The sequence below is a fragment of the Rhipicephalus microplus genome, chromosome 4, assembly GCF_043290135.1.
Source record: "Rhipicephalus microplus isolate Deutch F79 chromosome 4, USDA_Rmic, whole genome shotgun sequence".
Lineage (NCBI taxonomy): Eukaryota > Metazoa > Arthropoda > Arachnida > Ixodida > Ixodidae > Rhipicephalus > Rhipicephalus microplus.
Window position 1 is genome coordinate 12,738,113 of NC_134703.1, and position 144,179 is coordinate 12,882,291.

Here is a 144,179-nt window from a genome sequence, read left to right on the forward strand (position 1 = left end):
GCTAGAGTGTGCAGGTCATCCAAGTACCCGCAAAACGTCAGCCAGCAAATACGAGATCTGCGAGCAGAAGACAACGATTTTTTTTCTACAAACGTTGACTGTCGGCGCGATCGCCAGTGATGACTGGAGCGCAATTGTGTACATCGAGGGCTATCCCATCACCTGCAAGCTAAATGCCGGTGCAAACTGGTGTGTAATTTCAAGAAGCGATGTTTCGAAATTGCCATATAAAGCTCAGCAAGCTTGCAACGTTAAGCTCACATCATTTTTTGGGCACACAACAGCCACGCATGCGCAAGTTCAGTTGATGCTTTCAGCAAATGACAGAACCAAAGAACAAACACTTTTCATTGTCAATTAAGACATCCCTGCCACTCTGAGTGGTGCAGCAGCTGAAAGTCCTGGCTTCATCTACCGTATGCGAGACCTACAGCATGAACTGTACCCGCCAGTACAATCTTTCGCAGACGTCTTTGAAGGACTCGGGCAGCTAAAAGACTTCGAGTATGACATGAAGCTCAAGCCAGACGCAGTGGGAGTCGTCGTTTTGGCGAGAAAAGTTCCCGTAGCTCTTCGGGACAAAGTAAAGGCTGAGCTGCAGTGCATGGAAGCCCAGGGCGTCATCGCAAAGGTAACCGAGCCAACCGAGTGGTCTCGCCATATGGTAACAGTTGTAAAGAAGGACAAAGTCAGAATTTGCCTGGATTCTACAGCGTTTAACAAAGTGCTGCTGCGGGAGCATTATTCAATGCCAACCTTAGAAGACGCAGCCTCGTAACTATCCGGTGCCAAATACTTCTCAACGCTTGATGCGGCGTCAGGGTTCTGGCAATTAAGCTAACCGAATCAAGCTCAAAATTCTGTACGATGAGCACGCCGTATGGGCGTTATTGGTTTCTTCGAATGCCCTTCGTCATCGCGTCTGCCCCAGAAATATTTCAAGCAGCTATGCATCACATGCTGGAAGGCTTGCCGTGCGTAGCCGTGATAATGGATGACATATTGCTCTGGGGCCGCACAAAATAGGAGCACGACAACAACCTGTCACTTTTGTTGTTGCGCTTTCGTGAAAACAATCTCAAACTTAACATAAAGAAATGCACTTTTTGCAGCCTGAAGTCCGCTACCTCGGGCACATTCTAAGCACTGAAGGCCTCCGCCTGGACCCAGGTCGAGTGAAAGACATACTGAAAATGGAAAAGCCAAGGAATTGTAGGGAACTCCAAGTCTTTTTACCCATGATGAATTATGTACAGCGCTTTATTCCTAACATGTCTGACGTGACAGCCCCGCTAAGAACATTGCTGCACAAAGACATTGCATGGGTTTGGACTGACTCTCAGCAGCGATGTTATGAAATGTTGCGTGAAAGCTTAGCAAATGCACCAGTTCTTGCTTTCTTCAACGCAAATAAGCCAGTAACCCTCTCGGTTGACGCCAGACAAAAGGGAGTTGGCGCTGTGCTTATTCGAGACGGCCGTCCTGTCGCATTCTTGTCACGTTCACTAACAGAGGCGCAGCAACGCTACGCTCAAATTGAAAAGGAAACATTGCAATTGTACATGGTTGCGTCAAGTTTCACGATTACATCTTCGGCCAAGAAACTGTGATCGTTGAGACCAATCACTGTCCCTTGGTGCCGATATTCAGCAAACTGCTTCATCAATGTCCGCTTCGCTTACAGCACCCGCAGGGCGTGGGTTCGAATCCCGGCTGCGGCGGCTGCATTTCCGATGGAGGCGGAAATGTTGTAGGCCCGTGTGCTCAGATTTGGGTGCACGTTAAAGAACCCCAGGTGGTCTAAATTTCCGGAGCCCTCCACTACGGCGTCTCTCATAATCATATAGTGGTTTTGGGACGTTAAACCCCACATATCAAACAATCAATCAATCAGCTTCGCTTACAGCGCATGCGTTTGACTTTGCAATGATATCCTATTACATTGATCTACAAGCCAGGGAAAGAGCTCTTCCTAGCTGACGCCTTATCTAGGTTTCCCAGTGAACAGCTCGTGCAAGAAGAAACGGAGCAATTTCAAGTGAATGTGCTTGAGTACATTTCAGCTTCGCAGCAGCGCCTGAGGGATCTTCGTGCTACAACGAGTGAAGATCCAGCCCTGGTCAAACTTCGAGGTTACGCCGAAACAAGCTGGCCCGAAAAGAGTGAGGTGCCCGAAAGTGTTCGTCAGTACTGGTCATACAAGGAGGAGCTACACACACAGGATGGTCTTGTTTTTCGCAGCAACAAGGTAATTATACCAACCTCACAGAAACAAGAAATTATGTTGCTGCTTTACGCTGCGCACCCGATAGTTGAAAAGATGAAGGCGCGGGCAAGAGACATATGGTACTGGCCAAATATGTCGCGTGAAATAGAGCAATTTTGCAAATACTGCAGGGTCTGTCACAAGTATCAACCGCGGAATGCCAAAACGCCTCTTCACAGCCACGACATCCCAAAATCGCTATGGAATTTATTGGTATGGACCTGTTTTTCCATGAAGGCCGTGAATTTGCCATAATAGTGGACTTCTATTCTTTCTTTTTCGAAAACCATGAACTCCGGCAGAGCACTGCTAGTGCTCTGACAGTATGGTGCACAGAATTGTTCGCCACACATGGCTTACCCTCGCAGCTCTGCAGTGATAATGGCCCGCAATTCAACAGCCACCTTTTCAAAGAGTTCTTGCGACAACTAGGCGTTACCCATATTAAGACAAGCCCTTATCACCCTCGCGCCAATCGTATGACGGAAAGAGCCGTACAGAAAGCTAAAAAGCTCCTAAAGAAATGTGCGCGCAACCAGGTTGATTTTTATATGGTGTTGCTAGAATGGCGCAAAACCCCCAGAGATGATGTGCTAAAGTCCCCTGTGCAGACACTCATGGGACGGCAAACAAGGACCCTCCTGCCTGTGTCTAACAGCCACCTGGAACCAGAAGCAGTACCTAGCACAGCTGTTCACAACAGGCTCCGAGAGATCCGTCAACTCCAGAAGGTTTATTACAACCGCGGAACGATGGATCTGCCGGCCCCATCTCTAGGCCAGCCAGTGTCCTCATACGACACCCTCCAGTGAACATGGTCACCAGCGGTTTTTCTGAGGTCAGCCAGCACGCCCCGGTCAGCGATCCTTAAAACAGAAGAGGGTCGAGAATTCAGGCGCACAAAAGAGCACCTGCGGGACAGGACAACCCACAGCGACGAAGGCCCAGAGAAGACAACTCCCCTCGAGAGCTTCGCCGAAGCAAAAGAGCTCGCCGCCAGCCCTGTCGATACCCACAGCCTGAAAGGGTTAATTAATTTGCGCTACAATAAAAGGAAGATGTAACCCGGCTGGACGTGCAGCCATCAGATAACACCCGTAGTCACGCGACATGTTACGTCACGCATCTCTTTATATAGCACTAACCCAACTGCAATAAAGTTGTTGTTCACCCGACTGACGGCGTCGCTACACTGACCGTTTGGCGAAAACTTTTTTACGGAAATTTTGAATAATGCACGCGAAATACAGTTCGCAAAAATTTTATCAATATGTCAACCACACATTGTTTTCATTCAATGGATTCTCTCTTGCGCCGTCGTTTCTCCCAAGGCAGAGAACAAAAGGGGGGGGGGGGGGGTGGGGGAGACCTGCGCTTTTTTTTGAAAGCTACAACAGCTCTTCCGATTGCTTGAGGACCTAACGCGCCGTTATTTGCTTTATTTGGCCACACGCCTTAAATTCTGTCTCGGTTATTGGTCGTCGTCTACCCTTACGGTGAAATAAGTTCGGGAATCCTTCTGGCATCGGGATATGGGGGCAAGTGAAGCTTACCTTAGCCATGCTACTTTCATTTATGTATTTATTCATTTATTTATTTTACACGGTGGTAACCTACCGAGACGACGCCACCCATGACGAATGGCAAATGTTCGCGTCGGTGTATAAGACACGTGATGACAGCGGCGATGTGAGTTTCTTTTAGAGAACTCAAGTTACAGATAGTTCGCGTGGCCAAGCTCTGCATTACTGGGAATAGGTCGGATCTGACAGTGGTAAAAATATGTGCACGCATGCTGTCGTCATTCGGCTCGAGGCACTGCAATAATTAATTGTTAAGCGCCACAGATGCAATTCGAGGGCTCTGCGCGCGGGGGGTAGGGCATTTTTCGGTGAAAGGAGTGCCGTAGATATCTCCAGTCACGATAAGCGCAGTGGTACTGCTCGACGTCGCTTTGAGGGCCTATAAGAAGCGGGGAAGAAGGGTTGTTGTTGCGCTCATTGTTCAGTTTTTCCCAGCCGCCAGTGCGGCGGAACTCTGCATGCCGCAAGTGCCGTAACGCCACGTTGGATCGAAATTGGCCGTCTTCTGTTATTTGAGAAACGTTGCGCTATCTCATCCAGCACCATGTCGAAAAACATAGCCAAGCCATTTCACGAAGTGTTGGCAGTTCAACTTCCGCCCTCCGTCAGTCGTCCGAACAGCCTTCCTGGAGACACCTTAATCATGACTACCACCTTGCTTCTTACCTGAATTACGAAATGAACAAGTACAATAATATGGGCAGGCAAGTAAGATGTAATTACGGTAATAATAAAAATAACATAATAAAATATATGGTTTAACGCCACAAAACCCCCATATGCTTATGCAGGAGGCCGTAGTGAAGGCATCTGAAAAGTTTGATCAATTGGTTTCTTTTTATCGCGCACCTAAATCCAAGTACACGGGCTTAGCTGTGCGCAGCTATCTAAATGTGTTTGTGGTGGCCGGAGTTTGATCCCGCTACCTTAGAGTCAGATGTCAAAAGAAAGCAAGAAAAGACTTCTTAAATAAGCGCCGACACAAAGTTTAGAAGGTGAGATAAGAAGTGAGATAGATTTGTGTGCAGGTATGCGCAGCATCTACGTAATATCAAGGAAAATATAAACGAGAGCACGTATATCTTGCACCCAGGAGCCTTTGGCGGTATACTCTCGCTCCTAGAAACGCCATAATTTGTTTCGAACTGCCAAGGCGTGCTTCGCAAGCATGGCAAGCAGTGGTTCTGTGAATGTAAAATGCAAAAAAAGCACCTGTTCATGCTGCGCCTACTCACAAGAAGTCATCTGGGCACCACTGCGCTGGCATCGGATGTGACAGCAACCAGCGCAAGAGGCAGAGATTGCCGAGCACTGGCTGTGAAGTCCATGGCGCATCGTAGGAATCGTGCCGCTACATGCGATGTCACCTTTCACCGATTTCCTTCTGCAACAAAAAGCACCGAACTTTGGCACTCATCATGCATGTGCTGTGGGAGTGCCCGGCCCACACACACACTAACGCCATGATAAGCTGCGTGAGGCAGCTCCACCCTCGATGAAGGTGACCCCGCACGCCCGTGAGGTGGTGTCCAAACAAGCTGGGTGGCTATGCCAGGCCTCTTAAACTTGCTGGCTTTTTATCAATACAGTTCATTCCTTCCTCGTCGTCATTGGATAAATGCCGTGAACAGAAAAGATCTAGCAAATATGCACAAGCAACGCCTAAAAAAACCATGCCTGAAACGTGAGCCGCGAACGCGCTGCCATAACCTCTGATTTTACCCTCCTCTTTTGGTACGAAGGTGATCATCTCCGACGGCCGCCCCCTGCGAATACAGCAATGCTCTCACAGTTGCCTCCGAGCAGCAGTGATGTCGCGTGACAGAACTGTGCGGTCACGTCACGTGACTGAGTGGTACGAAGGCGAGCGTTCTCACGCGGCGGCTGATCGCAAAACAACGCAGAAGGCATGGCCTCCGAAATGGCGCGCTGGCAGGAGGCTCCCAATTGAAAAGAGAGCGACGTTTCAGGCATAGTTTTTTTATGCCCCACTCCCATTTCCCCGGCGTAGGGTAGCAAACCGGGCATGTGCCTGGTTAACCTCCCTGCCTTCTCTCTTGTTGTTCACCCCCCCCCCCCTCTCATCCAGCTATGTATGCGCTATGCCTTTGGGCATATGCGCGTGCGCATGCTTCAAAGCAACGGTGTAAGAATATACAGGTGCTGACACTCTCCCCGCAACGCCATAAGAAGTGCAATCCCAGTGCGTCCAGATAATGTTCAGCCTATTATCAGTTCATCTGGCACTTTCAGCGGTGCCTTCCTAGATTGCGCTAAAACACTAAAAACAGCTCGGTCAGCCATCTCGGCGGCACGCTCGGCAGAAACGCGCTGGATACCGATCTTGTTGTTGGCATGTGTAACCACGCAGTTTCGAAGTGCACGTGTGCATGCCAAAAAAATGGCAGCATATCCACGGAGTGAATGATGGATAGTGGGGCGAAGCATCCGTCCGTCCATTCGTTCTTGCTTCCGATCAACCATACGTGCGTCTGCTTGTCCACCCGTGCGTCCATCTACCCGTCCATGTGTGAGTCTGTTCGTGCGTACGCACGTTCATCTGTGCGTCCGTCCCTGCTTTCGTCTATGCATCCGCTCCTGCGTCCGTCCATGCGTCCATCTGTCCGTGCAGCCATTCATGCGTCCGTGCATGCATCTGTCTGTGTGTCCGTTCGTCTACCTATTCAACACACCAAGTACCACCATCTCGCATCTTTTCATCGTATATTCATATAGAAGCACCGCCATCCAGCGGACATTCCAAGGTCTGAACGATATGAGGCACACGCACACTTTCTTACTGCTTGCGCTTCGTGTCTATACTTTCCACCGTTAACCACCTCGAGTTCATGGTATATACTAGTTCGCTGTATTCAGGGCACTGTGGCCCAACGCTCGCTAAACCTTTCTAAAACCTGGGAGGTTACGCCCAGCGAGTATAACGTAGCAACTTTTTCTTGTCTTCTGTGCGTTATTGAACAATAAAAGCTCGCAACGTGCGCGTTAACTAAAAGCCGAATTCTTCTCTCATTCCCGCTTAGCAGCCATTGGCATGTACAATGAGCACTACCTTTTATTGTTCAACAACACGCAGAAGAAGTATCTCACCGGCACCACCTGGGAGGTCAAAATGTCATACTTGTAACACACTACTACAACGACTACGAGGGACAAACTGGTGCCGCTATAAATAGCTTCGCCCCTAAAAACGTTTGCTCGCGCGCATGCAAAAATGCGTGGGCACGTGCGCATGCAAAAATGCTAAACATGTGCTGCTATGTAAAATGCGTTTTGTTTTGGGTGACTCCCATTATTATGACTCGGTACATTCACCAGCGTAGCTCTTGGTGCTTAGTCGAAGATTCTGCTTTCGGCTACCGAGCTCATGGAATCGCAAGATCATGGGCTGCAGCGGAAAGGCAACAGCGGCCACTTTTAGCCGCGGAAATAGCACTGATAACGACAAGGAATACCAGTTTATTTTGCCTCATCTGCCCAAATAATGACTTGCAATGAACACCCTGTTTTAACGCGGTGATGTGCGTGCTAGGGCATGCAAGGTCGAAGGCTTCAGGGACGCATTCACGCCAACGAGCCTCCTGCCGGATGTGGTTAGCCTCAAGGCATACCAGGTGTGTTCTGTGGAATTTGGTGACGTGGCGCCCACCAAGCGCCTGCTCGCTTTGAAGGAGCTCCAGCTGAAGGGGCGGCGTTACGTTGTCATCGACCCACAGGACCAGAAAGTTCAGCCTAGACTTCAGTGGATGTTGATTGATTGATTGATTTGTGGGGTTTAACGTCCCAAAACCACCATATGATTATGAGAGACGCCGTAGTGGAGGGCTCCGGAAAATTTGACCACCTGGGGTTCTTTAACGTGCACTCAAATCTGAGCACACGGGCCTACAACATTTCCGCCTCCATCGGAAATGCAGCCGCCGCAGCCGGGAATCGAACCCACGACCTGCGGGTAAATTTCAGTGGATGTTGCATGAGGTTAGTGATAAAGAGGTGCGAACGGCGTTTTCGGCTTTCGCAAATGTGGTGGAAGTTAGCCGTGATTGGTGGCGCGTCTCGGGTATGGCCGGCAAGTGCTCCACAACAAGGAATGTGCTTCTGAAGCTGAAGAGCGGAGTCAAGGTGGAAGACCTACCAAATCATATCCGCGTAGACGCTGGGCCCGGTTAGCGGCCGGTTAGCTCGATTATCACCCGGTTAGCGGCTCAGCCAGAGCAGGTAACGAGAAAAGTGGTTCCAGTTGAGGCAGCTGCCGCGGCAGAGGTCAGGGAGACTCATCGGGCAGCGAGGAAGGCATGTGTGCCACCAGTGCCACACTAATGCGTATGCAGGAGGAAAGAGGTAATATGCATATATGCGTCGAATAGTGTAGAAGAGCGTGTTAACTTTTTTTTTCGAATCAGTTTCAGTGGACTAATTGTCATAAGCGGGTAGTTTTGCTGGGGGACTTCAATTGTGTTTTGAATGCTCGCGATAGTCAACAGTACTGGCAATCGTGAGAAAAGTAGTGATGTGTTAAGTAAACCAATTAGCGACCATGACAAGGACGGTGTGTACGGCTGCGTCAAAGTAAACCGGGAAGTCATGTACACGCTATTTCAAGGCACTATAGCCATGCGTGGTTAGACCGTTTGTATATTTATCGCTAGACATTATGCCAATCGGTCACGACTTCTCGGTAGCACCAGTGTCTTTTTCGGATCGTTTCTTGGTTGTGTGCCGCATAGGTATGAAGCAACAACGAAATGCCTTTAAATCAAAGCTATGAAAATTGAACGTGTCATTGCTAAGCGATGAGCGATTTGTAGTGCACAAAGCCATTAATCAAATGCTTAACGAAGAAACAGACACTGTAGCAGAGACATGGGACTGTTAAAACAGAAATTAAAAATGAACGCGCTGGACAGACAGAGCTCACTAAAATTTGAAGCACAATTAAAAGAAAAAGTCTGAATAAAACACTGCTGCAGCTGATAGCCCTCGAAAGCTAAGAGCCTGGGACCTGCAAAGACGAGGAGCGCAGTATATGAGGAAATGTTGGACAATATGACAAGCAGCGTAAGAAAGGTGTCGGGATTTACGCTCGTCCCAAAGAACTAGTAGCGGAGGAGACGCCTACAAAGAGAGCGCTTGGTGTGACAAAAGTGCAGGGGTAACGTAATCACATCAATATGGTTTATTGCAATGGCACACTCGTAAGTGACAATGAAACCACAGAGCGCGCATTTCTTGCTCTTTATCAGACGTTCTTTTCAGCACGACGGTCTCGGCTGAGTGACGGCACGAGGCAGCTGTTAGAATGGGATATAATTAGAGGCGAAGTTGAGCGCGCCAATAATCATTTGAACCTTGTAAAATCACCGGGACCCGATTGGCTAACCACTGCCTGGTATCAAATGTTTAAAACCGAATTGACCCCTTTGTTGACAGACCTGTTAAATGAAATAATTTACAGCGCAACGGGTTAGATACCGACAAAGTAGGGACAGCACAACGGGAATCTAACCCGTTGCGCTGTAAAATATTCCACGATGAACATCCACCAACTCGCGATTCTGTTCAATGAGATGTACGAACGGAAGCCTATGCCACCTTTTTTTAGCAAGGCGCATACAATATTGATCCCTAAAACTGACGAAGCTGAAAAGCTCGAACTAGTGACATCATACAGGCCTATAACACTAACCAACGTTGACTACAAGATTTTCATGAAAGTTCTAGCAGTGAGATTCCAAGTGTCATCAAAGAAATTGTTGTGTACCACAAAACCTGTGGGTTAAAAGGCCGAACTGTTTGCTCCAAAATTCACAAAATACGATGCATGCTTCTGTGTTGCAATGAAGCGTCACTTGGTCTCGCTGTGCTCCAGCTCGACCTGGAAAAAACATTTGATTGTGTTATGCACGTTATCTTCTTTGTCATTTTAGACCATAATAATGTTGGTTCCATCATCAGACAGGGAGTGACCTTGGCGTACCTGCACTGCACAAGTTGTTTAATCGTCAACAAGTCTATAAGGGGCCTAATTTCACGTAATGCATTCTGTGTGGCAAGGCTGTCCCCTCAGCCCCCTTTTTTTGTACTGACATTGAATTGATGTGTTTGGTAATCACTGAAAATGATAAAATACGTGGTTTCAGCTTGGCGGTACTGCAAGTCAAGCCGCTCGCATATGCAGATGATATTGCTGTGTGTTGCACGAACAAAGAAAGTGTATATATAGCGAATATTTTTTTTAATGTCACTGGGAGCCGGGTAAACTGTGGCAAATCCCTTGGGTTGTGGCAAGGTGGCCTAAAACACAGTGTAGAGATGAAGGAGAGTATGTGCCGCAGTGGGTCACAATGACCATCGGAGGCTGGGTCGTACCTTTCTGGGTGTTTTCTTCAGCCATGTCTGGGATGGCAGGTAGTTTCCTGTTGCGGAGTTCCAGGTTGAGTTACCCAGCACCTCCACCACTCTGGAACGGCGTTTCTTGGCGCAAGTAGTACTTGCACAGCAGGTCTGTTGATGCGGAAAGCGGGCGGCAGCAACCGACGCAGGAAACACAACGCTCGGGGGAACAGCTCGCGCTCGGCTCCTCTTGCTAAAGGCGTGACCCACTGCGGCACATACTCTTCTTCCTCTCTACAACAGGAAAAATTTGCAAATTTGCGCTGAACGAAAGTGCCGACAAGGTAGCTTGGTGCTCCCCTAAAATGCTACAGAAACAACGACGAGTATTGGTTGAGTCAAGCCAAAGAAACAAAAAAATCAGAAAGGTGGAAAAACACCAAGTTGTCTGTTTTTGGTAGGGCTACAGTATGCAGCATGTTCTTCATAACTAATCTGCGGTACTTGATGCAGGTGCTACACTGTTTTAGGATCAACGGGCAAAGGCTGCACAGAGTGTTCACGTTATTCATATGGAGCTCGGATGGGGAAAGATCCAGCTGGACCAATTTCTTCAGGCGCGTGAAGTACGGGGGCTAGTTGAAGGTTTAGCGCACAATTTTTTAAGACAGATGGTAAATAGATTCCTCTTCTTCCGAAACATCAGTGATGCCTTTCTGCATACGGTAAGCCAACTCCGGTTAGGAAACACCTTACCAGATCTCGTTGTCACTACAGATAAGGGCATGCCGGGGACATTGCGAGACTATCTCAAGGAAGGGGTAGATAGTGTACGTTTCCTGCTTGTTCGTTTTTCTATTGATTACTTATCAATTGTGAGAAAAAAAGAATCGTATAAAGATGTATGTGACGTGGTTTTTCCAATACCGTTGTACAGGGTCACATACAGTGGAATACCAGGACAAAACGTACTGAAGCGAGTGAAAAACATGCAAGTACCTACAGGGATGAAAACATTTTTCTTTAAGCTACACACAAGAACGCTATCAGTAAAAACATTCGCAGAAGAACGGGATTGTTACACACCATGGGTATAAAACTGCCTGGTATGCAAGAAGCCTGAAATAAATCATGGTTTTTCTACAGTTGGCAAGAGGTTTACTTTTGGGACGTCTTACAAAGAACATTAAAAATAGGAGTTCCCACTGGATCCGCACGGGATCACGTATCTGGTGGTAAAGAATGACGATGGAATCCCACTTAATCTCGTGAAGTTGTTTGGCCTCCACAGCATATGGCGTGCACGAATGGCGAGATAAAACTACGACCTGGATGCCAAGACAGCAAGGATATATTTAAGGCAAAGCCTGTCTGCTTTCATTGAAGATTGCGGAAATACATGAGTGCGTACCACAATGGCTGACGACGTTAGAACCTCTGGCAGCCTTGAACGAATTTTAGGTACACAACGCTAGTCTAAGAGGGAATGATAGCATTTTTATGTGTGAAATCAAAATATGTATCTGCATGTTTTTGCGTATATTGTCTGAGACCGGCATCAAATAAAAGGACTTGATGCTCAGTCGTGTGGTCAAGGTGCCCGCCTGCGTAACGTTAGGCACTAGGTTCGAATGATAGTGTCATGATGAAATCGTTTTATTCTTATTTTCCCGATGCGGCGTCTAAAATTGTGCAGGAGCATTCGGGCCGAGGAAACGTTGGTGATTAGTGCTGCAGTCAACGAGCCAGCCTGCGGAACGTAAGATTCTTGATTCGAGTGCAAGTGCTGCTATGTAAGATACGTTTTTTTTCGGCGAGTCCCATTATTATGGCTCAGGTAAATTCGCCCAGTGGAGCGCTTGGCGCTTAGCCGAGGGGTCAAAATACCCCCCTGCGAAGCGTAAGGAACTATGTTCGAATGCTAGTGTCATGATGAAATTGTTTTATTCTTATTTTCCCGATGCGGCACTCAAAAATTGTGCAGGAGCATTCGGGCCGAGGAAACGTTAGTGCTTAGTACGGCAGTCAACGAGCCAGCCTGTGGAACGTAAGATTCTTGATTCGGGTGCCAATGCTGCTATGTAAGATACGGTTTTTTTTTTCGGTGAGTCCCATTATTATGGCTCAGGTACATTCGCCCATAGGAGCGCTTGGTGCTTAGTCGAGTGGTCAAGATGCCCGCCTGCCAAGCGTAAAGAACTAGGTTCGAATGCTAGTGGCATGATCAAAGTGTTTTATTCTTATTTTGCCTGTGTGGCACTTAGAAATGGTTCAGGATCATTCGGGCCGATTCGGCCGGAGGTGCTGCCGGACCAATTTTTTCAAGCGCATGAAGGACGGGGGTCTAGGATTAGGGCGCCTTTTTGTTTTTCTGAGGCGTCAGTGATCCTCTTCTGCGTACAGTATGCCTACTCAGGTTAGGCAACGTCTTACCAAATCTCGTTGTCACAACAGATAAAGACATGCCGGAGACAGTGCGAGGCATTCTCGAGGATGTGGTAGATAAAGTACGTTTCCTGCTTGTTTGTTTTTCTATTGATTACTTATCAAGTGCGAGAAAAAAGAATCGTATGAAGATACCGTTTCCAATACCGTTGTACAGGGTCACATACAGTGGAAGACCGAGACAAAACGTACTGAAGCGAGTGAAAAACATGCAGGTACCTACAGGGATCAAACCATTTTTCTTCAGGCACCACACAATAACGCTATCAGTAAAGACATTCACAGAGGAATGGGGTTGTTGCACACCATGGGGATCACACTGTCTGGTATGCAAGAGGCCTGAAACAATAGATCATGGTTTTTCTACACTGTTGGCAAGGGTTATACTTTTGGGACGTCTTACAAAGAACAGTAAGGAAGTTCTTTCTGGATCTACACGGGATCAGGTATCTGGTGGTAAAAAATGACGATGGAATGCAATTTATTTTGTGATGTCGGCTGTCCTCCACTGTGTATGGCGTGCACGAATGCCTGGACACCACTACGACCTGGATGCTGAGCCAGCAAGTATATATTTCAGGCAAAGCATGCCTGCTTTAATTGAGATGGCGAAAATGTAGAAGGCGTTCCAGAATGGCTGTCGAGGTTAGAACGTACTTCTCGCAACCTTGAAGGAATTTTAAGTAGACAACACAAATCTAAGTGGGACTGGTGGCATTTTTTGTGTTTGTAATCGAAAAATGTATTTGTATACTTCGTAACGTGTTTTTTACACTGTCTGAGACCGGCAATCAATATAAAAAAAGCTGGTGCTTAGCTCAATGGCTTGGACGCTCGTATTCGAATCGTGAGAGCCTGGTTTTGAATCTCAGTGTTGCAATGGCAATCTTTCTTTTTCTTCGTTTAGCCTTACACTAGTTGATGAAAGTACGGCCTGGCAGCAGGATAAGGATTGTCTTGCCCACCCAAGAGGGACAGGCCTGAGCTTGAAGGCCATGTGGGTTTGGATGCAGCGTCCACCGATGAGAGTGAAGAGCTGCAAGAACACCCAGGTTTTACGATTAATCATATGATCTGATCATTTGCGTTGTTTGTTTGAAAAATAAAAGGTGGTTGCTGCAATTTGCTCATATAAAACTTACATCATGTGTCAAGTTGTCTTTCTTAATTAGTGCACGGCGGTGTTAAACTGGTGTGCACTGGTGTGTAATTTCACGGCGTCAGGTAACCTCCTTATGACGGCTAACTTTTGTAAATAATAGCACTGTGAAGGCGTGTAAATAATTTAGTATCACGCGAATAATTACACCACAAAAAATTTGGGGAGAAGGGGGATCAAACATTCTATTCCTATCTACCCCGGCCCCCTATAGTCACACCTCAACGTTTTAAGGGCGAAGCTCCTTAAAGCAGCACCTGATCGTCCCTCATCGTAGTACGTAACATGTCTTACGCTTTGACCTGCAAGGTGGTGCCGAAGGAGATTTCTTCTGTGCGTTGTTAAACAATAAAAAAGTCGCAGCGTGCGCGTTAACTAAAAGTTGACTCTCCTGGCTCTCATTTCCCATTAGCAGCCATTAGCATGTACATTCAGCACTATCTGACAAGAAAGGGTTGCTACGTTATACTCGCTGGGCGTAACCTCCTTGGTTTTAGAAAAATTTAGCGAGCGTCGGGCAGCGGTGCCATGAATACAGTGAACTAGTATATACCATGAACTCGATGTGGTTAAAGGTGGGAAGTAGACACGAAGCGCAAGCCGTAAGAAAGTGTGCGTGTGCCACCTCTCGTTTAGTCCTTGGAATGCCCGATGGATGGCAGTGCTTGTATATGAGGAATATATGATGAGAAGACGCGAGAAGTGGTACTTGGAGTGCTGACTAGATGGACGACTGGACACACAGACAGGTGTGTCGACGGACGTACGGATGGCTGCACGGACGGATGGACGCATGAATGAACGCAGGGGCGGATGCATGGACGAACGCAGGAACGAAAGCATGGATGGACGTGTGGACGCACGAACAGACGCACGCACGAACGGGCAGATTGACGCATGGACGGTCACACAGACAGACGCATGGACGGACGGAAGCAAGAAGGAATGGACAGAACGATGCTTCGCCCCACTCTCCATCATTCACCCCGTGTATATGCTGCCATTTTTTTTTTTCGACTGCTTTTGGGCATATATTGCGGTGGCGCCAAACAAAACAAGAACCTTTAGCTCGGAAAGAACGCGTAGCATGCCCACCGCTGCCAGGTGTGACGTCATAAAATAGTTGAGTCTGATCAGGCATGATAAGGGCCTAAAATTTTTCGACTGTTTTCGGCATCTATTCCAGTGAAGCCAGTGCACCACGAGAGCATCGAGCTCGCAAATAACTCGTAGCATGCGCATCGCTGCAAGGTGTGACGTCAGACAAAAGTTGAGCCTTATCGGGCTGATAAGAGCCTCAACTTTTTCGACTGTTTTTGGCTATTTGTGCTGTGAAGCCAACGTACCAGGGGAACTTTTAACTCGGATGTAGTGCATAGATGGTGCATGGCTGCCATGTGTGACGTCAGACGAAAATTGAGCCTTATCGAGGGAGATAAGGGGCTACCCTTTTTAGACTGTTTTGGGGCATGCGTACGGTGAAGCGAACGTGCCAAAGAAACTTTTTACTCGAAAAGAGCGCATAGTTGGCGTGTCATTGCAAGGAGTGACGTCAGACAAATTTTGAGCCTTATCGGGAGTGATAAGAGCTTAAACTTTTTCAACTGTTTTTGTCTATTCGTGCTGTGACACCAACGTACTAGGGGAACTTCCAACTCAGAAAGAGCGCATAGATGGTTCATCGCTACAAGGTGTGACGTCAGACCAAAATCGAGCCTTAGCGGGAGTGATAAGGGGCTAAAGGTTTTCAACTGTGTTTGGTCATTTGTGCGGTAAAGAAAACGTACCAGGGGAATGTTTAACTTGGAGAATGCGCATAGATGGCGCACCAATGCAAGGCGTGAAGCCAAACAAAAGTTGAGCCTTATCGGGGGTCATAAGGGGCTAAACATTTTTGACTGCTTTTGCCCCTTCGTGCAGTGAAGCCAACGTATCAGGGAACTTTTAATTAGGAAAGAGCGCATAGATGGCGCATCGATTCAAAATGTGACGCAAGACAAAAGTTTAGCCTTATCAGGGGTGATAAGGGGCTAAGCTTTTTTTACTGTTTTTGGCCATTCGTGCGGTGAGGCCTACGTGCGAGGGAACTGTTGACTCGGAAAGAGCGCCTAGATGGCGCATCATTGCAAGGTGTGACGTCAGACAAAAGTTGAGCCTTATCGGGGTAATACAGAAATAAACTTTTCCTATTGTTTTTCAGCCAATGAACTTTCTGAGAATTTTCGGCAGACTCTGAATACTACGACACACGCTGGCCGAGACCTGCACGCCTGGACTAACAACCGGTCAGCGTGTGTCATCTGCTGTACTCAAGTGTGCTCTCTCTTTGCATAGGACCGTGACGCAACGCCGAATCGATACGTCACGGACGCATTGTGTGACGTTGGTGCGTGCGTTTAAGGCGAAATAAAAAAAAGATTCCACTGTTTCTCCGGGGCAAGGCAAGGGAACAGCGGTAAATGTTTCAGACTACGCCTTGTTGACATCGATACTTGACAGTAGTGCACAACTATTAGTGGAATTTTATGCAAATATTTATACTTTCATTAGAGGATGAGTGAATCGCCAAAGTGCACATATGTACAATCAAACTAAGTGTTATTTCTTATTTATTTCATTTACGGGAAAGAACAATTACAGGCAATTGAGGGGGTAAGGTAGAAATTAACGATGGTGCTCATACCTAGCAGCATCGAAGCCTAGACTGGCTGAGAGGCAGACAAAGAGAAGCGAAGACCATAACACAGACCAGGTACGTCATTACATATCTTTTATCACGTCTCCCTGATGTTTTCTGTCCTTCTTCATTGTTTGAAAAGTCGCTGTCACGTCAACGCCATGTGCTCTTCTTCACCATCCGATTCATGCCAGATCCTGCCCAACAATATCGCACCGTAAAATCGCGTGCGATGACGGATTCGGAGTCGCAACTTAGAGATAGACAGACACATAACTTCATTGCGTCCCGAGAAACGCTACTTTTTTAAAGCAACGTTGCGCGCCGCTCCCACGTAGGAACGGGGAGGCCTAGCCTCACCGCCGCGCATTGTGGGCTCTCTGGACAGCCCGTAGTTGTGGAAGTAACTCTTAACTTCGTAAGGCAGAGTCCCAATTCTCTTCTGTGAGCGGACTTGGGCCCCGTAACGAAAAGCACCGCCATAGTATATGTTCGAAGTTACTAACCTTACCATAATCAGGACAGGTCGAGTCGAAAACCCCTGAGGAGGCCATGCTGAAGAAAGATATACTTGGATAGGAGCTGATCTGGAGCATTCTAAACGCGATGGCCTGAGATCTATACAACTTGCTGTGCGGAGGAGCAAAGGACCACCTACTCATATGGTAGGGTTTAGTTACTTCACTGAGTGTAAGTAAACCGTCCCGAAACATCCAACTGCCAACCTGCGGCCCTTCGTCCTCCCCAGCGTGGAGGGTTAGTGCGCGCACCCGGGAGTGAGCAGTGTCGTTCAGATTCACTAGAGAGTCCAGTAGGGGTTCGAGATGTGCATAGAGAAACATACATAAAGAGCGGACACTCCCGCCCGGCGGCCGAGCTACTGCGCTGCTTTAAGCGCCATGAGTGGCTGGTCAGGCCCGATTATGTCTTCAGAAAAAATAAAATACCAAACATTTTTCTTTCTGATGCTGAGACTTGAACCCTTACCCTAACGTTCCGAAAGCGAGTGTGTTACCACTAGAACACACACTTTTTTTAATTACACAAGGCTACACATTGCCATCGCTAAAGATCACTCGATGAATACGCATATTATTACCGAGACAATGCGCATGCACCTCAGGCATTATGCTAGGACCCCTTCTCACCACCTGGCGAGCCTAGCTGCTGAAAGGCCCCGCACGACATACGGCACTATTGTCTCCAAGCATCGTTCATCGTTTGCTGAGACATACGCACCTGCATCAAAGCCACTGATTCCTCCTTGGAGCTTGAGCCGGCCGCGAGTTCACTTAATGATTCCAGGAATCAGGAGAAAATCGGACTTACCGACACATGCCCTGAAACAACTGAGTCTATTCCTACTGGAAGAAAACTACAGTAACCACGTGCACATTTACACGGATGGCTCTACTACGCCGTCTAGTTCAGGTGGAGCAGTGGTTATACCATCACAAGGGGTAACTCGGTGTTTTTAAGACTTCACATGTGACGACATCAACTACGGCAGAACTCGAGGCTCTGCGCAAAGCTCTGGAGCTCATCAATTCAGAAGAAGGACCAGGTAAATGGGCTGTGTTTTCTGACTCAAAACCAGCGTTACAGTGCCTGATATCAGTTCTCCGACGCGGATGCCACGACCAGTTGACCTACCAAACCGTGAAACTTCACCACCTGTTAATACAAAAAGGCCATGACATCGTCTTTCAGTGGTTACCTGGGCATAGTGGTATAGGCGGCAATGATTCTGCAGATCATGCTGCTCGCACGTCACATAAAGAAGCGAACAGCGTTCCGATACCGCTTTCAAGAGCGGATGCGGCGAGGAAGATTCGTCAACTGGCCCGCAGTCTCACACTGACTGAGTGGAACACACCAAGCATACGACGTACACGACTGCACGAGCTCGACCCTTCACTACAACTCCGGCCTCCACCCGGCCTACATCGACGTGAAGCTTCGCTTCTCTATCGCCTTTGCTGGGAGTTGCTTTCACGAAAGCTTATACCACGTTAATCGGAATTACTGACAGTGCAGCGTGCGATGTTTGCGGCACCGACGAAAATATCGAACACCTGCTGTGTCATTGTCCTCGATTTGCCTCAGATAGACAAGTACTTTCCAACGCAATGCGGCGACTGGATGATCGGCCTCTTTCTGTGCAGGTGCTATTACAGCAACGTACACATGCCTCGACAGCCCACAAGGCAGTGAAAGCCCTGCTGTGTTTCCTGAGAAAGACAGGCTTGTGTGAACGCCTCTGACATGCGGTAGAGTTCTACACGCTGCAGTCAAATTACTGTCAGTCTCTCCCCCACCCCCTTTTTCCCTCTCTTCCCTCTTTCTCATCTTTCTTGTCCCCTTCCTTAATCCCCAAGTGTAGGGTAGCCAACCAGATGTCTTTCTGGTTAACCTCCCTGCCTTCTCCCTTTTTGTTGCTTCCTCCCCCAAGGCTACACACACATGCTTCTACAAAGAGAATACATGTACAGTATACATCTAAACCACACGAATGTGCACTATTTGTGCAATAAAAGTGCTGAAAGGTCTCTTGATTCTGATTTTTCTGGTTTTCGTGGTAAAGCATTAAACGTTTTCAGCGGGACACGATGTAGAGCGGATATAGAAAATTGCAAAGATCAGTAAGATTTCTTTACCAAAATTTGATGCCAAACTTGGGTTTTCATTGTCCTCCTGTGACAGCTATTACCTTTCTTGATAAAGCAGTAGAAGCTAGCGTGGGTACGCCATCTAGCAGCTGGTCAGACCCTTTCTGCTCGGTCGCAAAAAAGCTCGAGTGGCCACTCTCGATATAGTATATTTCTCTATTGGCCCGGTGTGTGACCGATGGCGGCATGCGAACCACGCTTGTATGACGACACTTCAAGGATTCGCGCGCTTTCAAGGCGCGGCGCCGTTTAGAAACCACCGCGGTGGTAAAGCTTGACAAAGAAGCTGTTCAATTGGCTATCTTGTGTGAGGTGGCTACCGACGTGTTCTAACAATCGTGGGTCTTTATCTTGTATGCGGTGGCTACCGACGCTGTTCTAACCACCATGAGCGTCCGCTTTAAAGCGAACATTCATGGTTGTTAGAACACGTCGATAGCCGCAGTAATTTCCAGTTGGCGCAGTTTTCCCACCACTGTCACAGGCTCGTGAAAGAGCTGCTTCGCATCTAAAAATTCACACCATTTTCCCATAGGGAACCCTGATGGGATGCGAAGCAGCAGCGTTGCGCATGAATGGCGTCACGGGTTGAACGGCACTAACGAAGGTGCTGCGGTTAGCATTGGACGATTGGCGAGCGACGGCAGCGGCAGGTGTTGCGAGAGCACGGACGAGACAGCAGCTGCGGGCGCTGCGGCAGGTGAGGAAGAGAGTGACGTCAGCGCGCACTGCGAGGAGAGCGTGACGTACTGGTACCGCCCCAACACCTGCACCGAGGGGAACGCGTTGCGGCACGCTCGTACGGATGCACGCACGTACGGCGTTACACACGTAGGTCAAAGAGCTGCTACGCATCTAAAACGTGCACGGCCCGTCCGAACCATCGCAGTTGCGCACAAAGCGAGTATCCCGCCCAAGCGCTGTTACTACGGAGCTGGAGATAAGGCAATTCGTCCCTCGCTGACGTTGACTGCCTCTTCTTGGGGAGGAACAACAAAGTTCGTTTCTGGGCTTGTTCATACCAGAACAAGGAGCGCAGTAAAGACAAGAAACACACTCTGTTCTTGTTCCTTCTTGTGTCGTGATTTTTTTTTTCTGAATTGTAGGAACCATGCATGTCCAAGGCACGTGCAGCGCATTGGCGGTGCGAGTGCCCCACTTGCGCGCTGCCGAAAACAACGGTGCCTTGGATGCCAAAAAGGACGGGCGCCGCCGGTGGCGCTAAAAGATTGCCGCTGCATGGTCAATGCATTACGTACCTTGTTGTGACTAGAAGCCTCAATCATCCTTCTCTTAATAGTGACATTTAGCTGACCGTATTTTGCCTCCCGCTCCACTCAGCCAGTCGGTGGTTGCGCCACTGCGCGTGCACATACGGTCAGGCGCTGAGCATGTGAGCGGACCGTCATCGAGAGCGAAAGATCACGTGACGTGAGGAGAAACGACCAAAATGGCAGCCTCTTGTGCCACGAGTCCGCGCTTGTCGAAAACGCAGTGGTTGTTCAGCAAACACGCAAGGACAGATGGCACTTCAAGGCATACGATAATCTGTGCCTCCTCCGAGAAGTCGTCGCAGTGAATCGCTTCGAGAAACCGTTCTTGTGGGGTGAAGTTCCACGAAACGATCTAGAGCTGACATTTGAGACCATAAAGGAGCTTCTCGATATGCTTCTTTGGTGCTTCCGTGGAACGGACTTCGCGAATCATCGATAGTAAGCGATTTTATGTAACACTATAAGAATTTAGTATTTAAAGGGCCACTCACCAGGCCCCATACCATATTTTAGTTAGCCCTTGGAAGTCGTTGGGTGTCCGATAAGGAACATTTAGCCACAAATTTTTTTGAATCAGTTGATTACAAGCTGAAAACACTGTTTTTTGTTGTTGTTGTTGTTTTTCTGAGGCCTAACGTATCAAGTTTCGGGAAATTTCGTTGAACATGCGTCACCAAAATAGGGCACATACTTGAATATAAGAACAGCGAAATGAAGGCTGACGACGATAACACACGCAGCGCTGTGTTCGTCGGTGTTTGTTCGTTGCACTGTTCTTAGCTTCAATTGGATCCTACCGACTTGCTCAAGTTTCAACGCTTCATAACGACGCACACAATTTGAAATCTGTGACGTCACGCACAGCGATTTCAGCGCCAAATATAAAATTGAAATTTTTAACCTTGACTGTCTACTCTATGAGTAAACATATATGATCGTTAATTAGCAAAAGATCGACCCTGCTGCGGCGGCTGTATTTTCGGTGGAGGTGAAAATGCAGTAGGCTTGGGGCTCAGATTTGGTGCATGTTAAAAAACCCCAGGTGGTCGAAACTTTTGGAGCCCTCCACTACGACGTCTCTCAAAATCATATAGTGGATTTGGGACGATAAACCCTACATATCAATCAATCAAATAAACGACACTAGAGTTCTCAGTGGCTAATTTATTGATATAAGCCAATTTAATGTTTCACTTTTGTGTCCCTTTAAAACTGCGATATCCGGAATTTCTTCAATGGTAGAAAGTCTTTAAAATGAAGAAGCTTCACAGGCATTTGAAGATATTCTGGATGGAATAAGCAATAAAAAAGGCACTGTCAGAAAATGCATAACGTCTCTAATATTGAAAGAAAAAAGAGCAATAACGCTGTGGTGCTTACGATACCGGCGCAGCTATCGATTGCGTCGCTCGTTTGTGTAGTTGGGAAAGAAAGCGCAAACGTAACAAACAGTGGCTCGATCGATGTGTCGTCTCCGCAGGAAGGAATCGAACACGCGTCCTGGAGCTTACAAGCGTGACATTTTTACCGCTATCCTACCACAGTGGGTCATAATCGATTTCTACCAAAACTAAATTCAAAGAAAAAAAAAAGCCCTCAGCACATGTACGAAGACCGCGGCCACAAGCCATGTCAACTTATGTAAACCTGACGATTGTAAGGGTGCAAACACCACCTGTAAAGTAGTTTGCACCTCGTGGCGCACGTGTTTCGTGCATAGGCCGCGTTCAGGGGTCACAACTATCAAGCGGTAGGTGGCGTTATGCTCGCGAGGGTGCATTATTACCATCATCATCATGGTTAGAACGATAGCGCCGGCGGTGACGCCTGGCGCAAAGCCTGAGTGGGGCAGTTGGCGCGACCGGGTGGCTCTTGCGGCGGTCCACGGTGACGGCACCGCGGTTCGTCTGCCGTGGGCTCTCGTGGTGAATCAAGCGTTGGCGACGCCGCCTTGTGTTTTGATGTAGTCGGGGGTCTGCCCATAAGACCGGAGCCAGCCAAAGTCCCGGTGGGATGTCGAGGAGAGAGCCGGTGCGGTTAACAGGAGCGTTTATTTGCATTATATACAGGTTCAAGGTAGCGTGATACTACAATGTTTTTGGTAGCATGCCTCAAGCGTCTCTGCGCTCGTGTTTTTAAAGTCCGTGTCTTCCCAGGATCCCTTGCAGGGAAAACAATGAAACCCAGGATGGTACAATCGAATTGTCCTCTTCACCTCCGCCCTCGAAAGGCGAGGGTGAAGGGTGAAACGCCACCTCCTTTCCAACACAGGGAAAGAGGGGAGAGGCACGCCCAGTTCGTATCATGGTGATGGAGAAAACACTGCACAAACATTGCACCAGGCGCACGACTCAGCACGGCGCGAAGATGTTGGGTTCTATGTAGAAATCAAATCCGTAATCCGTTGCAGTGAGGAGTCAACGGCGCCAGGCAAGCAGCGGTTTGTAGAAACGGCATCATGGCGGCAGCAAAGAGAACTTGAGAACGCACTCGAACATGACCACAGTCGCTTGGCCCATCTGCGGCACTCCGACGAGCAAAGACGTACACAGATTACCACCCTTTTTAAGCTGCTGTGATTGTAAACAGCCCTTCATAGGCTGGCAGTCGGGCGGGTAAGTTCAAAGAACTCTACGAGGGGAGACGTCCGCCCCGCAAAATTCCAAGTACGCTTAGCGTGTCGTCGTCGCTTTTGGTTCACCTCTGGGAGCGCTGTCCAGCAACCGTCTCACGTCTAAGCGGCGCCATGCCAGGGAGGCCGATCACAACAGCCTGTCCACCGTCACGGGAGGTCTCGAAGGGGATGCAGCACCAAAGCACTCCACAGAGACCATAGGCTTCCTCCTTTGAATTCGTTGACGTAGGCAGAATCCCATTTTCATATATGGAAAAAGGCTTGCAAGCGCTGGAAATGAACCAAGAAAAACCCGGAGAACAACAAACGGAGAGCAGTCCACTGACCTCGAAAAATGCAGGTTACATTCTCAGATAAAAATTCCCTCAAATTCCCTCATCGTACACTTTCTCGAGAAAATCATGAATCAGCTCATAAAACCATGAAACAGAGACCTACTAAGTGCTAAGAAAATCAACCGCTTATCACTTGGTATTATTTCTCAGAGAAAGTCATAGCTTTCAAAGCACGCAGGTACTACGGACGACACGAAAACGAAATGGAGGGATTCATGAAACGAGTAATAGATGGAAGATATATGAAAGAAGGACACAGGGTGCAAGGGGAGTAAAACTGACTTGGCATTACACTGGAAAGCCACGGCTGAGCACATCAGCGTTGCCATTGTCACGCCATGCCCCGCCGCAGTGGTCTAGTGGCTAAGGTACTCGGCTGCTGACCCGCAGGTCGCGGGTTCGAATCCCGGCTGCGGCGGCTGCATTTCCGATGGAGGCGGAAATTTCGTAGGCCCGTGTGCTCAGATTTGGGTGCACGTTAAAGAACCCCAGGTGGTCGAAATTTCCGGAGCCCTCCACTACGGCGTCTCTCATCATCATATGGTGATTTTGGGACGTTAAACCCCACATATCAATCAATCATTGTCACGCCCTTTCTTGTACCTTACATCAAAGGCGTGTTCCTGCAGCGCAGGGCTCCAGTGAGCAACCTGCCATTCTTCGCAGACATGTTACGCAGCCAGGTCAACGGGCAATGGTCTGTTTCTATGAGGAACCGCGACCCTGCCAAATAGCGCTGCAGTTTTCGCAGGGCCCATACTAAACAGGCGCATTCCTTCTCCGATGTGATGTACGCCCGCTCACGTTCCGTTAGCTTTCGGCTCACGAATAATAGCGGATGCTCTTCATCATTATCGCTTTTCTGACTGAGCACTGTCCCCATCCCCCGGTCACTTGCGTCACACTGCAGAATGAACGGGCACTCGTAGACTGGAGCTCCTAAGAGCAGTTTGTCGATGAGCGCTTGTTTGAGCGTGATGAACGACTTTTCTTTTTCCTCATTCCACGTTACCCTCACCGGCTCACTCTTTCGCAGACTGTCGGTGAAAGGGCTAGCAATCTCGGAAAAGTTGCGGATGTAGTGCTGGTAATAGCCGGTTAACCTTAAAAACGAAGGAACATCAGTTTTAGTTAGGGGCCTGGGATAATCTGAAATCGCAGCTACTTTTATCTCAGGGGGGACGCCTGGATCCGCGGCCAACAATGTCCCAAGTAACTGACTTCAGCCTTACCTAGCTGGCATTTTTCGCCTTTCAGAGATAAGCCGGCCACTCGCAATCGTCCGAGAACGTCCCTGAAGTGACTCAGGTGTTCCTCCCAGCTGTGAGAAAATACAGCTATGCCGTCTAAATAGGGAATAGCGTAAGCTTGCGTGCTTTCCAAGACGCGGTCCATAAGTCGGAAGAAACACAACGGTGCGTTTCTCAAGCTGAATGTATAAGGACAAGATGTCGAAACGTACACCCATGGGTGAGGTAAACGCGGCATATCGACTAGCTCGCTCGGTCAACGGCACCTGCCAGTAGCCTCTAGTCAAGTCTAGTTTAGAAACATATTCAGCACTGCTAATTGTTTCCACTCGTTCCTCCGCTTTAGGAATTGGATCATTTTGATCGCGCGTAATGCCGTTTAGATGGTGATAGTTAATGGGTTTCTCCCGTGAGCTCCTACCAATGTGAGCGCTGACGCTTACTCACTTTCTGACGGAACTATCAATCCCAGCTCTAACATACGCTGCAGCTCGCTTTCTAAAATTTATCTTTGTCTAGGGGAAATTCGGTATGGTCTACATTGGATTGGCTAATTCGAAGCCAGTTCAATATCATGCTCTATCAAGCTAGTCCTTCCCGGCCGGTCGGCGAAACATTCCTCAAATTCTCATAGAAGCTCTTTGAGCTGACTCTGCTGATCTGCGTTAAGACCAGAGTCCTACGTTATCTTTTCCAAAGCCTTTTCAAGAGGAACTGCAGATGGGGGAATCGGATAGCCAAACTCAGTTTCCCCGTCCTCGGGAACGTTTAGAACGAGCTGAACTATAGCTTCGCGCCTTCTATAAGGCTTCATAAGTTCGTATGAGATATTCTCAACTTCCTGCGTCTGCCGGGTAGCCTAACCACATAGTTTGTGTCTGACAGCTGTGTTGCAACTTCAGCTGGTCCTTCCCACAGAACGTCTAGTTTGTTTTTTCGTGACGCTGTTAATAGAAGTACTTTGTCGCCGTCACGAAAGACCCGTTTTCTCGCGTTTCTGTCGTAGTACAACTTTGCTTAGCTCTGCGCGGCTTTAATGTTTGTCTATACCAGTTCTTGACAGGATTGTAGACGCTGCAGTAGTTCCAGTACGTACTGGACCACTGTTGGGTTCTCTTCACGCCCTTCCCATGCTTCAAGCACCACCTGAAGGGGTGAGCGAAGCGACCTCCCGTAGACAAGTTCCGCAGGGCTGAACGCTGCGGTTTTATGAGATACTGACCTCAAGGCAAACATAGTGACTGGCAAACAGGCCTCTCAATCCTTTTTTTTGTTCGTAGCACAATGCTCGCAACACTCTTTTTAGACGGCATGACATTTCTCAGCACTATTGCTCTGCGGATGCTTCACGGAACTGTGTATGATTTTAATGCACATCTTTCTAGGAAAGTGGTCGTAAGAGCACTTGTAAGAACACTTCCCTGGTCACTTTGCAACTCGGCTGGGAAGCCTATAAGAGAAAGCACTGAAAGCAAGGCCTCGACTACTTCGACCGAATTTACCTCTCAGTGGTATGGCTTCCGGAAACTTTGTTGTAGGACAGAGCATAGTTAATATATATTTGTAGCCTGAACTAGTTGTGGGAAGAGGTCCTACTACATCAACCACCAAGCGCCTGAATGGCTTAGTTTTTCTCGAGTTTTTCACTTAAGCTTGGGAGCGAGGAGTCACCCTCCCATTTCGCAACTATCTGTTCTCTATGCACTTTTAAGAGATCTAAGGAACCTTCCGAGTGCGGCAATACCAAGGCACTTTCTTGTTGCTCTGCAATCATCGTTTCCCGAGACTCTAAGGCCTCGTCACCCTCGCACAGGCCGCGGCCTTCAACTTGCGCATCATTTGAGCTTTCTTCTCCCTCAATCTCGTTGCGCTTTATCTCAGCTGCGATTTCCCGAGCTTTCGAACGCATCACAGCCAGTACTGTCTGGTCACTAAAACAGAGGCCCTTTTTTCTTGAAAGCATATCATACCGATTCGAAAAAAGGTACGGGATAATGCTCCGGTAGGTTCTGTGACACGGCAGCCTCTGTCACGAGCAGTCCGAACCTCGATGCGTGCTATCGGCAGGCATACACTGTTTTCCTCGACTACTTGCCGGACCCACGCACACTTGCCAGTGAAATTTTCAGGTCTCACATAGGAGGGATGTACAATGTCCATAGTTGCGGCAGAGTCACGCTGTACCTGACATGGCTTTCCGTTTACTGTTAGCTCGTAAAGGTAGGACTTTAATAGCTCTAAGCTCTAATAATAGCTCTTTAATAGCTCTAATCGCTGCTGTCGGAAAACGAAAGAACAGCTTCGGGCTTTCGGCAGCCTGTTTAGACATGACCAAGCTCATTGCACCTGTAACAAACAATTGATTTTTTGCTTCAAACGCCTTCTCTTTTTTTTCCTCGTTTTTTTAAGCCACTTGTGGCAGTTTGTCTCGGCAGCTGCACCTTTCTGCGGTTCTCCCTCCACGGTTTCGGTACCCCTACTTTGAAAAGGTTGCTTCCTGTCGTCTCTGCGAAATTGACAAAGGCTTACTGCGCACTCTTTCGGACTCACGACGTGCCGTGAACTCATCTGCCAACTCGGCAGCCCATTCCATGTCTCCATCGCCTACTCTGTCCTGTACCCACAGGTGCGTTTCAGGGCTTAGTGAACTGTAAAACTGTTCCAGGCATATAACCTCAACTACCCTGTCGTGGTTTCCGAAAGCGCTCTCCCCCTTCAGCCACTGAACTAAGCCAGCATTGAGTTTGTAGCTGAATTCCTGAAACGACTCATTCCATCTCTTGGCTGCTTTCCGAAAACGGCGGCGGAAGGCGTCAGCGGAAAGACAGTATTTCTCAAACAAGGCTGTTTTTACTTTATCGTAGTCACCGGCCTCCTCATTTTTTAGCCTCGCAATTATTGCGGCCGCTTCACAAGTGAGAACACTTAGAAGCCTCTGCGGCCAACTGTCACGTAGAAATTCATGGCTTTCACATAGCCTTTCAAAATTAACAAGAAACAGGCCCATGCCGTCATTGGCCTTATAAGGTTCCATGACATATTTCATTTTTTCGGCTGCAGATCTCCCGTTATTCGAGTTATTGGTTGCTTGTGACTCTTGCGAAGCCAAACGCGTCGATCCGTTTTTTTTTTTCTGTCCTTCTCTGCCTCTTTTTGCCTTTTTTCCACAACTTCCCAACACTCCTCAATCTCATCATCCTCCGCACCACACTGCTGAAAAATGTTGTAGGCCCGTGTGCTCAGATTTGGGTGCACGTTAAAGAACCCCAGGTGGTCAAAATTTCCGGAGCCCTCCACTACGGCGTCTCTCATAATCATATGGTGGTTTTGGGACGTTAAACCCCACATATCAATCAATCAACCACACTGCTGAATTGCCCTGATCAGCTGCGGCTTTCTCTCTCCTCTCTCCACCTCTATTCCCAGCTGTTCACACAGTAGCAAGAGGTCTGGCTTCTTTAGCTTCTTTATCAATTCCATGGTCTCCACAAGTTAGGACTTTCTTTCTTGTCGTATTGTTAGGTTGTGAATCAGCGAAGCCTACACATACGTTAAAGTTACTGCTGGTTTAGAATATGAAAGCTAAACATTTAGTGAATAGCTGTGACGTACGATAGTCGTACAACGAAGCCTATATGCACAGAAGATTACACACTGTTTTAGAAAACTTCAAAAGCTAAAACCTGGCAAAACTCAAAAGAAGTCAAGCACTCACCATATCGTTGAGGCCCGAGTCAAGCATGGGACATCCCATCGCTGCCAACCAGTTGATCTAGTCGGGGGTCTGCCCATAAGATTGGAGCCAGCCAAAGTCCCGGTGAGATGTCGAGGAGAAAGCCGGTGCGGTTAACAGGAGCATTTATTAACATTATATACAGGTTCAAGATAGCGTAATACTACAATGTTTTTGGTAGCATGCCTCGAGCGTCTCTGCGCTCGTGTTTTTAAAGTCCGTGTCTTCCTAGGATCCCTTGCAGGGAAAACAATAAAACCCAGGATGGTACAATCAAATTGTCCTCTTCACCTCTGCCCTCGAAAGGCGAGGGTGAAACGCCACCTCCTTTCCAACCCAGGGAAAGAGAGGAGAGGCACGCCCAGTCCGTACCATGGTGAGGGAGAAAACACTGCACAAACATTGCACCAGGCGCACGACTCAGCACGGCGCGAAGATGTTGGGTTCTATGTAGAAATCAAATCCGTAATCCGTTGCACTGAGGAGTCAACGGCGCCAGGCAAGCAGCGGTTTGTAGAAACGGCGGCATGGCGGCAGCAAAGAGAACTTGAGAACGCACTCGAACATGGGACCTCATTCGCTTGGCACATCTGCGGCACTCCGACGAGCAAAGACGTACACAGATAACCACACTTTTTAAGCCGCTGTGATTGTAAACAGCCCTTCATAGGCTGGCAGTCGGGCGGGTAAGTTCAAAGAATTCTACGGGGGGAGACGTCGGCCCCGCAAAATTCTAAGTACGCTTAGCGTGTCGTCGTCGCTTTTGGTTCACCTCTGGGAGCGCTGTCCAGCAACCGTCTCACGTCTAAGCGGCGCCATGCCAGGGAGGCCGATCACAACAGTTTGTTGTGTTGTTGAGTGTTGTGCAATATCATGGGAGGCTGTTTTAGCGTGTTGATAACAATCGATGTATATTAATTGGGTTGCCAAATGTAGTTCTCAAAGTAGTTAAATGTGTGTTGTTTGGTTCTTTTCAACCAGGTCTTCTGCATCCATTCACTCTAAGAGCATGGCGCTGTCCACTTCTAGACCCCACAGGATATAATGCAGGAAATCTCCAGTAGTCTTCAAAAATACATGCAGCGCTTTCAGACAAGGACGTAAGACAGATGACACCACAATGTGCTAGATTGTTGTCTCTCTTGCGTCCTAAAACTGTGTGCTAGTGGTGAATATGTTTTAGAATTCAGCCTGCACAGCCAAAGATGGCAATCCCAAAACTCAACTGTAGTATACATGCTTGGCATGTAGAGTGAAGTGACGTCGTGAAGTACACAAAAGCTTAGTGTTTCCGTTGCAAGTGCGTAAATGATTGCGGTCCTTCTTCATGGCGAAATAGAGAATGAACATTTTCTCCAAACAAGTAAACAAACGCAGTGCATAGGGCTAAAAGCAACATTTTAATATGATCCACCTGAAATATCGATAATAAGAAACAAATGCAATATGCAAGATAAAATCGTGTGCGTTAAAACTTTACAAAACACGTAACATGCAGCCATTATGTTCGATACATCGTGATGATGATGATGAGACTCGGTCGCAGTGAGGCGGCCTGGTAATCACGCTGGAGAGTTTGAGCCTTCAAAACTGCCCCCGTCGATGTCTGGAAAAAGAAAAAAAATGTAGAAACTGAATAAATGTATTTCGAGTGAACAAAGACAACGTTGGTGTTCTTATCTACTCATCTTCAGTGTTACTTATCGGCCTTACTAGGATTCACATTTATACTAACGTCTACTCGCATGTATTACAAAGCAGTGTCCTTTGTACACAATTTTGATATTTATTGAGAGGCGCTCATTCAACCACCCTGCCAACTTTTTCAGGGATATACTTGATGAACATACCTTACGTATTATTCGAGAAAAGTGACCTTACTGGTTTGCAAGAGGTCATAATTCGTATTCGAAAGCGCTATATCAAAATGCACTGAGCATTGACACCATATTCGAAAAAGCTAATTCCAGGCTAACGCACTTATGAGTCGACTTCAGACTCCTATCGAGCTGTGGGTCTGAGCGAGTCAGGATGAGCATTGTTTTTTTTTTTTTGTGAGTTCGAGTCAGTCCGGTGCAGGAAAATGTTGGTGAGTGTGAGTCGGAGTGAGCCCTAAGCGCAAGATATATTTCCCAAGTAAGTTCCACAAGTTTTGCCCACCTATGATTACTAGTGTGCCCATCCGGAAAGTTTCCGTAGTGTTCCAACAGAAAGAGGGGTAAAAGTTGATGCGTCAATCTGGCTCCACGTCGAAACGAATCGTAGAGCACATGCACTGACGACTCGGTACAATACTGCTCCCATAGCCGCTGTCCCATGCAGCAACATTGTGCGTTCGACACCCATCAGGCTGCAACAGTCAGAAAAGCAACATTTCTGACTGTCAACCGTGGCGGACCTCACGCCCCACTACGCGCATGCCGTGTTCAGAAACCGTCGTCGTACCCCTTGTTCGCCCAAGCTTCCACAAGCAGCAATCTTGAGAAATATCGTCTGATCTGTGGAATGGTGCTCACGCACAAGTGTTTTCCGAAAGAAGTCGGCCAAAGTTAGCGGCAGAGAGTCAATATGGTGCAAAGAAAAATCTATCGTTTTTTCAAATCTGACTGTTCGCGCTCTCCCGCATTCAAATGTATTGCGGTGCTGCGAGGCCGAAAGAATTCTCGTTGTACTAAACCTCATGCTTGCAGTCAGCTATTATTTCAGGCAGAACCGCAGCTGGGCCTGGAATCAGACACGCCTAAGTTGTTGATGTTCTCTAGCACATTTTGATGGCGTGCCACATAGTCTATCAACCCAAGAAGTTCATTTCTATGACTGCTGTGACCCCAACTTGTCTAAATCATCGGATTCGGACGACTACCTCTTACAGAAATATTCCATGGTGGATGCCGATAGATGCAAACACCCACCGGCGCATCTAACTGTTTACGTTTAATGAATTTGCTTTCATTCTGTTATACAAAGACATTTAGACTCGGGCACTCTCTGCAGTGCAGTGCAGTGAACTAAGTGCACTACGCGGTGGAAAACACTGTTTTCTACCACAGTACACTTAGATTATGTATCACCAACTGGCCCAATCGTCCACTTTTATTAGTGCAGTGAAGCAAACCTATTGCACATTTTTCAAAAAATACTTTTCATGTATCTTACGAGCGAAGTGCCTTCAAATACTTTATTGAATTGTTTCAAGACACCTAAAAAATCAAGGAAGCAATTTAAAAAACCACACAAAAAAGAAACAGTATGTTAGTTTCGTTTCTGGGCAAGGAGTTGTATGGTACTAAAGCGTATGATTATACATCGTTCTTATTGCGTGCCCATCTGTCTCAAGATGTGCACTTGCTGCCGTGTGAAAGCTTTTGTGTATGTCGGAAAACATAGTGGTCATATTTACAGTAAGAGAAGGAGACCTTTGGTGGTGGTGCTGTGTTACGATTACCCCCACCACGCATTTTGGTCAATGCCCTGTCTTTCTTCCATGAGCAATACACATTTCAATGTTCCAAGCCTAATATTTGCGATTGTTTTCACTGTTTTTATGACCGCTCCTGGACCCAGAGCTTGTGCAACAATGTACTTTGGTTCAGAACAGAGGTTAAAGAATTGGGAGACTCTTGATAGCGATATTCTGTTCCTAGAGAGTACGTTAAAGTGCACGAAATTTTTTCGAACTTGCAATGCACCACTAGGAGACCTTAAGCGTGCATTAACGTGTGTGCCTTCTGTGGTAAATGATTGGCTTAAACTATGTAGTCATTATGATAATCCCGTGTTCTGGTGCCCAAGGACAATGTACACATGTACCACGCCTTGTTACAGCAATATTTCATGTTGTATTGTGAACCATGTATACAGGGACACAAGTGTTTGCAAAGCATGAATGTTGCTTTCAATGCATTTACAAGCAGAAGTAGTTCTCATTGTATTCACAAGCACAGCCATGGCTGTGTGGTAGGACACCCACTTTCCACACAAAGAACCCTGATTCAATCCCCACTTAGACCCAGATTTGCTTTATTATTTATTTTATTTGCATATTTCTAGATTTTTCGATCCCGAAATGATTTTTCGCTCACAACACACGCCGCTGACACTGACGCTGAAATTTCGGTGAAACGAGCTCTTTAATTCTATCGCGTTAACATATTTCTTCAGAAACTGCAGTTTACTTCTGAGGCATTTCGGCCAACTCTCTGTAACAGTATGTTAATGAAGGGAGTACAAGGGCCCCTTTGGAAAACTGCTGTCTAATAGAGCGTCATCACATGACTTCTCATGCCACATTTACCAGCGTACAACCAGCTCTCATCAGCATTCTACGAATTTCGTGCCTCTGATCAGTCATTACTAAATTGATGCACAAACGACACCGCTTTCGAATGGTGTCAATGGACATGAGTACAAACGTGAATCCAGGTGAGGCTAACAGTATCGCTGAAGGTGAGTGGGTAGGACCATAGGTCGGCAAAGAAAAAAAAAGTGAACTCACTTAGACTCACGAGATATGTCTCTCGCTTTGGACTCACTCAGACTCACCGAAATTTTCCTAAGCCAGATTAACTCGAACTCAAACTCACAAAAAAAAAAAAAACTATGGACCATCTCCTCGAAGGGAAGTGAAACAGTAGCGGTGCACACGGCATCGACCCGGTTGAAACGGGTGTTAACCTGGGAGCTGGAAGAACGGTTTGAAGCGAAACTGAAACTCGGTGTAGCGTTTACTCGAGTAAACGTTTCTTTTGCAATCTTCGGCTGGCGGCACTGGTGGCGTTTTCTGTGCACTTGTGCTGTGCCGTACGTTTGTCTTGGCACCACGCATGCGGTGCCGCATGTTCGGCTGGGCCGGTAATGACACAAGTCCACGCGGCGGCGGCACCGCGGAGGTCGACAGTAGAGCGTGGTGCAATCATATCAGCCTGCCCGCGCTGGTAGGCGATGCGGTGACGTTCCATCATTGCAGGCGTAATTCACAGCTAGCGCTGCCACAGAACACGGCTGGACGGCATGGGAAACGTGCGTCAGCTTAGATCGTCCGACCGTACGCGCTTAAGGCTACTTTTGCTGCCAGGATTCCACTGGACGCCGAAGGCCATGCGGAAATTACCGTAACCCTCGTCGAGTTGGTACAGAATCGATGCAGCACAACCGCCTGGAGAACAGATGTGCACCCGCTGGACACGTAACGTATCGCAAGTGTCTCTCACTGTTTGATTTCCTTTTGTTTTCTCTCTTACTAGCAGTACAAACAGGACCCTGGAAATTGTCATCTGCTAAATGACGTTTCTTGCACACAGCGCTGCTGTAGCGGGTTCGAGCTTTGTGGTTCACACGTTCAGTTGCCCCGTAGCGAAGTGTGAAAATCGGGCGGTGTTTGACGTAACTTTCTTTCCACAGTCCCGGTACCAGTGCACCTAAGCCAAGAATGCCATTTGAAACGCAAAGACACGGGAGGCGGGACGCATTACAGACGCTTGCGCTCGGCTTCTTCACCTCACGTCTCATCGGTGTTACCCACGCGCCGCCTGTATTTTCGTACGCGATCGGTGTTCTTGACTCCCGCTTCGTCGGGGTCGCTGGTATTTCACTGCCGACGCTTGCGTTCCGCTTCCCTGGCTCGCTACTAGTCGGTGTTGACGTCGCAATTTGCGAAAGCGATCAGCTTCGCTAACCCTCACAACGCCGGCGACAGCTGCGAAAAGTGCACGCACCCTAGCGGGAAGCATGTCGCGACGGCGTCCCATCCGTCGGCACAATCGCGCGGCAAGCAGCGGCAAGCTGTTCATTGTCGGCACCGCGAGATTTTCAGTTTCTCGAGATCCCACGTACAGTGGGAATCGATGATTTGAGAAGCACGAATGAGAAATGGTGATATGCCGCTTTAAGATAAGCACAATGTTACGAGGTGGAGGTAAATGATGCCGTACATGACTTCCGTGTCATGATTATCTTGTTTCGATGTGTGGTTTACCTTCGCGATCTATTCACATCACGTGATGCCAAGTTTCGTATATGTGGAGCTATTGAAACGGCCGCGAACACACTATGAGCGTGGAATGTTCTTATGTTCTTACATGACACGCATGTCACGATTATCATGTTTGCACCAGTCATATATTTCGTCATCCATTAACATCACGTAACACCAAATTTGGTATATGTGGAGCAAGCTAAACGGCCGCGAGTGCATCATAAAGGGCCCATTAAGAGCAAACCTCATAAGCGCGAAAATGCACGCGACAGCGACGAGCGATGCTATGAGCGACGAAACAGGGCGTTCGCGCGACGTGTCGCGTGCTCATTTTCGCGCGATCGCTCGGTTCTCCAGATTTGGAAACCGTCGCTCATCGCCCGGAAGGCTGGCCTCAAGGAGCCAATAGCGAAAAACCGGAAAAGACAAAGACTACATAGGTGCACGTGACCCTGCCCGAGGCACGTATGCGCAACAAGAAATAACGCAATGTTTACGCATGTGCATATAAAAAAAGTGCTGCAAGGCAATATTAAACACTTTCCGTTCCATTACACAACAATATATCTTATTTTAAATTGCATACCGCTCGCTACGCGGTTTTCATGGTGCGAGTAGACGGCCTCGTGCCAGCAACAGTGGAATTCGCTCGCCGAAGCCGTCGCGTGAATGAGGTTTGCCTGCGCTAGCGACTGATCGCGCGAAGACGATCTACGTCGCGTCGCTCGTCGCTGTCACGTGCATTTTCGCGCTTATGAGGTTTGGCCCTCAAACTCCAATGTAGCGTCGACGCGCGCGCACGCTGGGCACAACGACGCTACGTTGCCAGAACGCGAGCACTCTATAGTCTGACGCCAGGCGCGACCAGACCACAACCGGCGCGAAATGCGACATGCCGCATTTCGCGCCGATGCGTTACCCAGAAAACACTGCGTCCCCGTCTTCTCGTGAGGGAGGGACGCCGGGTGCGCTCAAATGCGCATGCGCCAAAGCAACGCAGCGAGCACCTGCGTGTATATGGCAGGACCGGCGCCTGGCGTGGCAACGCCGGCGTGACGTGACGATGTGAACGCCGGCGAGCACGCGCACCGCGTCACGTCGATATACATTGGCGCCTTGGGTGTGCCTTCTAGTCACGTTCTCACGTGACACGTATCTCATGATTATCATGTTTGCACATGTCACACACCTTCGTCCTTCATTGGCGTCACGTAATACTATATTTGGCATATGTGAAGCTAGCGAAACGGCCACGAGCGCATCATGAGCGTAGCATGTAGTCATGTTGTTACATGACACGCATCTCATGTTTATCATGTTCGCACCAGTATCATACCTTCGTCATTGATTCACATGCCGTAATAACCAATTTGGTATATGTGACGCTGGCGAAACAGGCGTGAGCGCATCATGAGCATGGCATGTAGTCATGTTCTTACACAACACGCATGTCATGATTTTCATGTTAGCGTCGGTCGCTTGTGTTCGGCATGCAGTCATGTCATACCATATCAGTTTTGCAACATGCCATGTGAACGAAACCTCCGCAAGAGCTGCAGGGCCATAAAATGTAAATAATGACATTCATGACACACGTCATGATTTTCATGTTATAACTAATCAAATATCTTCTTCATACCGTCATGTCATGACATACCACGTTTGCAATCGATAACATTATCTAAACGGCCAGGAGAGCTAAAAGTCGTAGGCGGCTAGATAGATAGATACGCTCAAAGTCGCTGAAGTTCGCTAAGAGATGCTTCGCATTTAAACAACATCTTCGAATTCCAGTCACAAAGCCAAGCGTTGAAATTACATTAAACGAATCCAACCGTAGCCGGGCCAGCAACGCACGCCAGGCCGGGCGTGCAAAGTCACGAACAGGCAACTTATGCATATGCGATCGGGAGCAGCGACAGACGAGCGTGACATTACGCGTATCGCGCACGTCAACGGGCGCCAATATGCATATATTATACGGGCCAGCTACACTTGCATAAATGTGCGCCATCCCCCCCCCCCCCCCCACACGCGTCAGCGCTCTTCAAACTCAGCAAGCAAGCGACGCACTGTACACGCAACAAACGAAATAGCAAGCAGCGTATAGGTCGCCACGGACCTGTCGGGAAGAGAAAAGTCACCTCAAACGAACGATAGCGCGTCCATAACGCTGCACGGAACTGTAGAGAGACAGAAAGACGCTTGTAACTTGTGCAAACAGAAAAGTAACGCAAACATTCGCGTTTTCCCGTTCAGGGATGCTGGACGCGCGGCTAATGACACTGGCGAATGCTGCAGCACCGCTAGCGTTAATAGACGTTGCCAAGCCGGGCGCCGCACATTGCCGGCTTCCGAAAACAGCAACGACAGCGGCAGAGGCCGAGCGGCAACAAGTGCGTCAGTGCGAGAGCGCCCGCTTGTGGCTCCACTAATCCCATAACTCTTCTCGAAGCGACCCTCTCCCTCGGAGAACCCTCGGAGAACCCTCGTACGAACCCTTTGCGTCCCGCGCATTTTAACCCACAGCAAGCACGGCAGGCAACACGAGCTTAGCGCGCGATCTCTTCGAAGCTCGTGTGGAGGCTTAGCGCTGTCGTTTTTTGCGCCATGCACCGCTAGGAGAACAGATGCGCCCGTGTTAAAAGCAACCAGCGGGCTTCGCCCTCCCCTTAAAGTTAACCAAGCAATAAAGAAATAGGAAAAAAAAACTGTCGAACGTAGCGAAGTTGGCGAGGTCACTAAGGACTGTCTGGTCTCTCCATAACTTCGAGCGCATACGTCGTGCCGCTCAGAGCAGCCTGTGTGGTGAGGCCAGACCACTGGTCATTCCCAGCTTCGAGCCTGCAGCCCAAGTTCAGCGCCCTTCTTTCCCCACCATCCAGATTTGGAGACTACCTTTACGTCAACGCATAGCCGGGAAGGGGGGCAGATTAAACAACCCCAACTCCCGATATTTCCGATATTTTAGTTTCGCTTCAGACCGTTCTTCCAGCAACTGCGTCGGCGCCTGTTTCAACCAGGTCAACGCCGTTAGCACCGCTGCTGCTTGCCATCCCATCAGGCTTCTCTTCGGGGAGATGGCCCAGTTTTTTCATAATTCGCATTTATTTTTATTTGCGCAAGCACGTAAAGAACCAACAAAACCGACTGCAACCCCCAACCCTTCACGCCCCCCCCCCCCCCCAAGAAAATAAATAAAACTAGTGGCTCAGCTCAGCTATGCCAGATATACGTAGCGTGACCTACGGACGAACTGCGGACGGACGAACCACGCTTGAACGGAGCAAGCGTGGTTCTCTATTTCGTTCGACGCCTGTGCAAACTACTCCGCTGCAGTGGTCTCGTGGCAAGGTTCCCGGCTACTGGCCCGCAGATCAAGGGATCGAATCCCGGCTGCGGCGGCTGCATTTTCGATGTAGGCAAAAATGCAGCAGGCCCGTGTGCTAAGATTTGGGGGCACTTTAAAGAACCCCAGGTGGTCGAAATTTCCAGAGCCCTCCACAAAGACGTCTCTCAAATAAAATAGTGGCTTTGGGACGTTAAATCCCACATATCAATCAATCAATCAACCAATCAATCAATCAAGCCAGTGCAAACGCGCGCTTCTGAACGGGAGCCGCTCAGGCAGTGGTCGTGATGCGGCGCTATATGAGGGGTCGCGCTGGTCACATCACACGTGCTTACGAGCGCTTTCCCCGGGAGATGCGACAGACTTGTTTGCAACTCCAATATCATACGTCTGTAGAATTTGTTTCTTCGGGCTGCTTCCAGAGTCTACTCAAATAGGTCGCGAAGGCTCGGGCGAAAAGCGATTCAGAAGCTATTGACGGCGACATCTGCATCGGGAGATGCGATTGAAGCATGACTATGTTTGGAGGGACCAAACACGATTATTGAAAAAAAATACAAGGTTAATTAAAAGTCCAAGCAATCAAAAGGATTTACAAAATAAGATTTCTTTTCCCCAACAATATTAAGTAGGTGTAGTGAACAAAGAATATATGACGGCTTTTATTATTACGAAAAATCTTTTTTCAAGCGCCCTCTGCCCACGCTATTATTACTCAGTGCAGCACTTGCACTACATGGGTACACATGGCAAGGCCCGCTCGTAAAATTTGTCTGCGAAGACACACCACCTCACGTGTCTTAGTGTTCTGCGCTTGCTCGCGTTCTCTGTTGTGCGCGAAATTGTTAGGTGCGTTTTATCTTTGATGAACGTCTTCAGTGCAGTGTCCAACGGGCAGCGGAACGGTGCGTGTTACATTTAACGCCGAGAATTTCGCCGGTGGCTGCGAAAACGATGTGCTGTGCAAGGATGCAGTAGCAACAAAGGTATGCCTGGTGACCCATGTCTTCTAGATAGGAAGCAAGGACAATGGCTCGGAATGCACTGCTAGCTAGGATAGGAAACAAGGACAATGGCTCGGAACGCACTGCTACCTGGACTTTGATTCTTGAGTATTCCTACATCCCGGTTTCCTTTTGAGCATGCTGTGCCTCCTATTCGCGTTATTGCCGAGCAGATTGCCAAGTTACCTATCACGGTACAATTCGCATGTCTTCATTCGCATATAGGTAGCGGTAATTTACTGGAACATAATGAAGAAAAAAAAACATATCACAGGGAGAGCGCGCAGATTTTTTTGTTCCTATTACCATTTTGTGCAGTGTAATAAACTTTAACTATTGTGATCACTGAATAAAACTAAAATGTCATCAATTTGGCGTGACTATAGACGTCATTTCTTCCTGTTAAAGCAGAAGATCACAAGCATTGTGCATGGCAAAGAAACCTGCGTATGTGTGAAGCAAATAAGCCACGCGCATACGCTGCTACGCTGTTGCTTGCCTTAATTCATCGGCGAAAGATGTCACGAACGGCGAATAAAAGTTCGAAGAATAGGTTTCCTTGCAAACGGAGGGGAAGTGAAGTGAACGGTAGTACATTTAAACATCCCTATTTAGCCATGAATCCGTATTAGATTAGCCGGCCTTTACTTAAAGCGCACTCGTGGATGACTCGCCGGTGATTGCTTTAGTGCGAGCCCTTAACGATCAGGGGCCCATGAAAAGTAATTTAAGATCAAATTTCGCACTAGTGCACACAAAATGACGTCACCTTTTTTTACCAGCTATTGCGTCACATCCGCTATTTTTTTTTTTTTTGTTGTTCTACCGGAAGGGTTCCCTCCTCACAGAGATGGCGCTAAGCCCCTTGAGCTGATCAGCCGCCATTTTCTGAACGTATCGGTTTCTATGGAGCCTTCGCTACTTGTCTATATATACCTTGCTCCTTCTTTGTGGCTCGAAGCAATTCCGTTGCTGCATCACAGCGCTCTCAAAATCGGCGCATGCAGTTGCGTTACAGTAACACTTCCCTATTGGTTGCCCGCATAGCACCACCAACGACGACACGCTATCTACACAAGCCCTTACATGGTTCACACGAGCCCCGAAATTCACCGCACTGCAAGTATTTGTAGCGCTCACGTCGGAATTCTTCCACCGTGGTGGCGTTGCAGTCGAAGGTGCAGACGAGAGAAGGCTGTTTCAGCGGCGAATGAAAGCATGGTTAGTGCGGACGGCCGGTCAGGAAGTGAGAGAAAGCACCAAAGGGTGAGGAAGTGTGAGGCGTGGAACAAAAAAAAAAAAAAAAGCTTGCACCGCAGGAAGATAACGCAACCTCGGGAACGTCAGGCGCAGCCGCGGCCCTTCAAGCTAAGAGAAAACAAGGGTCTTGGCCGCCGCTGTACTCCCCATAAACGACCTGCGCGCCCAAACTTTTCTTAGCGAGCTGCGCTGCCATCGCACGCCACGCATTAACCAAGCAGTACGAAAGTGCTGCAACAAGGGGGTCAATGGAGCCGCGCTGCAACTGAAACACGGCGCAAGCTGCTGGCGCCAAGTAATCTTCCCTCTCCATCGTACAGATGCTGCTGTGCGCGTCACCGAAGTGAACACAACATGAATGAAAAAGAACGGGCAGCGAGACGGCATTTCCCGCTTTTGTTCGCACTGTCAAAACTGCTTCTGTTACTTCCAGCTTTGAAGCAGCCCACAGGTAGTTTGGGTCAAATTTATTCCTTGCTTGTGATTTTCGCAGTCTAAACGACCGACGTTAATTGACGAGTGGAGGATTAGTTTACGACAGTCTTGCCCGAGAGCTCGCCCTTGTTCTCGCATTATTAACTATGCTGCGCATGTAAACAGCATGGGCGCAACTGAAGCACAGCATGCAAAGCCACCTTTCCTCAGAGGTCTTGCCGCGCCTAACTGCGTGAGTTCCGTCGTACTCCATCGTTCAGGATACTAGGTTTACAAGCTTATAAAATGACACGAAGTGCTTGCGGCGGCGCAGCACATCACCGAAGTAGCGGTCAAGTTTAGAGTGATCCCGTTTTTCTAATGACTCTGCGCGCTCTTATTTTACCTTTCCCCACATTCAAGACGCGGCGTTTCAAAAAACGCGGGGACGACATTCAAGTGCCTCGTTTCGCGAGAAAAATCGGGCGGAGGTGCACGAACCTTTGAGCTTGGACAGCTTGGACGTCCTCGGGGACTTCGCTTCCTGGCCGCCGCTGCTCTTGCCCGGCTTCTTGCGCGGCTGCTGGCTCTTGTCCTTCACCTTAGTGCTCAGCAGCGGGTGCGTCTCTGAAACCAGCATAGCAAAGTCACACATGCCCTGCAAGATCCTTGGAAGAACGACGGCACCTCTCGAGGAGGTACTCTGACGAGTCCAGACATCTGCACTGCTTACGACGCCTCCTAGCACACCCGAAGCCGACGCTGCCCGAAGGCTTAGCATTCACGGAAGATATTCCGTTTGCAGCGACCCTAAAACCGTCAAGATTTCTCCCGCTTTTTTTTTTTTCGCGAGCGTGCGAAGCGAAAAAGCGCCAACGCTTGTTTGTTTTTTTATCTTAAGTGCTTTGCATCATGGTGTGATAGGCAAACATTCCAGACGCTGGCTTGCATTGTGACTTTTGTACGCTGGTCATGTCAGTATAGTTGTCACTGTAACGTGTAAACAGCAATGAAGTCGACAATTAAAAAAGTTACCTATGCCTGTGCGTTTGAAAATTCCCCCCCCCCCCCCCTCACTTTCTTTTTCCCCCGTCAACCATTTCATTCAAAGAAAGAAATCTCGGCCATTAGCTGCCGAAGCCGACCGAAGCCGACATGAATTCACGAATCCACGCCGCCGGCTTTTTAAACTAGCCACACATCATTTTTCGTTTTTTGACAGTTTTAGCATGTAAAATTATTCAATCTCCTAATGAATACTAGCATTTATTCAGTAACCGGAGTTGTGGCGAATTTCACACAAATCGAGGGCGCGCCTCTCCTGGTTCCACGCGTTGCTGCACTGCGAACACGTACGGGACCGCGCAATATTTCGCAACTACCGCATCCGATACATTGGCGCGTTTGTTCCAGTACACAGTGTTAAGTAACCTTATAGTGGCATCGGCGCCTAAAAAAAACTTTATCCTATTTGTCACCGACATCCTTAGAAATTTCCTTCCCGACTTCGACTGCAACGGCAAGTGTAAGGAGAAGACATTTACTCTACTACACACGAGAGTTCATCAAACTCTTTCATACTGGCAAATCGAATAACTGAAAACGAGGCTAAAGCGATTCTCTTGTATTCAGCCGGAGCGCTGCTCGCGCCGCAGACATCCATTGTGGTAGGGTGCCTGAATGGTTTCCCTCGCCCGCCGTACGGAGCGGCGGGCGAGGGAAACCATTCAGGCACCCTACATTGTGGCCACCACAGGCGCCACCTGCGCAACGACGCGTGTGTTGCATACGTTTTTGTTTTGGCCTATGTTTTTTGCTAGACACTGAGGTACTTCTTTTAGCGCTCTGCAATGCAGATTAAGTTTGGCCTTTTTTTCTTTCCTTTGAATACTTGATGGCAGCTTCTAGTTCTCCCTCCCTCCTTCGCATTTCTCTCATTCTACGAATATATTGATGGCGTCACGTACGAGCGCAAAACTCACGTGTTAGTGGATCTAAAGTAGTTATATTACTTTTAGCCACCCTCCGCCTATTTTTTGAACACGACAGCTATAGTAATTGTAAGTCCGCTAGTAACATATATATTTATTTAAACTATTCATTACCTAGTACTAATTCAAGGGTTCTGAACACGTGAGCGCCCCCTCTACAGGCACCATTACTCCAGATACGGGAGGATGAGTGTGCGTTTAGGGTGACGCCTCTACCCCGTCATCCATTTGACAGGTGCCAATAAAGTTACTTCCCTCCCTCCCTTATGCAGTCATTTGTTGCGTCCCTGAGCGCGAATACACTTGCTTGGTCTGGCTCGAAAAAGTTGCGAGATCGAATTCCGGCCACGGCGACCGTATTTAAACGTGGGCAGAATGCTAAAGACCCGTCTACTTAGAATTAGGTGAACGCTAAAGATTCGAACACCAGGTGGTCAAAATATTCTCCCCTAGGTCTTCCCTCACGATCGAACGCGGAATTAGGGACACAGTACGCCAACGATTATTAAAGACGATGGTCTTTCTTAGGGTACTTCGACGGAAAAATCTTGGTCTGTCCGTCTTTCTGTACATTTCTCTGTTTGCCCGCCATAATGATGCCCCAAACGGCCAACCCCATCCGCAGCACCCACCAATATTGCTCAAGTTCAAGCGTTCATACTTGTGCGATTGTCAATTAGAAAGAAATGATTGCGCATATCTGAAGCACCATTACTTGTCAACATTCTCTCTGTGTGTCTTTACACTAGAGAAGGCATACATAAATAATTCAAAGGATCGTAGCGTCTATCACGCTGCGCTGAGAATGCAACGCTATGCTCAAAAAGGCAAGTGTTTCCAATGCTTTGCTAAGACGTTAGGGTGCTGGCACCTGCCTGTCGCTTTGCAATCTAAACCTTATCGCCTCTGAGACAGGCGTGCACGCCTTCCTTTGCTTCCTAAGATAACTGCCAGATAGCCCTTGTGTCTAACGTGACTCGATGCGCTCGTTCGCCTTCGCTGCACAGATAGAGACACTCAAACGAAGCACCTCCAGAATACAATTCACCGGTTTTCTCGCGTAGAACGTCAAATAAACGTTTTTTTTCACTCTCCCCAGACGCAAGACTGTCGTCTTTCGATGACATTTGCAGTGACATATGCAGCGGAGCCATTTTTTTATTATTTCGCTTTGGCTCGGAACAGCCAGGGCCGAGTATTCGTGCATGAAAGGGCAATGTTGAACAGCCGCTATCTCCTCACATATTACTGTTGTCGGCCCGGGATTTTTTACCCCACCTAGAATTCCTTACAGTACCATAGGCTATACAACTACAATTATTACCGCAAAATACCCTTTATCGATATTTCATATTGCACACAATACTTTATGATTTCTATCAGGTATGCAGTTTCCCAAATGCGAGGGCACAGGGAGCAATGAAAATAGCAGATATTTATATCAATGAAAATCAGTGTAGTTTTTATAATAGGTATTCAAAATATCTGCAATCACTTATTCAAAATGCAACAATCATCTCTTATGCAGAATAACTTGTAACTTTTTTTAATTAAGAACATTTAAAAGGCAGTCCCTCTTTTTTCCTAAAGTAAGGGTAGTCTTTGTCTTGCTAACAAGCTTGATGCAAACAAACATTTTCAACCTAAGCTTTTTTTTTTTTGTGGGTGTGAACACTGGGAAATTTTATGTGTAACTGTGAGAATATGGTTAAAAGTTAACGATGCCACAATGAGTCAACAGCTACTTTAATAGTTTTACTAGCAAGTAGCAGTGTGCTGAGCTTGCACCAAACAGGTGTGAAATCTTAAAATGAACCCACTGAGCTACGACAAGGTTTTGTACAGGACAACCAGGTCTGCGTCTAACCCACTTTTCTCGTGCTTCCTTGAAAACGAGGCTCCTCCACCTTTTCGTGCAAGGCAACAAAGGAAACAACAAATGTGGATGTAAAACAGGAACATTTCTGAAAAGTACATGCAACTTATCCATATACCTGAACTTTCTCTTGAAACATAGCATCTGGTGACATAACATTCACTTAGTATAATTAGGCTACAAAAGTAAACATAATATTCTTGAGTGTAATTTTTCAGAGTATGTTTAATGAATGGTCTGCACTGTTACCTACTACTGTTACGTGGCATTCCCAGTGCCCTGCAGCCAAACTTTTGCAAGCCAAGGACTCACAGCTGGGTTCCTGTCATGTTCTTTTACACAGGCACTCTTATCCATTGTTAAGTTATGCTAGGCCATGTTTACCCTAAAGCAAAAAATTGATTTCTGTGTCGTGTCTTCCGAAACTTGCGTACTAGATCACAGAAATGATGAGATTGGCATGATTCACTAGGAAATTCCCTTGGAGTGACAAATGCTTGCTTGGGTGCACTAATGCACAGGAGTTTATTAACCTCTTCTAGCCTTGGGGAAACCCACTTGCTTTTCTATGACAGAGAACTTGGCCCTGCTAGATTACTGCAGAAAATGGATGAAATAGGTGCTGCTCAATGATATTGCACAATGCCGATAACAAGTGGTTTTGCTTGTGAAGGTAACAGAAATAAATGCTGAAGCATGCCTTACAAATATACAAGAAAAATTATAACAACACTTTATGGAAAGTAAAAAGCCAAGCTTAAAACTGCAGCTATAAAAAGAAAAAACTTTTCATCAAAGTAATTGCCTAGCTCTAAGGAAGTAAGTGACAGTTATAACTGTCAGCCCTAAAGCACAGCTTAGCAGTGAACTGTGGCTAGTATTTTCAGGGTTTGAGCTGTCCATTGCAAAATAAGACTCCCAAGTCCTGATACAGAGTTCACAAACTGTTGATCTGAAATAGTCAATAAAGACTGCACAACATGCTGTGCATGATGCCTCTGCATTATTCATTATATCACTGTCCCATTAAATGTGCATCATCCCCAAATTCGCAAAAGAAAAACAGGAAACACAGCTGTCCACGCCATCGGCGCATTCGAGATTTGCTTCACTTTGAGATAAAGTGGGTCCATTGCGCGCTAAAAGTCGCTGCCGTCGGGATCAAAAGTGTATGTACGGACACTTTCTGTGACACATGAAATAGACATTGTAGTTTCTCTACCCCCAATAGGAGCGTCCTTCAGCTCTATGTCATAGGTCTTGGGCTTCTTCTTCTTGGGTGACTCTGCCTGGGCACTGGGGCGCTTCGTGCCAACCTCTTCACTGGCCTAGAAAGGAAGTTTTGCATGAACACAACTGAGAAATAAGCATTCATTTGCTAGATGCAACTAAGGTTTGCAAAGCATAAGCTTACTGTAAAATACTTTTAATAAGTGTCCGTGCACGTTCTGAAAGCTATAGACTTGAAGGGGATAGCCAGTCAATTTTCTACTAGCACTAGAAACAAGAATGACAAATATAAAATAGAATGCTATAAGTAAAACAGCGACACTGCATTAATAAATGTCTTACAAGAAATGAAATTAAGCATCTTTATCACGTCTGTGTCAGTGAGCTGTAACAAGGATTAAATAAACAGTGACCATTACACACAATCGGAAGTGGCTAATCCTTTCACACAACAGCTTTTAAGCAACTGTTTGGAAGACAAGAAAATCTGTAACAAGTTTTATGAACTGAAGTTATTTGCTTAAGCAGGAAAACTTAATGACTGCTCATAAGAGTACGTAGCAAACACAAAACCATATTCAGTAGTACTACTAGACACATAATTTTACTTCTGGGTAAAGGTAGCTGGGTCCCTCAGTCCAGAGCCCCATTGGCCTGTGTGGCTCGCGGTACTTGACTGAGCAGAGTAACTTGACTCACTTGATCTCTGCTCAGACCTCACACTACCCTAAAATGTTTTTTTTTTTTCTAGTGAAGATGAGCTGATTTCAGGAGCCTACACAGCCACATTACATGGTTGAGAGATCACCACTTGCAACATCGCAGACATGTGTCCAACAAACCGACAGCCCCCCTACCTCCCCCCCCCCCTATCTCTCCTCTCCCACTTGAAAAATTTCCTGTCTACTGGCCTGCTGTCCTGGTACTACGGTGAGTGGATTTCATTACATATTAATAGATTGGGATAATTACAGCCAATATCACTTCCTAGCCTGCCCTATAACAAGTTAGGAGAGTGCCGGGCTAAATCTTTGCCTTTATGTTCTTTGTCTCTCAAGGATGTCGTCAGGGGTTACTGCCGATTCTTTGAGTCGGTGCGCCTTCAAGCTATATTATCTGCCCTATCATTACTCTCTAGCCCCACAGAAGCTGGCAAACAAACATGGTGCCAATGGCAAAAATCAAATACTATATTCACAAACGCGAAATTGGACAAAGGCAGAGATGAAGACCATGGCTGCTTTCGTACGGCACAGGACACTGACTACTGTTGACACATATGGTACTTGTTGGAACACAATATGTAATGTAGAAGCTCAACAAAGAAAAAGAAGACAACCACCCATGTTGTAGCACGAAGTCACAAGGAAATCCGTATGGATTTCTCAACTCAGAAACCAAATTATTTTTTCAATCTTTCTCAGAAAGATTTCTCCTAGTAGATTCGTGCTACAACATGGGTGGTTGTCTTCTTTCGCTTTCTAACCTTTCCACCACTTTAAAGGTTTCTGCCGAACTCATTTGCAATGTAGAAGCTTGAGTGAGTTGTCAACATGAGCGCAAACGGAATGAGGACAGAAGAAAGGACGCAACACAGGTGCTGTGTTACTCCCTTTCTTCCGTCCTCCCCAACACTTTGACAGTATCAAGGGCTGCTTGTCTCTCGGCAGAAGTCGTGAAAACGTGAGAACTTAGAAATATTTCTAAGCACAGAGGTCCATGGTCTGTCCACATGAAGTCTGAATTTCCCAAGTGAGCAAAGCCATGCTTTACCGCAGCAACAATCCCTAGTATTGACGCCCCAATGATGTCCCACTGTGACAGAGTGCTGAATTATGTACTGACCCGAAGGTTGCAGGTTTGAATCTCAGCCGCAGTGGCTGTATTTCAATTGATACGAAAAGCTGGAGGCCCACATACTTAAATTTAGGCAGACATTAAAGATAGCAGGTGGTCGAAATTCGTGGAGCCCTCCACTACAAAGTCCCTCATAATCATTTCATGCTTTTGGGATGTAAAATCTAAAAATTATTATTATTATGATGTAGAGCAAGTCCTCAGTGTGGCTATTAAAGAGAATGTGGCGTAGTGATTAACAATGAAAACATACAGTCACATTCCTTAAGATGGAGCAGGTAGAGAACACGACTTGAGTTCTGGCACACTTTGCACATCGAGCCACGAGGTGTTCAATACGTATGTTTTAATTTGGCCATCAAACACACCCTTGAGCATGCTCTTGACAATAGCAGACCCTTTGATGACCTTCGTGCAGCAGAAACGTTATCAACGAACATGGCACTCATCTTCGTCGGTCTCATCTCGTGCCTTCCCTCTGCACTGTAATCCCTCTCGAAACGGAATACCAACTCGATCTGTGTGCCGCCGCCGAAGTTTCGAGAGGAACCACGCCGCCGCACAAATTTTTCGGTGCTCCGCCGTTTGTCTTATTTTTACCCGAACGCAAAATCTGGATGTAAAATACATCACTTCACCTGTTTTTCTGCAGCTTTAGGAGTTCTGTGAGTGGCATTAGCGGTGTCATGGCTGCTCTCTTGTTTCAGTGTTTGCATGCGCTGTCTATGTAGGGCCCTAAAACAGCTTCTGAAGATACACAGTCAAGAATGTTATTCTGCTTTGGCATTTTTCGTTTTTTTTAGTGCTCTTTGTGACGCCAGAACAGCGATTCACGTGACACGATTAGGGCACATACTCCAGAATGATCAATATACGAGAAATATGGGCTGTAAATTGTTCTCTAGCCTGCTTGGCCATGCATTCGCTACGTGCCAAGCCCGTTCTTCCTCCTGTCTCGCAGGATTATAATGCGCGATAAACTTGTGATTTTGCTGCATTTTGTGAGTTTTCGATTGCGTAAGTTGAGTGTAGCCAACAAGTTGGAAATCCTGTTAGGCTAAACGCTTAGCGCTCACATTGCACAAATGCTTTATGAAGACATAAATGTCGAAGTGCATGTAAGAATTACAGTAAAGAGTGTAGTGCAGTGTAATTGAGAATAAAACCAAAGAAAGAGGCTCCTAATTATTTCCTTCTCCCAACGAGTGAATTCTATACAGCGAAGACAACGCAGCTCTTCGTAAAAAGGAACAGCCTGCTTCGACGATTTTTGTGTGAGTGTGTTTTTTTTTACTGCGAGAAGAACTATATGGACACTGCCTACAGGCTTTCATTACCCCCGTCATGTTCCGTATAGTCCATATAAATTACCTTTGTACGCACGCTATATGCTGTTCCCGCACATAAAATCTCACGAGCGCTATAGCGAAGAACACTGCTGAAGCATAGATGAAACGAGCCGCCTACCTCCATCGTACAGAGGGCACATGCCATAACATCCCTCCACATGCGATGCCTACAGTCCATTGCTTCTCAACCGGAAAGAAAGCTCCGTCTGCCTTTTGCTGGACGAAGGAGTATAAAGAGATACTCAAGTAAGAGGCTACATGGCACGATCCGCATCTATGAACTTTGAATATAAGGGTGCAGTCACGAGTGCTAGCACATGCTAGAACGTTCGCTATTTCAGCAGGCATCAGCGAAAGGCTCATTTACCCTTCTACACGCTATGATATCATTGTACGAACCCTGCTTATTTTCCCGGAAGCAGTTGTATTCCCATACACTAGCATTTTACAGTTTCTCGAGATCAGATAAAGAATAGTTAGCTGCAGCCTAAGTTCATTATGGGACTGCGAACTTATATTGCACGGTGTAAAATGTGAAGTCGTCGAAAGATCTTATGATCATATTGTAACGATGTTGAAGGACTCGGGGTATAACAAAACGTATTTATTAAAGGGCGAACCTGTGCCCACAACTCAAACGGACTATGGTCGTAGCACGTTATAGCAGAACGGCAAGATGTCTTCCTCTTCTACTTCTTCAAGAAGAGTCCCAAGCGCGTGGCACACATCAGCAGGGGCCAGCTGGGTTCTCGTGCTATCATCATCGTCTCTGCGCATCACTAGACGGCGCCCATGTATGTCTCTGTGCGCGTGGTGATGGGCGCGTTATTTTAATGCAGTCACTATGTCGTGGCATAATCCCCCTCATCACACGCATCGTCCCGATGCGTCAGGCAATGAATAGATTCGTGGTAGGCGTAGGCGTCACTGGTCTTCCGGTGATCTCTCATAGTACGGCTTCATCCGGACTACATGTACAACCTCTGTAGGGTTGCGGCGTTTTGAGCTCCCGTGTATAGCGGATCTGACTTGGTAATTTACATCGCTTACACGATGGAGTACTTCGTAAGGCCCGAAGTAGTGGCTAAAAAGTTTTTCAGAAAGTCCACGGCGACGCACTGGGGTCCATATCCATACTTTGTCACCTGGTTGAAAATGCGCTTCGGTACGACGCTGATTGTACCGATAGGAGTCGATACGTTGTTGGCGGCGTATTCTGTATCTCGCCATCTGTCGTGCTTCCTCGGCTCTTTGCAGGAAGTCGTCTAGGCCAGGTGGATTGCTGCTTTCATCATTCAGTGGTAACATGGCATCCAGTGGAGTGGTGACTCTTCGGCCGAATACAAGTTCAAATGGTGTCACTCGCGTTGTTTCTTGAACGGCTGTATTATATGCGAACGTGATGTAGGGCAATATTTCATCCCACAGTTTATGTTCGACGTCGATATACATTGAAAGCATATCAGTCAGAGTTCTGTTCAAGCGCTCCGTTAGGCCATTTGTTTGAGGATGGTATGCTGTAGTTCTTCTCTGGTCTGTGTGGGTCATTCGCATCAGACATTTCATTAGGTCTGCAGTAAAAGCTGGGCCACGATCTGTAATTAACACGCTGGGTGCACCATGTCTGAGGACTATGTTGTTGATGAAGAACTTGGCAACTTCAAGAGATGTTGCAGTGTACAGCGAGTCAGTCTCAGCATAGCGAGTGAGATAGTCTGTGGCTACGACTATCCACTTCTTGTGTGCAGTCGATGTCGGAAATGGGCCTAGGAGATCCATACCAACTTGTTGGAATGGGGCATGCGGTGGTTCTATTGGCTGGAGAAGGCCTGCAGGTTTCACGGATGGAGTTTTGCGTCTTTGACACTCACGGCAAGTTTTCACATAGCGCTGAACTGATGATAACAGTTTTGGCCAGTAGTATTTTAGGTGAATTCTGGCGAATGTACGGCTGACACCCATGTGCCCAGATGTTGGCTCATCGTGACATGCGTGCAGAATCTCGTTTCGTAAAGGTGCAGGTACAACGAGTAAAAACTTGTCACCATGAGGCTTGAAGTTCCTCTTGTATAGGACCCCTTCCCGAAGACAGAACGAAGGGAGCCCTCTGGATAAAGTGCGCGGGACTTTAACGTTGAGTCCTTGGAGACGCTGTATAAGTGGCAGCAAATCGGGGTCATTTTGTTGTTGTTCAGCGATTTCTGATGCCTGGACGACGCCTAGAAACGGGAAGTCTTCTTCCTCCGGCTCACTCGTCTCCACTGGTGCGCGTGACAGGCAGTCGGCATCGCTGTGCTTTTTCCCAGATTTGTATACCACAGTAACATCGTACTCTTGTAGCCTAAGGCTCCATCTTGCTAGTCGGCCAGAGGGATCCTTAAGATTCGCCAGCCAACACAGGCAATGGTGGTCACTTACTGCTCGGAATGGTCTACCGTAGAGGTACGGCCGAAATTTACTTATGGCCCAAATGACCGCGAGACACTCTTTTTCGGTTGCAGAGTAATTTGTCTCAGCTTTCGAAAGCTTGCGGCTGGCATACGCTAGCACTTTTTCTTGGCCGTTTTGCCGCTGGACTAGAATGGCTCCGAGGCCGACGTTACTCGCATCGGTGTGAACTTCAGTTTCGGCAGTATCATCGAAGTGGGCGAGGATTGGAGAGGCTTGCAGGCGTGTTCTTAACTCATCAAATGCTTCCTGTTGTTCACTTTCCCACCTAAAGGGCACGTCGTCTTTTGTCAGATTAGTAAGTGGTTCAGCAATGTTCGAAAAATTTTCCACAAATCGCCGATAGTACGCGCATAAACCCAGGAAGCGACGTACTGACTTCTTGTCTTTGGGTGTCGGGAACTTCGCGATGGCAGCTGTCTTTTCGGGATCTGGCCGAACGCCGTCGGAGCTGACGACGTGTCCGAGGAATCGAAGCTCTTCAAAAGCGAAGTGGCATTTTTCTGGCTTGATAGTCAAGTCTGCTAAACGAATGGCTTCTAATACTGTGCGGAGTCGCTCTAGATGTTGGTCGAATGTAGCGGAAAATACGACAACGTCATCCAAGTACACCAAGCAGGACTGCCATTTCAGTCCCGCGAGGACAGCGTCCATCATTCTCTGAAACGTAGCTGGCGCTGTGCACAGGCCGAATGGAAGCGCTTTAAATTCGTAGAGTCCGTCTGGGGTTATGAAGGCCGTCTTTTCACGGTCGCGCTCATCCACCTCAATTTGCCAATATCCGCTCTTGAGATCAAGGGAGGAGAAGTATTTCGCACTCCGTAGTCGATCGAGTGTATCATCGATACGCGGCAGAGGGTATACATCCCGTTTCGTTACGCTGTTCAGTTTCCGATAGTCGACGCAGAATCGAAGGCTGTTATCTTTCTTTTTAACAAGCACTACGGGAGACGCCCATGGACTGCTGGAAGGCTGAATCACGTCATCTGAAAGCATCTCCTCCACTTGTTTCTTGATGACGTCTCTTTCCTTTTGCGATACTCGATATGGGTGTTGGTAAATCGGTCTCGTGGCTTCTTCTGTTATAATCCTGTGTTTTGCAATAGCCGTTCGTCGCACCTTAGAGGACGTTGAAAAGCAGTCCGAAAACTCTTTTATAAGGGCAAACAATCGTTTCTTTTGATATTCTGGGAGCCTATGGTTGACGTTAACTGATGCGTCGACATTGCAGGTCTCTTGTGGAGTGGTTGGCGTTGTCGCTAAACTGCATAGTTCAGTCGCCATGCAGAACTCGTGGAAATAGGCGATAGCCATACCTTGCGCGATGTGCTGACATTCATTCCCAAAATTTGTAAGGAGGACAACTGAGCGGCCATTCGTTAAGTGAACAACACCCCTTGCCACGCAAATTCCTTTGTTTAAAAATAGCTCTACGTTTCCATCCGCTATTCCTTCGTGGTCACAAAATGCCTTATTTTCAACAAGCACCATTACACTACAGCGAGGTGGCACTGTGACGTCATCATCAACAACGCGCAGAGCAGTAAGACGTCGCTTTTCCGATTCCTCCACCGACATAGCTTGTTCTGTCGAAAACGTTACACTGGATCTGCGCAGATTAATTATGGCTCCATTGGCTTGCAGAAAATCCATTCCTAGTATAAGCTCCCTTGAACAGTCCGGCAGCACGATGAAGTCAGCAACGTAAGTAAAGCCTCTTATTTCGAGCCTTGAGGTGCATCTGCCGAGCGGTGTAATAGTGTGGCCACCTGCCGTGCGTATCTGTGCCCCACTCCATTTTGTTACAACCTTTTTCAGTTTCTTTGCCAATTTGTGACTCATTACCGAATAATCAGTGCCGGTGTCAACTAAAGCATTCAGCTCGTATCCGTCTATTTTCAACCGCAAATCTGAAGTAATCTTCGCACTGCTGCGCTTATCCTCTGTAAACATAGCATCGTCACCTTGAAACCGCAATGGAGGATCTTCGCAACTGTCGTTATCAGCGGCCTCACCTCCACAGGTCGCTTGCTTCAGTTTTCCTGGTGTGGGCTTGTAGAACGGTGCCCAGACCGTGCGGAAGAAGCACGTGGGCTGGGTGATCGGTAACGCCTGGGCGACGGCGATCTTGGCTGATGTTGGCGTGGAGTGAGTGGGCTCTGGCGCGCGGACAAGTACTCTTCGATTTCGGTTGGCCGTTCACCGTTTCGAGGGCATGGTGCGTACAACGGAAAGCCCCTTAATCCTGCCTGTCGGTAAGGGCAGAACCTATACAGGTGACCTGCTTCCCCACAATGGAAACACAAAGGCCTGCGCTCATGGTCACGCCAGATGTCACTTTTCCGGGGCCTTTGATCCACGTAGCGAGCTACACCACGGGCTCGTGGCAGGTAGGTAGCCGTCGGTTCCAGTGGACGAGGTGCGCTGCGTACCGTTTGTGGGCAAGGAGAGGCCATCGTAACTGCTGCATTGGTGTGCGCCGCGGGTTGTCTGAGTACTTCAGAGTACGTTGGGATGCGTTGGATCGGCTGTGGCGCACGCTCCGGCTCACGTATCATCTGCCTCAGTTCATCTCGTACTACGTCGACTACAGACAGTGTTGCTGTAGTGTGAGGCGCTTGCAACTTGCTGAGCTCTTCCCTGATCACCGACCTGATGAGTTCTCGCAGAGCGTCCATGTCACTTCGCTGGCGTCCAGAGAAGACATTGGCAGGTGCATAGTTTATGTCTCGATTGTACTGTCGAGCCCGCTGTTCTAGCGTTTTCTCTATGGCTGTCGCTTCCGTATGAAACTCCGCAACTGTTCGTGGTGGGTTGCGGACGAGAACAGCGAATAGCTCTTGCTTCACCCCACGCATGAGGTGGCGTAGCTTCTTGTCTTCGGTCATATGGGTATCTGCGCGCTTGAACAGGCGGATCATGTCCTCGATATACATTGCGACACTTTCGTTGGTGAGTTGGTTTCTGGATTCGAGCGCAGCCTGCGCCTTTTCTTTGCGATCCGCGCTGGCATAAGTCGCCAGAGCTTGTCGCCGAAATTCATCCCAGGTCGTAAAGGAGGTTTCATGGTTTTCATACCACGTCTTTGCGAAGTCCTCCAAAGCAAAGTATACGCGGCGGAGCTTCTCTCTCTCGTCCCAACCGTTCAAACGTGCCACTCTCTCAAAGAGGTTCAGCCAATCTTCTACGTCTTCATACGAGTCGCCATGAAATACTGGTGGCTGGTGAGGCTGATTTATCACCACTTGGGCTGGTGTTTCATGACTTGTCATGGTGGCGGCGTCCATTGACTGAGTTCCCCTTGGCGCAAAGTGGAGTGGGCTGAATTCTGGTGAATCACCTCGAAGACGGCGACTGGTCCTCTGATGCACAGGTGTCGGCTCCGCAGTATCAACTGGCTGGTGGTCGGGGCTACGCTGTCTTGCGTTCGTAGGGCTTTGATTCATTACCCAGCACCTCCACCAGAAATGTAACGATGTTGAAGGACTCGGGGTATAACAAAACGTATTTATTAAAGGGCGAACCTGTGCCCACAACTCAAACGGACTATGGTCGTAGCACGTTATAGCAGAACGGCAAGATGTCTTCCTCTTCTACTTCTTCAAGAAGAGTCCCAAGCGCGTGGCACACATCAGCAGGGGCCAGCTGGGTTCTCGTGCTATCATCATCGTCTCTGCGCATCACTAGACGGCGCCCATGTATGTCTCTGTGCGCGAGGTGATGGGCGCGTTATTTGAATGCAGTCACTATGTCGTGGCAATATTACTGTTTATGTCGCCTCAAAACCAGCATGTTCTCCTCAAAGACTTGAGATAAAACTGTTTTGAACTTTCTTAAAGCTGATAACACTTTTGTACTGGACACTTTAACCTCATCTTTTGAGGAATTTGGATATTCTAGCGAACTTCGAATGCAGATTCGCTCCTTCCCAAGTTTTGTGAGTATGTGCGACACAAATATTTTAAATAGAACGCAGTACACCCATGCTACCAGAAATATATAATCCATCTCACTCGTCATATAAAGCGCTTTTGTAAGAATTGTCATTCCAAGTGTAATAATATTGCTTTCTGAGTTAATATATCGAAAAATAAATAAAAGCTAAAATAAAGAGGCTAAGGTCTACTTCTTTACCAAAGCCTTTGCAACACTTACGAAAAAAAAAAAAATCCATTCAGGTTCTAGGCATTAGTCCTGCATTGTCTATGCCCTCGCAAATTTTTTCAGCAGAAAAAAAGTGAGCTTTGGAGCACATTTTCAGCACGAAGAACTGTGTTTTCGAGCCAGTTTGGAGCAGAAAAAACAAAATTCAGGATCACTTGGGAAAGAACATGTTTAAAATTTTCTGTGAGTATTGTTATTATTGTCCATGAAATAAATACTGCTGCAATGTAAACAAGGCCAATATCTAGAGAGCAGCTTCTTAGCATGAAATAATGTGTCACAAACACGTGCGTGCCTCTGAATTTTAACTGCTACATGAAACACGCAACAGAAGCCGGCTCAAAAAGCATCAAAGGACACCGCTCACATGCCTTCTCTCCCCCTCGAAGGCACCGCCCCCTCGCTGATCAGGCTTCTCAGATCCAACACCCAGCGAACTCCAGAAACATCTCGCAGGAAAAGGCCGTGATGTTGCAGAGTTGTGTCACATGACGGGAGAGGTCCCGCCTTTTCCACAGCCTTGGCGGCGCGGGGCGCCGATGAAACGCCTAGAAATTTCGGGAACCCGACAGTTCAGACATTTAAGCCAGCAGTGGAGGGAGTTACCGGAGGACACGAAAAGGTTTTCCAACTGCAGGTGAAGGCTTCTCCTACAAGAGGGAGAAAAGTGTGTATTTACTGCCCATGGGCGAAGACATGTTCTGCAATCGCAGGGCGTGAGTGGCCGACGTGTTACCAGCAAAGAAGTTTTGTTATTGAAGCGTGGTCAGTTGATGACGCGAGAGTCTCCTGGACAAGAAACCTCGGAAACAGCAGGTCGACAACCGGCATTGGACTACATACCTAAAACTAATATACATACGTAAAACTAACACTAACTTTGCCATAACGCATGAAGTTTAAATACTAATAAACATTTCCTGCATTCGCTCCACAGTCTTCAGCATTCCTTTGATGCAGATAGTTCCAAAGACCCCTAGCCAGCACCTACCATGAAAGCGGCCGAGAGCATGTCTGGATCTAGCAAGTGCTGATTCGAAGCAAAATGATGCCAGCAAGCAGAGTGGACATGCGCACGGCATTGAAAAGACTGAAGTTGTGCAGTCACCAGGCCACACAGCCAATGCACTCCATAAAATGAGGGAAATCCCGATCACTGGTCCCCAGAATAGTTGCTGGATGAGGAATGGCACCTCCAGTTGGGCAAGCAGCCATGCTGACACAAGAAGAAAAAGAAGGCAAGGTTGGGATGCTTCAATAAAAAGAGGAGGAGAAGGGAAAAGATAATGACAAAGCCAATAGCAGCATGAATCCCAAGATTCAGTGGCTAGAGTTGATGAAGACGCTATTCACGAAGCTGGGCACGCCCCGATTGTGCATGCAGACTACCGCCACATCTTGAACACGACCACAGAGGTGACAAGCAAGCCTTAATTGCAAGCGAGAATGCGAGAGTGGAAACGCTACAGCCTGCTCTGTGTGCTGGCACCGAGACAATGGCCACGAGAAAGGCTGCAGCAGCAGCAGTGGTCGAGGTAAAAAAATATGCTGAAAAAGGTGGCGAAGTATAGTGAAAAAGGCTACTGTGCTTGGTAAGAGCCTGTTGGCACGACCCCCAAAAACAACACCGAAGGCTGCTGCAGACAAGAAGAAGCCCTCGCTAAACCTGTGGGTGAGTGGTCTGGCCAACGTCATGTCAGCAGCGGCACTGTTCAACGAGCACAGCAAGGAGGCGTGTCACCACTAGCGAGACACGCAGCTTCCTGACAATGAGCACCAAAGGGAAAGTAGACAAGCACATACACAGCTTGCTTGGCACCAAACTGAATGAAATGATACTTTTGGTCAAGCATACGAAGAATATCAGAGGCCAGAACCAGAGCTGCCCCAGAGACAGCACTGCGGACTCTGTCAAGGACAAGACTAGCAGCTGACTAGGCGGCCAAAATAAATCTGACGGAAGCAATCAGGATGGCATTATTCCCGAACATCCCAGTGCTGGTGAGCCTAAAAATGGCAGTAAAACACACACAACTGCAGCAATCTTTATGCAGGAAATCTGCATTTATCACCAAGATGCCTAGATTGCACCAGTGGTGTATTCGTGTGCGCATGGTCTGCTCGTGTGCTATAAAAGCAGGAACCAGATACTGATCCCAATCGGGAGCGGACTGGTCAAAAGAGTGCCTGAGGGACTGTTGCGGCAGCAGCTGTCTAAATACAAGGAGTGGAGTGCTCCCCAGTGAGGCAAAAGGTGGTGACCGGGGTGAGCTTGAATTTGCTGTAAAATACACTCATACCTCATTATAACAAAGTTAAATCATACACAAAAATAAGTTCATTAGGTCCAAAAATTAATTATAAAGGTATATTTGTAATAATATATCGATTGTTATAACCAATATTTCGTTATATCAGGGTTCATTATATCGAGGTGTCAGTTAGTGAACTTTTAATACCATTAAACGATGCGAGTTCTCTCCGCAAGCTATGACGCTCCTTGAGTGCAGACAGCTCCAAGAACACCACAAGCTTTGTCAAGATGACGAAGAACCTGTACATGTCTGACGCTTGAACATGCTAAGGCGTGAACACAGTTTTTCAAATTAATATTGGGTTTTTCTGTCATCAAGTTCATTCTTCCCATGCTCAAGTGGAGGAAAGGGTATCCATCTAGGAACAGCCAGGCAAGCATACATCAAATGGCAGATGTGCCTCCTGGGCTTCTCACAAGCCTGGGTCAATAAGATGCTCTCCATTGAGTTAAAGAATCGAACAAAACGCGGGCCATCGATTGCTCCTAGCCTCAGAAAATGTGTCTGCTTCTTGACAACAAATAGTGTCTGTGCAGTTACTCTGCTTCACTGCCCCAAAGTAGCAGTGAAAGTTCCAACCATGTGCAAACTTACATTTCCCAGACCAGATATCTCAGCTTCCAGATGACTAACAAGGCAGGCAGTAATCAAAATGAAGGAGAAAGGAAGGCAACAGTTTATAGCGTTCATTATAATGGAATATATGTGTTGTTATTGAAGTTAATGGGGGTTGTACAATCGAATGAAAGGCTATCCATATTGTGTACAAGACGCAGCTTAATGAAGGTTACATTCAAGGGGAAATGCTTTTTGGCTACGACAATGAATTTTTCCTAGTAGTGGACAACATCTGCTCCGAAGTTGTGCTTTTTTGGAGAGTCAGCACACAGCGCTTCGTAATATTGTGTAGGATAAGGCTGATAAAATCTTGTGGTCACTTCGTACTGTGACTCCTTGGTTGTTTTTTTTTTTTTTTTTCATGAGCGCAAAGATGCATGCTCTCCTTTCAAAAAGTATAAGGAGCACAATTGTAGTTCATGCAAATTTTATTACTCAAAACCAAGGATGTTCAGTTTGCTTATTGCATAGTTTCACCAGACTAGAAGTTGTGAAGCACAGGGCAGGTCTCTCATTCTCTTTTCTATTTGCCTCTTGATGCTATCAAGTTCATCAATCTTTTGCACGCTGTCGGACTGGGCTAAGCTAGTGATGTTTTTTTAGCACTTTGCTGAGGAATACCACTAAACGTAAAGCCAGAAAAAGGCATTTCAAACACTAATAGTAGTCTTTTTTTCTTTCTGGGAAGCTCAAGATGCTGTAGCTTTATTGTGGTCATCAGCTTATGACCATCCGAAGCAAAAGCAAGCATTCATGACACAATCTCAATATTGTGTTGTAACAGAGCACAATGAGCTATGAAGATTTCCCAGTGTCCCGCTCAACTGCCGTGAATTGTTAGCCGTATAAACGGACCCTGTGAAAATTACCAATATTCAAGGGTTCTTCAAGGACTAAAATAAAATTCCAGGACTTTCAGGGCCTTGAAAACAAAATTTTCGATTTCAAAGGTTTTCAAGGATTTCAAGGACCTGTGCGCACACTGGGGTCACAATGTGCTTTTCTTCTCTAATAAATTACCTCTTGCAAGGATTAGTCGGATAATCAAATCCAACGTTCCTCAAGTTGATCGACGGCCTGCCGACATGACTCCTCTTTTTGTTCCTGTGTGCACGGCACTTTACGCATAATGTATACCAACTCGCTCAAAGTACCATTCCATGTCATACAGGAAGCTCACTTGTTTGTGTGCTTCAGTCGCAGTTTGACTGTCATGAGAAGTTAATACCAGACAAGCATGCAGTTCGCTATGGGGTCATGTGCTTTTTTTGCTCCCTGTCATGGCTATTTGAAATGAGGGACCTCTCGTTTTCATTTGCAATATGATAGTAAGCTTTAAAAGGCCCCAAAACCCCAGCTTGACGATGCCCCAGCTTGCCGTCAACTGAGTTGTGCGGCCGAAATTTAGTTGAGGTGAGGAAGTTCTGTTCAAGTTTACAATGAACACGTAGCCGTGAGAATTTTTCGAAATGGTGTCATAATAGTGGAGTTAAACGCGTTAGATGATCGCGACACGACGATCGCTTCTTTTCCTCTTTCCTACGCTACCCTCTTCCAAAAACGCTTGGCCCCTCCTCGCTGAGAGCCCCTCCTCATCTCGCAAGGCATACGTCACCGCTGACACACTGTTCGAGACAGCGTCTACTTCTGGTTGCCGCGACCCGCCACTCCGACGCCCCAGCTTGCCGTCAACTGTGTTGTGTGTGTCATCTGTGTGCACTGATCGCTGACTAACCGCTGTTGCTGTCGTGCCGGCCCATGCCCTACGCTAGCGAATTGGCGGTTGCGTTACGGTCCGCAGATGTCGATTCGCAAGCGGCAACATGACCAAGAACAGCAAGGTGCGTGCGAACAGCTGTTTGCAGGGTGACCGGAAGTCGTCAGTTGTCGTTTGGCCAATCGCAAGCATCGAAAGTGGTGACGTCATCGAGTTTCACTGGTGATGTCACACATGTGTGGTGGGAGTAGCGGGGACCGGAAAGGAGAAACTATTGTTTTTTTGAAATTGTGGCGCGCCCGCTACCTGTAGTGCTGCGGCGTGTGGGATCGTTGATCGCGATGGTATTCTGCACATGATACCCTTGTTTACTTGAAATGTTAAGGAAAATATCGGAGGGGGTTTAGGGGCCCTTTAAAGTTTACTAGGCATGAAAAAAGTGCTTGCAGTACCGTGAAAGCTCAGTCATTAAGCCCTCATTCATTCTGAAATTATGATACATGTTCATCTTGGCTGAACATACATGTTTTCTGACCCCAAGAAGCATACTATGCATTGTTTAATGAACTACCATTATTGAAGCCATATTTGGCCACAACCTGGTCAATTCGTTCAATTCTCAGAGCGCACCAAACGCTACAAAGGAGCGAAAATGGTGTTCACAGTTAGCTTTCAGAAAGGCATGGGCACAATCCACAACTGTGTTGTTGTAACCAGGGCTTCAGCCACTGTGACACACTTGTTTCTTTATTGTGCATGCGAACTAGGTGGCCGATGACCTGGTCAATGGGAACTCGTGTCAAAGCTGTGAAAAGAAGAAGTTTTCTTTTCGCCACCTGCCTTCAGAACTCCGTAGTCGACATCTGCGATTGCGCATCAGCAAGCCAGGTTTCGCCCCATCTGATGAGGCACTCATTTTTACTTGGAGAGAGTGAACCCAGCATGATAGAAATCGTTCAAGACGATGTGCTTCAGCCACAGTCCACTAACTGGCATAAGGCTTTGCTACAACAAGATCGATGACCGGTTGCGAGCCATTTCTTCAAAGGAAAGAAATATCGTGCTGTACGTACTGTAAATTTCAAGCAAGTGTCCCCCCCCCTTTTGTTGATGAAAGATAATTTGACTAGTTTTGGAGGGGAGCCCTTGTTCAGTCAGTCACGAACCGAAAATAAAGAGGCCAAAAGGAGAGCCTCTTAGAAAGATGTGCTTCTAATAAAATGCCTTATTAGATACTCATGCATTTACTGAACCAGAGGGAATCCCTGAGTGAAATTTCATGTATTATGACAAAGGAAGAAAGACATTCTTTACATATTTCAGAATTTTGTGACAACAATGCATCCCTGAGCCTGGAGCATAAGAGAAATACACTCGACCAGTGGTTCTCAGCCATGGATGTGTCGGGGACCCTTTGGGGACTGGTGGAAGCGATGGGGACACCTTGCAGCGGAGGGGAGGGAGGGGGGGGGGGGTCACGTAGGTGAATTATCATGACTGGAGCGTGAAAAGGTGCCTTTTACTGCTACGAAAAACATTAAACAAACGGGCCTCATTTTGGACAGCTCATTTATGCATGCCACAAAAAAAAAGCGGGTGAAGGTTTCGCAGATCATAAAAATGGCTTTGCGGACCCCCTAGGAGGTCCGCGGTCCCCCATTTGAGAACCACTGCACTATACTATAAGAGCAATAAAAAATACTGCGAATATTTAAAGAATCTTTGACCTACAAACCACTGCTTCCAAATTCTGTGGCAGAAAACAAGTTAGAGTAGATGCAGGATGGCACGGGGTGTAGACTTTGGAAGGGGAGGGTGCTGAAAATGGGGCTCCCTCAGCCTACACTCGCATTCCTCATCTCCTTCAGTTGCAGTGCAACACGGGTTTGAGATTTCCAAGACAAAATCCTGCAGACACTCATGAAAGAGTGGCGGGAGGGGGGGGGTGCGAGCTTGATCATTGGCCCATATTTCAAGTCTCTTGAAAAGGGGAAAGGGCGCTTGTTAGGGCGGAGGGGTTCACAGCACGTTTTGGGTCTTCAGAAAGGGCCTTCAGCAGCGATCACATTGTGAATGAAGCTATTGATAACACAAATTGCAGCTTTTACACTGCTCGATCGCAAAATAGGTACTGGATTGACGTAATCATCAAGAAAATGAAAGCGCACTGACATAACAGACCTTATTTAATTTGACTTTGGGTAAATTACGACGTTTTTCTTAGTCCCACGATATTCGAATGAATGAGTTTTTACTCCAGCAGAATTTTGCACTAATTCTCTTCATTCTTTTATTCTGATTTTTATTTCTTAAAAGTATATACTCAGAGCTCGATTAAAGAAGTTCAATATTTGAACAGTCGTACCCATCAGTCACGGGGTCCCTTTTAATTCAGCTGCATGTTCTTGTAAGAATACATAAAGCTAAGTTTGAACCAAGGCACACCACTCATACATTCAACCACTTGCTACACATTAATTTTCTTCCAACAGTATAAGCCAACTTATTCCAGTCAGATAACTAAAAAGTTCCTGTTGGTTACTGATTAAACTCAGGGGAGAGAAAGGTACCAACTGCAGTAGTGTGACGGTTACACTGCCCCGCTGCTGAGCCAAAAGTCGCGGGTTCGATTCTGACCACAGCGGTCACATTTCAACAGAGGTGAAGTTTTATAAGTCTGTGTAGTGTGGATTCATTTTTTAGTTCCTTAGAACACAACAAACAAACAACAAAGCAACTGCACCCATGGACAAGTGCAGTCCACAAAATGTCTTTTTGAAACAACATTTGCTCAAGTACCCAATATAATCTACTTGATCTCATCAAAGAACATAATGTACGTACATATAACAATGACTTGTGATAAAAAGCCACAGTTAGCATGTGCAGAGCAACAGAATAAATCAAAGGCACATTTAACAAGCAACTCAGAAGAAAATGTCGTTAAAGGGACACTAAAGAGGAACAGTGACTTGGTTCGGATGAATAAACTACCCTTAAAGAACTCTAATGCCAAATGCTTCACTGTCATAAGCTCATTATTAGCGGAGAAAATCAAGGTTAGAGTTTCATTTTAAAATTTTGCATCACAATCTCTATGCATGACGTAACAAATATCAAGATGTCTTTCTAATTTTTTTAACAATACTCACCCGTTGAAATTTTCTTAAACTTCATATGCTAAGTCTGTTGCACCCACAGATGACAATGTATCTCATTTCTATTGATAGAAGCTAAGTAAGACCCGGCAGATGCGATCAAAATTTATGATTTCATGGTGTGCGATGTGGCGTTCCCACTTGCATTTTCTTTTCACGCGTTTCCGCAGGTCGCGGGATAAAATCCCGGCTGTAGCGGCTGCATTTCCGATGAAGGCGGAAATGTTGTAGGCCCGTGCACTCAGATTCGGGCGCACGTTAAAGAACCCCAGGTGGTCGAAATTTCCGGAGCCGTCCACTACGGTGTCTCTCATAATCATATGGTGGTTTTGGGACGTTAAACCTCACAAATCAATCAATTTCACGCGTTTCCTCGCTTACGAAGCATCTTCACACAGTAAGAGTGGTGTTTTTTTTATTATAAAATTGCACTTTACTAATACGCAAAAATCTTTTAGCTCTTCAGTGTCACCTTGAAGGACCAATAAAAGATCGCGGAATCGAATCGTGGCCATAGCATCCGTATTTTTGGTGTAGGCGAAAGTGCCTGGGGCCCGTGTACTCAGATTTAGGTGCACGTTAAAGAATCCCAGGTGGTCCAAATTTCCAGAGCCCTCCACTACGGCGTCTCTCATAAACATATGGTGGTTTTGGGACATTTAACCCCACATATCAAGAACCGGTTAACAGGCTCGGACTTTTTTTCACAACCCCCAAAGAAGCTAGTTAAATCGTACAGTACGCAGCTGCGATCTGCTGGATATTACAGCACTGCACGCCGCGCAGACCCTCTATTCCCAGAAAAAAATCCCGCGCCTGTTTTTCTTGCCTGACCAATCTCCCTCATATACATATTCTGACAAAAGCTTGCCCATGGGCACCGTTACGCACCACTGAGCTTGTCGACTGTCGACTGGTTTTTTTCCCTGGGAAACGGCCCCTTGGCTTTGCAGCGATGCAGTTTCGGTCGCGCAGCCCACATTTTCATTTTTCTGTGCTGTCCTCTGCCATTTCGTAGAGCCAGAGACTTCGTGAGAAGGGGTACTGCCAGAATAACAGCCTCCGAGATAATGGGGCGTCTCACTACTATATACTGCAAGGAGGAAAGTGGTCCTCACTCCGTGTTTCCTGCCTGCACCGCAATTAATTGTGCTCATGAGGGGGAAGCTCCGCTCGGTTGTTGGTTCCGCACCGAAGACGTATCATGGACGTTGTGCCACATTGCTGAAGTGGGTGGAGTCCCGTCTAGGCCACTACTTTGCGGAAAAGGGTGGCGAGTGGCCCCATCAAAATTCGAAACCAGCTGAAACGAATGTTCTAACCCTTGTAACTTCCTTATTTATAGCACGCATTCACAAAAATCTTGCAGCATCATGGTCACGTAGCAAAAGCATGCATTAGTGTTTTCATTATTATTTTGAAACTCAGCGGTTGTTTGCTGGCCCTTTAAAGATATGACAGGAGTGAAATCTCTTCATCTAAAAAGACAATTTAGGATGGCCAATGCACTTCTGTTTTAGTTTTTTGATCTAAAAAATTTATACGATTTTTCTTACCATTCGATTTCAATGTTTGAACAAAATGTTAGTGCTGCTAGGCTGTTGTTTGCACCCTCATTCCTGACAATGCATGCCCGAATGAACTCCTACAAGAACGCGAGACTAAGGGAACTCCTGGCACTGCATGTTAAAGATGGTCGACATTTTCAGTACCCTCCACGACAATGTTCCTCATAATCATTTTCTGACATCAAACCCCAGATATTATTAACTCATGAAAGAGCACCAGCTCACAATTGAGTAGATGTAATGAGAAAATTCCAGTATTTCAAACCCTTCACAGAAGAGAAATGCCTTTTTTTTTATTATTTATCGAAGAATAAAAGCTCCACACCGCAGTGCGGCAATGATCGAGTCCCCATGCAGTTCAAGTTAAAAATGTGAACACGCTTGAGCCCTAAACGCAAGAGCTACACACGATTGGTAAACAGTAAGCTCAGAACATCATCCAGGCATTAGACCATACAAGTTTTGACCCAAATATCACGCAACAAAAAAACATGATGCTCACAGGTTCTGGTGGTTGGCCCCAGCCCTCCTCGGGCTCATCGATTTCAGGTGATATTGGCAGGTACAGCAGTGCGCGTGGGTCTTCGCCTTCCTCATCGCTAATGGGTGATAACAGAAGATTCAATTAGCAGCACACATGTTGCACAAGTTAAGTAACTAATTAAAGTTAGCATTACTTAGGTTCTTTAAAATATAAATCATTAGGGTTGTCTATTACAGAAACAAAAAAGACATGTAAATGGTTGCTTTTGCGTTACTTTGCTTGAAAACTTTATTGCCGTTAGCACGATAACACAAGTTTGCTCATACCAAAGCAAACTAGTGTGCCTCGTATGCTAGGGAGAAGGCTGTAAGGTTACGTCAAGGCTAGGAGTACAGCTGTGTGCCGGCACCAAAGCTGCCAGCGGCGGCACGCCGGTGTTTTCACCTCCATTGACGGTGTGTCAATGGCCCGGAATCCATCGGATCGGCGGCAGCGTAGCACAGGGAGGGGTGGTTGGATCAAGATTCAAGAGTTGGTGGGGATAGCAATTTGTCCCTTTTGAACAAAAATCTGTTTTTCCGAAAGGGCAAAGAGTTGAAGTGACAGCAGCATGTCTTTATGTTATTTATTTACAAATACTGCTGTTTCAGTTGCCGAGACATAGGAGGTGTAAATACAAATGTTAAGCACCTTGACTGAGTAAAAACTTTAATGACATTGTCTGGAGGTATTTAGAGGGGTGGGGCTACAAGCAACCCAGCCTAGGTGACTGCCTCGAGTCCTTAGACACGGGCGTCTTCCTGGGCATGCCAGACTGCCCACAGTTGATCGGCGAGGTCGCCGCTGAGTAGAGCCGCCTCCCATCGTGCCTCGCGGTGTGAGACTGTCGTGTCTACTTGGTTCATAGGAGACTGCTGCATGCTCCCGGTGCACTCCCACAGCATGTACTGCAGCATCGCTCTTGCTCCACACGCTTAACAGTTGTCGGATGTATAAATGTCTGGGTAACAGAGGCGCAGGATCACTGGGTTTGGGTACGCGTGAGTCTGCAATAGTCTCCAAGCAACCTCCTGTTTCTTGTTTAGTTTTTCGTGTGGTGGTGGATATTTGCATCTGTTCAGTCTGTTGGGTGATGTCTCTGAAAGTTGTCACGCGATCCCCCCACTTACACTCCCGCACTGTTCTCGATATCTGCGAGACACCGGGGCTGACCGCAGGCACCACAGCTCCGCGTGCAAGGCCTCGCATTGTCGCATTGTCCGCGAGTGGAGGATCTGTGCGGGCGGGGTTCCATATGAGAAAACTGTCGTTTTTGTTGAAAAAAATTAATTTTAACAAAATACAAGTTCACGTAATTCTTTTTTCTAACTGCTCATAACCGAGTATTCCCCGATACCTATCAATGTCATTACAAAAGTGCACATTCTGCAGAAAGCAAAGAACAAAAGAAAATGAAAACAATAATTAATCTAACAGGCACAATAATTAGAGGATGAAATCACAGGGTACGGTGTCCAGAAGATGCAATGACGAATACTGGTGCTAGAACACTTGAACCAGTGTGAACTATCTTTTTATGCACGAGGGTGACACTATTGCAAGAGCACCAATGTTCAAGAGCTGCTGCAGCGATAAAACATGCTCATGCAAAGTAGGTGAGAAACACTGGTCATAGCGAGGAAATATAAGCATTGTTTTTTTAAGCAGATTCTAACAATGTTATGTCATGTTTGTGGTTAGGCAGCCAAACAAGCAAGGCATATTCGAGTCTCGCGAACCCTCATGCGCTGTCAGCCAGCATTCATTTGTCAAGTTGCTTAACGTGCATCGCAGACACCAAAGTTTTTGGAGAGCTTGTTGCAGATCCTTTCGAAATACGTGTGCCATTTCCTTTTTAAATTTCCTGTGGGAGTTACACCAATGTATTTACACTACATAACACATACTATACTTACACCGCCATTAGTATATGTAAAATGAAATGGCTGTTTCTTATTTGAAAAGGTCATGAGTACAGTCTTTTTGAAGTATGCCATGTTTCACTCCCGTTACAAAATGACGAAGGAAAAAAAAACACAATTCAGGGCATCGTTATCTTGAGTATTAGAGATGGCTATACAGATAACACAGTCTGCATACATTCTAAGTTTAGTTTGAGTATCACCGATGATTTCTTCTCCGCCATTTATATCAATATTAAACAAAAGTGGACCATGCACAAAGCCTTCAGGCCCCTTAATGATGCGATATGTACGTTAGATGACTGTGTGTGGTTAAACGTAACGATATTTCAGCACGACAGCAAGTAATCTGTTATCCAATCAAGCAGCTTGAAGTTTGCAATAAAATTATGAAGAACTTGAGTGTTCAGCATGGCAAACTATGTCAAAGAACTTCAAATAGTCAATAATTATGACATCAACCTGTTCTCAGTCGAAAAAGAAAGCGACGTGGTGTGTAAATTGAAGCAACTGTGTAGCAACAGTAGGAAAGCTAGCACGAGAGTATATTGCGTGTATTTGAGTATTCTACAATTTATTTGTTACTCCTAAAGTTTAGAGCTGGTGGAAAGCAAAAATATAGGCCTATGATTTCATTTATTTTCTGGTTTCAGGACTTATATACAGGCACGACATTTGCCAATTTCCACAGCTGGGGAACTGCTACAGAGATTATAAATTTTTCATATATTACAGTGAGATAGTCAACACATTATTCTGAATACTACTTTAGAAACGTACACGAACTACCACTCGGGTCGGATCGTTTCGAAACCTCAAGATTTAGTATATGGTTATGTACTCCAAAAGAGCTTAATCCAAGATTAGAAAGAGCAGCAGTGATCAAGGAGTGATGCTGTTATCAGTAGAAAAAAAAACTGATATGAAGTAATTATTAGAGACATTTACTATCGCTTCAGGATTTGAGGAGGATCGGCCGGCCATCAAGAACAAACAATGACAGCATAGACTATGCCGGACTAATCGACTTCTAGTTTTTTTTATAAGTGTAGAAAAGGCATTGCTGAAGTAGGTGTTCTTAGCCCCTTCATTTTAGCTTCTAATTTACTTTTGAAAATGAAGAAACGGTTTCAGCGCTTACACTGGCGGTGGCATTGAAGCTGGCGCTCAGTGCGGTGTTGCAGAAGAGAGAAACCTCGGGAGATGCAAAGCACGCAGTGAGGTGCACGCACATGCTAATTGCTGTTAATTGGCAATGAGAGACAGAAGACTCCAACAGGACACAAAAACCCACCAGTCCACTTTTAGTTAATGCCCGCATTGCGAATTTTATAGTTCAACAAAACACTGAAGAAATCTCTCCCCCCCCCCCCCCCCCGGCACTACCCTGGAGGTCAAAATCCAGAATCTATATGCACTCCGAGCATGGCGACTGGCGGCGCGCTGCCCCTCAACAGCTACTGTCAGAGCAGACGGCCGTTGAGAGCCCGAGCAGAACCAAACCTTCCCCTAACACTTGCTAGCATGTAGTTTATCGGAATCATGAACTGCTGCGTAGTCGATTGCATCACAAGGTACACATCACGTCCTGCCGGAATGAAGCTTTACAGTTGCTCAACTCTTCTCTGCTTTATTGGGCAACGAAATAAGTGATTTACGGTTGTGAGATGTAAAAAGTGTTTGGTTGCCGCTCCCTCTGCCGCTGCATGCTTGAATTGTTCTCAGACCCCACCTATGCAGATGCAATGATATTTTGTGATGTTCCTGCCGACATAGAGCTCACGAGAAAAGAGAGTTAAGCAAGGCATTTTAATTAAGCTCATATCTGATGGAATGCTTTATGCTTTTATGGACCTTATTAATTATTAACTCGCCATATACCTTCACAGTTTTGGGAAATGCAATGTGAGGTCAATTACTGCTTTGTTGGGCTGATAGGACCATCAATCAAGGGGCGAACTGTGTTACGCAGCGTATTACTGTAAACACAACTAGCCACCCAGCAGCATTATGCGAACGCGGTGGGATTAAGCTAAGACTTTGATGGGTTGGTTCACCCTTATCAATCTATCAATCAGGTAATAGAGAAATGCTCAGAATACAGCCAACCACTATACATAGCCTTCATTGACTGTGAGAAGGCGTTTGATTCAGTAGAAATATCAGCAGTCATGCAGATGCTGCGAAATCAGGGCGTCGATGAAGCATATATAAACATACTATAAGAAATCTTCAGGGGATCAACTGCTACCATAGTGCTTCATAAATACAGCAACAGAATACCAATCAAGAAGGGTGTAAGGCAGGGGGATACAATCTTGCCAATGCTATTTACCGTGTGCTTACAGAAGGTTTTCAGAGGCCTAGAATGGGAACAGTTAGGGATAAGAGTTAATGGAGAGTACCTTAGTAACCTGCACTTCGCCGATGACATTGCACTGCTGAGTAACTCAGGGGACGAATCGCAACTCATGATTATGGAGTTAGACAAGGAGAGCAGAAAGGTGGGTTTTAAAATTAATCTGCAGAAAACGAAAGTAATGTACAACAACCTCGTAAGAGAGCAGAACTTCGAGATAGATAATGGTGCATTTCAAGTTGTAAAAGAATATGTCTACTTAGGGCAGGTAATAACCGCGGAGCCGAACCACGAGATTGAAATAACTAGAAGAATAAGAATGGGATGGAGCACATTTGGCAAGCACTCTCAAATTATTATAGGTAGATTGCCACCACCCCTCAATAGGAAGGTATATAACAGCTGTATTTTGCCGGTATTTAGCTATGCAGCAGAAACCTGGAGACTTACAAAGAGGGTTCAGCTTAAATTGAGGACGACGCAGCGAGCAATGAAAAGAAAAATCGTAGGTGTAACCTTAAGAGACAAGAAGAGAGCAGAGTGGATCAGGGAACAAACGGTGGTTAAGAGATATCAGTGGAAATCAATAAGAGGAAATGGACATGGGCTGGGCATGTAGCACGTAGACAGGATAACCGCTGGTCATTAAGGGTAACTAACTGGATTCCCGGAGAAGGCAAGCGGGTTAGGGGGAGACAGAAGGTTAGGTGGGCAGATGAGATTAAGAAGTTCCCAGGTATAAATTGGCAGCAGCAAGCACAGGACTGAGTTAACTGGCTGATCATGGGAGAGGCCTTTGTCCTGCAGTGGACGTAGCCAGGCTGATGATGATGATGATGATGACCCTTATTAAACTGGCGCAACCTACCACGAGGGATTGGCCATGAAATTAGCGGTGCCTTGCAGTTAAGATTGGGATGATGTATGTAATCCTGATGGTTCAGATGATCACGACGACACGTTAAAGGACTGGACTGCTTGCTCACTTCCTGGCAAATTTCGGTTTATTTACACACAGACACTTATTTACAAACAAAGGCCGGGGTGGCCACTTAACCAACCGTACAGTGAGCACTGGCATGTATTATAATCAACGTCGGCGTTACTTGCCGAGCCCTTCGTATACTCCACACATCGACACCAACTTCTCGTTGTAGTATCAACCTTGGATCAGAGTCTGCACTAAGCACGGCCTCTGTCCCCGCTTCCCGATCTCATTCTCAAGCACCAAGCTTCCCTTCTCTCCATTTCTCTTCATTAAATACCAGCCTCGTGGGACGCCTCGTGGGACAAACCCCTACTCGATGCTCCACCAAATGGAGCAAACAACTGCCCTTTCCTCAGAGATGGGTCTCCGCCTCTGCGTTCCCACACTTTGCTATCCTCCGAGCATCGGCTAAGAAGAAATCCGTCATTTCAACGACGTACAGCTTAAATGATACTTTTATGCGAAAACAATCCTGTCTAGACGGCCGGTCGGCTGTCTGGCGTTAGTAGACACGATTCTGCCGTATATCCACACGTATTGTTACAGCATGGCGCCACATTATCTTGTCGGGAGCCGTGTCGCGACAGCTACCACTTATTTCTCAGTCTGGCGTACTATGAGAGGGCTACTGCGGTGCGGGTGACTCCCCAGCACAAGGTGTGGTGAACAAAGACTCACGGGGTTCGACGACAAAAATGCATTCCGAGAAGAACGGCTTAGTCTGCGTCTGGGCAGCCTCTTTTCATCAACTTCCCTTTTTGTCGGGCGCCGTTTACCGACTGGCCACCTTCGCGTGCCCCAAACACAACTCTTGCTATATAAAGGAATTTGTTGCTAACCTAAAAATGCTCAATAATAAATCATTTTCGAAAGAAGTAATTAGCCTAATTCACACAAAAAGAACACTAATGTTGTTGAAGAATGGGCTTTATTTAAATAACCTTAGCATTCGATTCGTTTCGTCTCGCATAGTAAATTGCATTGGTCATCGCGAACACTCCATTGGCTAAAACCTACTGCTGTGCCCCAAAGGAAAGAACCTTTGTAAGTGATAAATTGAATGGCATCCTTCAGAGTGGTTCATCCAGAAGTATTTTTCTTTGATTGGTAAACAATCTGCATGTTAGGAAAAAATGATGCAGAGCAAAGAGTGGCAGAACTACAGAGAGAAAACTAAGCTTTGCTAATGCTGTAGTGATGGGTGTGCGTTTCGCAAAGCAACATAAACAATGCAAGAGGTTGTAGTGAATGAGAGAGACGTCACAAGGGCGGACATGACAGTGGCCAAAGTGATAGCCACTTCACAAGGTGAAGCAAAAGACAAAACGGGGCTGCGGCGTCCTCTCTGGCCGAAATCGTTGCGCGTTCTATTCCTCGCCCGCGCCTCAAGCTCTTAGCATAGCTGCACGAGCGGTGAGGTAAGGACCATGATCATGATGAGCGAGGATGACGGCGCGACAATTTCAAGCAACAAAATTCACCAGACTCGGTGGCTGAAAATCTCTGTGGCACAAAGCCGCAACAAACTAGCACGCCGCCGGCCCCTCGCTATGATTTCTCCAGCAAATGGCCATGGAGCCACAGTTATTTCTAAGTGCTCTGAGTTTCTTGGAAGTATGTAGGTAGTTGGCACCCAGCAATATTATTCTAAGTGTAAAAAAATGGCAGCATACTGCAATAGTTATGAAGCAAGCATCTTGAATTAGACACACCTGACGTACGCAATTGCCGTCGGTATACTGAGGACGGGCAGCAAGGATCTTTCTAACATAGAAAACGTGGTCGTTTTCATGAAAGTTTTCCCATTTACTTGTAGTGGTACTGCAGAAGAATGTCTCCCAACTCGAAAAACCAATACGCCGGCCACGGGCACTTTTGCCACCATATCTGTCAAAGCAATGAGGAGCTGCTGTCTTCTATACAATTCTCAGCGTTGCATGCCTGCTGCACCACAAGTGGAGCTGCGTGCAGCTTTCAAAGCCCCCCCTATAGGTCCAAATTGGTGCGTATATATGTGGTGGCCAGTGAAAAGTTGTGCAGCATGAGCAGTCAATGTTTTCAATCAAGAAATACCCTAGCAGACGCTGCCTGTGTTCACGTTATGAGGCGAGACAGGGGAGAGCACATGAGAGGAGGAGCCACGCATGCACAATGATGGTGTAAACACCGTGGGGAAGAATGCCTAGAAGAGAGAGAGGTGGAAGCACGCGTAGACTAACAGACGCTGCTTGTGATGGCGTTGCGAGGCGAGAGATGGGGGAGTGCAGGAAAGGAGGAGGAGGAGGAGGGGGCGCGCATGCACAATGGAGGTGTAAACGCCACGAGGATCCACGAGAATCTGGATGCCTAGAGAAGAGAGAGGCGGAAGCGAGCGTAGACTTGCAGACGCTGGTTGTGTCGTTGTCGTGAGGCGACAGAGGGGGGGGGGACGCGCATGCGTAGTAAGCGTGGTCACTCAGCAGACCGGATTGAGATTGACCATAGAAGCATCACACTAAAGAAAAAAAAAATGTCCACCACAAACGAGCAACACAAGAAGCACAGTGCAGCATGCAGACTTTACTGTCAATTAACTTGTGGATGAAGTAAGCCCACTACAATGCACGCCAAATGTAATAGGCTAGCTTGGCTTGGCTCGCTTGTGATCTGCATGGTTGCTCTGACAATGTTGCAATCTTGCAGGTAGCGCCTAACCTCATCAGCCATTCAGGTGACCATTTAGCCATTCAGCGATTCAGCCATCAGCACTTGCAGGTGACCACTTTGCATAAAGCGGACACGGTACTCATTCCTCACCCAGACACGCTAGCAATGACTACAGAACACATGTGTCAATACTATTATCTGAATGCTCACTGTGCTACTAAGTGTCTCACATTGAGTGTTGGTCAAAGGGCCTGAAGAAATCATGCAGCAGGAATGTGCCCGCTCAAGCACTTTGCAGTGTCGACAACTGCGTCTAAGCTTCTTGTGACCTTTTGGACAACTAGTTGAACTAATAAAATCCACTTCCAAGGTTATTTTGCCAAGTACATAATTAACAGTGGACAGCACTCCTTGTAGTAGCGCTAACACTGCCTGACTCCTTACCTGCTGCAAAATGCAACTATGGGCTCAACTGTCTCAACATCAACTTCTCCATCCTCTTCTTCTTTCTCTGTATGCTGAGGAGGGCTCGCATCTTCATCTTCCAAATCAAACTCACTCTCACGCTCTTCATACTCCACATTTTCATCCAGTTCCTTGAAGTCAGGGGCGAATGCACTCCAGTTTTCCTATGTATTTGAAAGAAATTGTGCAGTTTCAGAAAACAGAAACCACGCTACAATTACGAGGTATGTTACAAAGCTAGACTCGGAATGAATTCTGATATGTTATATTTACCTATAACTGGGATCTTTAATACGGTTGTCACACGGGCACTTTTAATCGTGATCATGGTGATCTGGATCAGTTTTCTCGATCGCGATCAACATTATGACCGCTGCTACACGGCCCAAGCTAATTCAGTTTGAGCTTGAGTGAGATGAAATGCCCCAGGTAGCATTTGTGTGCCGTAAAACATGCCACTGAAACAACTCAGTGAACGGTATATTTATAGAGCCCTTTATCAGCAATGTTAATCGTATAAAAACCGCTCAAATGTCAAGAACTTTGCATGCTGCCAAAATAGTCATTTCATAAATCCATCATTCGATAAAATTTTCCTAGCACTTACTTGTATTGCTGTGTGAGATTCTTAACCTTCGCTTTTACTTCTGATGGCCCCCGCCCATAGCCGTGTAGTGGCAGCGAAGCGTCAATCTCATTGTACGTGCCAGTTTTTCACTTCTGGCACCTCAAGTCTCTTCCAGTCGCTCCTGCCAGCGGTCAATTACTGTAAAGGTCTCTCCATTGGACCATGAAGTGTGCGTAGGTTGCGGCATAGCCGAAAAGCTTGCGACACTCATAATCAGTTTGCTTTGAGATGCCCCAACAGCTCTGTCGGGGCAAGAGTCGAACAAAGTGCTGAAGGCAACGGTCGACTGCTTGTTGTCTGCTTTTCCCATAACTAGATGCAGTCGGTGTGAATCCTAAAATAAGCAATACTTCAGATATTGTTCCAATTTAAACAGTTTAAAATTTGCTTTTTTATAAACATCTAGTTGTTTTAAAGTGTTGTTATTGAACTATGCTCGATTTTCTTGTTTATTGTGCTTTGAACAAGCTCGACTAGGGGGTGCAGACAGCGAAATCACGATTTCTCAGGCAGATAGGGATGCGCGGATCGCAATAGCCTTGATCCCGATCACGCCTGATCGTGATTAAAAGTAACCGTGTAGCAGCACCTAATATGGATTGTGGTTAATCGAGATCGACACTGATCGCAATTAAAAGTGCCTGTGAGACACCAGTACAACTTAGCTCAGCTAGCAGGCCCCAATAGGGAAATTTATCGCCACAAGAGCCAGAACAGTGAAGGAGGTCAAAGCAGTGGGAAGGAGTGGTTACTGAACAGAAGATTTGAAAGAAGCTACGCCTTTTCCAAATCTCATATATGGGTCATTTCTGAAGGCGATTTGGCATCAGATGACTCGAACAACACGACACCAATCCGCAGAATGATTAAAATCTGGATGCCAATTCTGCGGCATAATGTTTTTGTTCCAATGCATGGATTGCCTCAACACCTCGCTAGAAAAAAAATAATAAAAACGTCTGCGCAGCATACCCAGACGTGGTGATGATAATCTTGATAAGCTAGACAAAAATGTGGGTGCGATATAAAAAATCACGAAAATTCAGTCACCGTCCTAAATATATGAGACAAAGTGCAGGCTGCAACAAATGGGTGTGGCCCTACTATATCTCAACAGAATAGAAAGCCGGGCTATTTGGTAGTTAATATTTGCTCAGCGAACTGGGAACACACAACAGACGGAGGAACAACTACGCAGCAGCACGAGCTGTGTGACTCTTCTCTGTCTGTTGTGTGTTCCCACACTCCCAGTTCGCTGAACAAATATGAACCTACTGTACCTACACTATGGGTTTTATTAACTTCTTTAACTGGGCACACAAGTCCACATGCACAGTACACGCACAGAAGTTCTTGCAATTAGACCCACCAAATATGTGACCGCTGTGGCTAGAAATCAAACCTGTGGCATCCGACTCATCTAAACAATGCCATGACCACCATGCTACTGTGACTGGTCTTCTTGAACAAAGATCAACACAAGTAGGACTTAACTGTGATAATGTCATTATTAAATCAGCTAAAAGTAGCTTAACTTCACCATCAAGCTGAGCAAATGACTGTGTTTATACTGGAAGCTCTTTCTATTAATGAAAACCAACAGTACGAACCACTTGTGGCTGGGCCCAAATAGACACCACTCCACTAGATATGGATGCTATGATGGGACGTACTGGGTGCCACTGCAAGACGTAAAATATTGTTAGCATATTAGAATTGCAACTTTGTTGTTTTCTGGTGTCAACACAAATTCTGCTGTAGTTATACTAATAGTTATAACACTGTGTGTCACCTTCGTTAAATTCATTAAGGAGTGCATCAGGAATCATCAGAACTTCATCAGTGCATCAGGAATCATCAGGAATCATCAGAGGCCCAGAGTGAACGAAGCTTTCCTCTCACAAACAAGCCGCATTGCGCGCAGCAGTCAATCGCAAATTCGTATCATCCGTGTTAACCGGAAAAATCATTCGTATAGTAGCACTGAATCACGGTGTATTTGATATAATGTAGTCCATCCAAAGCAACCTTAAAATTAGTCACAAAATATGCATAAACTGTAATTGTATCATCGAGATTATACTATAGTATGGACTGAGGATTCTAAGAAATCTCACATTACAATATTTCTGTCTATTAAAATGTTTTATATGCACTTTCTTGATAGTTATTTTCATTCTACAGTTAAGATATAGCAATATGAGTCATTAATGCCTCAGAATCATAAAAGTTTGGTGGCATAAATTGATTGTCTAACGAGAGCTATACTTTACACATTGTCTTGGCATAAAACGAAAACTGTGCAACTTAAGGGGAGATGTGGGTCAAAAAACGCGAGTTTTTTTTAAATTACAGATTTTTATTTTTGCCTGTTTTGATAAGATTAGTACCTCTACTGTTATGAAAAAAAAAAAATACACGTCGAGACTTGACTGGAAATGCTTTAAATTGCATCTAAAGAGCACAAGGTGCCTGTGAAAAGGTCCAAAGTGTGCAGTCTTCGAGCACCTTGCCGCCGATAAAGCGCCGCCGCTCGCCATTGTTGATCGCATTAGCCGAAGAGTCGAGCCTCACTCTTCAAGCAACAAGTTTCCCTTGCTGATGCGGCGCAAGAAATAATAAAAAGAAGCACGCTTCTGCACGTTTTTCGAGCGCTGCGACTGGCTTATCACGTGGTACGGATCGGGGACCACCATTGGCCACTGCGCGCCTGTATGTGCTGTGAAACCTATTTGCGGGGTCCATGTCTTGTCCAGCAGCGCAGCTGAACATAGCTTTTCTCATGTAATTATCTCCATTATGAAGGAAAAAATCATTGCTCGCAAGTGAAAGTCGTTGTGTGGCTTTTACTTGCGACCAATGCATCAAAATCAAACCATCTTGCGATCAATGCCAAACTTGCGATCAATGCATCAAAATCAAGACCAATGCATCAAAAGTCATTCACGCCCGTCAGCCGGAAAGTTCGTGATGGGGCAGTGGATCACGTCAGCACCAATCTTGCGAGGTTGAAAGAGCTTGCAGTGAAACAACTTAGCAGGGACGACATTGCCATTATGCACGACAGTATGTGGCGCAAACATGGCTGCAAAATGGCATGACACTGCGCTTAGTTTGGATTTTGCAGTCCTGTCGAACTTCTTCCTAGCTTGCAGTTGGCACAAGGCTCTGCCAGATGGAGCGGAAGCTTGGCAAGCGTTTCATTGCCCTGTCTGTAAGCGAAATGTCTGTGAGGAGTCGGCTCGAAAAAGCCGAGAGGGACAAACTCATAGGGCTGGCGTATTTTAGTCGCAGTTGCCACTACAAGAAGGGTTGTTCTTTTTGGTGTGCAAATTTCATCATATTTAATGATCTCTTCCATAAATGAAAACTCAGTTTTAACTTTAAAACTCGTAAACACAAATTTTGCCATTTTTTTCAATGTGCCCCTCCTTTTTCGGGCACTTATAGTGCTCGGATCTGCATGAAATTTTGCCTAAATTTTTTCCAAAGTTTGGCAAATGCAATTATTTAGTTTGAATTTCAATACTTTATTGCATAAAAAAATTCTATGTAAACCTTTCCTAGGGTATGTGAAATATAAACTTTTTACGTCTATTATTTTTCACGCCTATTACATATTTTGTATGTGCTTCCAAATTAGTTAATTGCATTCCACACTTTTTTTCAAAGATTATGAACTATGAATCGTAAAACATTACGGAAGTTCAGGAATGAAAAGAGGGGGGTAAAAGGGTTAAGGTTTTCAATTTGTCATTTCGCAGAGCTAAAAGTAAGCAACTTGCAAGAAATGTATTTATATATTTGACATCAGCAAAAAAAAGTTCCATAAACAGCTCAAGTTTCATTGCTCTAGGGTGAATATTAAAAAAAAAAAAAAGTATCTTCGAGTAGCATTTCCCCTTACTACAAAACTAACTACATATTTGAAATCAGCATAAAAGCCTATATCAATAAAGAAAAAAAAAGACTGTTTTAAATGGCACCTCCTCTCAAGAGTGTTTTAGAACGAGCTATATGAAGGCCATTACATCAGCTTTAATGTGCATTCCATGCAGGCCTGGCATTTTTTTTTTCTCCGCATATTTTATTGGCACCATCATAACTTTCTCTTTCAGTACACGGATGGAAACGTTTGGCGTGGGAAGTCCAGAAAAACTGCCCAATAGCATTGGTGATGTTTCAACGAGCTCAGCTGATACACACTGGAACAGTGTTAACTAAGTGAATTGACATATACTATGAGTTGCTCACCACAACGTCAAGCAGCAGTTCACCCTTGGTACCATGCAGGATCTTGACCAAGTTTCCAATGCTCTTCTCCCAGATGTACAGAGCATGCTGCCTGGCAGAGCCAGCACAAATGTATTCCCCGTCACCCGAAAAGCAGCACTTCTTCCACATGGTTCTGGAAGAGAATTTTCTGCTTTACACCAAGGCTGGCCACAGCTGGCAGCTGTCTCACAGAGATGAAGAGCACGTAACAGCCTGCAAGTGCTCTAGATACATTACATTTGTTAATTGTGAATGTTCTGGTGGTACTGTGCTATGGTAGTTAATGTTTGCTCATCAAAGCAACAGCATTACTTTGCACATCGTGTCACCCCTTTGTATTAAAAAAACTGTGGCAAGAAAATGACACCATTTTCATGACTGCACATGTGGCTATAACAAAACCGAAAGTTGCAAAACCAGGTTTTGAACAGAAGAGCATTGTGAATTAGGTTGTTTTAAAACTGAACGTTAGGTGATTGGTCAGATAGTGAAGTCCCTGACAATGTGACAGGCAGAGTGAGCGGCTGCAAAGCGGACACAGCAAGGCTTCTGGTGTACAGAAGAGAGCTGTAGTGTCACCGATATAAAGTACTAATGCTGGCTCGTTGGTACATACTGAACTTCAGACAAACAGCACTACCAGCAGACAAAGAAAGAGAGTACAGGACTAAGCACTGACTGACAACCTTGAGTTTTTAATTCACCTTTGTGAAATATGTGAAATGCACTCTGAAATCTTTAAATTCAACCTTGAAGGGATTTACACAGTCCACTGATGAACACCTCAGGTTCCTCGACCTACAGTTGACCCTCCACCCCGAACACCTCTGCTGGAAGCACTCGCCCCGCTGAAAAAAAAACCTTTTGCCGTTTTTGTCAGCCCATTCAAAGGTCGTGAAAAGGGACATCACTATATCAGCGCTCCGGAACGCCCGAAACTGATCCTGTTCACATCAAATGAGCGATAGTTTTTCTGCGCAACTTGGTAGATTGACCACGGCCAGTTTCCTGCCCCTATACTGTACAGTGTGTATGAAGTGCTTCTATAAGAAACTTACACGCGAAGGCCTGTGAATGGCCACGACGTTATTCAAGAAAAGAATATGGCTATCATTCTGTACGTTCATGGTGCATCCTAAAAAAGTTACAGTTCGGGTAGCAATATCAGTCGTGTTCAGCACACTGAATAAAGTGAGTAGATTGAGCAGAAAAGTGAACGTGCAAAAAGCTTTTACAGTATAGACCGCTTATAATGTAAGTTGCGGGAGTCGCAAATATCCCCACTACCGCACTATAACCAAAACAACTTTTTTCAAGGATCGCACTTGCGCGAAACGTGTTGAGCATGCAGCTTCGCGTGTCCGGAAATCGAAACATGCGATGCCCGCTTGCTAACATTTAAATTTCTGAACGTTAAAAGAATTTAACATCCAAAAACACACGTTGCCGACGAAACGAACACGAACGGGGGGAGGGGGGGGGGGTCCAAAAACGAAAACACCATCGCGAAAATTTGCCGACTATCAGACTGCCTCGATTATGCGCACTACACAGAAACTATGTCGAATCCCGTATAGAATTTTACTCGGTGAAAGACCAACCATTCGATTTCACAGTTGTGCACCCAATTTAAGACATCGCAACCAAATCACGAGCCAGTATTTGAGCGCTACATGCGCCGCCCTCATTTTCATTAACGATATTATCCACATGTAGTAACGATATTGTTCACGCGTTGTACTGCCACAATATGTACCTTTGTGTGTGGTAGTACACTGTAGCCACGTCGGATCCAGTGCAAAGGCTTATCGGTCACTGAGGCAACCGTCCTCCTCCCTTATTCGGCGAGTCCGCAAAGTTCTCGCGGTCTTTTTTTTTATTTTGTTTTTCTTCCCTCCGCCCTTCGTTCGTTCACTCCGTGTTCCCTCCACCTCAGTAATGACCTCATTCGCTCCCTAGTAGCGCACCCAGCGCGTCGCGCGTCCTTTCAGAAGCGCACTCGCTACCATGTTTGGCACAATTTCCGGCAACCACATTATAACCGGTCTTTTATCTTGGGGGACTGCACAATAAGCGGTATGCGTGTACAACGGCTTCTATGAGAGGGTAAACGGGAGTAGAAAAAGACAGCATTGTAAGCGGTTCTGCACTATAAGCGGTTATGTTATAAGTGGTCTACACTGTATTAACTCTTGTTCCAAAAAGCATGCATGACGGTTTGTTGAATGACAATCGGGTGTAGTATATAATATTATATAGTACCACTACTTTGTGAAAAATCGTACACTGGGCAAACGGGTCGTTGCCTAAATGATCGGTTGCGAGAACATGCATGCACACCGAAGAACGGGATGGGCAGTAACCTTGTCCTACATTGCACAAAATGTGGACGCATGCCACGCTTCGACAAAACCAAAATACTAAGAAGACCAGTGCACCAGGGTGATTTACGAGGCTCACATGAACCACCCACAAAATGAATCATCTGTTAGGATGGCATCCATGGACCTGCTCATGTAATCTTCGCTTATGTTCTAATAAGAGAGCTGTCATCATAACTTATTGTTCATCTTTTTTTTTCAAGAGTACATATTCCACTGCAGCGAAATAAAAACTCATAGTTGTCAGTTACTAGCTAGGGCTTGTTCCTGTCCCTTCCTTCATGTCCCGTTGTAGCGCTGTACATATTCCACTGCAGCCAAATAAAAATTCATAGTTGTCATTTACTAGTTAGGGCAAGTTCCTGTTCCTTCCTTCATGTCCTGTTGTAGCGCTATACATATTCCACTGCAGCGAAATAAAAATTCATAGATGTCAGTTACTAGTTAGGGCTTGTTCCTGTCCCTTCCTTCATGTCCCGTTGTAGCGCTGTTTAGCCAAAGTTCTGTATAGTCACCCCACTCACACTTTTTATAACTGATGAAAGGCACAAGAAGCTCAGCAATTCATACGACATGATCCACTAGACTCGGGAGAACACCAGCTATGAGCTCAACAATGTTTCACTGCAACTCATCAACGTTACTCAGCAACAAGTAAATGCTTTTTGCACATAAAGTCATAGGTGCCCCCATATTTTTTTTATGTATTAACTACAATGCCACCAAAACAATTATAATGATGAGCTGTAAGCTATTAATAAAAGAACAGTAACAAGCTCATTTCACAGAAATTGCAGCATTGGTGTCGGCGGAGTTTTCGGTTGCGAGCGAAGGAAGATGCAAATGAAGAAATGATAAAATTTTCAATTCGAGTAGCACTTGAGATTTGGCTGAGTGACCTCCACCGTGCCACAATGCCGTGGCACAATGCACTTAGCCACTCAGCCACTACACAAACATCCTCTAGTATAGTAATAGTCAGCCATTTACTATATCCACCATTTAGTGTTGGTATACTCGGCGACAGGTTTTCTTGGCATTGGAGCGAAGGCTACGAAGCCAAATTGCACGAATCTTACCGCAGGTGAATGTAGTTCCACAATAACGCTCATATTATGAACGTGAAACATAACAATTCCTCCTTTATTTTCTACGTCGAGCTATTCGAGATAGGACGCAGCTCACACCATTAAGATAATTACTAATTCCTTTAATTTATTCGTTGTGACTTCACATTTTTGAATGCGTGAGAAAGCCCTGCCTTTTTATGTGCCTTTTTTATTCTGCCTTTTTATGTCCACCTCAACCGCTAAGCGGCATCTGCGTCTCCATGAAACGCTGATGGTGCGCGTCCGCCACTTTTCATAGCATTACAAGACGCGCGCCAGAACGGACTACTTCGCGTATTGCCACATGTGCAGAAGCTCCGCCTCCGTAGCTTTTCCTTCAGTGCCAACAAAAGTTGTCACTGAGTATGGTATGCACATCTCGGAGGTTTTTCAGCAGCTTGACACAACCCCCGAAAGGTGGTGCAAAGAGCGAACGGCCCTGCTTTTAAGTGGCATCCCTTTGCCGTCTGGTCTTGCGGCCGAGTTCTGTCATGCTGCATGCATCGATAACGGATGACTCTGCACTTGGGCTTTCCTTTCGGCATGGTTTAGGTCGCCACTGCAAAGGCGAAAGATTAGGAAGGCGATATGAACACCGTTTGATTACGCTATTGCATTTTTCTCTTGAAAGCAAATCTCAAGCATCCTCCAAGTTTTAATTACATCTTTTACATAAATGCACCTAAACGTGTCTGCCGTAATTTGACTGGCTATCCCAAGATAACACTGTATTAGCAGATATTTCAACAGTAGCAAAAAGCTTTGCACTAATGACAGCCATTGCAACTTGATAGGCAGTGTTCAAGCTAGTTATGTCTTTTACAGTGCACAAATATTATATGTAACTATGTTAAATATGCTCAACTTAATCAGTAAGGTGTCGATACGAAACTGTCGAGCACGCCTAGAAATGATCGGTATCGAGATTTTAAGTAACCTAGACCATGTGGTCTTTTTCTCAACAGAAAAAGAAGGCTAGTTGAAAATCACATGAAGAATAGATGAACACCAGATGACAATATACTCTTACGTTAGCATCAGCAGCTGTATGAATACAAGAACCTCAATACATAGTGTGCTGTGAATCTTTGAGAGCATTAGGGCGTTGCACGTAGTTGAAATGGATTCAGCTTTCGTTGCCTTCTGTGCATACACGATTTGATGCTATGTTTCAGTTTCAATGAGGTTCCTTGATGAGATTAACAAAGACAATGAGGTAATAATGAAAAAGGAAGGCACAGCAAGGCTCGCAAAGACCGCACAGGCCCTCACGCTATCACAGCAGCATTCCTTTGTCATCTTCTTGCACAGGCTGGTGCATCTGCACCACAACAATATTCCCAAGGTGAAGTGTAGCCACCTTGGCAACTCAGTGACTAGGTATAAAGACTTGCTCGTAGTACGGCTTTAGACGGTCAACGTGCATGATCTCGCATTGTCGACGACACAAGTCTGACGATGGTGTGAGGAGCTCGACAATGTAGTTCAGCAGCGAGGTGGTGTCAAATGACGCGGTATGGACCATGGTAACAAACCAGAAGTTCAGAAGAGAGGCCAGGGACGCGGGCGCGTAGTCAAACGAGGGGGAAATGTATGAGCTGGGTGATGAATGACATCATGTCGTGTCTTTTGTAGACTTTTAGCTTTACTTGTCAGCGAACAAAGCAACTCATGGCAGTTTCCGCCGTGTTGTGCAACTTCGAAAATTTGGGTGCACTCAGAAGCAGCATGTAGGTACGGTAGTATGGTATCCCGCGGGTCAGAACTGAAGGCTCAAGGCTGAACAAAAGAAAGAAGAGGGGAAAAGCCAGCAGCTGCTTGAATCACGGTGTTGTATACAAAGGTTTGTGTTATAATTGTACACAACGATGCAGAACGGTGCCCTATTTGGTGAGGTCCGACAAGGTATATATCCTCAGCATGTCACTGAGTGGGCAGTTGAACCCCTCAGTGAGACCATTTGTCTGTGGATGGTAGGGAGACGATTTCCGGTGAATGACATTGCATTCAGCGAGGAGGGCTTGCATAACAACTGATAGGAACACGTGACGCCAATCGCCGAGTAATTCTCACGGAGCACCGTGGCATAGAACGAAGTTGCAAAGAATGAAAACAGCAACTTTGCAGACAGTCAATGTAGGGAGAGCTGCAATCTCAGCATAGTGTGACGTGTGATCAATTCCGACAATAATCCACCAATATGCTGAGCCACTATATGAAAGCGGGCCGTACAAGTCAATACCAACATGGTCATATGGGCGAGCAGAGCCGGGCAGTGGTTGCAAGGTATGAGAAAGGCGTCAGAGTAAAAATGACGAGGAGAAGCACAGAGCCGCTTTCGCCCGTCTGGCATGTGGACACTGCGGTATAGAATGTAGTCTCGCACGGAAAAGTGGACTGCCTGGCACCGTAACACTATCATCTAAGGGACAACAAATAGATCGGTAAGATAGTTGAGCAACAAGGCAAGGTATGGGTCCTTGCACTCCAAAAGCATGTCGCTGGAACTAAATGGTGACAAGGTGGTAAAGAGGGGTGACAGAGAAGCCACATCTGGTGTTATTAGTGAGCGGGAGAGTGAATGTGTCCGCATGCTTGTGATTGGAGCGCTATACAGCACGAATACAGTGAATTCTCGATACAACGAATCTGAAGGGACCACTGAAAATCATTCATTATTTCCAAAAGTGGAAGTGAAAGTATTAAAAATTGGCACACAAAATTGAAAATGAAAATGCGCCAGTAGCCTACCTGTGCTGTGTATACATTCATGATTGCGTTATGCTGTAATAAGCACCAAAAATGGACATGAAAATTACACAACTAGTGTCCATTTACAGTAAAACATTGTTAATTCGAATTCACTGGGGCCATGAGAAATCTTTGAGTTACCCAGGTTTTCGAATTAACAGAACATACAAAAGTGGAATGAAAAAAACTTGTAATTACTTGAAGTAACCAACTTGGTCGGAAGCGCTGCCACTATTAGACGTGCTTCCAACCAAGATGGATTCATACCAACTGGCCCGATACAATTGTTTATTGAAGTAACCAAGGCTCGTTGTTTGCTGTGCCAGCTATTTTGTGGCTACAAGGGTTATATTTTACAGCAATACCGGGTCCCAATTTTGCCGCTAACACGCCGGAACGATGAACCTCGCTTGCGCCTCCAAAAGAAAAAGTCCTGTCGGAATTAACTGAAATGCACGCCTGTGGAAAACAAGTCATCCTCACTGCAACACAGTAGTGACACGTGGGCAGCATGTCACTTGCTGCTCGCACCGTAAGCACGTCATGCTGCGACCATTCGCCCATTATTTATGTTTTAAACTGCGAGTTCAATAATGGCCACTACGATGGAATTTACTATGTGTTTTGGCTTGAAAACATGACCATTGAAGCTTTCAAACTTTCTTTTCGAAATAGGCATTGCAGCCAAGAACTCCTTCACCAATGCAAGTGCTCAATTGCTGGAGTGATCGGGGGTTCGCATATATCACGAATTCGTTAAACTGTCCATAATTAACTACTTAATATTCTCCCAAATCATGGCGCGCTGACATTGCGAAAACATTGCGCAGACATTGCTATATGTTTTCCACGCGTCACCGCTGTATTCCGGTGAAGCATGTTTTGTTTTCCGCAGGTGTAAGTTTTAGTTCACTACGACACTGTTTTTTTTTCTTTTTCTTTTGTGCTGGAACTAGCGAGACTGGGTTACTTCAGCTGCCACTCACTAGTATTGCTACGTTGCATTACCTTGTGGCTATTAAGGGTCGTCGTTTCCACGGGCTTGCGGCGAAGTCGGGATACGGAAATAGCACATGGCACCCAAAGTTTTCAAATTCCCCAAACTGGTGTTGACCACGGTTTCAAATTATCCACTCATACTAATATTGCAAAATGCGGGGTCACGAAAGCATTGCAGATTGAGCGGGATCTCCAAATAACCTAATTCGAATTAATGAGGTTTTACTGTATTTGAGGAAGAGCAGCTCTATTGCTGCAAGATAAACTCTCAAGCGTGCTCATTCTTTGTATGCATTGCGAAGCACTGGTGTTAAATGCCAATTCTTCATGTTGGTTTGTGTGCACTGTTTCCACGTCATCTTCACTCTCATTGAAATCACGACAAATGATATGGATCATGTTGGTCATGAGCTAAGCTCAGAAGCATGCTTCGTCATAGCACTGTGCATAGCGTTCGAGCGAAGCATCCCATAGGTCACCCGTGTCACATTTTTCACTGTCGTAGCATTCCTTTCATGTTGCTTCCGGAGCTCATCTTGAACGTTCAACCACCAACCAAATGGCTAGAAAACAACCGTGTAATAAGTGCACAGGTAAAGCTGCTCGACGAAAACAAAGGCAACAGGGCAACGGCGCTCATAAAAAAATTATGCTACGCTGTTTTGGCCAATCCCCAAGAGTGGGTATGTGCCATATCAAATCAAATCAAGCCTGACACAAAAAGCAAGTAGTACCAGGCGGTGATGATGGTGGTAATGATGGGCTATTATCACACATTAGAATAGGGCGGGCAGATAGAGAAATATGCGGGCATTCTGATGATAGTGATAGTGGCAGGTACGGAGCTGGGCATTATTTTCACAGCCACGAGTAACTTTTTAAATCACTATTCATTATTTTGAAGTTTTGTGGAGATATAAGGGGGCTAAAATTCAATACATTATTCTGAAACATTCGGTATTCTGAAATTTGCAGTATTAGAATATTTTTACATTAAACTAATGGACATTCGGAGAGGAATTTTAGTAAATGATGTTCATCTGAAAAAAATGTTAATCTGAGGTTTGCTACAACGAGATTTGACTGTATTAAGTACTTGCAAGTGAAGTGCCCAGGGACCCAAGCGTTCCAACGAGTCTTGCAAGGTAGAAAGCTCACACAGAATTTGGTGGTCAGTAACAACATCAAAAGGATGGGACAACTGTAAGAGTATAAGCAAAGCTTTGTCTATGCCCAAATTCTTGCCAGGAGCTCTTCCCTGTTAAAGAGTTATTTAATTCAGCCTTCTACAGAGCTTGACTAACATAAGCAATAACGCATTCACCTTGGGTGTCTTTTCGTTGTGCCAAAACTGCACTGAGAGACGAAGTGAATTTCCATGAAAGCAGTTCGGCCATAGTGACAAAGTATAGGTGATGAGGTCAACAGGTAGCACAACAGACGAACTGCGTCATTTTATTTAGGTCACCATGCAGATATACCTTTGCGGGGGGGTAAGCAGACTCTTCAAAAGTGTGACGACGGACACAAAGCTACCTAAGAAGTGATGAAAACAGGAGCATAGGCCAATAAAACTTCTGAGGACTTTGATGGAAGTGGGATTTGGGAAGTCTGGAACAGCTTGATGGTTATTAGGATCCAGAAAAATGCTGTCTTTTGTGATGACATGCCCCAAGATGGTTAGCTTCCACACAACAAAGTGGCACGCACTTCCTGGTGTTGAGTTGTAGGCCTACCAAAGTGAGGCATGTGAGAATGTTGTGCAGACGTGCAAGGTATGTCTGTAAATCTGTTGAAAAGATGACTATGTCACTCAGGTAACAGAAGCACTTGTGGCTTTGAAGGATGGTATGGATCATGTGCCCAAATGTTACAGGTGCATTGGAGTGCCCAAATAACAAGACGTTGAATGCGTATAGACCATCAAGCATTACGAAGGCTGTTTCAGGGTGATCGCAACCAGCCATTGTTAGGTGCCAATACCCAGAACACAGATCCAAAAAAGTGAAGTACTCGGCACCTTGTAAGCAGTTATGAGCATTATCTATCCATGATTAGACATCTTTTTCTTTTTTCGACATCTTGTTTAAGTGGTGATATTCAATGCAAAATAAAATGGAGCGATCTTTTTTCTTTGTCAACACCAAAAGTGATGAGCAAAGACATTGAGAAGGCTGTATTACTTCACATTGAACAGGTTATCCACTTGCTCCATAATAACGTGGTGCCCTTCGGCGGAAATGCACTGAAGCCGCTGTCGCAAGGGCATGTGTGAACAGGTGTCGATGGTATGAGTCATGGTGGGGCCGAGCAACGCTTTGCGAAAACCAAAAGAAGTGGTTAACCTGTCAAGAACAAGAAGCAGTTGGCGGTGATGAGAGCGGGAGAGATTCGCATCTATGGTAGTTTAGAATGTTGATGAACTTGGTAGCTGAAATGCAGGGGTGAGTGCATGAATGCAACAACTGTAAGAGTCAGTGGGAAGATCCTCAATGTGGTCAACAGATTGTGCATACCCTAAAGTCTCAGCACAAAGTAAGGCAATAAGGTATTTGCAGTGGTTTGTGACCAGTATACTGGTTTATCCAGATCCGATAGTGAGAACGGCAAATGGAAGAACAAAGCCCTTGCGCTGAGTAAACACTTGAGACAACGTAACCACTACTTTGGTGTCAGGTTGAGTAATACACGTAAGGGTAATAAAGACTAAAGCCTTGAATGCAAGTTGGTCTCGGCATCAACAACGAGTTTACTGGTAAGTGGGGAACGATCGCACATCAAGAATTTACATGTTAGCACAAGGGACATTTGCGCACGTGAAGAATCGATGACTGCTAGATGACTTAAAACGATATTTTAACCAAGGATGAGATCACGAAAGCAAGATGGCAGAACAAAACATTTGATGATGTACATAATGTCTTACACCATACACACAGCTCATGGATGTATGCATTGTGCGCTAGTCGTGGACAGCACCATGCCTGAGAGATGTCACTTTCTTGAGTCTTTGACAAAGGCTCTCATTCATCGCAGAAACAGTGACCCCGGTATTTATATAAGTATACAAGCGCTAGTGTGACAACTACCTCAGCATCAACATCAATAATAATTTGCGACAAAAATCTAGGCCTTGAGAATAGCGAAGTTACAGTCCTTGCCACAGGAACTCGGTATACCGATTAGTTTCTTGAAAATGTGATCAACAACGTATAGGCGATGGCGAGCGATGGTGAACCCAGTCGAAGTGCCTCTGCCAGATGCGCATGTGGTGACATGTTGCGGCTTGTAGTTACACGTTCCGAAGACAGCGTATGCAGGTGCTGGATGATAATTTGGGCATTGATGAAGTTTCACGTGTTTCTTCAAGGTTGTCTGACTTTTTACAATGAGTGTTATTTTATTTTTGCTTTGTACTGTTTAGGTATAGTATATTTATTTGTGCTGACGTAATTATTTACAGAATTTATCTATTTATTTACAGAATACTGCGGTCGAAAGACCAAGCAGGGGGGCATAACAAAAAGTGATTCACAATGTAACTAAATAAAAGAAAGTTCAAGCAATAAAAACATGTTAAGGCAGTAGAACACAGGATAGCATTTGAACAAAGTTGAATGGCAGCAAGAAATTGCAAAGTGAAACCGGAGAATGCAAATCAAATACAACGTGAGACAGTCAGAGATCTTGAGTTGTACAGTTAAAAACGGAAAGATACAAAGTTATCGAAGTCAGGATTTTCATTATCACAGAATGCTTCAAAAGGTAACGCATTCCAATCATTGATCGTCCGAGGAAAGAATGAGTTCATGAAAAGATTAGTACGTGCGAAGTAAGGTTCAAGAGTGTAGCTGTGAGTATGTCGAGTTTGTCTTGAGATTCGATTTCTTATACAAGTTTCTGGACAAATGTTAAATTTGCGGAAATAAAGTGAGTGTAGAAATTTCAGCCGGGCAACAGCTCTTCGGTATTGTAAAGTGGGGATATCATTATTAGCCATGAGCGTTCTTGGCGAGTCATTTCTGCGGTAGGCATTAAAGATAAAGCGAACTGCCTTTCGCTGCACCATCTCAAGCTTCTTAACATCTTTCTTTATATGTGGGTCCCAAACGACACTAGCATAATCTAACTTTGGTCTTATAAAAGCATTGTAGGCCAACATTTTGATTTCTGGGGGGCGCTGTTTTTAATTTGTGTCTCAAAAAACCAAGCTTTCTAGAAGCAGATGAGCATGTTTTATTAATGTGGCTTGACCATGTTAGGTGGCTTGTAATTGTGACGCCCAAATATTTATATTCGTTAACCTCAGTCAATGGACAGTTGTTGAGAGAATAAGTATAATTAAAACGGTGTTTCTTATTTGTTATATGCATGACAACTGATTTATCGCTATTTAATTTCATTGACCAATCTTCACACCACTTAGAAATAGCACAAAGGTTGGATTGCAGGCACTTCTGGTCATTAGGAGCAGTAATCTTTTTATAAAGTATGCAGTCATCTGCAAAAAGCTTTATGTGGACTTGTGATGTGTCTATTGATTCAACAATGTCATTTATATATACCAGAAAGAGAATAGGTCCCAAAACACTACCTTGAGGAACTCCTGATGACACTGGTAGAATACCAGACATGCAGTCATTTACTTTAACATACTGCTTGCGATTTTGAAGGTAAGAACGGATCCAGTCAATGAGGTTAACAGGTAGACCTAGGACATATAATTTAGAAATGAGTTTGCTATGCGTGACAAGATCAAAAGCTTTACTAAAATCTAAAAAAATAGCATCAGTTTGATTCCCCGTATCCAGCGACGACGTAAACTCATGAATTGTTGTAACTAGCTGTGTTGTGGTCGATAATTTTTTTCTAAATCCGTGCTGTAATGGCGACAGCAGGCGGTTTTCTTCAAGAAATGTTGTGATGTAATGTGCGACTATGTGTTCTAATACCTTACATGACGTACACGTTAAGGAAATAGGCCTGTAGTTTGCAATGTTTAAACGATCCCCTTTCTTAAACACCGGCACTACACGTGCCATGCGCCAGTCATCAGGAATGAAGGAATTTTCGAAGGAGAGGCGAAAAACGCTTGTTAAAATGTGCGCAACGGGTTCGGCATACTTACGCAAGAATGTGTTTGGGATATTATCTGGACCAGCTGAAGATTTATTTTTCAGGTTAAGCAGCAAAGAAAATATGCCCTCATAAGTTATAAACTCGGAAGACATTACTGGAAAAAGATTGTCATGTGGTGATTCATGTTGGGGAGCAGAAAATACGGAGCAGAAGTATCTGTTAAACTGATCAGCGACAACCGACGCATCATTTACAATGGAACCATCAACAGTTATTTGGCTGGGCGTAGCATCTGTTTGTTCTAAATATCGCCAGAATTTTTCAGGGCTTTTTGTCAAAAATTCAGGTAATGAATGAGTGAAATACCTAGTTTTTGCGTCGGAGAGTTTGGAAGCAAGGCTGATTTTTAATTTAGATATCTCACTAACTGTTTTTTTATGTTTTTTGGCTCGTTTTAGCCTACGGTGTAAATGAATGATTTCTCTTGTCATCATCTGTATTTTTTCCCTCTACGGTGTTCAGTTCTGTATTATGCGAATGTAAAGCACATGCGTTTTTTTCTTTTCTATTATTATTTTCAGTTATGTCCTTGTAAATTACATACACATGTATTACCACCCCTTGTTAAATCCTCTTATCAGAGGGTCTTTAAGGTAATAAAGTGAAATGAAGTGAAGTCTTCTTGACCCTGTTACTGACCACCATGCTCTCGCAAACATCGCGCAGGCTCTCATACAATCACAGCACTGGTTTTTTTACCTCTTTCACAGGTGCATACCCATTGGTGCGTCTGCTACACTATAATGTATATAATGACATAAATTAAATTACCCTATTTACTCACGTAACGAATCCCCTCCCATTTCGGGCTTTGAAAAAAGAAAAAACTTTTAATGTATTTGTTCATTTTACTTCGGTATGATAGCAGTGTCACTGACGATCAAAACAACAATAAATCAAGCCATTATATCAAAAAATAACAACGCAATAAAAGTCAAAACCTAGTTATGCAACCATGCTAAGCAATTATGAGCAGCGCGAGTGCAGACGTCAATCAAAATTTGAAAGCCGTGCCATTTGTGGCAAAGCACCATCTTTCAAATCGAAGAGAAACCTCTTTGCTGATAGCGCCAAGCAAGCACAGCAGCACAAAAACAAAGCAAAAAACATGAAGGAAGGAATTTATTTCTATGTGGCAAAAAACACCATTGCAAAGAACAAGGCGTGTGACCTCTCAAATGGCGGTCGCGCGGCGTAGAAACACGCCATGCGCCTGCCCTTTCAGAGGCCATGCAAAGTCCAACCACACCCACCGCACCGATGATACGTTGTGCACCTGCAACTTCCACTGCAACGTTTATGCGCCCCTACCTGACGCTGCATTTTTGTTGTCGAGTTAGTTGTTGTGAACTTAGTTGGGACATATGGCGCGCAGGACACATTAGGCCAGTACGCTAGCTGCACGGCTGTTAACAAACAGCATGCGCTGGAGCATTACAACCGAGTGGCTGGACGACACTTCAGTGTCGATCAGTGCGCTTTCGTTACGGGAGGAAACAAGAAGAACTTTGGACTAGAAAAAAAAAAGATTTGTCGCGAATTTCACGAATCAAAACAAGCAATGCTGTCACGTGAAATTTTCGCTGTTGTAACTCTCGTGACTTTTTTCTCCCGTGTAATGAACCCTCCCCAGCGATTGGTGTTACCTTTTCTGAAAAAAAAAAAAAAAAGTGTGTTCATTACACAAGTAAATATGGTATTTAGTTTGTGCAGCGACACTTATGAAAATGGGGTGACATACATGAACTAATCTCATAATAGGCAAATATAAAGCTCAAGAAACTGGAGGCCACGAGCACGCTTACCATAAAAATTTCGTAATATGATGGCGGATAGGAAGGCACACATTAATGTCCAAATTTTCATCTAAGACAAGTTCAGTACTTCTCCGCAACTCATGCTACTGTTGTTGTTCAGTATAGAAGGCTTTTAATGGAACTCTACGTAGGCAAACACAAGTGAAATCTATTTAGGATAAGTTCTTTCAGCTCACAGACACATCTTTGAGGTATGCCCTCTATCTCGTGCATACAAATACTAAAGGTGCGGGTTCCAATCCCTACCATGACGGCCATACTTCATTGAGGGAAAAATGCAAGCAGATCTATCAAGATACTGTGACTTACGTGCACTTGAAAGAACCCCAGGTTGTCAAAATCGATCGGGAGTCCTTCGCTAAGCATTAATGTATGGTGATTTCAGTACACAAAACTATAAAGATTATTATTATTTAGCGCAAGAACGACTTGATTTTCTTGTACTTTCAACTCTGGTTCATGAAATTTATATATTTTATTTACTTACACAATACTGCAGGCCTGAAAGAAGGGGCCCAGAAAGAAAGAGAAAAAGTGAATACAGGCATGCATGAAGGCAACTTACACAAACATTCCTCTGTGTCAAGATCACATACTTAGTAAACAAGACTAATAGATGTAAAAAAACAGTGACATGAAAATAAAGAAGGCACTAACTATTTAGCGATTATTATATATAGCACGGTGAAGTGTAGGCAACAAAAGTAACAACACAGTTACATGTAAGATTTTTACACACTTGAAGTACAAACATGTTGTCAAAAGTGTCATACACACATACATTCACAAAAATTAATAAAGCATTTTTAAGACTTTATTACATTAAGACTCTGGCTAAGAGAGCACAAGATGACTGACTACTATAAATAATGACATGTCAGTATAGCATTATTATGGTAAAAATATCTGTTCAGACATCAGCATTAGATAAATGTACAAAACAAATGCATTTTAATGAAGTGGCAGTTATTGCGAGGTGGGCTAAGCAAGAAGGGCTTAGTTTGAGAACTTTTTGCTTTTAAGAAACATACTGCACTAATCTATTCCATGACCGAATGATTGATTCACATGATGGTGCCATTGCAGTCGTACTTACTTGTTGACCAAGTCTTGCAATTTCTGCAGAGGATCTGGCTCCCCATCTCGGCCGAAAGACATCACATCACTTGCACTGTAGACTCGTATTATACGGTCAGCTGTGTTCACCAGGAAGCAGCTGCACAGAAGTAGATTTATTTACGGCTTATGCCCTCTGCAGGACAAAAGCCTCTCCCAACGATCTCAAATTTACCCCAGCTGATGATTCATTGCCTGCCTGCAAACTTCACAATTTCGTCACTCCATCTAGGCCACTGCCATACACGACTGTGCTTCTCATCTCTCTGTACCCACTGCGTTAAACAACCTCCCGTCGCACGAACTGCGTTTTCTTCTTAGTGTCAGCTGGAACGTCCCTTCCTTCTTTACTATATCGTAATGTAAAACCTATCACTTACCATTCCAACACATATTGCATGGCTATTCACATGTTTCCTTGTTATCCTTCAAGTTACTCACTGCCCCCAGATGTCAGTGCCACACTGACCATATACGATGGTTGTGCACTTTATGCTTTAGAGACAGCAGTGAATTGCTTGTAGTTATTTGAGAATGTGGGTCATAAGCACAAGCAGTTAATCAAGTGAGAATATAACAGGCAGCACAAAGTTCACAAAGGAGCAGAATAAGCAACTTACTCTCCCCGTCTAGCAAATTCGATCGACTTGATTGCCGTAGTGTTGGATGTTCCAGTGGTTACACGAAATGATGCCTTCACTTCAAGATCTGGGACTGACACGACAAGTATCTGTGACAGACATGTGAAACACATAGGGGCATACGTCAGCATACATCGTGTCAACTGCCTCATTCAGATCGAGCGACAAGTCTGAGAGTGAGTGAACAATGTTATGCTACGCTTGAGTATGAGTGAGTACAGGTGAAAAAAAAAATGGAAGCCCACATCCAAGAGAGCCTGCTTGAAGAGTATTCTGGTGAGTCTGAGTCTGAAGTTAGGCAAAATATACTTAGTTCATAAATATGCCTCAGTCAGCTCCACATTTATCGCCAACCTATGAGTATGGGCAAAGGCCTCAGTTTAATATAGTAGTGTGCTTCCCTGTACGAAAACAACTGTGCTCCTATTTAGGCACAACGTAACCTCTCAAAATGACTTCAAGGGCACTATAGCTGTGTCTTCAAGAGCAGAACATGAAGGCGTAATGGGGACCAGTGCACATCGCCGTCTCAACTGCTACGCTGGCAATTCTAGACTGGCGTCAGTTCGCAGTGTATGCCTCAGCCATGTCGTAAGGAAACAAACGACAGTGCAAGTAATATTAGCCACTTCAAACTACATTCTCAACTGCCAACTGCGAGTACAGCTGTTAAGTGCAAGCTACACTGTAATTCTTCCCTTTGCGAATCAGCAAACTACATGCAGCTGCTCTTTTTGTTGATTTTTTACAACAAATGATGACTAAATATATCTTATTACTTCGTAATAGGTAAGCTTTTAAAACGCCCACTTGTTGTACAATTCATATGTCTTGATACATGGCACGATTCTACACCGCTTCTGCCACGAAATATTACATGCATTAAAAGTCAGCTCCGGCAATTTATCGAAGTCAATGGATCTCGATGGACTTCAGTGGGTAAATCCATTTACACGTTTCCGTAATTTATGCCAAATTACAGGCTTCAGAGTCTCGCAAATATTTTTTAATTTAATATTGCTTCAAAATGCTCACCTTCCTTGCCAGAAATATTGGCAACATTGTGTGTGTGACGTCAAGCACGGCAAGGCGAGGAAACTTGGGTGCCACTGCAGTGTCTGTTTGTCTGCTGTAGATCGCGCGCATTTGGCCGGCGCATCCTCGTTCGAGCATGCAATTTTCTTTTCCTTGTGGGCGGGTGTGCGATGGGAGACAAGTGGTATTGCATTGTGGGCCGCACACAATGACAGTCGCTAAACACTAGCAGTTCATGCCAACACTTCGTCTCGATTGTAGGCTGTTTCAGCTAGTGATGTCGGCTTACCGCATGGAAAGTATGGTTAATATTATGCCTGCTATGCCCTCTTTTCTTATGCCCTCTTTTCATGACAATTTTAAAGATTCTTAATTTGACCACAAATTCCTTGGTGTGAGCATATTTTAGCTCGTTGCCACAGCCACAAGCTTGGATGGCCTGGATGAGTGGTGTCATCTGTCGCCATTATGCACAACCAGGCAAGGAGATGCAAAAATCTTTTCTGTTTCATCAAAGGATAACGGTGATGCTCATTGACCTCCTAATGTGTCCGAATCGTAGCTGTCAGTATCTGACAGCATCGAGGAGCGTGGAACAATCAGTCACAAATATGGTGAGGTGCAGTCACCTATCCGCGAAACACATGAAGTATCTGCTCTTCCCAAACTTGCAGGATTTCCAGTTCTTACCAAGTAATACGTCATACGTAGACACTACACTCTGTTTGGTTTCCGTAATACACATTTTTGCTCATTAAACATTATTTTCGAAAGCTGAGCATTTCAGCTCACAGGCACGTGACAAGAGTGTCTCAGGAACATAAAAGCACGATTACCCTGATATAGTAAAAGATAGCCGGAGTTGGCCTTTAATAAGAGACTCCTTGAACATAACATTCATATAACATTCTTTTCTAGAACAGTTACAACAAATGTCGTAGCTCGATGATACAACACTGGCTTGCCATGCAGACAGCCTGGTTTCGATTCTCCTGTGAACCAGTGACCTTTCATTATTTTATTTGCACCTTTCTTGATTTTTTAGTCACGAACAAGATGATTATTTCACGCTCACAGCCAACGATGCTGACACCGGCACCTGTGAAACTAGGTCTTTAATGCTACCAGGTTAAAGGCATAGACTGATGGCAATAGAAAGAGTTTGACAGAGATGAAAGCTAGCACTACTTGCACTTTGGTGGTGACATCTCTTCAACCAGCTTCTTCATAATAAATTGCCAACTAGCACAATTAATAAGGCAACTGGAAGAAGTCTTGCAAGCTGCTGCGACGTCATTAGTTTTCTCTGGACCAGCCAAAATGCCCGATATTAGAGAAAATGCAATGCAAAATGACAAGAAAGCAATCTAACTTAAGAAAAAATGAAAGTTATAGAGAATGATTAAGCCTAAATACTACAAGCTATGGTTTGCTGCAGTCTGCTACTTTTGAAGAGCACCAGTGATGTTTGAAATGTACAGTTCCCAGTAAACTTGTTTGTTATATGAGTTCATATATACTAGCAATTTCATACATTCTCAATCAAGCAGAAATATGTAGGCTAGTGTGGAGAATGAGAATATTCCAACAAATAATACAGTATTCTAATTTGCTTCAAACAAAATTTGGGAAATGAAAAATTTCAAATTACTCAAAACGAGCAAATAAATGCGTATCAGTCTGCATGTAACACCCTGTAAAGATGGTTTCAGTACAGTAATGTTGTGCTAAGCAGTGAAAGCACCTATTCAAGTTATTCAAGTGTACTCTAGTTAGCATGCGACCCCCTGCAAAAGTATTTTGACTGGAATGAAGTAAGGCAAAGCCGAAAAAAAAAAGGCATAAAAAAAAACTTGCACTGCCACAAAGCCCCACTTAAAGGTTAAATGAGAATGTTAACCTCACATCAATTCATTTTTAAAGTTTGGAGCTTGATACTCTTTAAAGCCGATCTTCGCAAGGACTGACACTTTTCGCTACTCCTTTTTCCCAAAAATTATTGCTGTTCGGAAAAAACTAACAGAAGCACTCCCTGAATGCCCGTTACCGTTTGAGCAAATACTGTTGTTTTTTTATTACTTCCTTAGAATTGTGTCATGACCAAGTTGTTAAATTGCTTTTTTTTTGTCTTACAACTAAGAACATTTTATAAAAAAACACTTTGCAACCTAGTTTTCTGTTATTATTATGTATTTTGCTCACCCTGCTTGGACTTTTTGTCCACAGTATTTTACAAATAAATAAAATATATAAATACCAACTTATATGCTTTAAGTATGGCAAACTTTAAAACATAACATATTTTACAGGGCTATCAGTTGAATTTATTCGAAGTGAAATCCTCGTACTATTCAAAGTTGTTTCCACTTCTTTTGACGCAAAAGAATGACATTTGCACAGACCTTTTTTAATTTTTTTATATTGTACAGGTTAATAGGTCATGACAAATTTGTCCATTTTTTTATAACAGTATGTGATATATATACTATTCGATCAAAATCACCATTCACTTCGAATTGACTTTGAATCTAAAATTCATTATTTGCACAAGCTCAGAAATATAACAAGAAGCCAGACTGAAAACTTAGGTGTCTGGATCGAAGAATATTTCAGTTTTAACATGACCAGACACTTGGCAAATGAGGAAAGGCAGATAAACAAATGAGATGTAAATGACTAAACCAAGAACTACAGCTTGTGAAGCCGTCTTTAAACAGCTCACTAATTACCACTGCATCTTCTACTCCAGGCTGCACAGTTTCATGGAACTAAATAAAGACAACCGACTTCAAAGACAGCTAACAACTCTTCTTGGCTTCTTCATTCTGGATAAAAACTGTGTCATATTAGGGCACTGCACCAATAGCAGCAAAACTAAGACACAGAAAGGAGAAGCTTGTGACGAGAAAAATCTGTAAATGGGTGGTGTGCTCAAGCCACAACCCTGGCTCAAACACATAACACGAGTGTACAAATTTTTTTCGTCATCAACCCCATTGAGTTTCTGTGCTAAATTCAGTAACTCAAAGCCACTCATAATCGTGCAGCACATTCCATCCTATCTAATTATTCATGTCTTTCCAGTGCCATATCTATGAAAAGCATTCTAAACTTGCCTAATCTTTCATTGCGCTGCAAATTGTCTAGTCTTGGCCTTTTTCAGAAAATCTATCATTATGACAGCCATTTGAAGGGTGCCCTTTTTTATCCACCTCACTTCATGTCACCAAGGACCGATCATCGCTTTAAAAGGTGAGCCTACCATCCTGTCGCATCAGACTGTGCAATGATTCATTTGTGCCAAGGACAAGCTCCGCCTGTAACCACCTTCCCACCTCCTTTGCCTTTATAAAGGACCAAAAAGACTACGAGCTCGCTGTAAATGATGCCCTGTAATTTTTTTGTTTTGCTGTTTATCTCTATTTTCTGTAACTGCACCTCCGATTGTTCACACCACTCATTTCTGTAGTGTATTCAGGCCTTGAAAGTACCTTTAATTAATAAATAAGTAAATAAACAGCAATGTCAACTTGACCTTTTTTTTTCCTTTTTATGTGGTACGTAAAAAAAAGACTAATAAAAGAAATAATCTGCGAGTCGGAACTGATTTCGCACTACCTTTAGTGCTCATTGAATGCTTCATGTTCGGACGTCGTCCCCTTAATGTAAAAACATCGCATTCAAATGCTATCTCTTGATCAAACAGAAAAAAGTGAAATCAGTGACATCAAGGCATCGGTGGCAAAATTGGATGCCGCATGACATGAGTCAGATTGAGCATAATGGTATGTAAACAGACACTTTGATGCACTTCCCCAGCCTTTACAAAAATCCATCAACAGAAATAGTAACACTTTCAACTATACAAAATATTTCAAGCATACAAGCTTCACTACATTTTTGCTTTTCTATATCATAACATATTAAGCACTATAAAAATACTGCAACATACCTTTCCCTTTGCATTCCCTGTGTAGATATGGCCTCCTCTTCGGTCAAACGAAGCAACAATGTTCAGGTCGGACTGAAAATTACCAGAAGCGAAATAGAGCAATAAGAAAACATCAAATGATAGTGAGAATGTGGTTCGAAATTGTGAAAACACAATAATTACCTCATCGTCGAGGGGAATTGTGGAATGTGCTCCATCTACGTTGACCAGCACGGCAGCATGCTTGATTGGGCACACAAGAAATGCTTTGCTGGAAGAGACGCAGACACTGCCTCTAATGACCATGATTACGCAGCAAGCACTGACAGCAAAGCAATGATTTTTCAAGGAACCATCTCATAATTCTTGATAGGGGAAAAAAATTAAAATTCTGTTAGAGTGAGGTGTCAATTTAATTCTCAGAGAATTCATGATGACTGCTTTACAAGAAATGTCGCTTTGAAAAGCTCATGTGTTCTGTGAGACTACTGGAGCCCATCAATGCCACAAAAACAGGGCAGCATAATCACTATGCTAGCCGAGCAGCAGCTACTTGAATCCAACTAACACATGCAATCGGTGACCTTTCCGTGTATCAGGGCTGGATGACAGAGCCGAGTTCCAAACAAGGCAAGGGTAAGCACATGCCCACAAAGTGCGCTCAGCTGGCCACCGTTGTCTGCCAGCCAGTACCTTCTTCAGGGCATCACCCCGTAGCGGCACGCAACAGGCAAACCATGTTTTAGGGGCGAAGCTCCTTAGAGCGTGGGCTGTGCGTCCCCTGTAGCCTGTATGTGGCCACCTCTAGTTTAGTTCTTGCAGTGTTCACTAGATGGCGGTACCGTCCCCTGTATGTAGCCACCTCTAGTTTAGTTCTTGCAGTGTTCACTAGATGGCGGTACCGTCTCCTGTATGTAGCCACCTCTCGTTTAGTTCTTGTAGTGTTTACTAGATGGTGGTACTTGTAGCTGATGATGAAAAGATGCAAGATGTTATAAACTAAAAAGCGGTACTTGTAGTTGATGAAAGACGCGAGATCTTATAAAATAGGAATGATGTCACATATGGCGCGTGTCATTGGTTGAAGGCAATCGTTCGATTTAGTGCGGCGACGTACGCTAGGGGGAGCGTTGTAATAAAATCCGTTCGCTGTTGGCGCGCGCTCGAAGTCGCCGGATGGATAAGGCTGCACAGCGGAGAGAGCGCAAGGCGGCAGCAGCGCGCGCTCGCAGACAGAATCCCGATGTGCGAGCGCGCGAGGCAGAAGCGCTCCGTGAAGCTGCGCGCCGCCGCCGCCAAGATCCTGCCGTACGTGAAAAAGAGGCTGCAGCGGCGCGACGCCGCCACCAAGATCCTGCTGTACGTGAAAGAGAGCCAAGATCCTGCCGTACGTGAAAAAGAGGCCGCAGCGGCACGGCTGCGGCGTGAACAGGACCTGCCGAACGCCACACAACGGGATGCGGCGAGAAAGCGTGCGTATCGACAGGCGAACCGATCGACAGCCGACAGCCGTCATAATGAAGGGACATCGCAAGCCATCCATCGTCTAAGAACAAATAAAAGTTGATTTGTGTATATACACACACAGCGTTTCTCACGTCTTTACATGATGATCGACTGGGCGAATTACACGGAAGATTCACAGTTTACCGATGAATCCCTCTGGAGCTTCGCCCATTCATCATCATTCACCCCGTGAATATGCCGTAATTTTTTAGCTTATCACACAAGTGGAGTATCATTAAATTTTGTTTCATCGATTGCTTGCTACAACACTCACCTTTAGAAGGTAAACTAGAAGCAGAACTATTCACCTATTAACACTGCTTGTTTGTATGAAGGGATGGGGTGATGTGCTCCATATGTGACAGACTGGCAGACGCGGAGCTGAGCTGAGCTAACTTCACGGGCATGCTCTCACAGCGTGGCGCTGTTATATGGCGATGACATGCCAGAAATTGGCCATTTATGCATGACAGTTAAAGGGGTCATGACATCGGCATCCAAAAATTTATGGTTTTCGACGAAAAACGGAGGTATAGGGCCAAATATGCTTGTACAGGTGTGAAAACTGGATGGTAAACTTCGCCCACCACTGGCGACCGCCAATTTGCCATGGCGTGCATGACGTCACAACCCATAAGAAGCAGTGCCATCGTCTGCTACCAAACAGCACCTTCCACGTGCCGTCAGTATGTCTTGCGAGTGTTGCTTGCTGCGTGGTCCGCAAGTGTCGCAGTGTGTTACCGACACCATCGCCTTGACATCAGCCCCATCATCACCTAATGATTGGGGCAGTGGTTCATCGAGCAGCAGAAGCGGCGACTTCGTGTGTGTTGCACATATTGACTTCAACCCAATTGCCACCAACTTAAGCGACGAAAAAAGCATCAAAGACGGGGCGAACCCACGTGCCAACAACATCGGCGTTGTGGCAGGCTTTGCAGACGGCCTTCCGCAATGTTGAATAGATTTATTTCAAGCGTGCCAGGTTGACAAGCGAGCTTGGGATACGGGCAACTGTCGACGCTGCAATCGCAAGCAAGTGCTACTACGCACAGTGGAACTAGCAGGGCGTGCACATTTTTGTTTACAAGCACACGTGCATGCATGGCTTTCGGTGCTGAACATAATAAATAAGTGATCGTAACAATGTTGCATGTTGGGACCATTGTTTTTCCATCGGTTTGTTGTATGTAGCATATGTATACATTAGCCGAAGCAAATGGCATGTCAGCGTGGCGCTAGGGTTACTCACAATGTACATTTTGGTCGAATGTTTGCTTGAACTCTGTTGATTGCACTCGGTTTCAGTAAAAAATAGCAAGTGTCACACTTAAGCACGGTACTGCCTGCGAGGAGCTTCAATAAATATTTATCCTTAGTGGCAAACGGCATGCGCACTGCACATTCACAGGACACTTCTGACTTCAGACAGATTGACAAAAATTGTTTGCTCCAAGCATTGAGTTTCCTAAATACACACTATAAGGAACTCTGGCACTAGTGTCCATGAGAGCTGCAATGCATGACGCTTCAGGGAGCATGGGAATTATGGGTATGACATGGATTTGCCAAGTCTTCGTACTTTACGTTTGTTCAGGTTTCGCGTGGCTTGAAGCTGCTTGGTCACGAAACAACAATCGGCACATTTTTGGCAGTTACGCTTCACCACCTTATTCTTTTAGGCTTACAACTTCAAATCGGGTCATGAAGTGAAAAGTGGTCTGTTCTTTCCTTCGAAACGAAACCAAAAAACACAGCAATAAACGAAGACACAAGTGCCTTCGCCTCCCACTCACGAAGACTGGGCAAATCCATGTCATACCCATAATTCCCACAGTGGCTGAACGATCACAGCGCCACAGTCCCCTCTAGCTAATTTTAGGAAACTCTATGGCTGGATGTACCAGCGCTACATGGGCGAAGCGGTGGCATTGTTTCAACTACTGGGAGTCGTATAGTTCCAGTGCCAAACTTAACAATGCAGAAAAAGCTCGATTGCAAGCCCAGTTGGTCACGGAACACGATTAGCCTCCAGAATGCAGACCACACAGCAGCTCGCCCAGCAAGCGGCTCATTACGCTGCGGCTAGCAAGTATGCCAGTGCTGTCGGGCTCTCAGCCCCCCCCCCCCCCCCTCGCTCGTTTACAAAAGTATTCAATTTTAAGTTATCAGCACAACCACATGCGCTGAAATTTCGCTGGCTTGTCTTTGAACATACATGGATTGACCCACAGAACACAGATTTTGATAGAAAATAGTGAGTCATGGTTACTTTAAAAGATTTTGGTGGCTGGACACATGCCATCGATGCTTTGTACAGGGGTGGAACAGGATACATGGGTTTGGGAGCAGTCCTGGGAGCAGGCAAAAGCGCTTTTTGTATAGCAGGCTTGGAGCAGCCATAAGAGCCTTTTCGAGCAAGTTTAGAGCAGCAAGAATATTCACAGCAGATGTAGCACATTCGAAGCACTTGTGAAGCAACACCTGTTCAATAGTTTGAGCTCTTCAAGCTCCCCAAGGAGCTTGAAGACCCAAGAAATTCACGAGTGGCAAGGGTGCATGTGCAAAACCCAAGGCGCTCATGGGCTCTCGCACTCGTGTTGTTCCAAGACCCAAATATCGAAAACTAGCGTGGATCCTAAAGCTTTTGGTTTGGCAGCAAAACGATGCAGACGCAGCATTGTCCACCAGGCAATATAGGCTGCACTTTGCATAATTTGAATTTTATTTCATCGCTTGTGGTGTCCCGTGCGTTTGAGCTAACGCAGCTTGCATTTGAGCCAATTGTCAAACTCTGCTGATCCTACGAACGCAAGAGCGACCCCCCAACCTAGCTTGGGGACCCAGTTCTCAAACTCTCTAATACTGCACTTTTCAAACACTGCGCTAGATTGTGCAATAGTCTCATTATTGCGATAGAAATTATATGGACACTCCTGGCGGGTTTCGCTTTGGCCATTGCCGCCATGTCGCGTATAAATGGAAAATTGATAGCCTACCCCTGCACATCGTATATTCTACCTGCGGGTAAAAGCGCAAAAGCAAGGGCAACGCGGTTGAAGTAAAGACCCTGGGTACTTTTTTTGGAAACTACCATCTATCTTTTAACTGAGCCGCCATGCCCCGCAACCCCTCCTCCCACGCCTCTTGGGCCGCCAGTCAACAAAGGTCACGAACATTGCACATGTTATTAGCGTGACAGGAATTCTTGATACGAAATTGGCGCGAGCCGAGTTATACGGTCGGTGTTTAAACTAAGAATAACAAAGGTGAAATAACAATTACACAACAATCACGAAGTACCACCACCATACTGCGGCGTGTGCATTTACTCAACTTCCTCCTGTGGGAAGATGCGGACATCATTTTATAGTTATGTACAGCTGCCCATGAACTTCTTTTTATTGCAATAGCAATTATATGAACACTCTCGGCTGGATTTTGGCGCCGGAGTTGAAGTCGGCGTCACCATCACTCACCGTATGTGTCTACACATTTATATACATGAAAATGCAAGACAGAAAAAAAATCACAGTACATCCACGGAGTGAATGATGATGAGTGGGAGAATCGTCCGTCAGCCCGTCTGCGCTTCCGTCCGTCAGTGTGTCCATCCATGCATCCATCCATCTGTCCTTGCCAGAGTCTGTCTATCCATTCGTGCATCCATCCGTCCATCCCTCTGCTAGTCTGTCTGTCCGTCCGTGCGTCCATCTAGTGAGCACTCCAAGTACCGCCATCTCCCATCCCCTGTGGCACATACCCGCTCTAGAGTGGGTATGTGCCACCGATGGCTACTTACTACTACTACATACATCCGAGGATGTACAGACCCACGCCTTAAGGAGCTTCGACCCTAAAATCCAGAAATATACTTCGGCACGCGAAATTGAACTTGGGTCCTTTGAATCGTGAGTGCAAGACAACCACGGAGCAACCGAGGAGTACATCCTTCAATGTTCAAACGGCAGCTACCTAATCTATTACTTACCGCTGCTGACGGGCATTTTAGAGAAAGGAATCTATCATGTTTTCAGCATTACCAGCAAGATGGTACAATGAGCGCACGTAGCAACATCGTCACAACATGATGGCCGCGCTCTTATTTTCCTCGTGCACTTTGCCCGGCAAAGAGCAAGGGGTCGACGCTCACTCGCGCGCTCGTATCTCGCAGTAGGGAGGATCATAGGTGTTGGCTGGCGTTCGGCTGTTACCGGAACGATTCTGTTTCAGTTACCAGGTGCACAAACTTCACTGCAATCGTTGCACAGTCTACGTTTGCAAAAAGAGCAAGCTTTTTAAACACAGCAAAGCAACAACTGAGACACTTATTCGAGTTTCTCTGTACCTAATAGTGTGTTTCGTGTGTCTATTGTGCATGAGAAGCGCGTGGCATATTTCGATCTGCTGACCATTCTGCGCGTGACATTCTAATTTGTTGCTATTGCATACATTGCTTTGCCTTTACAGCAAACGTGTAACTTTTTTTACTTGAACGCTCGAGTGTCAACTGCAGAGTCGATATGCGCGAAGCACAGTGGCCATATAAACGAGAATACGCACATGCCCTCAATGAGCAATCATGTGCACCAGTCGCCGCACGGCTGTTCAGGAATCTGACACCACCCCCTTATTTTGAGCACTGTTAGTGCCATCCTTTTTTTTTTTTTCTTTTCCAAATGCGGCTATGGCTGGCAGTCAACTCTTATAAATAAGATATCATGTAACTCGACAAAACGCTGTTGTAAGAGAATACAGCTGTTCCAAAGAGAGGCATTCTTCTCGTAGTCTCTTTGCGTTAAAGGGACCCTGCAACACTTCTTGAGCACAGTCAGAAAACACTGCCAATCGGTAGTAGAGGCTCTCAACAACACGCGAGCCAAATATTATAGTGGAGCATGTGGCCTAGAATTCCCAATAAATTATCAAAGTTAGCTAATAATTGGTTTCTCTTTTCTCGACAAATGACAAAAGATGCTAAAAAATTACTCGTAGAAAGCCAATCAATGAGCCATTGGCTGATTTGAACATGGCCGACCAGGTCATTACAGAGATCACAGTGGGAGGACGCAACTTGTCTACTCGTGTGCGCGCGATCACACCGAAAAAGCTGCGCATTCCAACAACAACACCAACAAAAAACAGCTCAAAGTCACGGGGCACGCACATTTTCTTTGCACTTTCCATCCCTTCCTGCTTAGCTTCCAGCGCTTTTGTCCGGACGAGAAAAGTTAGATTGCAATTGCAGCATGTGAAAAATCTTTGTGACTGCACTCGCACTGGACGGATTCTTAAAATTTTTGCGGCGCTGAATTTGAGAGGCAATAAGCTCTTCTAGTGAATTTATTCTATGGTGTCATGAAAAAGCATTTCAGGGCCTCTTTAAGACCGCAGCACATAGAAGGGTTCACGAGCCATTCGCGCTGATGCCTGCTGAGATCGTGCGCCAATATCGGTCGCAAGAACGCCCGAGATCAAAATTCACAGTTGCTCCTGGAGCCTTTACGAACCTTTACGAAACCTACACTATGACCATTTTGATCAAACCAATAAGGCGATGCTTCAGCCATGTTTCTGGGCATGGCGCTTGATGGCTGTCACATTCTACGGCTATATTCTAGTGCTGTGGCACATTACGGCGCTGATAGGCGAGTTCGACGCAAGATAGCGCAGCTGTTCCACCCCTGCTTGTAACATCAGCATGAGCCTAAAAGAGCATGTGATGTGAGGTTTCCTATCCATGGAAGTGTGTGAGTAATCATTTTTCCAGCATCTCATGCACATCTAACGAATTACTATTGACTGTTTTATGGATAAGGAAAAGACGTCGGAATACTTTACCTGTTTGCTTGGCACCTGAATGGCCACTCTAATGACATGCTTATACTAATGATGCCATGCACGTCGAAAATATATTTATTTAGCACCATCCAGCTTAAACGTGAAACTGAAAACTGTATTGTGTATCCAAGAACTGATGCCCTTCTGCTATGGTCTCGTATGAGACTGGCAGTATCGAAAATAAATAAATAAATAAATAAAATCTGATAGTAACCTGGTGGGAAATGCGTGGCCGGAAAGCTGTCAATAAGTTCTCATGGCTGGCAGAGGTAAAGAGAGATTAGCCACAAAAGATCAAAGCAAGCATACTCACTCATTTCTGGGATGAAATTGAACTTTTAATATAGGAGATGGAAACCTATATTTTTGGTCACATTCACCGCTCAAGACATCCCAAATACACACACTGTTGTCTGTCGATGCACTGAGAAGCTTGTGGCCATTTCGACTGAAGCTGAAAATACAAATTGTAATCATCAACACCAGCTTACCTCAAGTACAGAGTAGGTCAGAAACACTTTTTAAACATCTTCGATTAATGGTCGCCTGTAATCAAAATGTGCTGTATGCATGTAAACGTAACAATTTCATAACTTCACCTGATTTGCTGCCTTTGTTCCCTTACTCCCTTTGGCAGCCATTACTGGAAGTACTACAAGAAATAATGATGTCAAATGCTCTTTCTTGAACCCAACATACGTAGAAGAATAGTTTCCATTCAATTGAGAGCTGTGCCAAAATCAAACCACCTGATTTATAGGGTTTTCAAACCTAAGAAGAAGCGACCCATTAGGAAACCTCAGTAGACGAACAGGGGCCAGCTTTAACCACCTCTTTTTTACACTGAAACCACGTAGTCTTTAGATAAAGGAGTACTGATGTCACAAGATTTAGTGAGGCAACCACTCCCACAGAATCACGGTGTTGTCTAAGAGCACACAGACACATTATTATGGCAGACGCCATGAATATAATGTCAGAGTTCATTATATTTCTGCAGTTCAGTGTCTGCCATTGTGTTTGTATTTCACCTTTAAAGATCCCTCACTTAGTGATACCACTAAGGTCTTTCGATTAGAAGCAATTTTCGGAGCAGGAAAAATTTCATATTGGAGCACTTTGGAGCAGCAAAATTTTCCATTTTCGCGCAATCTGAAGTAGCTAACTTCGAATCCTGGAGGACAAGCAAGTTGCACTTACATTTAACGACGTGAAAAATTATTCTGAGGCTCTTGTGAGAGCTAGAAAAATTCAGGTTCATTGCGAATTTCACAGAGCCAATCATATTAGAAGCACTCCCTATTTCAGTTGATGATGCTAAAATAATGGCATTATGCTGCTGAGCATTCTGGAAAAACTTGTTCAGTGATTATTTTTCTAGCAAATAAACAAAATACTGGTTGAATAAAATTGTACTTCATGAGGTAACAATATAAATACACCTATGTGGTTACTAGCAGATATGGTAGACTAAGCTGTGACATACAACGCTAGAGACTCACACAGTCTCAAGTGCATTTCCCTAAGATGACTTCAAGAATAAAGAAAAGGTTCTTTTTCTTCCCGATTGATTAGAATACTGGGCGTAATACGACATCATTCAGCTAGTCTCGGAAAACCGACCTCCTTCCGGCACTCATCTCTGTGCTGAAACTACACAATTTAACAAACCTCATTTTCCTTTTGCAGCAATATTTTATGTGGCTAGGGAATTCTGTCTATACTCTAAAACCCACCTACCGTGTTCTCTAGAAAGCAGTGCATAAAAAAAACTCACAGGGTACCTTATGCATACACCTAAGACAACTCGAAGGCAAGATTCATTTTGTTTTTATTAGGATAGCAATTATATGGACATTCACGACGGGTTTTTTCCATTGCCAAAGGTGAAGCCAGAATATTTTAAAAAATGGGCGGGGGTGCACTTTGATCTGAAGGGGGGGTGGACAGGCAAAGGTTATTTTGCGCTATATATGCCATGGAGAAAAAAATTTTGGAGAAGGGGGGGAAGCACATTCCTGATTTTTATCCCCCCTCCTGGCTACGCCACTGGCCGTCATGTTTTGTGTAATGTCCCAATCGATAACATCCCCCGGCGCATCGTGTTTTACATGCAGGTAGAAGTGTGCGAGCGGAGGCGGCGAACGCGACTAATGCAGAGATATGAAGAGCTGATCTATCTTCTTTGCATTGAGGGCAGATGCGATAATATCCCCCGCATGCCAGGCGTCCCATCGATTGTTACTCAAGCAGAGAGGAACGCCGCGTCGCCCGTGTCCAAGGCACAGGAAGGATCAAGCTAGGTACGCGAAGGGAGGGGGGGGGCATTGTTTTGAGCTATGACTTTGAAGGTGTAGTCACTGACACACGCGCTATTTACGACTGGCATACCCTTCTACCTTCTACTCTCAGCGCGAACACACTATGTAAGAAGTACTTCGCTTTTTAGAGCAGCCATATCAGGGTATGCACTGAGCCTTGAACGCAAGGCGGCCCCACCATCATGGCGCCATTTCGGAGGTCCATTCGTACCCGACGTTCGTGCAGTACAGATAGAATCATACTGGTATAGAACAGCGAAACGCATGCCTGTTGACACTGTTGCTAGCGGCGGCTTCTATTTAGTGTTAGCTACAAGTTTCCATTGATGCTTACATTACAGCACAAAGGCCTAACACGCATTGCGACCATGTTTGGTAGCACTACGGTGTCTCTTGTTACATATTTCTGAAGAAAACGCCAGCTGTAGTGGCCGACTGAGCACTATAGACAAGTCTGATTCCATCTGCACGTGCATCGACGTGCAAGAGATGTTTCTGAGGTCTCTAGTCACCCAAATCGCGGATATCGAACACCGTGCCTGCAGCAAGTTTTTGCGAGTGCGCGGATTTTGGAAATGGCAACCCCGCCACTAGCGCTTCTCACGGATGACGTCAAGCCTTATTATTTGGTATAACAATACAAATTGTTGGTATCGCATTCCCTAATAAAGGCACAAGTGAAACTAACAAATTGTATTTTATTTCAAATCCTATATCATGTAAATCAAAAAGCTGGCATCATCATGGAGAATTTAGGAAAAGGACTCAAAGCCATCGAGACCTCCTTAGGTTGGGCTCTACATAGACCAGCGCCCACTATCGCTACCGCCGTTCCTTGCAACGAGGTCATCATACTGAAAACAGAAGTGACAGACCGTAACACAATAACAGATTATTACGGGCACTTGGAAGTCATGAGCATAGAATGCAAGGGCCTTAAAGAGACCCAAAATCAAAATCCAGAAGTAATTTCAGTCAAAGACGCGTCCAAGCTGCGGTCAGAAGTCAACGAGACACCATGTGCCTCCATGAAAAGAGAGAAGTTAGCTTCGGCCCATTTATGCATTCTTGGCATGCGGTCTATTCAACCTCCAGAATTGCATCTCGAAAAACTGAAAGAAATATTCAAAGCCTTGACAATGATAACGCATCTTGACATCCATGTATTGTCGTCAATTCATAGAAAAACGGCAGGATTCTTGAAGCAAAGAATGGCAAATAAATGGCACCAAACTTTCACGACACGGGTGGGCTCAGGCCTATACAACACTCTCACTGTGTTAAATTTTCAAGAAGCGTGTTGTCATGAGTCCTTCCTAGTTCGGTGGGCAAGACACAAATGACTTGCTTCTGAAGACCTTGAATGGCCTCACCACTCTACCAACTGTGTCACAGCTTGGCTACTACAACAAGCGCAAGCAGAAGAGTGCTTCTAAGGGAGCCTTGAATGCCGAAAAAATGAAAGACGGCGCAGCATGCTTTCCTGGGAAATGAAAACAACATAAGGCCACAACCTAGCAGCCTCTTTACAAACGAGAAATGGAAACTATAGCTTCTTTGTATAGAGGAGCTCCACAGACTATTGGGTGGAGCTACCATGAAACTGGCCTTTTAGCATCTGTACCCACTGGAATTGAACTTTTTGTGAAATCCTGCGTGCGGGGCCGTTTGTTGACAAAAAAGATCGATGAAGAAGACGATCTCTTCTGGCCTTGAAATCACGCATTGCAGCAGCAATCCACGGAGTTGGGTGCGAGTTCATTGTCCATAAAAACTTATTTCTACGCAACGGGAGGCTCGATTTTCTACACAAGCTATGCTGAATGTGCCCTCGAAAATCCTGTTGCATTTAGTCTATTACTGACCATGAAAGCTGCAACATTTGTGCAAACGCAAGACTAGCAGTGTGCCTCATGAACATTTAGTTAGACGTGAGAGGATAAATGAGCACTAGATTGTGATACAAAATTAGTTTCATTTTAAAGGGTGGCACCTGCAGGATGCGCAAAGCATGGGAACATGAGTGCATGCAAAACAGAGGCAGATTAGTCTTGCATCTTGCTAGAATATGCAGTAAAAATTAAAGAAGAAAACATGAAAATGTTCATGTTGAGTTTTAATATTGTTCCCAAGTTTTATTCAATTTTATAAGCTACAAATTATGCAAGCTATACATGTCCTGTCAAATAACTGCTACTGTTGGCGATGTGAGAGCACAGGCATCTACCTAGAGGAGCCACATCACAGCCCTACCAACTACCAAGGGACACTCGATTGTGTCCTCTTCCCCTCATTCCCTGGGAGTGAACCTGCGAGATGGGAAAGTAGCATTCAGCTTAAAATTTAGCCCATTTCTGCAGCATGTAGCATTGCAAATTTTTGGAGGACGTGATTGTAAATGCCCAGTCTATGCAATGTGCTCGTCATCTCAAAATTGTTAAAACTTGTGAGGGGTTTTTTAAAGGGCCACTGACCAGGTTTGACAATTTTGAGCTGACAAGCACAATGCATAGATGAGGCGTATATGGTCACGTCTACCAAAATTTTCAGTGCCAGGTGCCACGAAATTGGGTCAAATTTCAAGATGAACGCTGCTCCCCCCCTCCTTTTGGGGGGCTCGTGCCCAGAGAATGAGGGCATGACGTGCACGTATGAATGGCCCTACATACACGGCAATGCAGTGACGTTGGTCCTTTACGTAGACGACTATGCTCTGACGTTGCCAACAGTGGCACGTGACACAGCAAAAATTATTTAACACGACATGCATAGTTTATATATTTGTTGCTTGAAAAGATTAATAAATCTCTAGATAAATAATGAGACGCAATAAGGGAATGTGAGCATCCTTTTTTTTAATTTTTTCCCCATAAATTGCAACGAGATGCGGGGCTCATGTGCAGGCGTTTCGCATGCGTTCATGTTTCTACGGCCGTGGTCAGCACATCGAGCAGACCACAGCCGTGGAACGCTCCTACGCGTTCGAACACTCGTTGTGCTCATCTATTCTACCGTGTCTAAGGCAGCGTTTCCAAACCATCCCGCAGAAACAAACAGTAGACCTCAAAACAACACTGGTCAACAGCAAAAAACAAAAAAATATATATGAGAAAAAAATGCTGCTCCCGTGCACAGGAGTTGGGACAATTTAGGTGACATTGGTTGGGCTTGTTCGGGCACGTCATGCGCATGTGACCTCTTGGTCGCATGCCGGAGAGGGTAGGGAAGAGATTTGGCTTGTGAAGGCTAAGTAAAGGAGCGGCAAGGGTTTCAAGCTCGCCTACTCTCATCCTGGTTTTGCGCCGCTTCAAAAAAAAAAACGGTTTTCGCAGCTCGTAATGAACCGCTTCAAAAAATTTTTGTGGCAAAATGTTCCTCATCGGACATCCAACAACTTCTACGATCTAACTAAAATTTGGTATGGAGCCTGGTGAGCGGCCCTTTAAGAAGAAACCTTTAACCACATATGGCGCTCACCTGCACAAAGGGTGTGACCACTGTGCGCACCGATGAGGCCCCACATTTCAGACACTTTGCAACATCTCGCGTTGTCGCATGAAACGCTGGGTTGGTGCCATTTTCAAATTTATAATCGTATATAGTACCCATTACAGCGTACTTTTTGCAGAACCTTAGATTTTCCATCTCCCTTACATGACATAGCTCACGATGGCAACCACATGAAAGCAACCACAAAATCCTCCTTGTTTAGAGTGCCCCGTTGGCCGCTGCAATTTTCTGCAGAAATATGCAAAAAAATCGACACTGTAACAATAACATAGTCATACTGCACGCTAGGTCCTTATGCTTCACAATTTAAGCTCGAACAGAAGCTTGGAGCTCGTGTGAGGTAGCAGCTGCGGACAATAGTTAGAATGTCTATAAATATATATATTTTTCAAAGTGCACCTAAACTTGAGTGCATAAAACTTATTGAATGGTCCCCCCTCTTAGAGTGCAACCATACCAGACTGAAACAAGAACATTTTTTTCATTCCTGAGCGGCACCTCAGGATTTCAAGAAAGACTTTTCACTTGCCATAAGGAGCAGACTGGGTGCACGTGGGCACTGACAATTTTGGCTATACCACGAGTCAGGAAGTCCCAGATTACAAGCCGGCCATCATTGCAACCAACAGCCAAGAGAGTCCCACGTTTATTGAAAGCGCACGTGACTGCCAAGCTTATACAGTCCAGAGCACCATCGAATTCCTGCAAAGAACGAGTAGCAATGAAGAGCCTGAATGCTTCAGACAACACCAAACAAAAGCTGAAAACAGACAAAATAGTGGAACATAATTAAATTAAACTCTTGTGGCCCTGTGCCTTAACATGCCATGGTTAAACTAAAAAATTATACTTTCATAAGAAAGTACACATATTTACTTTATTATACAGATGAATGCAATCAAGAGCCATACATTCAAGAAGTTCACATCCAGGATATAACACCATTACACATCAATTCATGCAAACACATTATAGCCAGGAAATATGGCTATTGTTCAGCATGAATAAGTTATATGCGGCTACGTTTTGCAAAAATGCCTATGTTTTGCCAATAATACAACTCATGAGGCTAACAGACAGTCCGAGTGTCTCGCAGGCTTTCACAAAAACATGCCACTTTGTCTTGTTCTTTTCATGTGCTTCTAAATCATTAATTTCTTGTGACTCAAGCAAAATAAAAATAAGACAAACGATTCCAGAAATGCCACTGAATCAACTTGGCAGACATTAGTACTTCTGATAATTTTTAAATGAACCAAGGACATCATTAAATTTCACATGTTCCATAACGATTCACTATTTCAGAGGCAGAACGCTTGACATTAAAAGTGCCACTTGCCGCACACACCCTGAATAAGCACACAAGCCTTATGTTTAACTATCAAGTAACAGTTGAAACTGCGTGAAAACTAGCTCTTAAGGACGCAAGCAACTTGCTGTTAACACAGGTCGGTCAATAGCTGCAAAACGGCGACTGCTTCAGTTCAGCGGGATGAGCAGCAGTATAAAATGCTAAGCAATTCGCTTGGGCGTTACACACCGCAGTCTAAGTTGCACAATTTATTAACAAAATAATTGTCATGACGCTAGAACGACAACGTAGGGTGAAGAGTCAATGTTTACGTATTAAGATGGCTATACCGGGAAACAACAGCTTCCCAAGCAAAAGCGTCTACGAGATTGCACTGCACATTTGTCACTCAAGAACGGATAATTGAGCTAAAAACACCGAGCAGGCCAAAATGATGAAACAGACCTCGGGGTAGTTCTGCCCGAAAGATTCTGGAAAGCAAAATAGAGAAAATAATAGGTTAGTGACTTAGAAGTGTGGCGCTTTGGGCTAGTTGGTATGACATGACGGTAGACATAGCACGAGAACAGAACGACGACAAAGGGACAAAGCACTCGTCGCCTTATTGTCTCTTTGTCCTCGTTTTGTTCTCGCGCTCTATCTACTTTAGAAGTGTGGCAGTTTCGGCTAGTTGGTATGACATGACGATAGTTATAACCGTTAGTGACTTGTCATACCAACACCACAGCACTAGCCTTTAGATGAAGTTTCGTGTACAATGCTCTTACTGGTGGTACAAAGATAAAACTTTTATGCGCTTATTCCCAAGACTCTCAGGCAGAGCAAAGCACAGCGAGAGATCGTAGAGCCATCGCAAAAAGTTAGCTGGACGCGTCAGAATGTCACGGTCGCCAAGTTTTCCTACAGTACTTACCTAATAACTCGAGGTTCATTTTGCCTTGACAGCGTATTTAGAACATACATTTACATCTTAAGCATTAAGGTGAAGAATAGCGCAATCCAATGTTACGTCTTTTGCAGGAAAACGCAAGAGTATCACATATACTTTGAAAACTTGATTTACTTCGACGCCATTTTTAGCGGCTTGACATGGCTTGGCTTGGTCCAGTTTGAATAAGGGTCCGTTCGATTCGCCTGCACTACGTGAACCAGTTCACGAGGTGCTGCACCTTACCATTCGTTTCAACGGTGCAGCAATGACGACTGCTGAACCCTGCCATTCGTTTCGAAAGGTGCGAAAGAGGTGCAGCACCGGTTCACAATTTTCCTGCACCTACTTTGCTGACGATGTCGGCTTGGTGCAGGCGCGCGTGCAGCTGAGCAGACGACGCAGCACTTAGACGTAGGTGTCTTAGGCACCGTACCCGCCTCTACAAATGCGGTGTGTTTTGCCAAGATGTTTGCTGCTCATAAACTGCCGCATGTGCGTTTCGCCATAGGTCGGTGTTTGCTGAATGGTGTAAATTAACCGAAAAGAAATAAGGCCAACACCTTGTCAGCACATCGTCATTTGTTTCGGGTGTCGTGCTGTGCCTGCACCGCTGAACTCACGCTGCACAATTTCTGAACTTCGCGTGCACAGCCATGAACCGGTTCCGACCGGTGCAGGTGAATCGAACGGACCTTAAATAGAGTCGTAGAGTCAGTGTTGATTTTTCACTTTACTTGCCTTGTAGGCTACAGCCATGCTTGCAGTATAAAAAAAAAAAGCCAAATATTTCTTACATGCCTAATATTTCAGAATACTTATGCAAATGCAGCCAGAAAATAAGCTTTGCTTTTTAACGTTCAAAAAGTCGTATGTCTTGAACAACTTGCGGAAAGCATGATAAAGGGCTGCCTGCGTTTAATAACACAACTTAATACTTGTAATTTGAATGTAAACATTCAACAGATGTCTGTCTGGTTCAGTATGAAAACTGGGAAATGATTTAAACTTCAACCAAAAGTTTTTGAAAAAACCCGACGTTTCGGAACTGATTTGGTTTCTTCCTCAGAAGAAACTTGGTGTTCTGTGCGTGGACTACGTAGCAACGGCGTCTTAAAAGCACTCGCGGGGTGGTTGATGACCCCCCCCCCCCCCTCTCTCTCTCTCGTTTTGCCATAGAGCGCAGAGGACACAGCTAAGGGCACTAGCACATTGGTGAACAATCACACACGTGGAACGATGTCGAACGAGACCAGGCTATGGTGGCTAGATGGAGAGGTGTCAGCATCATCCCGGCCGCGTCTAGAAGTGTGGCAGCTTGGGCTAGTTGGCATGGCATGACGATAGTTATAGCGCGAAAACAAAACGACGACACATAGCTCGTGCCCTTCGTGTCCTTCTTGTCTCTGTGCCGTCGTTTTGTTCTCGCGCTATAACTATCGTCGCGTCTTGAAAGGAGGCGTGCTGGTATTGCACTCGGCCGCAAAGCGGCGCGCAAATCGCCACCATGATTAAGGTATCTAGTTACCTTACACCATGATCGGTCGAGAGCGCTTGCCAGCCGCTAGCGCGGCACTTTTAGTCACTTGCTCGTGTGCTCGTTAGCCGCAACGTCTGCGCTTTGCCTATTTGGACTTGTTCGGGATAAATACGTGCCAATGTGACCATGCAACAGTGATGAGTAAACAGCAAAGACACTGCTTTGCACCTGGGTGCAATGCGTGATATGCTTCGGCCCGCAAACAAGGGGAGAAAGCGTCTCTCTTCTCTGCTCCCGCCGATAATGAACAGCGCAAGGCCTGGTAGCGTAAGATTCCTCATGCTGACAAACCACTGGGAAAGAACTGCATTGTGTGCGAAGCTTATTTCGACGAAATATTCATCGTCCGTAGCTACAAGCATGTTATCAACGGGTTATTAGCAACTTGGGAAAAAGCTGTACCTAAGGAGGGTGGGTTCCCGAGTGAATCAACTGCCGAAGAACTCCACGTCACCCTTACTAGTTTGGCACAGTCACCCTCCAGTGGAAACATATCTTCTGGAGTTCCGAGTAGCCTTCTATGTCCTGGCATACACAATAATTCAATAAAATTGCAGGATAAGCTGGAAGAGCTGCTAGATGTGGGGCGCCTCAATGACGTTCATGAAATTATTATTGCTTGTGAAGCCCTCACGGACCACACTGATCTCAGTTGACGCAAAAGTGACTCCCTGATAATTTATTACGTCACTGGCTATGTGGCCTGCAAGATAGTGAAAAATAAGAAGTGCAACGAATGTAGCAGGTCGCTTCACTCAGAATTCCAGCTTGCTTCCGGCAGAATCATGCTTTCTCTGATTGATTGATTGATATGTGGGGTTTAACGTCCCAAAACCACTATATGATTATGAGAGACGCCGTAGTGGAGGGCTCCGGAAATTTCAACCACCTGGGGTTCTTTAACGTGCACCCAAATCTGAGCACACGGGCCTACAACATTTCCGCCTCCATCGGAAATGCAGCCACCGCAGCCGGGATTCGAACCCACGCCCTGCAATCATGCTTTCTCTACCCGTACGACTCCTCAACAGACCTGCTCAAAGCTATGGAAGGTGCATTCGCCTATTGCTTCATGTTTCAACAAGGTGAAAAGTGACAGCATAACAGACCTTATCTCTTGCCTGTCTGTGAAGAGGTTAAGTAGGGTCGGCTGTGAACACCACAAACTGGAAGTGACAAATCAGATAATTAGATTCTTTACACTGACCAGAATGCATTTTCTCGCTGCTGAAAAAAATACGTCGAATAAAAAAAAGAGAAAAAATAAAGTTCCTGAAGTTGACACGTATGAGTTAACTGTCATAGTGTTAACTCAGTGAACAATGTTTTTTTTATGGTATTGTGACTTACTCACACTCTGTTGTTTCTTGTGATTTTACTATTGTCTTGTTCACATTGTTACAAATCTCCCATTAACAACTATGATGTCACTGTCTGGCTGTGTTTCCCATATGCAGAAATAAATTTTTTTCGTGAACTGGTTTGTGACTGTACCTATGTTTGCCAATGAAATCTCAATGCCATGTGTGTATGTATGTCCATTGTATCATCGTATATTTACTGTTCTCTTTAGTTGCCTTATTCGCTTGATTTAGCTGAGTTTCATATATCTTGCAGCTTTCTTCAACCTTAGTGCATATCCTGTGTTTAGATTTCATGCTGTTTTTCACTCTCGAGAAAAAGAAAATGTCTTGCTTGTAAAATTAGATCTTCATTTCGCAAGTCATAAAAATAACGGTTGCCGATACCTTTACGTGCATTGAGACTTCACGGAGAACACTGTGGCATCAAATTTGAAAACTGCACGGACTTTGCTCTGGTGTCAAACCAAAATTGATTCTCTACCTTCTAAGCTTCGTAGCTGATATACTACGAAGTGAATTGAAAACACTAGTTTTCAGTGCCAATACACGCTTTGCAGAGCGCCGCCAGAATTTTGACAGGTAGACTCTGCTATAATCCACAGGGTAGCGTGAAATATTTGCAACGAAAAACGACTGATACGCGTGTGCGGTCGCGAGGAGGGCCATCTCGAAAGCGACCGCAGCGCCGCCGCATCCGGATGAATTCTCGCTCGCTCTCCGGCGCGCCGATGCTGACACCTCTCCCTCTAGCCACCATAACCAGGCTGTCGTCATCGTCGATGTAGAGAGGCTGGAACTTTTTAGCCTCAGTAGTCGATGCTCACCTCTGACTACAGTGGCTGGAATAGAGAAGCGTGATGAACGCGCCGGCTAGCGCGTAACGCGTTGGGAGGAAACCGCCACGTAGCGCTGGCACACGTTTGCACGTCACCCAAGCCGGCGATGCGCTGCGCAGTGACGGGATCAACCACGCGTGCGGGCAATGTGAAACATTCAAAATATATTTTGTTGTGCGTGCATGGCCTCAAACGGCGACCGAGAAAATATGTTAATTAGCTTTGGAATTACATGATGCATACGCGGGTGCGCTACTGAACTGAAACATCGATGGGGTGCCAAAAGGGAGCGCGTGACCGCACTGACACATTTTATCGATGTGAAGTGGTAGAAGAGTGGAACGATGAATTAAGTTGTGAGCCATTGCTAGCAACACCTTCCACAGCGAACCCTCATTTCCTCAAGCACTAATCTGTAAATAAAGCCGCATAATTCGTAACGTCAAACTCAGAGACGAGAATCATGAGTGTTATCTGGATAAAGGCCTTTTATTTTTTGCACACTGGTCATACAACAAATTTCCGAGTAGTGACTCACTATCTGTTTACAACAATGCATTCTTAATATTTGGTCATGTGTCTTTTTTATCCCCCCCCCCCAAAAAAAAGTTTTGTAGTTCACAAGCGCCCCACAGAACACTGCTTCCCTTGGGCTGAGAGCCTAGGTAACGCGCCTGAGCCTCAGGTACTTCCTCTTTTCACGGGAAGATGCTCACTCCTTGTGGAGGGCCTTTGCGTAAAGAAGCAAATCCGTGAGCAGAAAAAAAAAAAAACTTGTTCACTTGATTGGTGAGGCTTGACCATGTTGTGTGTTGCTCAGTGTGACATTTTTTTTTTTTCAATCAGGAAACAAGCTCTTTCAAGCTGTCACTGTGAAGCTCGTTGTAGATAACCCACTTAAAAAAATGGTATTTCAAGGGCGTCTACAAATGCGAAGAGCTTCCTCGAAAGGCCTACCTTTAGGCGCATGCACGAGGGGGGAAAGGGGACGGGCGCCTTTCTAGTCATTTGGGAGGTGGGCCCTAAATTAACTAGGTGGCGGGGCACTGTTTTAGTCATCTAAAAGGGGGGGGGGGCGCAATATCTGCCTGATACACTGAATTATTAGGGAGGGAGCACCCTGAAATAAACATCCCCCCCCCCCCCCCCCTTGAATGGCAAGCACGCCTATGCCTCTACCCGTTTCAATGCGGACAATTTCGCCGTTCACAGTGAGCTCGAAGTGCCGGGAGATGTACCTCTCATCGAAGTGCAGCTCTCACACAGCCAAGCCAAGCAGCTTGTCAGCGCACGGGATCACTCTCCACCACTGCGCAGAACTTCGTCCTTTGGAACGCCGAACAACCTGTCTTGTAGCCTGTAGTGCACACCGGAACGAAGCAATGACTTTGTTTTCGCGCCATGAGAGCGCATTGGTATTAGAGTGCCACGACAATAAAAAAAGCGAGGACGAACGCGCCCGACGAAACTGTCGGAAACATGCAGATAACGTATAAATGACCATCTTTCAAAAAATAACGTTGTAGTGGTCCGCATCGGGTTAGCGCACTTCAAATTACCCGCCTCAAGAAGTGCACCGACTAGACCAACGTTCATAGATCTACGTTGGACCGGACCGACTCGCGTCAGTGTTGCCGTGCACATCGTTGCCTGGCTTTACTGCGCTAGGAGCAGCAAACCGAAAGCATCGGGGGCCACAGCAGCAACAGCGGCCATACATAAATTCCTCACCATTGACTTCGAGATTGCCAACGTTTTAATTCAACTACACCCCGCTAGATGGTACCATCTGTCCAGTGTAACTTAAAACCCCTTGATTCTGGGAAAGTAACGACGCTTTCCTCCACACGCGCGTTTCCTCCTCGATTCTCCTCACATCACAATAGTTATGATGTTGTGAGAGGAATATGGAAAGGGGTCATGGTTCCTGGGCTGACGTTCGGCAATGCGGTCTTGTGCATGAGATCAAAAGTTCAAGCAAGATTAGAAATTAAGCAACGTAGAATAGGTAGGCTTGCTTTAGGAGCTCACGGGAATACACCAAATCAGGGAGTACAAGGTGATATGGGGTGGACATCAGTTGAGGGCAGGGAAGCTAGCAGCAAGATAAAATTTGAGAAGCGATTGAGAGAAATGGGGGAAGAGCGTTGGGCTAGGAAGGTTTTCAGCTACTTGTACATGAAGAATGTCGATACAAAATGGAGGAAGCGAACCAGGAAGTTGACTGGTAAATACTTAGAAAACAGCAGGTGGCCAAACCAAAAAGAACTATCGGTTAAGAAGAAAGTGAAGGAAATGGAGACTGACATGTGGAGAATGGGCATGATTAAGAAGTCCGCACTAGAGATCTATCGAACGTTTAAGCGGGAAATCGCCAAGGAAAGGATCTATGATAATACTCGGGGTAGTTCTCTACTGTTTGAGGCCAGAACGGGAGTACTGCGAACCAAGACATATCGGGCCAAATACGAAAAGGCAGACACAGTATGCAGTGCGTGTGGAGAGGAAGAAGAAACTGCCGAACACTTGATAATGTTCTGTAAAGGGCTTCACCCTATAGTTCAGGATGATGGCGCAGAGTTTTTCAAAGCACTGGGGTTTAGGGACCGGGAATGTAAAATAGACTTTAAGCGGGTAGACTTAACTAGAAGGAGGTTATCTGATTGGTGGCTAAAGTCAAGGCACGAGTGAAAATTAAACCCTTCACTGCTAAGTACGAATCCTCAAACTCACTTTTTAAAGAAAAAAAATAAATATAGTTTTTGATTCATTAAGTATTACGGCTTGGTGGCACTAGCCACCGCCCGATCTAAAGGGTACAGCCATATCCATCCATCCATCCATCCTCACCCACTTGCTGTACAGGCACGGCGCCATTTTTCGCCGACGCTCCCGCGCGCACGCCGCAGAATTCAATGGAAGCGGGTTATTTCCAGCTGATTCCGCGCCACAGTGGTGTTGAATTTAGTTTTTTTTTATGGTGATAAGGAAATTAAAAACACCGAAGCAAACGTTTATTGAAGAACTAGCTTCTTTCAAAGGTCGTATAAGTAGGGCATGCTAATTAAATAAAATCTTTTATGGGGAGTTCTACAATGCGGACGTCTTTCTGCCGCATGACAACATGCTGTACGTTTGCATCTGATGTAGTTCCGCCTGTGGCATGTCCGCTTGTGGCGTGTACGACACGTCATTTAAGCGCTGAATTTTTCATTAGATTTATTTGCAAAACATCGCATATTAACAATTGTACGCATATTAGTTGTGTCACAAACGTGAATCTGTGCAAGCCAAATAGCGAAACACAAGCACTGCGCGGAAAAAGGTGATCACTAAGGTAAGTCGTCATGTAGCAGAGAAGGCTATAATTAATATCGGCATCAAACTTTTTATCGCGATAAGAACCGTTCCGGATCAGGCTCGATTCAGATAAGGTGCTGCTACGCTGTCACTTATAATCGCGATCACCCCCGATTAAGATTAAGGTCTTCATAATCTTCGCGTCGATGGCGACCTATTCTATCCGGACTGACTGATCCTTGTCAGAAGTACCCATGTGACACTGGTATAAAAGATTATATAGTTTCTTTTTGGTGGATAGAAGACATGCTAATGCAGACATGACCAAAGCAATTGCGGCCACTGTCTCCTAGAAAATGGCTCACTTTCGGTATCACTGTGCTATAGCTTTTTTGTGTGTTGCGCCTCTGTATTTCTTTCTTGTTTTTTTTTGATGAACCACACCTATTTCATGTATTTTGTGTGTTGATCCCCCCCCCCCCCTCCCACACCCAAAAAATCAAAATAAGCACCCTTATGGAAACGAGCGCCAATTAGTGTCATCTCGATTCATCAATTGATTTGTTTTCTCCAACAAACGTCCTCGTAAACAAATCCTAACATTCACAAAAGCGCGTTTGAAAAGCTGTGTCATTCCACGTAATTGTTTGCAGCGAAAGCAGACAACAGTTGTGCATTTTATACGATTGCCGAGGTGCAAGCGAGGTGATGAAGTATGAGCTAAATATTTTAAATATATTTATTTATTTAGTGAACCCCACATATCCATCAAATATTTATTTAAACACACTCCAGACCAGCATTTTGGTCCAGGCAGGAGGGGCATAAGAAACATCAAGTGACTCGTACCAGCAAAAAAAAAAAAAAAAAGACATGTATCTGTACGCTAACAGAGGTCACATGTCTGTGAAACAGCAACAAAATCTACAACACATTTGAACAGTCTAATCACCAAGTAAATAACTTTCCAGCGATACAGCAAAGTTGTCAGCCGAAAAAATATCACGAGGCAGTGAATTCCACTCATCAACTGCTCTGGGAAAACAACTGTATATTTGTAAGCATTATTTCGTGTAAATATGGGTGCAGAGGCTCGATCATGTTTTCGGCGGGTATTCCTAGCAGTGGCTGGCTGAACGCATTGATTGATTGATATGTGGGGTTTAACGTCCCAAAACCACCATATGATTATGAGAGACGCCGTAGTGGAGGGCTCCGGAAATTTCGACCACCTGGGGTTCCTTAACGTGCACTCAAATCTGAGCACACGGGTCTACAACATTTCCGCCTCCATCGGAAATGCAGCCGCCGCAGCCGGGATTCGGACCCGCGACCTGCGGGTTAGCAGCCGAGTACCTTAGCCACTAGACCACCGCGGCGGGGCGGCTGGCTGAACGCAACATGGTACATTTGAGGCAACTTTCCTTGCCATAATTTTGAATAATATGTTAAATGAATAAACTTTCTCCTTATTTCCATCAAATGAATTCAGCGTATTGATGACAACTCCAGTTTGAAGCATCGCACAAATAGCCAATAAAAAATCACAGAATATCCCCGAGGTGAATGATGACGAGTGGGACAAAGCATGTGGATGAAGGGACGCATAGACGGACGAATGAATGCACACATGGATGGACGCACGGACAGACTGACGAGCGTTTCGTCCTACTCATCATTCACTCCGTAGGTATGCTGTGACACCGTTTTCATTACCATCCAATGCAATGCGAGTGGCTACTACGGCAACTGCGTCGACACGGGACATGCGACCCATGGTGTAAGGAGCTTCACCCCTAAAGAACACTTATGTTGATGAGCAGGCCGAAACAATATTTCAAATGCAGCATTCGGTGATGCTTTGATACGAGCAATAAAAAAAGGTGCCTTACTTCGCAAAGAACGCTGTTCTTAGTTGCAACGAAGTTTTTTCGGCCGATGTTGTGGAGCCACTGCTGCTTGCGCAAGCCATCACGTTTACCTTGGGGTATCATAAAAAGTGCGTAACCTTTTCCACTGTGGTAGATGCAGTCATAGGCGCAACAGCACGGCATAGCGCCCGCACAAAGCACAGATAAGAATGCGCGCGCTACAGTTGTTATGCGGAGCGACGGCGAAAAATTACGCGTGCGAAAAATTACGCGTGCGAAAAAGAAAAACACAAAGCAAAGCGCAACACATCTGCGCTTTAAGGGCAACCGTGAAGGAGACCAATCATCGCGCAGAAGAAGTGTCGGAGACCGGGAGGATGTGAAAGGAGGCGAGAAGGAAGAGGGGAGGTCGAGCGCTCGGCGGCGTGTACAGTGGATGGCAGTACTTTCTCAAGATCAAGGGGCTTTAGTGTAACAACGCGAAAATTGAATTTTCGAATCACTCGCGCCATTCCCCATAGTAACGTCCGGCGGTTCTTTTTTCCATGAATCAAACAGAAACGAACAGGCAGCATTTTATTGCGTCCCTCGATGCATGGAAGGTTCTTTATTTAGTGCAGCTACATTGATTACTAGTGATTATTTGTATCTGGATAATTTTGAGAATTTTCTACTGAGGCATGTGTTTTTGTGCATTTGCCTTAATTTCTCAGTAAGTAGGGCACTGTTCGTAATATTGTAGTTTTAGATGTTTTCATACATTGAGCTTTCACTCTGACGTAAATTGTTATTTGACATTAGTGCCCCTTTAAAGCAATGTCTACTCCCGTCTCGGAAGCAACACAATCGTGCCTCAGTGACGGTGTCTTTTCTGAATCCAGTGGAAGTAGTAGTGTCGGCTGCGAGTGCTCTTCGCGACGAAAGGACTGAACCATGAGGAACCTCCCGTCCCCTTAGGAAAGGCTGTGATGTTGCAGGCATATTTCTAGAGGAGACATTGCTTAGACGCTAGCTGCACGAAGCGGCTGGAGTCATGGACATGAGTTGCTGTCTTCCGGGTTAAGGGGGTGAAGATTCAGTGTAGAATATTCGAAATGGCTCGGCATGGAGAGGAAGCGAAGTTTACAATAGGTCGGAGGAAGACGTCAGACTACCAAAACGTTGGAAGAACGCCAACATCATCTTAATCCATAAGAAAAGAGACGTCAAAAATTTCAAAATTTACAGGCCGGTCAGCTTACTGTTTGTTCTCTACAAAGTATTTGCAAAATAATAGCTATTGGAATTATGGCGAAATTAGAGTTCAATCAAGCAAAGGACCAAGCAAGAGTTCGGACAGGCTACTCCACAGTAGACCATATTCGTACTATCAATGAGGTTGTAGAGAAATGCGCGGAGTACAACCAACCCGTATACATACTTTCATAGATTACGAGAAGGCGTTTGACTGAGTTGAGACATCAGCAGTAATGGAAGCACTACAGAATCACGACATCGAAGAACCCTACATAAACATACAGAAAAAATGTACAGTGGATCCACAGCCACTGTTGTTATCCATAAAGAAAGCGATATAATCCCAATAAAGAAGGGTTTAAGGCAGGGAGACACGATCTCTAATGATATTCACCGCATGTTCACAGGAGGTTTTCAGGACCCTAGATTGAGAAGAGTTAATGATAAGAGTTAATGAAGAGTATATTAGTAGCCTGTGACTCGCTGATGACCTTGTCTACATGAGTAACTCGGTGGACGAATTACACTTTATGATTACTGAACTGGACATGGAAAGCAGGAAAGTAGGTTTGAAAATAAATATGCACAAAACTCAAGTAATGTGCGACGGTCTCGCACGAAAACGGCGCTTCGTGATAAGTGAAGAATCGTTGGAAGTGGTAAAGGATAGATAGATAGATAGATAGATAGATAGATAGATAGATAGATAGATAGATAGATAGATAGATAGATAGATATATGGGGTTTAACGTTCCCAAAATACCGTATAATTATGAGAGACGCCGTAGTGGAGGGCTCCGGAAATTTCGACCACCTGGGGTTCTTTAACGTGCACCCAAATCTGAGCACACGGGCCTACAGCCTTTTCGTCTCTATGAAATTGGTAAAAGGATATGTCTATTGAATACGAAGCATTTTTTAGCGAACTACGGCGAGTTTGTGCGCATCTATCTATCTATCTATCTATCTATCTATCTATCTATCTATCTATCTATCTATCTATCTATCTATCTATCTATCTATCTATCTATCTATCTATCTATCTATCTATCTATCTATCTATCTATCTATCTATCTATCTATCTATCTATCTATCTATCTATCTATCTATCTATCTATCTATCTATCTATCTATCTATCTATCTATCTATCTATCTATCTATCTATCTATCTATCTATCTATCTATCTATCTATCTATCTATCTATCTATCTATCTATCTATCTATCTATCTATCTATCTATCTATCTATCTATCTATCTATCTATCTATCTATCTAGCCGCCCACGACTTCTAGTTCTCCTGGCCGTTTAGATAATGATATTGATACCAAACTTGGTATGATATAACATCACTGTATGACGAACTTAACTGACTACTCATAATATGAAAATCATGACATGTGTGTCATGAATAACATGATTTACATTTCATCGTCCTGCAGCTCTTGCGGTGGTTTCGTTCACATAGCATGTTGCAAAACTGGTATGGTATGGCATGATTGCATGATGAACCTAAGCGACAGACCGTAACATGAAAATCATGACATGCGTGTCATGTAACAACATGACTACATATCACGCTCATAATGTGCTCGCGGCCGTTTCGCTAGCGTCACATATACAAAATTTGGTATTACAGTACGTGAATGGACGACGAAAATATGTGACTGGTGCAAACATGATAATCATGAGATGCGTGTCATGCAACAACATGACTACATGCCACGCTCATGATGCGCTGGCGGCCGATTGTCTAGCGTCACATATACAAAATTTGGTATTACACTACGTGAATGGACGACGAAGGTATGTGACTGGTGCAAACATGATAATCATGAGATGCGTTTCATGTAACAACATGACTACATGCCATGCTCATGATGCACTGGTGACCATTTCGCTAGCTTCACTTATACCAAATTTAGTATTACCGGACGTGAATGGATGACGAAGGTATGTGACTGGTGCAAACATGATAATCATAAGATGCGTCTCATGAACAACTTGATTACATGCCACGCTCATGATGCGCTGGTGACCGTTTTGCTAGCATCACATATACCGAATTTGGTATTACAGTACGTGAATGGGTGACGAAGGTATGTGACTGGTGCCAACACGACAATTATGACACAGAAGTATATGTACGGCATCATTTACTTCCACCTCGTAACGTTGTGCTGATTTTAAATAGGCATATCAACATTTCGCATTCGTGCTTCGCATATAATCGATTCCCACTATACGGGGGATCTTCCACTTTTTAAGGACAGGTAGTAACCGCGGAGCCGAACCATGAGCGATAAGTGACTAATACGGATGCGGTGCATCACATTCGTCAATGATTCCCAAATCATGAACGGTAGTCTGCCACTAACCCTCAAGAGGAAGGCATATAACAGCTGCATCTTGCCAATACTTACATACGAAGAAGAAATTTGGAGGCTTACAAAGAGGGTTCAGCCTAAATTGATTGACTGATTGATTTGTGGGGTTTAACGTCCCAAAACCACCATATGATTATGAGGGACGCCGTAGTGGAGGACTGCGGAAATTTTGGCCGCCTGGGGTTCTTTAACGTGCACCCAAATCTGAGCACACGGGCCTACAACAGTTCCGCCTCCACCGGAAATGCAGCCGCCGCAGCCGGGATGCGATCCCGCGACCTGCGGGTCAGCAGCCGAGTACCTTAGCCACTAGACCACCGCGGCGGGGCGTCAGCCTAAAATGAGGACGACGCAGCGAGTGAGGGAAAGGAAAATGATAGAAAGATGACGCAATGAACATGGGCCGGACACGTAACACGTAGGCAAGATTACCGCTAGTCATTAAGGGTAACTGACTGGATTCCCAGAAAAGGCAAATGCACAAAGGGGAGACAGAAAGTTAGGTGGCCCGATGAGATTAAAAAGTCCGCAAGTATTACGTGGCAACGGAAAGCACAAGACCGGGTTGACCGACAGATTATGGGAGAGGCCTTTGCCCTGCAGTGTGCGTAGCCATGATGATGATGATGATGATGATGATGTGTTAAGAATAAGTTAATACCACAAATGACTTTGGTAAATTGTCACATTAGTCTACGCTGTCTGAAGTCGAAATCCTAGCTACTAATTCTAGATTATTATCAAATGAATTTCATATTTAACCTAGCAAAGCTCAAAAGTAATCACGCCTACAGCAACACCATCAACACCACCATCCTTGCCACTCTAGCGACTTGCTATGTCGTGATTAAAATCGTTGATCAGGTAGAATAAAAAAATTATTGAAGTCTTCGCCATCTTTTTTGTAGTTTGTATAACCATATCGTTTGATATACACGAACTTTCAGGGAATTGAGCAGGCGCAATTTCCAGATGCCAACTTTCTGAATGTAATGAATGGACGAAATTTGGGGGCTAAACGCGTGTGCGTAAAAACTTTCGTGGAATTCGAAAATGTTTGTGCGGGCGTCCGAGGAAGAGAAGGACGAGGACAAGAAGCCGCGCCAGCGACCGGTGGCGAGAGGTGGCACAAGAGGAAAAAAAGAGACATAGAGAAGCACGTAGCATTAAGTAATCGATTCTTGACCGATCCCCCTTAGTGGGTACGGGCCATGGCTGTGGCATCATCATCACCATCATTGTCATCATCATCACCACCACCACCACCACCACCACCACCACCACCACCATCATCATCATCATCATCATCTTCATCATCATCATCATCATCATCATCATCATCATCATCATCATCATCATCATCATCATCATCATCATCATCAGGGAACGATCTGAGAGCTGATCAAGACCTAGCCGAAGGACACGCCAGACCAGGGCGCTGTCCTTGGAGGTTTTCGTGGCGTGCTAACAAAGGGCCTGGTGGTCGCCTGGTGGTCGCCTGGTGGTCCTGACGGTGGCTCCAGCTGGAACATGCCGGAGCAGGGCACTGTTCGTTGAGCTACTTCTGTCTCTTCCCTGGGGATCGAGGTCCGGGAGCAGAGGCAAACGGCTTTCGAACGTGAGGCCTGGCCGAGTGTAAGGATTACAGTGCCTCTGGGGCTCGGAGAAGGAGGGTCAGAATAAAAACAGCTGGCCTGCAGCACGGGCGTTGTCAAGAAACATTGAAGACATCTTAGCCATGTTCTTAAAGATATATATATATATATATATATATATATATATATATATATATATATATATATATATATATATATATATATATATATATATATATATATATATATATATATATATATATATATATATATATATATATATATATATATATACGCCGAGTTCTAAAATACACACTATTTCTCTTTTCTTTTCTTGCAGAGACAGGGGGGAGAACGGACGAGAAAACTCACGAAATATTTAATAATAAGCGTGAACAGGGCGGTGTCATACTTAACGCTGGGGTCTGTGGTCGACTGGCGCCTCCTATTTATTACTGGAACGTGTATCTGCCTAGTGCGGACCTGCTATTATTTCCTTCGCCAATAGAGGACACTATTTCCGAGATAGTGACAAACGACGTGAAGGCGGAGAGAGGTACATGATGTGCGAAATGAGAGCAAATCTACCTCGGTAGGCCATGAAACGACCAGGCCTCTTGTGTATCGTTAGGGGGCGTTCCGTCCACGGGTGCGTTCATATTTCAGACACCACTGGCGTACGACAACTCCCGATCTCTTTTGCACGCATCTACCACGGCAAAGCTTGTCTTCTCGGTTGCCGTTGAAAGTGCTTGAACATTGAATCACCCAACTGCACGCACACCTGTGCCGGAAAAGAATGTTCTTGAGTCACGTCGCCTTGTCGAGCTTTTTTGTTCGACCAGAAGCGGTTATTAGTGTATGAGTGCCACACCTCAACTTTGCAGCTTTATTTGATATTTCATGCGCATCAGAAGTTGAACCACGCGTGGAAGTTTCTGATCGGGTTTAGAGACACAAAATTCTGGGACCTGGAAAAAGTATAAATGAAGAAATTTTGATTCACAATTAAAATGTTAATATATATAAATTTTATTATTTCTTTATTGAATTGTGTGAAGGTGAACGCATTAGACACAAGCTGTTTGTCTGTTTTCACCACACATTTTGAACAATTCCTTTAAACTGCCTATACGCAATACCAATTAAGTGATGTCGACCACCGCATGACGTAATTTCTTATTGTTGCAGCAGGGTTCACCTCTATGGCCCATAGCACTGCATTTAACAGAAGCCGTTATCAGAAAGGCAAGGAGGAGGTACCAACCTCTGACCCTGCACTTTTTAAAATAGGGAAACATCCCTTGGAGGTAACGGCGACACATCTGTCAGGTATTATGTATTCCTCATTGGTACTGTGACTTGTCGCGATGAAGAATTGTGGCTTATCTTTTTTTTAACGAAGTTCAACAACCTACTCGTTACACTGTCCCACTCAATATATTTTGACAGCGAGAGCTGTTGTGAGATCAAAACAAAGGCCATTTCTGGCACCGTAGTTGTCCGCGGTCGCCGCCGCTGTCGCCACGGGTGTCCCTAACCGCTATCGCTCGAAATGAAAAAGAAAAAAGAATTGAGAAAAAAGATTGGGGATAACGGGGGGTTTCAGCCTCAACCCTCTCTGTGTCAGCACAGTGCTTTGCCACAGAGTCATGATGGTCCTCAAACTCCATTGAGAAAACACAAAAGAAAGAAAAATGCATCTTCATGAAGTGATAATGAAGTTCTTTGTTCATGAAATGAATCATGACGAGAAGTCGAAGTACTAGGGGGCGTTAATACCGTAAATCACTCTTGACATTGCCCGTTCGTGCATGTAGATGAGTGACAATGCGTGTGTAAAACATATAAAATTTGTATTTTGGCGTTGGGCCGCAATTGTCGCGTCCTGAACATCATCATGTCGGCGTTGCCGTTTTGCCGTTGTCGCAAGAGGTTGCTGTGCGCACACACGTTGACCCGCCGCATGCCGCGCTCTCACGTAGCAGCTTGTTGGCGGCTTTGCCGCTTTTCCTTTCGTGGGTGAAAACACGTTCACGACTGTTTCCATGCATGGCAGAAAAAGAAGGAACGTGCTTATTTTTCATCGTAATCAGCGTCGTCTGCGTTACGGTGTGTAGTGGGTACCTTGCATGTGCTGAGCTGAACGACGCCCAAAAAACAAGCCAAGGTGCTTCGCCGCTGAAAGATCCTATCCAGCGAGGCGCCAAGTCGGGCAAGGCAAGACGTTATAGGTCGGTGAGCTGGCTCGGCGAGTTAATTAGGTGAAGCTCACTCAATCGGGTCGGCGAGTTTAGTCACCCAGACTCAAATCAAGACGTGACACCGAATATGAGTGAATGTTTTTGCGATTTTGAGTCCGAGTAAGTATGGTTGAATATAATTTTGTTAAGTCCGAGTGAATCCAAAGCGCAAGATATATTCTTGAGTGCATGCATGCATGCAAACGACGCGTTAAAAAAAGTATGAGCTCAGAGACACGCACGCACGTAGAAGTGGTCTCGGAGGCTGTATAATACTGCTAGTGACTACAAAATGGCCCTTGAGACAGTTGCGGCCTGCCATCTCTGAGGCTGCAAAGTTTCCCCACACCCGTTTGGTGCGCTGCGAACCATAATCAGCCACAGGGGTTATGGAAGCGTCCTCTCTTAGCCTTCTGTATTACACTATGCACAGCCGGTTGAATCAGTCACCGCTGCGGCTGGTGCGTGGTATAGCATATCCGAGGGACAGAACGAGTGTGAAAAGTGGTGACATGCGCAATGATGGATTCCCGGCCATTCAGTATTCTTTGTGAAGCGCAGCGAGACCAGTGCATCTGCAAACAATGCGTAAAAGGTGGAGTGGTTGTGGCCGGAGTGGGACCACCACCTTAAGCTGTGCTATAGGTGTTAAGACACTGTGTAAGTTCTTTCAGATCAATGTGCAGTAAACATTATGCTTCTTCTCCAAGAACACAATTGACTTTCGTGTTTTTGCCTATTTCCACGACGAAGGAATCAACAATATTTTTTGTGTATTGCGTGTGTGCGCGAGTGTTTGTGTGTGTGAGAGAGATGATCACTGATTCATGCATGAAATCATTTATGACCATTGCAAGATGGAAACCTCTGCTAACGAGGTCTCAACCTATTCGCATATCTTTTTTCGTATTGTTTTGTAGCCATGCATTAGGTGAATCTCGAGCCAGTCGATATGCGTTATCCTATACCTGCTACTACAAAACCAATTCCTTAACGTGAGAGATGATAGAGGTTTGGACTCATATAAAACATGCCCCACTTGCTAGAACGACAAGCTGGGCGAGTTCGTAATAAATATAATTTTGCAGAATTAATTTTTAAACATTATTTTGCTGGGATTGCCTGTTTCTGTTCCTTTTAGTGTTTCGTCCAGGTCGTGATACCCACAGAAAAATCACTTGACAAGCCGCGCTGTATGAAAGATAATGAGGTTCATTTAAATAAAATATGTCATTCACGGTGGATGCAAGAGTGTTGAATGAAAAGGCATAAAAATAGTTTGTACAAACAACTGGTGTAAAATTATCAGCTCTGCTAACGTAATTCAGCGAAGACAATATAAGTATACAAGAGGCTGAGAAAAGAATGGCACGCCATGCAAAAGGCGCTCGCCTAAATGAGTAGAACGCGGTAAAAGTCTGAACTCATTAACCATTGCACGTCGCATGGGCACCTTGCTTCGTTATCCAGCAATGTTTATTGGTTGAAAGCGTGCTAGTTTGTTGTTGGTTGCTACAATCAGTAGTTGAACTGGTACATAGATTTATCAAACAAATGGCAAAATGAAGATCATTTCCAAATGTATGGATTCACTCTTCTTTTTTTGCAATCTTGATTAGTAACACGCCTTAGAAACAACAAACTCAAGAATGCAGATGCATCGTATTCTGCGTTTGCTGACTGCTTCAGTTTTTTTTTTCTGTTCGCTCAGACCACTCTTATGGCAGTAGATTGGCTTCGGTGAAATGCTCGCATTGGGAAGTAGAATGGCGGAGCTGTATTTATTTGATTGCAAAAGGACAATAACCGTGTCAAATGGCAAAAGGAAGTTGTCTTACGATTGGAATTCCACAAGCTATAGATTTGCATCGTATATATAAATAAATAAATGAATAAACACACACACACACACACACACACACACACACACACACACACACACACACACACACACACACACACACACACACACACACACACACACACACACACACACATATATATATATATATATATATATATATATATATATATATATATATATATATATATATATATATATATATATATATATATATATATATATATATATATATATATATATATATATATATATATATATATATATATGAATAAAAAGAAGACACACGTCGAAAAACGGAAAGGTTTTTTTACGTTTCGGCCGTGGGACCGGCCTTCGTCAGAATAACAGATGTAACAGTGGTACAACAACATATAAGCGCATACGTTTCGATTGCAATAATCAAGTGAGTGCAAACATCATAAAAACAAGTACAACAATCAGACATGGAATTTATATGGGGGCCCCCGTATCACTTCCTACTTATAAGCAATCAAATAACAAGTCACGACACGTGCAGCACAAGGATTACAGCTGGTACAAGCAATAACATCTACAGCGGTCACTGGTGCAAGACGCTGACTTTCCCCGTACTCTCATTTAAACCGCCTGCGATTGTATTGAACTTAAAGATGAGAAATGATTCGCGCCCTTCCCTGTCATGATGCGTTCGGAAGCCAGACTCCAGAATCGTGGCTCTAATGTGTTCAAATGAGTGGCCCATTGCGTTAGCATGCTTTGATATTGGAAGGTGAGAAAGTGAAGAGATATGAGCGTTGTGATTGTTAAACCGATATCGGAAGGGTGTTTCGGTTTCGCCTAAGTACTGCATTCCACAGATCAAGCATTCCAGGAGGTAAACTACATTACGCGTGCCGCAGTTATAGTCACCATTTATTTTCACGCTGAAGTTAGATGCGGTGCTGTTTGCGATAAGTGAAGTGGTCATATGCTGGCAGACTTTGCAACGAGGTTTGTTGCAAGGACGGCAGCCAGTAGGTTTACTGCGTACGCTTTTTGACGACATGAGTAGGTCACGCAGATTTTGCGCTCTTCTGTACGTCACACGCGGTGGTTCTGGGAAAATTGATTTAAGTCGTTCGCTTCGTAGAAGTATGTTATGGTGCTTTCTTAAAATGGCATTTACGTGTTGCGCAGGCGCGGAAAATGTTAGAACAAGGTTAGTGCAGGAGAAGACCGGCTGTTTATTCTTGGTGCTTAAAAGCGTTTTGCGGTCCTGGTTACTTGCCCCTTTTATGGCGTCATCTATAATCTTCGAAGGGTATTTCTGTTTTGATAAAGCATTCCGAAGATGCGCACAATTGGAATTAAAATCAGTTTCTTGGGAGCATATTCTTTTAAAACGAAGGGCCTTGCTATAATTGATTGATTTGTGGGGTTTAACGTCCCAAAACCACCATATGATTATGAGAGACGCCGTAGTGGAGGGCTCCGGAAATTTTGACCACCTGGGGTTCTTTAACGTGCACCCAAATCTGAGCACACGGGTCTGGGCCTGGCTATAGGGTATGCTGGTTTTAGAGTGCTTGGCATGGTTGCTATTAAAATGAAGGTACTGTTGAGTATCAGTTGGCTTTCTGTAAACTTTAGTGGCAAGCTTGCCGTCACACAATGTCACTGTTACGTCAAGAAAGTTGATAGTTTGTCCTGAGTGGGTATGAGAGAATGAAATGGACGGATAAGCGACATATATATATATATATATATATATATATATATATATATATATATATATATATATATATATATATATATATATATATATATATATTATATATATATATATATATATATATATGTATATATATTTATTTATTTTTATTTATTTAAATACTCTCAATGCCATTTGCGGCGTTACAGAGAGGAGTGGTTACAAGTTAGAGATGGCAGTCTTGAATGATGCATGATCAGGGTTGCTGGCGATGGAGGCAGGAAGGTGGTTCCATTCGGATGAAGTCTTCGGCACGTAGGAGTGGAAGTATATGTTGGTATGGCAGAGTGGCACATGGACTTTGAAGTTATGGTCGATGCGAGATGAAACGTAAGAAGGTGACGAGAACAATGTGCCCTTTATTTCAGGATTCATAAAAAAAATTTTGTGAAAGAGACAGAGTCGGGCCTGTTTCCTCCTGTTAGAAAGGGTAGGAAGGTCTAGGGAATTTTTAATTGATGAGATGCTAGCGGTACGGGAGTAATTAGCGACAATGAAGCGAGCTGAGCGATTTTGGATGGCTTCCAGTGCATTAACAAGTGAACAAGAATGAGGATCCCAGATTGATGAGGCGTATTCGAGTTTAGATCTGACTAGTGTTTTATAAAGAAGAAGTTTTAATGAAACAGGTGCTAATGAAAAGTTACGGCGCAAGAAGCCGAGAGTGCGGTTAGCATTGTTAATCACATAACTGACATGATTATTCCATGTTAAATTGTTATCTATGTGAACACCAAGATATTTGTAAGTATTGACAGACGACAACAGAAAATTAGAAATTGAATAAACAGGGCTAGTGCAGTCAGTACTTCCTCGAGAGATCCTCATTATTTTGCACTTGCCAATATTTAGTTTCATTGACCAGAGTGAGCACCAAGATGTAATGTTGTCAAGATCAGATTGAAGTAGTGATGAATCATGAGAGTTAGTTATTATGCGGTAGATGACACAATCGTCGGCAAATAGCCTGATTGTTGATGTAATGCTGGATGGAAGGTCATTAATATAAATTAGAAAGAGTAAGGGTCCAAGGACAGAACCTTGCGGCACACCAGAGATTACTGAACAATTGCGTGAGTCATGATCGTTAGCTGTTACATGTTGGGTTCTGTTAGATAAGAAGCATTCGATCCATCGTAATGTGTTTGAGTCAATATTTAGCATGCTTAGTTTTAGTAGGAGTAAACGGTGAGAAACGGTGTCAAAAGCTTTTTGAAAATCAAGGAAAATGCAATCGATAATGGAGCCAGTGTCAGAAGCTGAAAATAAGTCGTTGGTGAAGAGAAGTAGTTGGGTTTCACATGAGTAGTGTTTCCTAAAACCATGCTGACTGTTGTGAAAGAAGTTATTTTCTTCGAGAAATATAATTAAGTTAGAATAGATTATGTGTTCGAGAAGCTTACATGGAATACTAGTCAAAGTGATGGGCCTGTAGTTAGAAGGATTAGATGAGTCACCTGGTTTAGGCACAGGAACCACCTTCCCCGCCTTCCAGTCACTGGGCAATGAGGCATTTTGTAATGACTGTGAAAAGAGCTGTGAAAAAATGACTGAACAATAAGTGGCAGTTTGTTTGAGAAATTGGGGAGCGATTCCATCTATGCCAGGTGCCGAGGCTTTCATTTTTAATATGAGGTGAAATAGCCCCAATTGATCAATGATGATTGGTTCCATTCGGGGATATCCAGGATCGGCTTGAATTGGTAAATGATTGGAGTTGTCAACGGAAAATGATTTTTTAAATACGTCTTGCAAAGCCTCGCAGCACCTGTCACTTGCAATCGCCAAACCAAGTTCGTCACAAAGATCAATGTTCTTATTTTTTGGACCATTTACTAGACACCAAAACTTACGAGGGTTAGACTGTAGAAGAGAGGGAAGGGTATCGCTGAAGAAACTATGTTTAGCAACTGCATAAGCTTTTTTGTATTCTAATGTTGCGTTGTGATAAGCCGCCCATCTCTCCGTGGTGTCAGATGATGAAGCGCTGCGGTAAAGTCGTTTTTTTTTATTACGTAAGCGAAGAAGTGCTGATGTGAACCACGGAGAGCGGAACGCCGTTCGAACAGTTCGTAAAGGAACATAACAATCTATAAGTGAATTAAACTTATTTTTGAACGATACCCAGTTCTCCTCTACAGTGTTATCAGCGGCACATGCAATGTATTTTTCAGTGAAAACTTCCAACTCAGTACATATAGATGCATAATCAGCTTTCGCATAATCTTTTATAACTTTAGTTGCGTGCATAGGACGCTGTGGTTGCATTGCGCAGGTGAAGTGTACAATGCGATGATCACTAAGCCCGGGTAGGTAGTGAATCGATGAAATGACCGAAGGATTAGTTGTGAAAACCAAATCAAGTATATTTGAAGAAAATGCTGTGATGCGCGTGGGTTCATGGATTACTTGGGTTAAATTAAAATCATTGCATTTGTTTAAAAAGCAATTACCTTCCGCTGAAAGACAGCTAGCCGTTCCATCCCCACTGCCCCAAGTAACTTCTGGGAAATTAAAATCGCCCATGACAAATATATGAGAATTTGGGTACCTGACAGAAACTGCGTGCAAACAGTCATGGAAGTTTTCGCAAAAGTCTGAGGGGCAGCGAGGCGGTCGGTAGCAAACGCACAAAATCACGTCCTGATACGCAAATCGAACGCACGCGCATACAATTTCTAGTGGCGAACTTATGGGAACAATATGAGAGGAAAATCTATCTGATATCGCGATAAGAACACCGCCCCCTGTTCTTGTTATACGATCTGATCTGTAAAAATTGTAGGTGTTTTTGCAGTGTAAAACCTCAGTGTTGCGAATTTTACTTGACAACCAAGTTTCTGTTAACACTACTATGTCCGCAGAACAGTCATCAATTATAGAAGATAACTCGTCACGTTTACTTAGCACACTTCTAATATTTGTAAACAAGACTGAAACTGGTTCAAGTGTTGCGGCACGTTTAGTAGGTTGGGATTGCTAGGAAGAGGGAAGAACACTGCTAGGAATATTGGTACTTGAAGGGGAAAGTGAAGAAGTAAATTCACGGGTAAGTTCACAAACGCTGTCGGTTTGACTGCAGTAAACGAAGCATTTTTTGTTAATGAATAACTTGTTGTAACGCACTGCAAACTGTTGACCAGTCGACTTTCCGTACTCGTACAATTTTTTACGCGTGTTCCTAGTTTCTTTGCAAAAATCTTCACTTAAGCTGACACCGATACCTTTTAATTTGGCCTTATTTGCCATAATGCTTTCCTTAACCTTAAAATTAGAAAGCTTTACAATTACAGGACGGCACTTCTTATTTGCGTATGAACCAAGCCTATGCGCACGTGAAATGGCATCGGTCGGCAGTTGGAGACCTAGAGTGGACATAATCTCGTGAACCTTATCTTCGGACTGCGACCATGTTTCGGCTGCAGCATCAGGTATTCCGAAGAATAGAAGGTTTTCTCGCCGTGACCTATCCTCGAAATCATCTAGGCGTGAACGTAATTCAGCGTTCGCCCCACGAACAGTATCACTTATAGTTTGCTGCAGGTTACTTGGAGGCATTTTGTCGAAGGAATTTACACGAGCTTCTACAGCAACCAATCTTGAGTTAATATCTGACACAGTTTGCTCCAAAATCGCCTGACTGGACTTCAATTCATCAAGAACTGTTTTTAATTCTTTATGGCGTGCGTCAACGTGCGCATTAATTGCCTTCACGACTTCAGCCAGCTCATCAGGAAGACTAGAAGAATTATTGGGACCTGGATTGGATTCGACGTCACCACTCAAAAGCAATAGTTTCACAACATGAACACATTCGCAAATACATAAAAAAAGTACACTTGGGCATGGTACAAGCAGCAGACACAGGTTGTTTGACTTTTTAGAGTGGCATGAGTGAAATTTACCAACCTGGAGTAGAAGAAAAAACGGGTTCTTAGTCGACTGCATAGCTGCTGCTCGACCATGCCCACTGAAGTCGCGCGGGGGATGACGGCTGCTTATAAACTTGTGGCTGGGTGATGACGATGCTGATGAGCATTCGGAGATTATCGGAGTGACAACAGGCAGGCTTGTTGTGCTATCAAACACGGGGCACTGCCAAGCATGATTCCAAGCCGAAGAAGAAGACTGCAGAAGCGTTGGCGGTCCGCCCTGAACAACATGCACCCGTGACGCAAGGCACCACGAAGAGAACCTCGCCGTGTCGCTCCAGTTGGAAGCGCCCTTCGAAGGTAGGTGAAAGCCGTCCGTTAGAGCTTCTTTGCAGGGGGCGGAAGCCAGCATCGTCAGCAACTGGAGTAGAAGAAAAAACGGGTTCTTAGTCGACTGCATAGAATTTAGCTGCATAACTATACATATAGTTATGCAGCTGCATAAATATACATATATATATTCTATGGTATATATATGGTTCATATATTGGAGCTGCAAGCAGGCAATTGACAAATGAGAAGTTCTAGTTCTTTTTCCTGAAACCTCCTCTACGTTGCTAGCATTCATGAAAATTATGACATATTTGGGTCGCTACGCCTTCTGTTGCCGAATAATTTGCGCTCGCGTGGCGTTATCTATAGCTTCCTGGTTATCTAGTATAGTAGAGCGATAACAAAAACGCATTGGCCTCATATTCGTATCTACCATCAGGACGAACATTTCGTGAATTCGAAAACTTTTGTCAAGGCTAGCCGACCAGCTTTGGGCCTTCCGGACAGCCGAAGATGCCATCCGGCTCCGAGGGCGAGTGGTCACCTGAGGCTCCGCCATCACCAAACGGAGGAAGGGACACGGTTAATTACCTCTTCCCCAACCTCACCCCCCCCCCCCCCCCAAAAAAAAAAAACTGCCCGATTTGGAAGAAAGTCTATTTATTCATTCAGGAAATCTATATGAATTTGTCGTGAAGCATCATCTACACGATAAACCTATAAGGTAGCTGTGCGTTCGCGAGGAATGTCAAACTGCAAACAAGTGTGGTGTTAGAGCTACATGTAGATCTACAAATGCAGTGTGATGACTTTTTCCAAGCGCTTAGTCTTTGAAAGCAACATTCCCACTTTTCATTTTCACGATCTTGCCACCAGGTTTTAGTCATTCCTTTCAAAGTCATAGAAACTAAACAAAGTGGTTGATCAAACGATGCCCACCGACCATTATAAATAAAATCACACAAATGTGACATCATTCCGATTAGATGTGTTGCGTATGACCAAGAACAGATGTAAAAAAAACTTAGTAACTGGCTTTGCATATTAGCATGCATTGCGGGTTTGGAAAGTTCACACGGCTCAATTTTGTAAAGGTGGTTCAAACGAGTTTCAAAAAGGGCCAATCATGGCATGCTTTACCTTTGTTTTCTGATCACGTGCGTGTCTTTTTTTTATAAGCGTCCAGCAATATTCACAAAGTTCGTTTTCGAGAATAACCCAGATTTCTTAGTTATTATATAATTTTCTAAACTAATTTGGGCGCTTCTGAGATTTCCTAGAGCCGATCGCTTTTCGAGCACTGCCTTACCTGATTGCGTTCGGTTAATGTGAATGAAATGCACCCGTACACATACTTTTACATTGAAACGCATGATCCTATTTCATAAACTAAGTTGTGAGTCCTGGTGTGCCCATTTATTTTGCAAGCCTAATTCGTATTATGCGACAGATAAACTGCAACTATGTGTTATGTGTTACACGAGAGTCAACATTGTATTAGTAGCACCAATGCCGCAAAAATAGTATTTCTTGTCACTCCGGAGCGTCTATGTCAGTACAGTGCACATGAAAAGATTTTCCGAACTCTGATGACTGATGTCTGCGTAATGCAGCATTACCCGCAGCTGCTAGCATATTATTCTACGCAAGATCCTAAGTGCGAGCCTCGAATGTGATGGAGTGGGTACAGTGTTCGGCAACCTCCTTCTATTGATTAAGGCAGGTGTATCCTGGGCAACCAACTCTGCGTACGTGATGCAGCAGTGCTCGGGAGAGGGCAGCGTCTAGATGAAAGTGATGGATGAGGTTGGCCATTACCACCAACGCAGATAAGCACCGAGAACTAGACTCGTTGAAAGTGGACACGGTCTGCCGAGCAGCCACGTAGCAATTGTCTCTGCATCGGTTAGGAGCTAACAGGACGATGTTAAGAAGGATGCGTACCAGCCGAACTAAGAATGCCTTTACTGGCTCAGGGTGGAGCTAGGTCTACTGGAACACCCTGAATCGAGCATGTGGTGCAATACAACAAAAGCGGGCCCACTGTTAATGTGCTTCAAGTGAAGCGCATTGGAGATATACGAAGCTTCTTTTCTAATACTGTGAGAAAAGGAGCGTGAAGTGTTTACGGCTTTCACACACTGGAAAACTTTTGGTGGTAATTTCGGCAAGTGCTTCCGTCTCTGTAAACTACGTGGGTGGACAACGTGGGAACGCACCTTTTAAATTTTTTCTAAATAGAGTTAACGTGTACTTGTAAGATAATCTATATCAGCAGGTTGCAAAAACAAGCGTGCGTGTGTTTCTTTCTCGTTTTTCTTCAGAATTTAGCTTAACTAGCAACGAATTGGTGCCTTGCTTTTTTGCAGAAAGCAGCATGTTCGGCCTGTGGTCAAAAGTTTATAAGAAATGCTAACAATTTATAAAACAATATGAACTTATAGCTCTCAGTGGAGAAAGGTTCCTTTTTCCTTCCCTTTCCTGATAAAAAATTGCAGCATATTCACGGTTAGATTGATGATGAGGGGGGGGGGGCGAAGCGTTAAGCGTCTGTTCGTGCTTGCATCCATCCGTCTGTCCGTGCGCCTATCCGTCCGTCCGTCCGTTAATTCATCTGTATGTCTGTCCATCCATTCATCCATGCATCCGTGTCCATTCCAAGCACTATATCGCATGCGATATAGTGCTATATATATATATATATATATATATATATATATATATATATATATATATATATATATATATATATATATATATATATATATATATATATATATATATATATATATATATATATATATATATATATATATATATATATATATATATATATATATATATATATATATATATATTTATATATATATATATATATATATATATGCGATATAGTGCAGAAGAAAAGATGCATCTTTTCTTCTGTAGTTGCGTCGTAACTACTCGTAGTCTTGCGCTGAGTAAATATGTTGATTCCTTATCACCAACTAGCCCATCTTTCTTACCCCATATGTGCATATTTCAATGCAAATGTCGTCGAAAGACGATAGTCTTGCGTCTGGAGAGAGTGAACAAAACGTTAATTTGATGTTCTGTATGAGAAAATCAGTTCATTGTATTCTGGAGGCGCTGCGTTAGAGAGTCTCGATCCGTGCAGTGAAGGCGAACGAGCGTATTGAGACACGTTAGACACAAGCACCATCTGGCAGTTATCTTCGAAAACGAAGAAAGGCGTGCGCGCCCAGGGAGAAAGATACGCGCCTGCCTCGGAGGCGGTAAGTTGTAGAACGCAAAACGACGGGCAGCTGCCACCACCGTGTCGTCTTAGCAAAGCGTTGCAAACACTTGCTTATTGGTGCAAGCGTTGCATTGTCAGCGCAGCGTTATAAACACTACGGTCTTTAGAATTACTTATGTATGCCTTCTCTAGTATGAAGACACACAAAATGTTGACGTGTTGCTATGGTGCTTCGGATATGCTCAATAATTGTTTTTCAATTGACAATCACACAAAAATGAATGCTGAAACTTGAGCAATACTGATGAGAGCTACGGATGGGGTTGGTCGTTTGGGGTATCGCTCGGGGCCGTTTGATGTATCATTACGGCTGACAAACAGACAAATGTACAGACAGACAGACCAAAATTTTTGCGTCGAAGTACCCCTAGAATGACTACCGCGTATAAAAAAAGCCGGGCGCTCCTCTCGTTGCCAGGCTCATCGCGATGCGCCGACACGCGCTTACTTTTTCGCGCGTACATTGCCCCATGGAAGGGAGGTTAGATGCTTGTGCGTGCGCGCTTATCCTTTGGTGGGGAGAATTGTGCGCCTTCAGTTTTCACGGAAACGACTGGTCTCTGCGGAGGCCCCCCGTTTGCGAAAAGAGCACGCTTTTCGTACACAGCGAGATATAACAACTGTGACACTTGTTAGCTCTCACTCATGTGTACCTGTGATAACGTTTAGTGCGTCGTTCTTGTTTAAACAGCGCGTTTCGTGTCAAGTGGCAAACGTTGTTAGTTGGCTCTCGTCTCGTGTGTGTTGTTTTCGTGCGTGATTTGCGCGAGAGCAGCGCACTGCATGATTCGATCTGCTTGCCGTTCTCAGCGTGACATTCCAAGTTGTTGCTGTCGCATTCATTGCTTCGCCCTTGCAGCGAAAACGTGACTGTATTTTTTTATATTACAGGTTATTCAGCCTATACAAACACTGGCAACGCTGGTCTTCTGTTCTCCTTACCGTCCTCTTCATGTATCGGCAACAATGCCGAAGCCTGCATGAGGGTCCTGTACTGTTTTCTACGTAAACTTGACAGGCTTGTTACTTATCAGGCTTGCAATCGAGCACTTCAAATGTACGAACGTATATTACTTATTTCGTAGTCACTTTGAATAGAGTCTAAAGTACCGGAAATTCTGAACTGTCCGAAATGAACTATTAAATGTATTGTAGTTCGTACGTAACTCCCTTAAAAGTGATTTCACTGCAGTGGAGCAGTTCTACGTCGTAATAATAGATATCCGAAAAAATCTGCCCTACCGCAGAGCCCCATGTCAAATGTCAATAAAAATATAACCCTTTTATCAACTCATTATCTTTAAATTTCAAGGCTTGTTATACTGGCTTATATCCTCAAAGTATAAGAGGTTTGAAACGTAACATATTTTACAGGTTAGCACTCCCATGTTACCGAAAGTTGAACTCTGCTGCCATTTAAAGTTATTTCCACTTTTTTGAAGCAAGAAAAATGACAGTTACGTTTCCCTTGTTTTCATTACAAAAATACATATTATGCGGGTTACATCGGTTTTCAAAAATATGTATTATACGGGTTACATTGGTCATGACACACATGGTTATTTCTTTCTTTAATATGTGGTTTATACTATTCAAGTTCAATTCGAAATCACTCTACCGAATTTCGAACCTTTTTTAATTTATATTTGGTGAAACATGGGAACGTAGGCCACATTATAGCCGGCTATCCCAACATTATATGAGTGATGTACAATATAAACACACAGAAAAGCAAAACTAAGAATAAAATAGGAAAAAAATAATCAAATGCAGTATGTACAATACTGTATACATTATAGGGCATTTATTACATGAATAAGTACAGTAGGTGTGGTCATAGTCAAGTTAATATATCGGGATCACACTGCGGATAGAGTCCGTGCAAATAGCGGCAA

At 45.0% G+C, this 144,179-nt stretch overlaps 1 protein-coding gene across 2 annotated transcripts; it reads right to left on the minus strand.

Annotated features, from left to right (window-relative positions):
* Positions 1-29,758: 29,758 nt before the first annotated feature.
* Positions 29,759-114,980, minus strand: LOC119171633 (retinoblastoma-binding protein 5 homolog). 2 transcript variants are annotated; one of them, XM_037422420.2, is made up of 15 exons: positions 114,801-114,980; positions 114,332-114,357; positions 113,105-113,277; positions 107,058-107,198; positions 99,581-99,668; positions 99,419-99,490; positions 94,411-94,520; positions 93,771-93,890; positions 78,458-78,611; positions 75,814-75,885; positions 73,555-73,739; positions 65,175-65,271; positions 45,471-45,576; positions 40,883-41,008; positions 29,759-29,983 (listed from the first exon to the last, which is right to left on the minus strand). In XM_037422420.2, exons 1-15 carry the CDS (start codon positions 114,817-114,819, stop codon positions 29,940-29,942), a joined length of 1,533 nt encoding a protein of 510 aa, XP_037278317.1. In that variant the 5' UTR covers positions 114,820-114,980; the 3' UTR covers positions 29,759-29,939. The 2 variants fall into 2 exon arrangements, 1 of the variants encoding a protein (XP_037278317.1); XR_012894833.1 differs by lacking the exon at positions 45,471-45,576.
* Positions 114,981-144,179: the final 29,199 nt, after the last annotated feature.

Bases quoted from the DNA above. Each gene is read 5' to 3' on its own strand.
- LOC119171633 (XM_037422420.2), bottom strand. The intron at 93,891-94,410 runs GTAAGTTGCTTA...ACTTCTGTGCAG, and splicing joins GAATTTGCTAGACGGGGAGA to CTGCTTCCTGGTGAACACAG. The intron at 45,577-65,174 runs GTGAGCATCATG...CTTCCTTTCTAG, and splicing joins GGGGCCAACCACCAGAACCT to GCCAGTGAAGAGGTTGGCAC.